This window comes from Dipodomys merriami, unplaced genomic scaffold (assembly GCF_024711535.1).
Source record: "Dipodomys merriami isolate MVZ:Mamm:240054 unplaced genomic scaffold, mDipMer1.0.p SCAF_52, whole genome shotgun sequence".
Lineage (NCBI taxonomy): Eukaryota > Metazoa > Chordata > Mammalia > Rodentia > Heteromyidae > Dipodomys > Dipodomys merriami.
The window spans coordinates 9,384,614-9,522,411 of record NW_027206091.1 but is presented as its reverse complement, the minus strand read 5'-3'; the positions used below and the strand labels follow the sequence as shown (position 1 = coordinate 9,522,411).

Below are 137,798 nucleotides of genomic sequence, written 5' to 3'. Positions count from 1 at the left end.
TTCATCATTAGGCCCAACTCTAGAGTTTCTGCCTCCAGGAAGTTTCCAGGAAGTCCAGAAGGAATTCCTGACCTTTTTAAAGAAACAGAGAGAACAAATTCTAGAGGAAGGAGGAGAGGCCAGCAGCTTGAAGGCCCGGCCAGGTCACATCACCCCAGGAGCAACATATACTTCTTGTGTTCATGAGCCCCAGGTTCCCCTGGGCCTGTCTGCCCCCCTGAGCAGGCAGACCCTCTGCCACCTGCTATCTGATTGCCAGGGTACTCTTGAAATTCTCTCTGCCAGTCCTTGCCTCTCTTCTGTGTCCCTAGGCCTTCAGTCTCTCCCTGTGATCCTCAGCAAGTGCAAAGCAGGACCTGGTTTGTTTCAGAGATTTCTTTCTCAGTGGCTGAGTTGCCCTGTGGCTCTGTTTCTCCCACTGTGGTTTGTTCTGTGTCTCCTGTGTTGTTTGGTGCTACACAGGGCCAGGCCATTGCTCTTGTGGCCCTAGCTGCCCATTACTGTATCTCTCTGGGCTGGAGCCCCGCTCCTCGGCCTTCCTCTCCTCTTCTAGTTCCCTTGCCTATTCAGTTCCCTTCTTGCTCCATCTCACAAACATTCCCTGGCCACCTGGCAGGAAGCTTGGGACTTGAATGTGAGTCACAGCCCTGATTGCCCTCCCCTGGAGTGGGGGTGGGCCCCCCCCCCCGCTTAAAGTGAACCAGAAACAGCAATGGACCACTCAAAATGCTTCACCTGAAATGCACCAAGAAGGCTAGAATAGGCTGGGAATGGCATTTCATTCCTGCCATCCCAACTGCATGGCAGGTATAGGTAGGAAAACTGAGATACTGACATCTGATGCCAACCCCTGGGGCAAAAGGGTGAGACTGTATCCAAAACAAAGCTAAAGCAAAATGGGGTAGGGCTGTGGCTCAAGTGGTAGGAGTGCTTGTCTAGAAAGTACAAAACCCAGAGTTCAAATCCCAGTAACCACTAAAAAATAAATTAAAAAAATAAAATAATACTTTAAAAAAAAGACTAAAGGCCTTGTACTGGTGGTGGCCCATACTCCTAGCTACTCAGGAGGCAGAAAACAGCAGCAGGATCAGTTTGAGGGCAACTTAGGAAAAAAAGTTCTTGAGACCTTCTCTCCAAAGTAAGCAGCTAAAAGCCCAGCTGGCCCAGCATTTGTGGCTCATGCCACCTACTTATACAAAGCTCTAAACCACCCAGAAACTCTTTTCACTTCTAACTCATATCAAGTATAAAGGGAGAAAGTTCATCCATAATTTCTGGTTGGAAGACAGTTTAGCAAGATCTCTTCCTGTAGTTTCTGTGCGTGTACCATGACAGTTACAATTCCATTGGATAATTTGTTCAACACCCAGCATACTGTCTTTTACTTTGAGATAGAGCTACATGGATGTTTACTGCCTAATCAGGTGATGATAGATTGCTGGCTTTCAATCACAGAAAGGGAAAATATCTCTCCAGAGAAATATTTCAGTGTAAGTGTTGGCACTGATTGAAAACTTAGTGGTAAGTGTTAAAACATTCTTTTGTGTTCGAAAGGTGGCAAAAAAGAATTTCTAGTTTTCTAATAGGACAGAAAATAAAACTAAACAAAGGGCTGGGAAGGTGGCTCAGTGGTGCCTAGCATGCTTGAAACCCTAGGTTCGATTCCTCAGTACCACATAAAAACAAAAGGCCACAAGTGGTGCTGGCTCAAGTGGTAGAGTGCTAGCCTTTAGCAAAAAAAAAAAGCTCAGGGACAGTGCCCTGGCCTTGAGTTCAAGCTCCAGGATTGACAAAAAAATAAAAAATAAAACAAAACAACAACAAAGAAAACAAACAAATTCTTTTTTAGGCTGGTAGGGCCTAGTGAATGAAGGTTTCCCAGAGACACCCACTAGGGTAGTGGGGCAAGGAATATTGCCATGTGACTGCCCAGAGGAGTTAAATATGTCCACTAGTGAGTGTAAAGTCAGTACTCACGAGCTTCCCACAAAGGCAATGTGAGCCCCGGGGCCCTCGTGACCTGCGCCTGAGAGAGGTCAGCACCCAGAAGGAAGAAGCGGGGCCTAGTGTTTGAAGAAGGCCCAGCAGTGCCAGACCTGGCTGTAGCCAGTGCACGCACGGAGCCTTGGGGCTGGTGGTCCCTGGATTGGGATCTTCAGGTGCATGTCTGTCATGGAATGTTAGCATTCTCCCTGTGGATGGTTCCCCAATGGCCAGGACTTCCTGGGCTCCACAGAGCAGGCCAGCCTTGGAGATTGGGCCCACACTGGACGCACCCTCCCCTTTAGACAGTCCTCTAGTGACTAACCATAGTGCAGTTATTCATTGAACCGGCACTTATTAAGCCCTTTGTGTAGGCTAGGTGTCCATTCAGGGCCAACTGTGAACAAGGCAGTGGTCGCCACCCCTGAGGACCCTATGTCCTCAGCAGAGGGGAGGGACAGACAGTAAACAAATATACGAGCCAGCAAAAAGGACAGTTTCAGAGTAAGTGTGATGTAGAAAATGAAACAAGGCAGTGTCGGAAAGGGAGGAGCCCCATATAATGGGTGGTTAGGAAAGGTTTCACTACGAAGCTCGGCCTTTGAGAACAGAGGGCCGAATGAGTCAGTCATGAAAGCAGCCAGGGGAAGAGCATTTCAGGAAGAGGGAACAGCAAGTGCAAAGGTACTGAGGTGAAAACCAGCTTGGCTTGTTCAAGGTACAGAGGGACATGTATGGCTGGCGCAGCCTGGGGAGAGGGGAGGCATATGGAAGTTGAGGGAAAAGGCCCACGAGGAATTTGAAAGTGTACCAAGGTTGATGGGAGGTCTTGGGGTTTGTCTCTGTGATTTTTGCAGTACTGGGGATGGACCCAGGGCCTTGTGTTCGCTAGGGCCAGCGTGGTGAAATGGGGAAATGCCATGACCTGATTGGCTCTTTAGGAAGCTCCTCTGGAGGTTGTGGGGAGAGTGGACCGCAGGGGCTTGGAAGAGAATGGGGGGGGGTAGTAGGAAGCCCGTGCAGGTGCCTAGGTAGGGGACAGGGTGACCCGCTCCCCAGAAAATGATAGTGCAGGGTGTGGCCTCTGCTTTACGTGAGACCAGGTCAATGATGCCTCCTAGAATTTTGGCCTCTCCTCCAAGGTGGTGATGAGGTCGTTTCCTGAGTTGGAGAAGATGGCGTGCGAGGGCTGGGAGGGGGAGGGGGGCGGGGAGCGGGGAGGCAGGAGACAGGCATTCTGGAAAGCTAGGATAGGAAACTAAGACTTTCTTTGGTCCGTGGTGGGGTTTGACGACTCTCTTAATTATGCAAGTGAAGACACTGAGTGGACAGGCAGATGTCCCCGCCTGACACTGGGCAGAGCCTGGGTGGCTATGGGTGAGACAGACACTCTCAAGAGCACTGGCAGCCAGGGCTCTGAAGATTTATTTTGCCATTTCCAAAGTGCTCTCTGAAGCCGGGCAAGGTGGTGTATACCTGTAATCCCAGCTACTCTGGAGACAGAAACAGGAGGAGAACAAGTCTGGGGCCAACTTGGGCAATGTTAGTGAGACTCTTGTCTTAAAAACAAAGATACAAACAAAGGAGCTGGGTGTGTGGCTCAAGTGGTAAGGCACACAATTAAGACCCTGGTTTTAATCCCCGGTACCACAAAGTGTTCTTTGAATAATGATTGTACTCAGGCCTCAAAGCAAGAATGAATAATTAAACACTTGTATCCCCATTTCGTAGATCAGAAAACTGCAGTCAGAAAGAAATGACTGGGCTGGGCATTGGTGGCTCATGCTTGTAATCCTAGCTACTCAGGAGGCTGAGATCTGATATTCACTGTTCAAAGCCAGCCCAGGCAGGAAAGTCTATGAGACTCTTATCTCCAGTAAACCACCAGAAAACTGGAAGTGGAGTTGTTGCTCAAAGTAGTAGAATGCTAGCTTTTGTTTTGTTTTGTTTTGTTTTGTTTTGTTTGGTCAGTCATGGGGCCTGAACTCTGGGCCTGGGCACGGTCCCTCAGCTCTTTAGCTGAAGGCTAGTGCTCTACCACTTGAGCCACAGTGCCCACTTCTGGCTTTTTATGCTCATGTGATGCTGAGGAATCAAACCCAGGGCCTCATGTATGTAACATAAGCACTCTACCACTGAGCCACCTTCCCAGCCCTAGAGTGCTAGCCTTGAATGGAAGAGGTCAGGGACAGTACCCAGGCTCTGAGTTCAAGCTTCAAAAAAAGAAACAAAGGAAGGAAGGAAGGAAGGAAGGAAGGAAGGAAGGAAGGAAGGAAGGAGGGAGGGAGGGAGGGAGGGAGGAACAAAAGGACTGGGTAGTGATGACTCTAAGGCCCAAACCTTTCCAAAAGTACTTGTATCACTGTCTTGGATGTTAGGAAGGTTGAGGTCTAAGAGAGAGAGAAAATGTCCTGCCATGGGGTGTCCAGAACTAGTCACCACTTACCATATTAGAGATGGCAAGTGAGAGTAGGCTCACCTGCCAGCACCAGCCATCCCAGCCATGGTGGTGAGGCTCTGTGGGGGTTGGCCCCTCTGCCCTGGGCACTGGAGTGAAGCGCAGCACCTGGGCTGTGTTGCAGCTGGTGGCTCTGGGGCTGGGACCTCCTCAAGTTCATTCTCATGGCTTTCTCTTGTTCCTTCCCCCACCTAAGGTAGAACCCAGCCCAGAAAGGAAAGTGATTGATTGCCCCTTCCCCTCCCTCCCACCCCCACCCCCCACCCTTACCCCATTCACCCATGTCACTGTCTTTTGTCCCACCTGAGACCAAAAAATTCTGGCTTCAGTAAAGCATAGCTGTTCTGCTCTGAGGGCTTGTCCCATTCATTCATGGAAATTTTAGTGATCGTTTGTTAGGTTGTTTGTACTGGCAGCGATCAATATATTGGCAGAATATAGGCTTGGTCCCTTCCCCTCTCAGCTTTAATGCTGTGTGCTAGCCCTCTGGGCTAGTTTTCCTCACAGATTAGGGACAAGGAAATTAATCCACAAAATAGGCTGACCAGGAGCCCTTCCTGGGCATCTGTCCCTTTACTGTAATTTCTGCACTGACTGTGACAACACACCCCCAAGTGGCTCCAGAGAGTCTTGCAGCCTCTAAATTGTGAAGAAATGGGGCCCCCTACTGGTTAGCCTCAGTTCTGATACCAATCACCTTTTCTTTTACCCAGAAAAATCTGTGTGTCTCATTCCTTTAGTCAGCAAATAACATCACCATGCTGAGGCTCCTTTCTGGGTGGATCTCATTCATTCACATATGGAGCTGATACCCGCTCTCCGGAAGATAGACAGGAAGCAGATAGTGCCATGTGGGAAAGAAAAGGCTGGGATGTCATAAAAAGCGACAGAGGAAAAGGAAGACCCCTTATCATAGCAGGTGGCCTGTGGAGGACTCTCTGCTGGAGCCTTGGATGAAGAGGAGGGACCAGCCAAATGTATGTGAAGTAGGAAGAACTGAGCAGGGACTCTTTCTTGGGTTCAGGAACAGGATCACTGTGGCTGGATTAGAGTTAGAGTTAGGACAGGCATGAAGTGGAAGAAGAAAACAGAGGCCTGGGACAGGTAAGGCTGTAGCAGAGCTAGATTCTATAACAAATGTGATTAAATTTGGTAGAAGCCCTTATGGTTCTATTTATATTTTTCTATCTATCTATCTATCTATCTATCTATCTATCTATCTATCTATCTATCTATCTTCATCATCATCATCATCATCATCATCATCATCATCATCATCATCATCATCATCATCTATCTAGCTATCTATCTATGGTACTGGGGAATGAACTCAGGGCCTTGAAAATTGCTTCCACTTGAGCCACACATCCTAGTACTTTTAGTTTGCTTTTCCAATAGGGTCTCTTGCATTTGCCAAGGCTGGCCTTGGATCTTGTTCCTCCTCTATTTATTTTTATTATTTTATATTATTTATGCATATGGGGGATTTAGTTGTCTCCCTTTGTCTCTTGAGAAGCTGAGATTACAAGAATAATTTGTGTATGTGTGTGTGCATGCACATGTATGCACGCACATGTGTGCATACTAGAGCTTGAACTCAAAAACGCATGCTGTCTGCTTTTTTTGCTCAGGAGTCTATAGACCACCCAAGAAAGGCCTGAGGATAGAATTCAGACCTTGCACAGGAAAAAAAGAGGTCTCAATTTTTCATATCCTCTGACTGAAAATGTAGTATTTCCCTTCACTGTCAATGTAGATTGGCCGCAGTTTGTGACAAAGACTTTGCCACTAACAGAATACAGAGGCTTTCATATTCCACTCTAGTCATTGTGGTCGCAAAATATTGTTTTCATTCCTCACTGCTTTGAAATTACAGTTATCATCATAGCTATTGCTGGCTCTTGTTATAAAGAAACTGGCAGATAACTGTGTCACAATTGGAAATATACTTGCATCTCAGTGTAATTCATTCCATTTGCAATTCTATGTATTTTATTTTAAAAATTATTTGAGATTGGGTCTTGCTATATTACCCAGACTGGGCTCAAACTTCATAGGTTCAAGTGATCCTCCTGCCTCAGCCTTCTGAGTGCTGGGGCTACATATTTATGCCATATGCTCAACTTGCTGGTGTGTGTGTGTATGTGTGTGTGTGTGTGTGTGTGTGTGTGTGTGTGTGTGTGTGCACGCGCACACGCGCGTGTTTAATTCTGAGAAGGGAAGAGGGTGTTAGGTTATGTCAGATGCCAAAAACTTCAGAGTGTAAGCTCAGAATTCTATTGTATTAGATCCCTCTGGCTGCTGCTCAAGGAGAATGAGTTGTCCAGGGCAGATGGTCCCAATACATGGGTCAGGACAGTGACAACAGAGAGAAAGAGAGAGGAGGAAGCTGGTAGGAGGAGGTGGAGATAGACTGGATGGTGGAGAAAGAAATGGGAAGGGATCAAAGCTGAACACTATGACTCAGCCCAAGTAGCTCAATGGGCTCTGGTTAAATGTTCTCCATCTGAACCTCTCACTATGAGACCCTCTGCAACCTGGGATGCATTTTCCCCATCCTCAGTTGTTTCTTTTCCTGTTGATTCAGAATGAAAATCACAGACACTTGGACACTTGTCTTTCAGGCTTCTGGGGAGAATGAGTTGTTTTCACTGAGAGTCATGCTAGGGAGAAACATGAGTTAACAGTTTGTGCGTGCGTGCGTGCGTGCGTGCGTGCGTGCGTGCGTGCGTGTGTGTGTGTGTGTGTGTGTGTGTGTGTGTGTGTGTGTGTGGTGTTGTATTAGGGATTGAACCCAGGGCTTCGTGCATGTACTGTATATCATGAGAGCCTTGCCCCCATCTTTTCTTGACTTATTGATGGTCATCTTTCCCCTGTGTCTCTTCCCATTATTCCCCCACTCCTGTCTAGTCATCTCTTTGTCCAAATCTGCCCTTTTGATCAGACCATCAGCCATCATGGATTAGGGCCCACCCTGCTGACCCATTTTAACTTGATCAGCAACAAAGACCTACTTTCCAAATGAATTCACATGCTGAAGTCCTGAGGCTAGAATTCCAACATCCCTTCTTTTTTCAAACCACAACACTACCAGAGAATTTCCCAAAGTGGTCGTACCAGTTTACATACCCACTATTTGCTGGAGTCATTTAAAGCTAATTCTAGATGTCCTATCATTTGCCTTGGTGGTGTTTTAAGGGAAAGAAAAGGAAACATTGGGTCTGGTTTACATTTTAAAACAAGTCTATTTGTTCTGTGTGAACATACGACAAGTCAAATATTTCATCAGGAAGGAAAAGGCAAACAGAGCAAATCCCCCCTGGGGTCATCCAGGTGGGACTTTCTGAGTCCCATGGTTGAGAGTGAGAAGCCACTGGGTGATGTTTGGAACCCCATGGAGCCTGGCTTACTGCCCAGTGTCCAAGTGCCAGGTCTCTGAGTTCAGCCCTATGGGCTCAGCTGATGCAGGGCAGGTAACTCAGGCTGTCTTTCTGTCCATCCACTCCTGTCAGGACATACAGCAGCTCCTCCAGCTTCAGCAGCTGGTGCTTGTGCCAGGCCACCACCTCCAGCCACCTGCTCAGTTCCTGCTGCCACAGGCCCAGCAGAGTCAGCCAGGTAAGACCACCCTTCACGGCCGCCCTGTGCCCCCTTGGATCTGGGCTCCCCTCCCACTTCCGGCTCAGCCTGTATATTCTTTCTTGGTTCTCCAGGCCTGCTACCGACGCCAAATCTATTCCAGCTACCTCAGCAAACCCAGGGAGCTCTTCTGACCTCCCAGCCTCGGGCTGGGCTTCCCACACAGGTAAGACTGCCCACCAAGTGTGCCAGGCCAGTGGGCAGCAAGGTCAGCTGAGAACTGAGTGAAGGGGGAGGTGTGGGGGGGGAGGGTAGATCTCCTCTCTTGTCGGCCCACCCACAGACACAGGAAGCTAAGGGCAGTAGGCCCAACCCTACACTACCAGGGATTTGCTGTGGGAGCTCAGGTAAGCCATGCTCACTCTCTGAGCTTCCCAGAAACTCTGTGGCAGAGGGTTTTCTGGAGGAGAAGAGGATGAAACTGTTTGTGACAGAAAAGATAAAGTATAGCAAGTTCTAGGCAATGAGGGGACCGACATAGGGTAGCAGTCAAACCTTGCACAGGACTGACAGTGAGTGTGAAGGAACAGGGAGTCTGAAGGAAGAGGCTGGAAGGAAAGGGAGGGATCAGAGACAGCAGTCCTGGTTGAACACCTTCCCAGCTGTCCTCTATCTGGCATCCCACCCACCTGCCTGTCCCATCATACTGACCCACCCCATGCTGCCTGACCCGCAGCCCCCTAAATGCTTGGAGCCACCATCCCACCCCGAGGAGCCCAGTGATCTGGAGGAGCTGGAGCAGTTTGCCCGCACCTTCAAGCAACGCCGCATCAAGCTGGGCTTCACGCAGGTATGCAGTGGGGAGGTGGTTGGTATGAGGGGCATGGCCACTTGGGCAAGGGGTGTGGACGACCCCTTGCTGGTCGTCCCTGCTGGTGGAAGACCCCTCACTGATTCTCCTTTCCCATCCCCTACCAGGGTGATGTGGGCCTGGCCATGGGCAAGCTCTATGGCAACGATTTCAGCCAGACAACAATTTCCCGCTTTGAAGCCCTCAACCTGAGCTTCAAGAACATGTGCAAACTCAAGCCCCTCCTAGAGAAGTGGCTCAATGATGCAGGTAAGCCTGGACTGAGGCTGGGGATGGGGTTGGAATGGGGGCAACTCGGGGAAGAGCCTCTCACACCCCACGTCTCTTCCTGGGCACAGAGACTATGTCTGTAGACTCCAGCCTTCCCAGCCCCAACCAGCTGAGCAGCCCTAGCATGGGTTTCGACGGGCTGCCCGGCCGGAGACGCAAGAAGAGGACCAGCATCGAGACAAATGTCCGCTTCGCCTTAGAGAAGAGTTTTCTAGCGGTGAGTCACCACCCCCACCCTCCCCAGGTGACCCAGTGGAGAGTCATAAGGAAGGGACGCCCGCTAACGAGCCCTCTACCCGTAGAACCAGAAGCCTACCTCAGAGGAGATCCTGCTGATTGCAGAGCAGCTGCACATGGAGAAGGAAGTGATCCGCGTCTGGTTCTGCAACCGGCGCCAGAAGGAGAAACGCATCAACCCCTGCAGCGCGGCCCCCATGCTGCCCAGCCCGGGGAAGCCCACCAGCTACAGCCCCCATCTGGTACTGGGCACAGTGGAAGGGAGGGGCTAGAGGAGCAGGGAGCACAGGCCCAACAGGCAAACAAACCTACTTGGCTGTCCGGAGTCTAGAACAGAGGCCAGCAGAGGAGGCATTTGGGATGGACTGGGATATGGAGCACAACCACATAAGGACACACTGTTTCCAGAGGGAATTGGGGGGAGGGGGGTTGTCTTGTCTTTGTTTGAGACAGAATTTCCCTGTGTAGCTCAAGTTGGCCTTGAACTTACTATGTAACCCAATCTGGCCTTGAACACTTAATCCTCATACCTCAGCCTCCCAAATACTGAGACTATAGATGTGCCTCACTACACTTAACTTGAATTATGGGTTTATATGATGGGTATAAGCACCTGTAGATGCAGAGTCACCGAGGCCAACAGAGTTGTCACAGGGAGGGTCACAGTCCTACAGAATAAATTCATACAGTCTGGATATGCACAGGTTCATGCCCCCACAAAGATGGGGGAGGCACTTATATACCTTGTAGGGACATCTAAAGGCCCATGAGGGCTAAGAATGTGGCTTAATAGTAGAGTGCTTGCCTAGCATGCACAAAGCTCCGGGTTTGATTCCTCAGTTCCACATAAACAGAAAAAGTCAGAAGTGCAGCTGTTGCTCAAGTGGTAGGGCACTAGTCTTGAGAAAAAGAAGCTCAGGGACAGCACCTAGACCCTGAGTTCAAGCCCCAGAACTGGCAAAAAAAAAAAAAAAAAAAGACCCATGAGATATCTACAGCCACCCGCAGCAGACATTAACTGAACAGTTTTAATTCTACCTTGTCTATATCCATTGGTGGAAAGGACTGTGGCACCCAGAAAGGAGTCTTCTACTCCCAGGGGAGTAGAGGAGGAAGGACCACCTGAGTCATAAAGAACAGGAGAGCAAGTGTTAAGCAGCCTTTTTTTGGGGGGGTCCGGTCGTGGGGCCTAAACTCTGGGCCTGGGCGCTGTCCCTCAGCTCTTCAGCTCAAGGCTAGCACTCTACCACTTGCGCAACAGTGCCACTTCCGGCTTTTTTTTTTCTGCTGAGGAATCGAACCCAGGGCCTCATGCATGCAAGGCAAGCACTCTACCACTGAGCCACCTTCCCAGCCCCCATGTTAAGCAGCTTTAAGCAGCGCTGTGAACAAGGGTCCCCAAGGCAAAAGGTCCAGTGTATACAAGGGCCTAGGTGTATGCCCGGCCTGCTTGGACAAACTCCAGTTCAATTTAGTATGGCTCGAACCACAACACATACAAATGGGGTGTAGGTTGGGGAGGGGCAGGAGCTGATACTCCCAGTTTCATGTGGAGTCTGAATTTAAACCATGGGCAGTGAGGAGCGAAAAGCAAGTTTTGAGCTGAGGAAGGACCGGGTCAAGTTCAGACAAGCTCTGGGGTTTATGGAAAGGTGAGACTGGAGGCAGGGAGCCACAAAGGAGCCCGGTGGAGGACCCCAACACTCTCACAAACACATTTGTGGGATCTATCCTCATCCTTCCATTGCATATACACACTCATGCGCACACACAGCTTCGCCTGGATCAGCAGCTTCTCTTCAAAGGGCAGGCGTGTTTGTTCTAGGTGCATGCAGAGGGCAGTAGCTTATCTCTGAAGAACACAGGGTGGGCAGGACTTTAGTCAACCTGGATAGGGTCAAAGGAGAGCTGGATGAGTTGTGGTTGTGCTTGTGGGGCAGGGTCCTCAGGGCAAATGTGAGGACAAAGAGGATCTAGAGCACAGGGAAGGACAGGTAAGGAACAGTGTACCCAAAGCCCCCTCTTTCCCAGTCCTATGCCAAGGGCAGGATGGCAGAAGTGGGGTACACAGGAGTGTCATGGGGATCGCTGAGAGACAGTGCCTAACCGCCTTTCCTTTCTCCCCAGGTCACACCTCAAGGGGGTGCAGGGACCTTACCATTGTCCCAAGCTTCCAGCAGTCTGAGCACAACAGGTCAGAGTGGGCAGCAGACAGTGAGGGGGATGGGAGAGCACATGCACGGCTGCAGCCTAAGGTTCCCCACCTGTGCCTCTGGTGGGCCACAGACCTCAGGGCTGATTATTGGGGTCCGGTGGGGCATGGGAAGGACAGGGGGCAGGCTTCACTCTTCTGTCAGAGCAGCCAGGTTCTGATCTGCTCTATAATTTGTAAGGAAAGGAAAGGGTTGCTGAGCCGGTGCCAGTGGCTCAAACCTGTAATCCTAGCTACTCAGGAGGCTGAGGATCATGGTTCCAAACCAGCCAGGGTGGGAAAGTCCATGAGATTCTTATCTCCAATGAATAACCAAAAGCTGGAAGGGGAGCTGTGGCTCAAGTGGTAGAGTGCTAGCCTTAAGCAAAAGCAGCTCAGGAACAGTGTTCAGGCCCAGAGCTCAAGTCCTAGGACTGGCAAGAGAGAGAGAGAGGGAGAGGAGAGAGGAGAGCAGAGAGAGGAGAGGGGGGGAGGGAGGGACGAGAAAAAAAGGGGTTGTTGGAAAATAATACACAGGTTTTTGTCCTTGGTCTCTGCAAGAGACCCTCGGTGAACTTGAGAAGGTTCTTTGCCTCTCCAAGTATCAGTTTTTCTAAATTATTGTGAATGTGTAATACACACAGAAGATGCATGTGCAAGTATATGCATTCAAGAGTATAGTGGCTGGGAGTATAGCTTGATGGCAGAATGCGTGCCTAGCATGAATGAGACTCTGGGTTCCATCCCTAGCACTGTTAAAAAAAAAAATGGACAGATGCAGTAGCTCGTGTCTGTAATCTCTGCTGCTTAGGAGGCAAAAGTAGAAGGATTGTGGATTGAGGCTGGCCAGGAAAAATTGAGAAACCTTATAAACATAAAGCAAAAAAAGGGATGTGGGCATCACTCAAGTGGTAGAACACCTATATAGAAAGTGCAAGACCCCAAGTTCAAACTCCGGTACTACTTGTTTGCTGGATATAAAATAAACATTATATGGTCCCTCTCAAGTTAAGGTTTGTAAAGTAATAGAGAGAGCCTAGCAGTACTGACTTAATTCTTACACCCATTTTTATGAGTTAGGTCCTATTATTCCCATTTCCTGGATGAGGTGGCTGAAGACTAGAGAGGTTAAGACACTAACCCAAGGATACATCAGGGATAGCCACGAATCTCTGTGCCAGCCAAGGCAGGACCTCAGTCCCTCCCCCACAGCCTGTATGCCCATGCCCCTTCTCTGGCTCCTAAGGGATGGAATTTTTGCCTCCTGGATGTCCAATTCTTGTACAAGTCAAAAGTGGTTCAGGGTGTGGTAGGCACAGAAACAACTCTCTGGCCCAGGGCATGGGCTCAGTAGGTGGCAGCTGCTCTCACTGTAATTATGTTGACTGCTGTCTATATGGCAGAGTGCTGACCGTGGTACTGGGCACTGGGATGGGGTGGGAAGGTCCCAATCAAATCTGATTTGAGGAGCCCCAGCATGGGTTAGGGGATAAGCAGCCATTGACCCCAGCTCAAGGGCATGCTGATGACCTCACCTCTGTCTCTCTTTCTCTCTGTGTCTCTGGCAGTTACTACCTTATCCTCAGCCGTGGGGACACTCCACCCCAGCCGGACAGCTGGAGGGGGTGGGGGCGGGGGTGGGGCTGCGCCCCCCCTCAATTCCATCCCCTCTGTCACTCCCCCACCCCCAGCCACCACCACCAACAGCACAAACCCCAGCCCTCAAGGCGGCCACTCAGCAATTGGCTTGTCAGGCCTGAGCCCCAGCACGGGGTAAGTGTACAGTTGCAAGTGGAAGGTTGCTGCTGCTTTAGGGTGGGAGGGGGGGTTCCCCCAGTTCTGTGCCAGCCCCCCAATTCCCCGCTAATGCCTCTGCTTTGCTCTTGCAGAAGCACAATGGTGGGGTTGAGCTCCGGGCTGGGTCCAGCCCTCATGAGCAACAACCCTTTGGCCACTATCCAAGGTGCGTGCTGCTTCATGTCACTCTCACCGCCACCAGTCCTGCCCCTCCCAGGGCCTCGAGCCCCCCATTGCTGCTCCAGCCATGCCATCTTGCCCCCCGCTCACTGCATCGCTCGCCTCTTCATCCCCATTGTGCCTTTGGGGAAGGTGTGAGGGGTGCTGATGGGGTTCAGTGGGACAGATGGGAGGCACTCGGCCGGGACGTTGGGAGGCAAAGCTCTCCCCTGGCTTGGCGTGTCCCCAGCCCGGCCTCTTTCTCTCCCCACCAGCCCTGGCCTCTGGTGGAACCCTGCCCCTTACCAGCCTTGATGGCAGCGGGAACCTGGTGCTGGGGGCGGCCAGCACAGCCCCAGGGAGCCCCGGTCTGGTGACCTCGCCACTCTTCTTGAACCATGCGGGGCTGCCCCTGCTCAGCGCCCCCCCGGGTGTGGGCCTGGTCTCAGCAGCAGCTGCAGCTGTGGCAGCCTCCATCTCCAGCAAGTCTCCTGGCCTCTCCTCCTCTTCTTCATCCTCATCCTCCTCCTCCACTTGCAGTGAGGCAGCAGCACAGACCCCTGGAGGTCCAGGGGGGCCCGAGGCAGGGTCCAAGCCTGAGTGAGGGCCCACCATGCCTCCCCTCCCACACCTCTGACCCCCCCACTTCTGTTCCCTGCCTGGAAGAGGGCAAGGAGGTCAGTGGTAGGGGTGTAGCGGGTCCTCGGAGCAAGAGTGACAAGGGAGGAAAGACCAAAAATCCAACCAAAAAAAAAAAAAAAGGAAAGAAACCAACAAAAAAGAAAACCAAAAATAATCACAACAGAAACCAGCTGCCCCAAAGGAACCAGAGATGAAACACACACAAAAAAAAAACACAAAAAAAAAATCCCTCACAAAAATCAAACAAACCAAAAATCAGTTGTGAGCCAGAGTTCATAACGCTCACTCTCACGGCTACGACACCAAATAAGAACCTCAGCCAGGAGCGGAGCAGCCTCCGGCAGGCCGGACCTCACACCGCCGCAGAGCCCTGGCTGTGGGGCCAACTCCTCACCTGCCTCCCCCCAAGATGGGGGAACAGAGAAGGAAAAAAAAGAATGTGCCAGCCTACTGGCTGCCCCAACCCTGAGCCAGCGGAGACAGGGCACAGCTTGGGGCAGAAGGCCCAGGGCCCAGAACCATCTGCCAAATGTCCTTTTCCAAAAGGTGAAAGATAAAAAGGGCCTGAACAACCTTACACCAAATATTCAGTAGCTTCATCCAAAGGATGTACAGAATTTTTAGCGTTGTGCTCAACAGAATGTGTCCCTACCATACCTCCCCCGTTCCCTCTGGCCCCTAGCTCTCCACACCTGGGCAGGGGGTCTTGCTTTAACCTCCTTCCTCCCTCCTAGCTGGGGGAGAGTTCAGGGGGAAACCCCAGGGGTGACTTTCTGCCCCCTATACCTTTCCTCTTTCTTCCCTTTGACAGGTGAGCTAGGCCATTTTGCCAAGTTCCAGTTCTCACAAGTCTCCCCCCCTCCCCAGCCCTGTCACTCTCTTCCGCTCTGGATCTCCCTCTTCCCCGGCCAAGGGGAAGGTACAGCTCTCAGACAAAAGGGGGATGAGGGATGAGGTGGGCGTTCAAGTTGTCTTTCTTTCCATCCTGTCTGTTTCCCTGAAAAAAAAAATTTCATATTCCAGTGCCTATCCGTGGGATCCTTCACGTTCTTTGACATTAACCAGAAACCAAAAATATAACTCGCCTCAGCCCACCCTGTGCCCCTCTGACACTGGCAGATGCCTCCCCCTCCCATGCACACACGCACGCACCCAGTGGTGAGTTCATTCAGATGGCATCCCTATCAGGGTCCATGAGGCGGGGACAGTGCCATGACCTGTGGTCCCCATCCAAGAGGGCGCTGTGGTGGCCACCATTCCCATGAGACCTCCACGAGGCTTGGCTGGACCCCGTGTTTGCCCAGCCCTGAACACATCTCAGTGATGGACAAAGGAGAGATGTGCTGCTGGGAGCCACCTTGCCTCCTGCAATTGTGGAGACCAACAAAGTTTTGAACCAAAAAACAAAAACAAAAAACCACAAAAAAAACCCAGAAAACCAAACAATAAGTTAAAACTAGAAAAAAAAAAGAATTTATAGATATATATAGAGCTATATATATTAAAAGGGAAAGAAGACAAGAACCCTTGAAGAATAAGAAGGAGCCGCAAGGTGGAGCCAAGCCCTGCACAGTGGTCCAGTCTCTTGGTCCCCAAGGCTACTGGAAGGATGGATGCTTCTTTCTCTTCACAAATACCTCATGGACGTCGTCTTCGGGAAAGCCGGAGGGAGGCGGCTGGGGCAGGACCTGTCCCTCAGCCAGGGTGGATGGAAGCGGGTGGGTGGGGTTGAGAGAGGGTGTCAGGGACAAGGGTGAAGAACCCCAAACTTCCCGCCCCCCCCAACCAATTGAAAAAGCTTTAATAGAAAAAAAAAAGACAGGAACAAAAGTTAGGAAGCAAAAAAGAATGGACAAAAGAAAACTAACAATTTTAGGGTGGTTTGATTCCCCCCTTGATTTCTATTCTCTTCCTCCTCTGTCTCTCCCCCCATCCTTTCCATTTCCTCTCTTCACCTTTCCTCTTCTCACTTTTCTATCCCTCTTCTCTTACTTCTCCCAATCTCGATCTTTCTGTGTCTCTCCTCAAACCAAAGTGTTGCTGTGAAGGACACGAGCCATGGAAATCAGAGTGGCCCTGCCCCTGGCTGGGCAGGTGCCAGAGGGAGGGGAGAGCCGGTGATGGCTGATGCCGGTAGCTTCCACACTGGACACTCTGGAGAGAGGCAGTTGGAGCCCTAGGCCTCAGCTTTTCTTCTGGTCTCCCTTCTCCCACCCAGGGAAACCAAACTGTTGGGCTGGGCCACAGAGGCAGCAGAGACTCCAGGGCTGCTGCAGGGGCCTGGGGTGCCTTGATTGGGCAATGGAAGAACGGCCCCTCCCACCTTGGGCCCGCCTCTCTGGAATGGAAACATCTCTCCTCACCAACTCCTGCGTCCTTGCCCAACCTCTGAGATTTGTCCATTTCAGTTTCCTGAAGAGAGGCTGGCAAGAGGACCCCCGGGTCCAGGAGAGGGGGCCCAAGGGCTCCTGGCCAGATAGGAAAGACATTTGAGCAAAGCAAAATGAGAGCAATTACGACCAAAAAACCCCTCCGAGAAGACAGGCAGCATGGAAGGCATGGTGGAGATGACTCAAACAAAAACTATGATCTAGACCAAAAAAGAAAAAAAAAAAAAACAACAAAAAAACAAAAAAACAAAAAACAAAAAAAAAAGGAAAAAGAAAAAAAAAAAAAAAGAAAGAATATCCAGGACTCACCACCACCCACTTCATCCTGCTTCTTCCCATCCAGTCCCATCGCCTGGATCCTCTCTCCACCCATGTGGGAGGGTGGGGCAGAGAGGAGGAAGCAAGGACAGGGATGGGGTGGATCAGTTGGGGGTGATGGGGATCCCCCCCATCCAACCCCCACAACTGGGAAAAGAAAAAAAATTCCTGGGAGGGGGAAAAAGAAATAACCAAATCCCAAGCTTTAACTACAGCTGTGAAACCAAATATTGGGAAGAGGGTGGGAGGGAGGGAGGGGCAGGTGAGCCCCAGGTCTCCCCCCTGGGCCCCTCTCCCCTGAGGACTCGAGATAAGGCACCAAATACCTCATTGAACTTTAATGTTAAAAAAAAAAAAAAAGGAAACCAAATATCGTTGGCTGGGGGCCAGCCAGGGCAAGGGGCTGGGGGGGCTGAAGGGAGCCAGGGCTGGGAAAGTGGTGGGAAATCCTCTCCCCCACCCCCACCTGCCCCTTCCACTCCAGCCCTCCCCGTGTCAACTCCGGGAAACAAAACTATCTCATTGTTTTTATTTTGTGGTCTGTACAGAGCCTATGTCCGTGTGTCTGAGTGTGAGAGAGAGAGAGCGTTGGGAGGGCTGGGGAGCTTTGCGTGGGCATGGGGAGGGAGACCCCAGGCCAGGCTTGGGCTAGCATAGATGTCGTCAGGTGGAGGCTCAGGGGCCTGGGCTTAGAGAGAAGAGGAGAGTGGACTGGAACAAAAACTCCTTTTACCTTCTCCCTGACCTCCTACCCTAGTGGTGCGCCTACCATACTGGTGGGCCTTTTAATTGTGCCAAAAAAAATTAAAATAAAAAAAAATGCCAGTAACTAAACCACTTCTCTCTGTTCCCTTCTGGGGGACAGGGTGGAGGGCTGAAGAGGAGGAGGGATCTGGGTAGGGATGGGGATCCCAAGGCTCTGTGGAAGTCAGGGCTAAGATCCAGAAGGAGAAGGTATGAATTTCCCACACATCGATCTCCTCCTCGGGGAAGGTCAAGAGCGTCTCCAAGCCAAAGCATCCTGGGAAGATCCTCAAGGAACCTGCCAGGTTGGGGTGACCTCTTGACCTGACCCATTTTTCTCATCCAGTCCACTCCTAGGGTGCCTCTCTCTTCCTCTAGGCCAGGGTAGGGGGACTGAGTGAGATAGACAACAAGATTGAGACACGCGGGCCCCACCTGTCTGAGTGGGAAAGGCAAGTGGGATAAAGTGGAGATAAAGGCCTCCAAGAGAAAAAAGAAACAAACCAAAGATTTAACCATTAAAAACCCACAGACAACTCCGCTACCTTTTTATACGTTGGGAAAAAAAGTGAAAAAAAAATAAAAATATTAAAAAAAATTACACAAACTCCAAGCTGCAGTTCCTTCGTGCGGCTTAAACTTTGACCTCAGCAGTCTCCAAAGCAAGACGACGATGACAAAGGTGGAAAAAAAAAAAAAGGAGAAAAAAGAAAAAATAATGTATATTTTTAAGTATTTGTCCTTGAGATGTTAGCTCCTTGCTAAACAAACCAAAAAAGAGGAGCAAAAAAAAATTTTTTTTGAGAAGTATTGCTGAGATGGAGACAACTTATTTACTATGTCTGTGAACCCTCCCTCTGCCTCCTTCCCCTTCCTCTCCCCTTTCCTCTCCTCTAGCCCGGCTGCCCTTCCCTAAACCTGTCCCACAAGCCCTGGGGGGCTCGGTATTTATTTATTTATATAACTGCAGGGTGACTGGATAGACAGGCCATCTTTCATCAGCAATTCCAGCTCCTTGGGGCCTCTTAGCCCACTACTGCCACCATTACTTCTTAAATCCAGGGCTGCACTGGGACAAGGTAACCACCCAGCCTTGTAAAGATCTGATTGGTTCAGCTCTTTTATTGGGGGGGGGGGGCTCTCTCACCTATTTACTTGAATGATTAGGTTGGAAGGTGGAGTGGAAAGAGACCTGGTGAAGGTGGCATGTAGTGGGCAAGGGAGACCAAGAAGCGGCATCCAAAGAGTAGGCCCTGGAGCAACCTGCCTTTCCTCCATTCCCATCAAGTAACCCCCACTTTCAGTTGTCTCACCCCTGTGTTGGTAGCCCCTCTCCTCCCCTCCCGTTCCCCCCTTCCCTGTCTCTTCTCGTGGTAGCGGGTTAGCGTTTCAGTGTTCTTAACTCCAATCTGCTTGTTCATTGTACAATGTGCTTCTTTTAAGGCCCCATTTTTGTAACTTGAGTGTGTCATTCATCCGAACAAACATCAAAAAATAAAAATTTTAAAAATTGTACAGAGAAATGATGTCTGTTTCTTTTGGTCTGCTAACTGAGAAGGGTATGAAGTAGAAATAAACATGTAAACTGGGGAGGAGACTTATTTTTGTTCAAACACTGAATGTTACAGAACTTTTTTTCATCAGCCAACTAAATCTAGTAGGCACTGATGGCTTACACCTACCTAGTTTCTCAGGAGGCTGAGATCTGAGGATCATGGTTCTAAGCCAGTCTGGACAAAGTCTGTGAGACTCTTATCTCCAACTACCTACCTGTCTAGTATAGCTCAAGTGGAAGATTGCCAGCCTCGAGGGACAGAGTACCTGGCCATGAGTTCAAGATCTTTGAACTCAACACAATTTGTACATAGGGACTATTCTCAGAGGTCTACTATAGGCCTCAGAAAAGATCACTCCATTGTCACAGCTATTTTTTTATTGTAAGCACTTTTATCCTATGGCTATCCAAAGTACCCTTAGGTTTTTGTTTTATTTTCCCCACTCCATTCCAGTATTTTTTTGGTCGGTCCTGGGGCTTGAACTCTGGGTTTGAGTGCTGTCCCTATGCTCTTCAGCTCAAGGTGAGTGCTCTACTGCTTGAGCCACAGTGCCACTTCTGGTTTTCTAGTGGTTTATTGGAGATAAGAGTCTCACAGACTTTCCTGCCCGGGCTGGCTTTGAACCACAATCCTCAGATCTCAGCCTCCTGAGTAACTAAGATTACAGGTGTGAGCCACCAGTGTCCGGCTCAGTCCTTTTTCTTAATTGAACCTGATCTTGTTGTTGTTGTTGGTTGTGGGGCCTGGGCACTGTCCCTCAGCTCTGCAGCTCAAGGCTAGTGCTCTACCACTTGAGCCACAGCACCACTTCCAGATTTTTCTGCTTATGTGGTGCTGAGGAATTGAACCCAGGGCCTCTTGCATGCAAGGCAAGCACTCTATCACTGAGCCACCTTCCCAGCCCCTCAACCTGATTGTTTATTGTAAGGATGAATCTTCTAATCATTCTAAGTACTTATTTGACAGGACTTTCAGGACTTTACAGTTTGAGAGGGGTTATTCAGGAATGAATTTTCTCCAAGGCTCTAGGGAGATGCGACATTCTGGAAGTGGCACAAGTACATCCTGCAGGGTACCCAGTTATTTAGAAGACAGTCCCCATGATCAACATGCTTGACAAAAAACTACTTATGAAAACTTCTCTTCATTAGGAACTGTTAGGACATCAAATAGGTGAGTGGGTTTTTCTTTGTAAAATGTTTAGTCCTGACTGCTAGGCCTAGTTCTACTTAATGCCTATATGTTCTTGGTCTTTCCTCTTTCAGCCCTCTTCTCGTGCAAGCAACAGATTGGTGATTTTCAAACAGGCTCCCAGGGCCTCAATGCCCACAGGAAAATAGGCTCAGTAGGGATAGGTCTTGGGCCTCCTTTTCCACAAGCTTTTCAATACAGCCATCTTCTCTTAAACCTCTTTGTAAGGACTGAGAATATGGCTTAAGTAGTATAACACTTGCCTAGCAAGCATGAAGCCCCAAGTTCAATACCAAGTACTGCACAAACAGCCAAGAGCTCTTTCCAACAGAAGGATCTGGCGTAATGAGTGAGGGTGTCTCAAGGCTAGCACAGCAAGAGCATTCCCACCCACACTGCCCATCTCCTGTCTCTAACGCCCTTCTCTGACTATGTAAAAGGAAGCAGAGTGGTGAGAAAAGGGTGATTAAAACAAACGAAACCAGACAAATTCAAGCTGAGTTGAACTGACCTTGGGCAAGTGCCCTTAATGTTTGACTTCAGAGGCCTTTCCTGCAAAATGTTCTCTTCACGGGATCACTATAAATGTTATTCAAAATAATGCAGGGCATATGACACAATCAAATACTGGTCAACCACCCAGCACTCCTCCCTGACAAGAAAAATCTAGTAGTGGAGCCAAAGTTCAACTCTAGGGGGACTTCAGGCACTTCCCCTATGATGCTTCCCACCCTAGTCCCACAGCTGGGTCTCACCCAGAAGTCATTCTCCTCTACAAGCCTAGAGACCATGCCCAATCTGAGTCTACACTCTGGGATCCAGTTAGAAAACTCTGGGGGTATAGCTATGGTCCTCATCCAGCCATAAGTGGAGGGACAAGGCTAGTACAATTCTCAGTGTGCTAGGTGCTGGTAGATCATGCCTATAATCCTAGCTACTCAAGAGGCTGAAATCTGGGGATCTCAGCCTGACAGGAAAGTCCATGAAATTCTAATCTCTGGGGCTGGGAAGGTGGCTCAGGGGTAGAGCACTTGCCTTGCATGCCTGAGCCCCTGGGTTAGATTCCTCAGCACCACATAAGCAAAAAGAAAAAAGCTGGAAGTGGCGCTGTGGCTCAAGTGGTAGAGTGCTAGCCTTGAGCTGAAGAGCTGAGGGACAGCGCCCAGGCCCAGAGTTCAGGCCCCACAACTGGACCCCCCCCCCAAAAAAAAGAAATTCTAATCTCCAATTAATCACCAGAAAATAAGAAGCAGGGTTGTGGCTCAAAGTGGTAGAGTGCTAGCCTTGAGCAAAAGCACCCAGAACAGCACACAGGCCCTGAGTTTGAGCCACACCTCAGGACACTGGCACATCTTTAAGCTTTTCCAGAAGGCTGTGAGGACCTCTAGTGGCCAGAGCGCGGGTTGCCCATACCTAGCACCAGGAGTCTCCTTTCTGAGCCAGCCTTGGGGGCAGGCTGCCTTTGCTTCAAGGTGCTAAGAATGCGGCCAGGCCAAGTCTAAGAAGTGTGGGCCCCGACTCCCAAATCCACCCTATAGCTGAGCCTGACCAAAACACATAAAAATGTCCAACTCAGTCTTTATTGACTGCTTCACTTTGCGGCCAACAAATAGGTGTGTGGGGGACACCTTTATGCAAAGCAAGGACCCCCAGAACACCCACCTAAGAGAATAGATCCAATTACAGCACTTACATGGTGGAGGGAGGGGAAAGGGTACAGTATATACAAACAAGGGGAAGCTAGAGAGGCCTTCGGCAATGCCATGTGGCGACATGGGAGTAGGGCACTCAGCCACTGATCTGGACCCCCTCAGCCTCAGCCAGAGGGTAGATCTCAATGGCCTCCACCAGGGGCAGGGCCTCCACTGCAGTCTCCATCACAGCCAGGCCAACAGCAGCCTCTGCCTCCGCCAGCTGCTGGCGCACAGCTGCCTGATGCTGCTGCTGGTGAGTCTTGCGATGCTTCCAGAGGTTGGAGAAGGAGCGGTAGCTCTTGCCACAGTCGGGACAGGAGTAGGGCCGTTCACCCGTGTGAATGCGACGATGTTCTGCCAGGCGCATGGAGATGGCGAAGGCCTTGCCACATACTTCACAGGCAAAGGGCCGCTCCCCGGTGTGCAGGCGCCGGTGGTCTTTCAGGTGTGTGCTCTGCCGGAAGGCCTTGCCGCAGTCGGGACACGGGTAGGGCCGCTCGCCCGTGTGGATGCGTCGGTGCACCTGCAGCGACGTCTCGGTGCTGAAGAGCTTCTTGCACTCGCTGCACTCCAGGCCCCGGCGTCGGGCGGGGGCTGCGGGGGCTGTGGAGGCAGCACCTCCCAGGGATGCGGGAGAAGGAACTGGTGTGCGGGTGGCTCTTGGGGCCCTGGGAGCTGGGGGCTCCTTAGCCAGGACCTCTCCGGGCCCAGCGGCGGCATGGGCTGCCTCGTGGGCCTGCAGTCGAGCAGCTGAGCCCACTTTCTTGCCACAGGTCCCGCACTCGTAGCGCCGGGGGGCCTGGGCAGCGGCAGCTGCACAGCGGTGCTCCCGCAGCCGCAGTGAGGACGGGAAGGCAGCTCCACAGGACGGGCACCGGTGGGGCTGACGCCCCGCGTGGGCCACGAGCTGGTGTACCTCCAGCAGCCGGCGCAGCAAGAAGGAGCGGGGACACTCGCGACACTTGTAGGGGTACTCGCCCGTGTGGTGGTAGCGGTGCATGAGCAGGCGGTAAGGGCGGTGAAAACGCACCCCACACTCCTGGCAGCGGTAGGGGAAGTGCTGGGCGTGGACCAGGCGGTGCTGCCTCAGTGTGGAGCTCTGCGTGAAGGCCTTGCCACAGTCCCCACAGCGGTAGGGCCGCTCCCCGGTGTGTGTGAGTCGGTGGCGGGCCAGATTGGCGGGGGAGTTGAAGGGCTTGGCGCAGTCGGGGCAGGGGAAGGGCCGCTCCCCCGTGTGCGTGCGCAGATGGTTCCGCACGTGAGACTTCTTCTTAAACATCTTGCCACAAATGCTGCACTTATGGCGCCGCTCCAAGCGGTGCACAAAGCGCTGGTGCCGGGTCAGCTGCAATGCCTTGCCAAACTCGCGGCTGCACAGGAGGCAGCGGTAGGTGCTGGGGGCAGCAGGCTCTGCTGTGCTCTCCTCAGACACGGGGGGCTCTGGGGCCTCTGGCTCTCGGGTCTCTGTGGGGGCTGGTTCGGGAAAACTGATGACAGGCTCCTCGGGTGGGACCGGCGTTGTGGGCAGAGGGACGCCCCCTGCCCCGTGGGTACGCCGGTGATAAAGGAACTTGGTGAGGTTGACGAAGGTCTTCCCACAGGGGCAGGAGTGCAGAGGGTTTGGGGTGTGGGCTCGCCGGTGGGCCAGGAGGAGGGCCTCCGTGCCAAAGGCCAGGCCACAGTCCACACACAGGAAGTGGGACTCGCTGCTGTGGTCGCCGAGGTGCTGATCTAGACTGGAAGGGCTGGGGAAGACCCGGCTGCAGAGGGGACACTTAAAAACGCCCTCGCGGTGACTCCGCAGGTGCTGCTGCAGTTGATGGGGTGAGAGAAAGATCTGGTCACAGGCTGAGCAAAAGAGTTCCTGGGTGGCTGTGCCCCCTGGCTCTGCGCTGCTGCTCCTCCGCGGCTTCCGCGCCCGCCGATCACGCCCGATGGTGTCCCCATTGCGCAGCTCATAACTATGATCAGAGGCTGGCAGGGCGTCAGGCTGAGACACCGGTACTTCTGCAGGCGAAGGGGTCAGGGTCTCGGGCTGCAAGGCAGGTTCTTCAGCCTCCGGGGCAGGAGCAGGAAAGTGGGTAGCCTGGTGCTCCAGGAAGTCGGCGGGCAGCTGGAAGAGCTGGGAGCACTCGGAGCACTTATAGAGGAGCAGCTCCACCTCTGTTACTACCTCAGTGGTAGTGGTGGCTGCAGTGGGGACAGTGACGCCTTCCACACCTTCTTCTGCCTTTCGGTATGAGTGTTCCACAGCCACACGGGCCTGGCCCACAGGGGGACCTAGGACAACTGGGGACCCCAAGACAACAGGGGCAGGAGCCTTGGTGGGGGTGGCCCGGAGGTGTGTCTGCCGGTGGTTCAGCCAGAGCTCCTGGCTGGCAAAGAGAGCCTTACAATCTACACACTCATAGTGGATGGTGCTGGAGCTTAAGGCGGGCGCTTTGGGGGGTGGCTCGGCTGGCACTGCCTCCTGGGGGGCCATCATCTTCAAGTGTAGTTCCTGGTGTTCCAGAAGCTGGCTGGGTGACATCAGCAGTTGCCCACACTCAAGGCACTGGTACTGGCTCTCCTGTACTAGAGTCTGATAGAGGCCGGTGCCTGAGGCTGTCTCTGTAGCCACTGTGACTCCAGGGTCGGCCACGCCCACCAGCTCAAAGTGCTGCTGGGGCACGTGGGAGTTCTGGTGCACGAGCACCTCCTCCAGGGATCCATACAGCTGGTTGCACTCAGAGCAGACATAGCGGTGTTCAATGTACAGGACTGTCTCCTCAGACTCCTCAGTCATGGCAACAGCAAGGTACTGGGCTATGAAAGGGACAGCATGGACAAGTGAGTCCTTACCAACTTTCCAAAAGTTTTGATCTGTTTCCCCTTTCAACTTCTCCCTTCCATTTCTCCATTCCAACCCCCTTTCTAACAACTGTTTCTTCCCTCCATGTACAATAAGAACATGGAACACAAAAAAATCTTCCCAGGGATTTTTTCCTAGGGGCTGTTTTTTCCCCCAAGCCAAACCTCTCCACTTGCATCAAGCTCCACCCACCAGATCCTGGTCCAATCCCCTTATCCGCCAAGCATCACAGCAGGCCCCCAAGGTTCTACCCAAAACACTGGACCTCTTCCTTTTCACTCACACCTCCTTCTAACAACTGCACCCCCTTGCCAAGATACCCAGCAGAAGCCTCACAAGGCCTTCTCGGCCACACTCCTTACCCAGATCACTCTAACTGCCCCAGTACCCTGCCACTTACATGGCGGGACCCCTCTCCTTTGCACTCAGCCCTTGCTAACTACCCACTCTCCCTCTGGTACCCACATTCCTCAAATCAAACCATTCTCCTAATCAAATCTATTTTTTCTTTTCTTTTCTGGACAAGATCTTGCTATGTAACTAACCCAGGCTGGTCTAGAAGTCAAAGTGCTCCTGCCTCAGCCTCACAAGTCCTAAGGTATAGGCTTGCACTTTTTAAGATTTTTAGGGGGAAGTAGTCCTGAGGACTTGCACTTTCTATAGGTGCTCTATCACCGGGCCACATATCCAGACTTAGATTTAACCAGATTTAACCACCTCCCAATACCTAGACCCTCCTTAACAAATCAAATCCCTCTCCCAGATAATTCTGTATCCAGAACACCCAGACCCACCTTCACAAAAGCCTAATTCTTTCTTGAACCCAGACTTCACTCACCATCCTACCATATGCCCTCAGGGTATGGGGACACACATTAATCACTTCTCTGTACCAAGATAAAGGCACAATTCTAATTCCATCTGGGCACACAGGCACATTGACTTGAACTCCTTTAGGTATATAGCTACTCATTCCAGGATAACCACATCTCTTCCTACCAACCTATGCCCCTCCTTCTTTGCATAAAGGCCCACCCCATCCTTAACCTATTCCAGGAATACTAGGCTCTCTCTTCACAAACTATCCTTCTGCCTCACTCTCCCAAATGCTGGGATTACAAATCTGCACCTCCACACCTAGACTTTTTTTTTTTTTTTCCTATTTGGCAGTACTACTGTTGAAACTCAGTGCCTCATGCTTGCTAGGCAGGCAATCTACAGCTGAGCTATGCCTCCAACCCTTTTGTGAGCCATGTATTTTTGAGATCGGCTATCTGATCTGCTTATGTTAGGATTCCCATCATAGCAAAGGTGACAGGCTGCACATGAGCCAGCCTGGCAACTGCTTCAGAGGGATCACTCTCACTTTTCTGCCCCAGCTAGCCTCCAGCTGAATTCTTGATCTCAGCTTCTCTGCTAGAAAGGATTACAGTCACTGATGCCCAGTTTAACTTTTTCTTGTTTACAGTAAGTCCCATTCCCAGAGTTGAGAGCCCTCGATTTCACACCGAGACCCTTCTCACCAGGTCCCCAACTTCTTACCAATGAGGCATCGCATCTTCATCCCAAGAATACCCAGACCACCCCCTCTACGCAGCGTATGTCATCCTTCTCAACACCCTACAATACCCCAGGGATACCCAAATCTTCTTGTTGGCCTAGTTATCAGTACTTTAGAAAACAAAACAAATACATTTCCCTTCCGGCTCATTCTAGGGATATCTACAATGCACCTTTTACACATGAATGTAACTCTGGGTACAGACACCTGCCTGCAATACTCTCCAAAGGTACACCGTTTCCCCCCCCTCCCCAAAGAAATAGGTATTACGCCTTTTTTTTCCCCAAGCCTGGATCTCTCTCTTATCTCGAAATCTTCTAACTACCTTTTCACACTAAGACCTCTCTTCCTGCCCTAATTCTCGCAGGCAAAAATAAGACTTTACCCCCCACCTCGGTTTAACTTAATTACTTTTCTCTAACCTAACCGCCCCCCCCACCCCCCGCCCCCGGGCTCGTCACCCCAGAACTCTCTAACCGTCCACCTTCCGTCCTGGATCGTTCAACCACCCAAGCGCCCTTAGCCCAGGCAGCCCTCCAGGGAGGGGCGGGGGGCAGATCTAAAACCACCCTCTTCCCACCCCGATCAAATCCCGGTTCTGCAGCCAGAGCCCCGCCCACCGCCCCCGCCCCGCCCCGCCCGGGCCCCGCCCAGCCGCCTGCGCGCTCGGTGGCCGTTGCTACCGCACCGCCTGGCGCGCGCCCCCTCGGGCCCTTCAGTAAAGCAGGCCGGGTGACGCGCGCCCACTGCGGGCGTGAGGTGGGGTGTGGGCCTGGGCCGGGCCCGCCCTCCGGACACCCTCTTAGCACTCACTTGCCTCCGTCGACTCGCACGCCTGGGGGCCCAGGCCCGGGCCGCCGCTGCTCCCCTAGCAAGGCCACTCTAGCCCTTCGTCCTCTCTAGCTCCCGCCGTCTCCTCTCGCCTGCTCCACAGCCTCGCTCGGGCCTTTCAACAACGCCCCTCCCTCCTTCCTCCTAGACAGCAGAGCGCGACCAATCCTAGCCCGCCTGACCGCCCTGCCGTTTGACCAATCAACACTCAGGATTCGGAAGTCTGGGCCAATAGTGTAGAGGGTCAGGATTCGTCCGCCTCCTTAAACTCTCCCTTGGAGAATACACGCCTCCTCCGCCCTCCTCTTGGACCCCGCCTCTGACGTCTCGAGAGGGCAGCGCTGAGCGGAGGACGGAGCGCGATGACGTCAGGGGACGGATTGACGGGCGCCATCTTGGGGGCGCCGAATGGGAATCGCGGGGAGAAGTCGGCCGCGGTGGCGCTCAGCCCTGGGGGGGCGGGGTCTGGTTTGGAGAGGGATAACTGAGATCCTGGGAACCCCAAGGGCCAGAGGGGGAGAGTGGATCAGCATTCCACATGCGGGGCAGTTGAGGGGAGACAATAGCAGCCTCATCGAGGGAGTCAAGTTGAGGCAAAACCTGGGTTCCAGATTGATTTTATTTTCTTTTTTTGTGTGTGTGTGTCGGCCGTGGGGCTTGAACTCGGCCTGGGCGCTGTCCCTGAGCTTTTTCACTCGAAGCTCTACCACTTTGAGCCACCGCACCACTTCCTATGTTCTGATGGTTCATTGGAGATAAGAATCTCCTGCCCGGGCTGGCTTTGAACCGCGATCCTCAGATCTCAGCCTCCTGAGTAGCTAGGATGACAGGCGTGAGCCACCAGCGCCCTGCTCAGATTGATTTTTATTAAGTAAAGGGAGTGAACCGGGTGCCAGGTGCCTCAAGCTTATAATCTTATATCTGAGGATCGGGGACAGCGCCCAGGCCCTGAGTTCAAGCCCCAGGACCAGAACAAAAAGAACTACTAGATCAGACATCAGTCTAGGTTAGACTGCAGTTGCTATCCTTTTTGCTGGGTTCTAACTTTCCATTAAACTATCTGAAGTGAGGTCATGTGATGAAACCTTGGCTGCCTACACTCAAGTCCTGGCCTTGGAATTTCCTAAATGTCTTTTTTTTTTTTTTTTTTTTTGTCTTGGGGCCTGGGCACTGTCCCTCAGCTTTTCAGCTCAAGGATAGTGCTCTACCTCTTGAACCACAGCACCACTTCTGGTTTTCTTTTTTTTTTTTTTTTTTGGGGGGGGGTCCAGTTGTGGGCCTGAACTCTGGGCCTGGGCGCTGTCCCTCAGCTCTTCAGCTCAAGGCTAGCGCTCTACCACTTGAGCCACAGCGCCACTTCCAGCTTTTTTCTTTTTGCTTGTGTGGTGCTGAGGAATCGAACCGAGGGTCTCAGGCATGCAAGGCAAGCACTCTACCACTGAGCCACCTTCCCAGCCCTAGTTTTTTAAATTTGTTACTGTTTTGCCAGTCTTGAGGCTTGAATTCAGGGCCTGAGTACTGAGCTAGTGCTCTACCACTTGAGCTACTGCACCACTTCCCTAAGTGTGACTTCAGGCAAGGCATCTAAGTTCCTTGTTCCCTTTCCTTATCTGTGAAATGGAGGCACTAACAATGGGAGTTGTTTATATTAGTATCTCAAGGAACCTAATAATGATAGTTAATATCTCCTGAGTGTGTTAGGGCTACTATGTATTGAGCTCAGTGTTTCACATGCATAATTTAGCTGAGTCCAATACCCCACAGGGGAAAATTTACTCTAAGTTCACAAAGAAACAGAATCAGAGAAATTAAGTAACTTCTCCAAGTTCCCATTTTTAGGAAGAAGCAGGTAGGATTCCAGCCAAGGAGTTGGTCCCGCACTTCTGCTCTGTGTGTGTGTGTGTACACATGTGCACATGCTCACTTGTACAGATACTGTGGCTTGAACTTGGTACCTGGACACTGGTCTCGTAGCTAACTTTGGCTCATGGCTTGCTCTCTACCACTTAAGCCACCTTCCCACTTCCAGTTTTTGGTGGTTAATTGAGATAAGAGTCTTAGATTATCCAGGTTCCTGTGGCTCACACCTGTAATTCTAGCTACTCGGGAGGCTGAGATCTGAAGATCGTGGTTCAAAGCCAGCCAGAGCAGGAAAGGCCGTTAGACTTTATATCTCCAATAAACCACTAAGAAAACCAGAAGTGGCTCTGTGGCTCAAGTGGTAGAGTGCTAACCTTGAGCTGAAGAGCTGAGGGACAGCACCCAGGCCCAGAGTTCAAGCCCCACCAAAAAAAAAAAGTCTCAGGTTGTGGGGCAGCCAGTGGCTCATGCCTGTAATCCTACTCAGGAAGCTGAAATTTGAGGATCATGGTTCGAAGCCATCCTAAGCTGGAAAGTCTGTGAGACTCTTATTTCCAATAAATTACTCAAAAAAGCCACAAGTGGTGCTCTTATCTATCTTCAATTAACCACCAGAAAACCAGAAGTGGAGCTGTGGCTCAAAATAGTAGTGTATTAGCCTTGAGCAAAAAGCTCAGAAACAGTGTCCAGGTCCTGAGTTCAAGCTCCATGACTGACCAAAAAAATAAAAATCTGAGGGTCACTTTGTACAACTACTTAATAAGAAAAAGAAAAGGATTAATGAAAATCTGAGGAGCCAGCTGCCAGTGGCTCACACCTGTAATCCTAGCATCCTAGCTACTGGGCGGGGGGGGGGGGGGGGGGGGGGGGGGAGGTGTCTGAGATCTGCCCAAGCAAGAAAAGTCCATGAGACTCTGCCTCCAATTAACCACCAGAAAACGAAGTGGTGCTGTGGCTCAAGTCGTAGAGTGCTCACCTTGAGCTGAAGGGCTCAGGGACAGTGCCTAGACCCAGAGTTCAAGCCCCACAGCCAACAAAACAAACAAAAAAAACCCTGAGGATCCAATCTGGGAACCAGTGGCTCACACCTCTAATCCTAGCTATTTAAGAGGTTGAGAACTGAGAATCGAGATTCAAAGGCAGTCTGGGAAGGAAAGTCAATGAGACCCTCATCTCCAATTAGCCACCAAAAAGCCAGAAGTCTAACTCCATTTCTATGGTAAAACACTTGAGCACAAACACTCAGGGAAGCACCCAGGCCCTGAGTTCAAGCCCCAGGACTGTAACTAACTAACCCAATCAATAAACCTAAGGATCCAGTTTCTCTTTGGGCTGCTTTCTGCTAGAATCTTTCTGCTTAGACTTTGCAACTTAAATTGGATTAATTAGGTCTCTATCTACAGAAGGTAAACTGAGGCCTGCTGAACCAGTGTGGAGGTGGTGGTAGCACTGGACTGGATTTAGAGAAGTTACGTGGCCTATTCTAAGGTCTACAGGCTGGAATGAGTTTGGGCTGGGGCTGAGGGTGGGAGTTAAGGAGATTATGGGTGTTGCCCAGGTAAGGTGAGGTAGCATAATCAAAGTTGGTGGTCCTCTAGGGTCAGATGTTTAAATCACATGGGTATCAGAAATGCCCCATTGGCCAGCAGGGGGTGGGGGGGCTCCCTTTGCCAGGCCTGTAGGTGTGCTGAACACTTCCTGGTGCTTGTTGTATGTGAGAGGCATGTAGTCACGTGTGCTGAGGACTGCACGTGAGTGTCTCAGAGTCTCCTCCCCATCACGAGCATGGGGGTGGTGGTGAATCACAGGCTCAGCCTTCAGCACCAACTGTCATGTTCCTTCCCCCCAAATTTCACCCCCCCCACCATCCAGCCGTGCACTATCCACCCCCAGTCCAAGGATCTATGTCGACCGATTCTCAGTTCCATCTCCACACACACCCCCTGCCCTGTTTATCCTACAGGGTCCCTCTAAGAGAACATTTCCTGGGAGGAAGGAAATCTCCCAGCCAGCGCTCTGTCCTCTAGGTCTTTGCCATTGTGTTGTCTCCTTTCCCAATGCCCCCTCCTTCTTTGGGTCCTTAAGGGGTTTCTCTATCTATGATGGAGCTTTCCCATACTTGCTTTCCCTCTTCTTCCTCCTTTATGGGCGGAGGGGGGGTGGGCTACTTCTATTTCCTTGGCCAGTGCAGGCTTCTTGTGTCTATGGGTGGGACACATCCTTCTCTGTGTGAGTGCCCCCTGTCTGTGACAGAGTCCCTTGTGGCTGTGACCTCCTCCAGCTCTTTTCCTAGTTGCCTTTTCTGTGGCTGGCTCCCCATGACTAGCTTGGCCAACCTCATCTTGGAGGTCCTGTCCCCACTTCGGGGAGGGGCTCTGTTGTCCATTAGCTGGTCCTAGTATCCAAGCTAAAAAGGTTACCTGTCCCTTTTCTCCCTGTCCTTGTGGACTTTGCCTGCTTTGGCGGATGGCTATCTCTGGATTTCTCTGCTTTTTTTTTTTTTTAAATCTTCATCTCTGTAGCCTTCTCTCCCCATGCCCATGGCCTTCTTTCCCCAGGTCTCCCTGCTGCTTCCTCTCATCTCTATGGTCTCCTGTGTCCTGTGCCGCCTGGGCAGGGCGGTGGCATGGTGTGGTACAGGACGTGGCTAGCTCCTTCTCATCAGCATTCTCCTTGCAGGCCCCCCCCCCCAACCCCAGCCCCGACCAATTTGGTCTCCCCCTCCACATTGACTCCCCTCCTTCTTTGCTTTCTGCCTGCCTCCCTTCCTCCCTCCCTCCTGCCCGCCCTCCTCCCTGCCTCTCTCCTTCCATCTCTCCCCCGCCCCCTGCGCTCCAGGACCCAGCGCGGGCGGCGGGCGGGCAGGCAGGCAGGCAGGCAGGCAGGCGGCAGCGGCTGCCTAGGAGGGGAGAGAGGGAGAGAGAGAAAGAGAGAGGGAGAGAGAGAGAGGGAGAGAGAGAGAAAGAGAGAGAGGGAGAGGGAGAGAGAGAGAGGGAGAGGGAGAGAGAGAGGTGGCGGCAGCGGTGGTGGCGGCCAGCAGCAGAGAGGCAGGCCCAGCTGGGGACTGGGAGCGCCGGGCGGCCGGACTGATGCTCCTCGCGGGGGACCAGGAGCCTGTGGCCAGGCTCTCCCCCTGAGGCCCTGCGTGGCCGCCCCCCCCAACCCACCCTCCTCCTCCGCCTTCCTCTTCCACCTGCTCCTCTCCAGCCTCTTCTCCCTCCTCCCCATCTCTCCACCTCATCTGCCCTCTTCTCTCAGCCTCTCCCTCTCCCAGGCTGCCAGCACCCCATCCCCTCCATTGCTTGAACTCATAGAGACCCCAGCATGGTTTTTCTGTGGGGGTTGAGGGCTTGAGGATTCCAGGCCCTAGCCTCAGCCAGGGCAGGGCCAAGGCTCTGGGGGGGGGGAGGGGGGAAGGGGGTAGCCCCCTCCCCCCAACAGTCCCTCCCCTCCCCCACTCCTCCCGATGGCCAGCTTCCTTTTCTCCACCCAGTCCGCACCCCCTGTGGCCCCCCCAGGCCGGCCAGGCTAGGGGAGGGGGTGGGGGGCCCTTTCCTGGGCCGGCTTCCCCCTCCCCCGGCTTCGCCTGTGCCCCCCTCCCTTCCATTTTCACCTTCTTCTCCTCCTTTCCTCCCTCATTCCCCTCCATTTGCTCCTTCCCCTTCTCTCTCCCCTTCTCTCCTCCATTTTCTCCTTTCCCCTTCTTCCCCTCTTGGCCCGCCCTCTGATTTTTTTTTTCCACCTGTCCTTCCTCTCCCACTCCTGGGGAGCCACCGTGTTGGATTAGTTGGGGGCCACCACTGGCGGCGGGGGAGGGGGCCCAGCGGATTGCCCTCTCCCCCCTGCCCCAGCCACCCCGCCACCCAGCAACAGAGCGTCTCTGCTGTCGTCCGGGCCTTGAGGGAGCCCAGCCCTCCGTCCCACCAGGATCCGTGAGTGCCTGCAGGGTGGGGATTGGGCTGGGTCCTGGAAGGCCTGCCAGGGCCCCCACATTCCCAACTCCCCAATGGGCAAGGACCCTCCCCCACTGGGGGACTGCTTCACATCCTCCATCTCCCCAACCTCCATCCTCCGAGACCTCTTCTCACCCTTCCCGATGGGTGTGCAGCCTACACCTGCCGCCGGTCCCTGGCTTCCTGGGGTCCTGTGGGGCTGATCAGCTCATACTTGTGGTGTCTCACTTCTGCCTGCTTGGAGCATGTCTCTGCCCCCGCTTTCAAGCCTTGGGTCCCAGTTCCAGTCCCAGTCCCAGGCGCTCTCTCTCTCTCTCTCTCTCTCTCTCTCTCTCTCTCTCTCTCTCTCTCTCTCTCTCTCTCTCTCTCACACACACACACACACACACACACACACACACATACACACACACACATCTCTCTCCCCTCTCTTCCTCATTATGTATACCATAGGCCCTGTCCCCATCCTATCCCACCCACCTCTATCTTTCCATTTTTGATTCTCCATTTGATTCGTCTCTTGGTCCTCTCTCGGCCCAACTTCTCTGTCTTTGCTATTAGCCCAACCCTGTCTCCGTGTGTCTGTGTGGAACTCTGGCTCAGTCAGAGGCACCCGTGCCCATCTAGCTGTCTTCCCACTTCTGCCTTTCCCTCCATCTGTGGGCTTAGGAGCTGTCTCACATTTCTCACATTTCAGCTTCCCTCCTCTAGACCCTGTATGGGTCCCCAGACTTCTCAGCCTTAGCCATCTCCTCCCCTTCTTTCCCCTCCCCACCCCCCCCACCACATACCATCTCCTCTTTTTACCCCACCTGGCCTTTCTGCTCCCATCCTTCTTCATGCCTGTGGCTGGTGGGCCCTGAGATCTTCTGCACCCCTTCAAGCACCCCAAGTGTCTGCACATGGTTGCATCTATGGGTGCTGCCTGTGTTCCTCCGGGGCATGCAGCTGCCTCAGTTTCCCTCCGTTCCCATCTCCCCCTTTGTGCTTCTTCCTCAGACTTTTTTATTCGTGCTTCTGCCTCTCTTGCTTGTCTTCTTTTGGCTACTTCTGAAACCCCAATACACACTCCACCCCTTTTCACCTCTCACCTCGCAATAGTCTTGTTTCTTAGAGTTTTGTTTCTCTTCTCAAAGCTTGTTTTGTTTTGTTGTTTTTTGGGGGTGGGGGGAGGGAGGGCGGGTTGGCTGGTCCTGGGAGCTTGAACTCAGGGCCTGGGCGCTGTCCCTAAGCTTTTGTGTTCAAGGCTAGCATTCTACCATTTTGAGCCACAACTCCATTTTCAGCTTTTTGATAGTTAATTGGAGATAAAGTCTCATGGACCTTCCTGCCTGGGCTGACTTTGAACAGTGATCCTTAGATCTCAGCTTCCTGAGTAGCTAGAATGACAGGCGTGAGCCACCAGCTCCCGGCTCTCCCCAAAGTTCCTGTACTTTCTGTTACCTACTCATCCGTTGCCCCACTCTCTCTCCTTTGCCGCTTTCTCTATTAGCTGATTTGATGCAAGCTCCCTCTGGTAGGCCTGGCTCAGTTTCTACCTTGACTTGGCTTAGTTTGGGAGTCCCAGGCCTGTCCCTCCTCTCTCTCACATCCTCCCACTGCTCTCCGACTCCTTGAGTGTTGACACCTCTAGGCTGTGTATTCTAGTCTGTTCTCTCTCACCACCCCCACTCCCCCACCACTTACCATTTTGAAGCCATCTATCTTTCTGTGCGTGCCTTCCTAGACCTTCATGTGTGCATTTGCGGCTCCCCAGCCTGGCCCTGCACTGTGTCTGTGCCCTTCTGCTCCCGCCAGGGTCTGCCACCTGTGGGTCTCTGACCTTCTGCCTCCTTGGCTGTCTTTCTGTTCCTTAGTCCTTAATTCCCTGCTTTGCCCTCGAAATCCCTTGTGTGTCAGGATGATCCACCTCCTGCCCACCCTCTCAAAGTCCCATCTTCTCTCCCTTCCCCTAGCTTTCCCAGCCATCCTTGCTCTTTTGAGGGAGGGGAGTGGGGGGTGGTCCTGGGGCTTGAACTCAGGGCCTGGACTTTGTCCCTAAGCATTTTTGCTCAAGGCTAGCACTCTGCTGCTTGACCCACCGCTCCATTTCGTTTGGGGGTAGTTCATTGGAGATAAGAGTCTTACAGACTTTCCTTCCCCAGGCTAGCTTTCAACCATGATCCGCAGATCTCACCCTCCGGAGTAGCTAGGATGACAGGTGTGAGCCACCAACGCTCAGGCCTCATTGCTCTTTCACCCTAGCTGAACAAGCTTCAGCCTTAGATCTCAATCACAGTTTCTAGGCACCCACCTGTCCAGCATGCCTTCCTTCCCCCAGAGACCCAGAGAGATAGGGATGACTTGCTCAAGGTCATGTAAGGCTGAGGCAGAGCAGAGACTGAGGGGGCCTCCTGGCTTCATGGACATGGGAGCTGACTGGAGGCTGTTGACTTGTGCCTGTCTTTTCCTAGCTATTCTCATTCTGGTATCTCACCAGCTCAGCTCTGGGTACTTCCACAAGAATTGGGTAGGGTGTAGGGAGATGCCAGATTCCCTGTCCAGCACTGTGAGCTCTGGAGCCTTCCTTTCGCAAAGAAGGTTTCTTTGGGGGCATGGCCCTTGACTGGGGTAGCTGAATGTGCATCTTACCAGGTTCCTTCGACCTCATTGTTGATCTGCAGAAAGTTGGGGTACCCAGAACTATGTCTGACTCCCCTGAGGGGCGGAGGGTTGTAGAGAGCAGAGATGCACCATCTCCCCCAGAACAGGGTGGGGTACACACTTCTGGCAGGCAGCTTCCTCCCAGCCTCACTCATGTTCTCCTGGGCTGCCTCCTGAACCAGTCTCCATTCTGCATTCTTTCTGTGCCTCACCTGTACCTTTGTGTCCTCCGATCAGTCCATCCTGCTCTTTTCTTCTCTTGCTCTCTTTCCTCTATTTGCACATCTCCTTATCTTCATGTCTCTCCCCTCTTCCTCTTTCCTATTCCTGTCCCTACTTCCCTACGACTCTTCTGCTTCTCTTCATTTCTTCCAGCATCTTTCTGTTCATTTGTCTGGCTGGCTGGTTCTCTTTTCTCCCCTTTCTCTGAGTCTGTAATTCCCCCTCCCAACTCAAAACCTCTCTTCTACTTTATTTCTTTTTATTTTTAATTTCCCCTTTAAAGTTCCTTGCTACTTTAAGTCTTTTTCCTTCTCCCTCTCTTCTGAAGTTTTCTAACTCCCAGATCTTCTCCACCCCCCACCCCATCCCCAGACCCCGGATGTCCAGGCCTCTCTCCCCATGGGATTATGGGAATGAGGGACGTCAGGAAGGTAGCAAGTGAGGCTTGGGATGGGGTTGCCTAGCAACCGCTGCATCCTCTCCAGCCGGTTTCTGTTGCCTAGTAACAGCTGCCTGCCCAGAGACAGGGGCGGGACTGGGTGTGGGGAAGGGGGGGCAATTCCTGGTTTCCTGTTGGGGTGGGGAATGATTTCTCTGGAATCCTTCCTACCTGAGATCTCTAGCGTGCCTCCCTTTGCCAGCCTGGTTTTGATAACATCTTCCTCTAGCAGTGCCCATCCTGTCAGTCATGAACCCTGTGAGCTCCCGCGCTCTGTGGCACACTCTGACCCGAGCTTCCGGCCTGACAAGGCCATCAGAACTGCAAGCTGAGTGTCAGAACAGGGCCCTGTTCTCCTTACCAATGATGTCTTGGGGCCTGTCCCCTAGCCCTCCTAAAGGACTCTGTCCTTCCACATTAGCGACCTTTCCTTGGATTTTTATTTTGGGGGGGGTCTCCCTGCAGGTGGCGTGTGGGGGCCGCGGCAGCTGCGTCCCCATGAGGAGGGGAGGAAGATGCCGGCTGAGCTGCTGCTGCTGCTGATTGTCGCCTTCGCTAGCCCCAGCTGCCAGGTGCTCTCATCACTGCGCATGGGTGAGGCCCTATGGCACCCCCCCCAGAGCCCCTCCTGCTGGGCCCTGGGGCTCCTCTGTGGGAACCTCGGAATGCCAGTTCCCTAGAACCCAGGATTCTTGGGAGCCTTGGAAGGGGTGGGGGTCCCATCTTTCTTCAGCAACAAGGAGTCCCAGCCTCTATCATCTTCTTCCCCTGGACCCAGGTGTTCAGCCTCAGATCAAGGAGACTAGACCCTTAATTCCTCCACCTACCTTCACTCCAGAGCCCAGGAGTCCGGGACCTCGCCCCCATGCCCTCCTTCCTCAGGACCCAGGAGTTTGGTCTCCACAACTCCTGTTTTCCTTCAGCTGCAATCCTGGATGACCAGACAGTGTGTGGCCGAGGCGAGCGTCTAGCCCTGGCCCTGGCCCGGGAGCAGATCAATGGGATCATCGAGGTCCCAGCCAAGGCCCGAGTGGAAGTAGACATCTTTGAGCTGCAGCGGGACAGCCAGTACGAGACCACGGACACCAGTGAGCGGGGCCGCGGGGGCGTGGGGCGAGACAGGGCAGGCCGGGGGCCCTCAGTCCATCCCTCTGCCTCAGCTTTGTCTTCTTCTGGCTCCATCTGCTTCTTTCCTTCATGTGTATCTCTATCTTCTCCTTCCCAGAGGAGTCTGCTTTGGGTATAGAGACCCACACGGGGAAGCCGGGGGCTCAGGGGTGGGTCAGTGAAGGTGTTTTGGAGTCTAGATTGCAGCTGAACTTGGACAAGTGAGCAGGATGTGGAAAGAGTACCATTGTTCCCAGCATGCCTTATGGATCCAGGTCTGCTTCGTGATAGGCGTACAGAAATGTTTGTTGAAGGCTGGGAATGTGGCTGGGTGGTAGAGTGCTTGTTTAGTATGCCTGAGGCCCTGGGTTTGATTCTTTGGTACCACACAAAAAACATTTTTTAAAAATTTCATTAGAAACGTCTGTTGAATACTGATGGACCAAATAAATGCTCATACATGCCGTTTAAACAGATGTGAATGTAGGCCTTTGTGAGCTGCTGCCTTAAAATACGTTTTCAGACTCGGGGGGTATACCCCTGTGGTACAGCACCTGCTTAGTATGTGTGGAGTTGCAGGGTTTCATCCCTAGTACCACAAATAAACATGTTTTTAGGCAGCTTTCTTCCCCACAGGCCTTGTCAGAAGCTTTATTGATTCCTGTATATTTCATATTACCAAGAAGGAAAATGGGCTAAAATGTTTCCTAGACTTTTTTTTCTTTTCCTTTTTCTTTTGCCTGGTACATCATAGAACACAGTCTGAGGGATGCTATGATAGAAGGGGAGAGCCAGGTGCTAGTGGTTCCCATCTGTATTCCTAGCTACTCAAGAAGCTGAGAGCTGAGGATTGTGGTTTGAAGCCAGACCTGGCAGAAAATTCTATAAGACTCTTATCTCCAATTAACCACCAGAAAATCTGAAGTGGCTCTGTGGCTCAAAGTGGTAGAGCACTAGCCTTAAGTGATAAAGCTCAGGGACAGTGCCCAGGCCTTGAGTTCAAGCCCCATAACTGACTAAATAAATAAAGACAGAGGGTGAGGAGGCATTGCAGGCATGTGCCTGGAGTTTAGAGCTGGGGATGGAGGGATGGTATTTAGGGCCAAGGGACAGGATTTGGGCTTGAGGTCATCTTGACTTGCTGGATTCAAGGTGTGTTTCATAGGACCACCAGCCACTCCCGGGTTACAGTGTGACAGGGCTGTGGAAGGCAAGGCTGGGAAAATTCATAGCTCAGCTCCTAGAGGCCAGAAGGCCCAGCAGTGCCAGGATAAAAGATGCTACCTTTGGTTAAAGCCATGGGGAGCCATCTATGAGTTCAGACCGGAAGCTGAGCTTCTGAAAAGTAAACCCGGAGGCCGAATTTGGGTGGTAAGTGAAGAAGATGCTCTGTGCCTGAGTTGGGGGGTCCTAAAGTAAAGAAGAGGGAAGAGAAGTTGGGGAGGAGGAGATAGATGTGAGAAACTTTGAGGACAAAGAAGAGACAAAGATTGGAAACTAATGGCTATCAGGAGAGAACCCAAAAGCAAGGTTCATTCTAGACATCTGGTCTGTGAAAATGGTAGATAGAACATTCACCACCATGGAAGGCACAGAAGGAACAATTTGTAGCAAGATGAGGTATTCAGTTTTGATATTTTAGTTAGATATGACAGAAACCTAGATCAGGCTAGTTTAAAGTTAAAGAGAGGGAAAGCAATGCCAGGCATTAGTGGCTCATGCTTGTACTCTTGGCTACTCAAGAAGCTGAGATCTAAGGATTGTGGTTCAAAGCAAGCCTGGGCACAAAAAGTCCATGAGACTTTAACCTCAAATTTAAAACAAAACAAAACAGAAAACAAACAAACTAACAAAACAGCTGCCAAGTACTGGTGTAATCCTAGCTACTCAAGTGCTGAGATCTGAGGATTACAGTTTGCACCCAGCCCAAGCAGGAAAGTCTGAGGCTCTTTTTTTTTTTTTTTTTTTTTTTGTCAGTTGTGGGCCTGAACTCTGGGCCTGGGCGCTGTCCCTCAGCTCTTCAGCTCAAGGCTAGCGCTCTACCACTTGAGCCACAGCACCACTTCTGGATTTTTCTGCTTATGTGGTGCTGAGGAATCGAACCCAGGACCTCATGCATGCAAGGCAAGCACTCTACCACTGAGTCACCTTCCCAGCCCATGAGGCTTTTTAATTAACCAGCAGAAAACCAGAAGTGGTACTGTGGCTCAAAGTGGTAGAGCACTAGCCCCCAGATTTTTTGGGGGGGATAATTGAGGCTGTAGTTCAGTGGTACAGTGCTTGCCTCATTTTATGGGACTCTGGAGAGACAGAGGGACACCTAATCATGTCCCTAAAATACTGACTTGGATGCCTTTGAGGCACACCTAAGGTCACCAGTTGGAACAAATGCAAAACGACATGGCTTGTTAACTCTGAATGTCAGATAAATGAACAAATAGAAAGGCCTCTCATTTCAGGCAGGGCTGGATCTAGGGACTCAAATGGTATCCCAGGGTTGTTAATGAGAATGGCTGGACCTAGGTGTGCAAATGATATTCCAGAAATCTCTCTGTCTATATCTCCGGGTCTTGCTTTGTGTTGGCTTCATTTGGCAGGAATGTCCTTTCCAGCTGGTAGCAAGTTGATCCCCAACAGCTCAAAGCTCACATTTCACTAGTTTAGCAAAACCAGAATTAATTGTAGGGGAAAAAAAAAAAACCTTGGGCAAGTCTCTCTGATCTCCTTTGAGGCCATCTTCATCGCTGAACTATCATTGTGGGCAGAGGATGTGGTTCTGGCACTGGCCAGGCCCGAGTCAGGTGCCATTTCGTCTTGGAAAGCATGTACATTGAGAGGAAGGGAACTTCTCCCAGGAAAAGTTAGAATTCTGCCATGAGAGTAGGAAGAAGGTACATTACAAACAGTAGTGGTCCACCTCTGAGTCTTTTTTTTTTTTGTCCGAGACCAGGACTCCAACTTACTCATTTTTGGCACTCAATCATCTGAGCCAGGCCTCCAACCCCACCTCTGAGTCTTGAGACACACTTGTTGAAGGTGAAAGAAGCAGGGGAAAGAGCTGTAATAGAAGAGTAATTGGAGAGAAGAGGGGCCCAGGGGACCTTTGCTGTTGATGTAGGGGAAGAGGAGTTGGTGGACCATAGTGTTAGCATGGATGAAAAGTTGGAAGGCAGAAGAACCAGGCCCTGGATTTGTAATCTTTTATGTTCTTTTCTGTTTGTGTGTGTCAGTTGTGGGGCTTGAACTCAGTGCTTGGGCCCTGTCCTTGAGCCTTTTTGTGTGCCAAGCTAGCACTCTACCACTTGAGCCACAGCACCATTTCCAATTTTTGAGTGGTTAATTGGAGATAAGAGTCTCACTGGGACATTTCTGCCCAGGCTAGCTTTGAACTGTGATCCTAACATCTCAGCCTGCTGAGTAGCTAGGATGATAGGCGTGGACCACCAGTGCCTGGCCCGATGGAACTTAGGTGTCTCTTTCTCTCCCTGTTTTCTCTTGGGCTGACCTGTCCCTCTGTGGCTGTGTCCCGTCTTGCTTTCTTGTCCCTCCTTGTTTTTTGGTTGTTTTTTTTTTGGGTCCAGTCATGGAGCCTGAACTCTGGGCCTGGGCGCTGTCCCTCAGCTCTTCAGCTCAAGGCAAGCGCTCTACCACTTGAGCCACAGTGCCACTTCCGGCTTTTTTCTTTTTGCTTATGTGGAATCGAACCCAGTGCCTCAAGCATGCAAGGCAAGCACTCTACCACTGAGCCACCTTCCCAGCCTCCTCCTTGTTTTTCTTTTTTTTCTTTTCTTTTCTTTTGTTGCCAGTCTTGGTGCTTGAACTCAGGGCACTGTCCCTGAGCTTCTTTTGCTTAAAGCTAACATCTACCACTTGAGCCACAGTGCGCCTTCCAGCTTTTTCTCTTTTATGTGGTACTGACGAATCAAACCCAGAGCTTCATGCATGCTAGTCAAGCACTCTATCACTAAGCCACACTCCCAGCCCCATCCCTCCTCATTTTGTACACAACATTGAGCAGGGCCAGGGACCAGACTGGTGGGTCCAGGCTGGAAGAGACATTCCATGGGCTGCTCTACATGTCCTGATTCTTTTCCAATCAGGGTAGGCTGCTGGCGGGTATGACAAGAAAGTCAGAGGGTCCTTGACTCTGTCATATCTCTCCTACCCTTCACAGTGTGTCAGATCCTGCCAAAGGGGGTTGTATCTGTTCTGGGGCCCTCCTCCAGCCCAGCATCTGCCTCCACCGTGAGCCATATCTGTGGGGAGAAGGAGGTAAGGCAGACACATGGGGATGGGGTGCCATACGGAGAAGAAGCAGTCCCGGGCGGGGGGGCGGGGGGGAGGAGAGCTAAGAGCAACTGGAAACAGAAGCACTTTCTCTGTCTCTTTGTCCAGATTCCCCATATCAAGGTGGGTCCTGAGGAGACACCCCGCCTTCAGTACCTTCGCTTTGCATCTGTCAGCCTATACCCCAGTAACGAGGATGTCAGCCTGGCAGTTTCCCGAATCCTCAAGTCCTTCAACTATCCCTCGGCCAGTCTGATCTGCGCCAAGGCTGAATGTGAGGAGAACTGAGTGCTGTGTTCCCCACTGTTCCCCAAATGTCCCTGCCTCGGAACTCTGGTGTCCCACCTCATCACTGTCCAGTGCTCGCTCACTCCCACCATCCCTTTCCTATTCAAACAGACCCAGGGGGTCCACAGATGGTGACTAAGCAGCTGTTCTGCTCAGCCCTCCCGTAGGCCCTTCAGTGGGCATGGAGCAGAGTTAGATGTGTTTCCTTCCTGAGCTGGGTCAAGGGGAGAATGCTGGTCCTTGAGATGTTGGGACACAGAGTGGTACACACGCTGTAAGAGGTATGCAAGGGCTTCTGGGACATTTAAGCTGGATGGTGTTCTGTTGAGGTAGAGGAGAGACTCATGGATGCTCCTGTGTCTTTGGTGTGGACGCCGGGAAGCAGGGGAGGAGGAGCAGAGCGGTGGAAGGTTTCCAAGCAGAGCAGGGTGAGGGCACATGGTTATACTTGTGCTGTGGGAAGAGAATCGATCAGATCAGAGAGGATCAAGAGGGAGATGACGTAGGTTGGGCACAGGTGTTTGGCCAGGCTTGGCTGGAAAGGAGAATGGACCGGGGTGGAGGTGGGGTGGGGCGGGGCATCAGGCTTGTGTGGACAGTGAGAAAACAATCCTTCCAAAGGGATGCGTGTGGGATGTGACATGTCTTGCAGATGTTCAGGTGAAATGGCTGTGAGTCTGGTGGGCTGATGGTGCGGAGCCTAAGAGAGGGGCCTGGCTCAGGAACCTGTAGAAGGTTTTCTGAGTGCCTGCTGCATTCTTCCTGTGTTGGTGGTGGTAGGGGGGAGGGAGCAGCCAGTGAGGCAGGCACAGTGGTTGTCCTCATCAAGCCTCTGCTGAAGTGACGGGATGGAGGCAGCATGCACTGTGAAGTGAGCACTTTATCTGGCAGACAGTGATGAGACCATCCTGGGCGCTGCCCCTGAGCTGCTTTTGCTCAAGGCTAGCACTCTACCACTTGAGCCACAAAGCCACTTCTGGCTTTTTCTGGCCTCATGGATACTAGGCAAGCACTCTACCACTAAGCCACATTCCCGGCCCCTGGGACCATCTTAAGTGGAACGGTGCACAGGGGTCTCATGGAGAAGAGGACATCGGAGTGAAGGTCAAGAGGGTCCTGATGGAAGAGGGTTCCAGGTAGAGGAAAAAGCCAGGCCAGAAGTGTCACTGCTGAGCAGTGCCAAGGTCCATCTGGCCAGAGTGAATAGGTGCAAGAATGATGGAGGGCGGAAGTGACGTCAGAGGACTTGGTGCCTGTCACTCTGGCTGCTGTGTGGAGAATGGTTTCTTGCCATTTCAAGAGGCAAGAGATGTTAGTGGCTTGAGCCAGGGCAGCGACAGTGGTGTGGTATGATAGATGTTGATGTGTTTGGAAGGTAGAAGCTGGGTGGGTTGAGAGAGAAAGAGAAGAAGCCTGGGCTGCCATCAAAGAGTTCTGGCTGTGGTTGCTGCTCACTCAACTAGTAGCAGAGGAGGTGTCCTGGGTTAATCAGGAAAGCAAGAGTATAAACCCAGTGCTGGTGGCTCATGCCTGTCATCCTAGCTACTCAGGAGGCTGAGATCTGAGGATCACGGTTTGAAGCCAGCCTGGGCAGAGAAATCGTCGAGATTCTCCAGTTAACCAAAACTGGAGGCATGGCTCAAGCAGTAGAGCATCAGCCATGAGTAGAAAAAAGCCTAGCACAAGAAGCACAAGGTTGGTAGAGCACTCGCCTTGAGCTGAAGAGCTGAGGGACAGCGCCCAGGCCCAGAGTTCAAGCCCCATGACCAAAAAAGAAGAAGCACAAGGTTGAAGCCCCAGTATTTGAACTAAAAAACAAAAAAAGAGCAGACATGCTAAATACAACATCAGACATCCCACTGATCAGGCAGGGGTGGGTGGAGAGGTTCCAGGATTGGGTTTACAAGACCCATGTCTCAAGAGCTCCAGCAGCATCTGGGACTGCCACCTCCTCATCGTAGCATACCTGCAGATCCCCTGCCCAGCAAAGAAGATGGTATGTCACCTTGTGCCCGGGCATTCAGAAGGAAGGGCTCTAACCTGAGGCTTCACCTTCCTGTAGGCCTACTGCGATTGGAGGAACTGGTGCGTGGTTTCCTGATCTCCAAGGAAACACTGTCAGTGAGAATGCTGGACGACAGCCGAGACCCCACACCACTGCTCAAGGAGATCCGAGATGACAAAGTGTCCACCATCATCATCGATGCCAACGCATCCATCTCCCACCTTGTCCTCCGAAAGGTGGGTCCCTTCTCCCATCCATCTCTAAAGAGCCAAGATGCAGAAAGCTGAGCTGCTATGAGCAAGTTATCTAATGTCCAAGAACCTCAGAGAGAGCAGTGGAGACCTTCTTTTTATATGTAGCAAATAATAATAAGGTTTTTCTTGTTGTTGTTGTTTAATGTGCCAGTCCTGGGCTTCGAACTTGGGGCCTGGGCACTGTCCCTGAGATTTTTGTGCTCAAGGCTGGTGTTCTACCACTTAAGGCAAAACTCCACTTCCAGCTTTATGTAGTTAATTGGAGATAAGAGTCCCATGGACCTTCCTTCTCTGGGCTGGCTTTGAACCATGATCCTCAGATCTCAGCCTTTGGAGTAGCTAGGATTACAGGTGTGAGCCACCAGATCCTAGCTTAATTTTTTTTTTTTTAGTTTTTATTTTCAGTTAAAATCACATGTCACTAGGGATCAAAGCCCGCAGGAAGAAGGGTAAAGAGGCTCTGAGAATGTAGATTGGCTTAGGGAAGAGCCTTCCAGATCACAGGACAGACTGGCCCTGAGACCCCTGGTCCCTCTGATGAATCTGTGTGCCTGTGGTCTCTTTCCTTGTCTAGCCTGTCCTTCCCACAGCCCAGATCCTGTCCCTTAGAAAACTCATGCTGAGCCTTGTGGGAGGTCGGGATTGTGAGGGGGTGCGCCAGGTAGAGAGGGATCTTCTAGCCTAGTTTTCCTTGAGGGTTGTTAAGAAAGGGGTCTCAAAGCATGTACCTTACTATTTGAATTGGCTCTTTCATGGCGGAGTGCTTTTCTCTGACCCTCCTTACCAGCCCAGTGGCTTTGGGGAGGAGTTGGAGCTAATCTGTCCTGTCTCCAGAAGGAAGTCTGTCATCAGGAGCAGCAGGCATTTGAGGGGCCCACATTCTTCCCTCCAACCCCATCTCTGCTTCCCATAGAGTACTAGTCAGTACGCTAGGACCTAAGGGAGAAAAGTCTCCCTCCCTCTGCCCTCTCTCATCTCCATGTCTCACCATGCCTGCCTCTAAATCTCTCTGCTTTTCTTTGAGTGCCCCTCATCCCTGCCTCTCTCACCCCGCCTCTCGGCCTCTTCTGTTTCTCTCCAGGCCTCGGAGCTGGGCATGACCTCAGCATTTTACAAGTATATCCTCACCACCATGGTGAGTACTCCCTTCAGCCCCCAGCTCCTGTTCACCATGGCTGTGCCACCTGGAGCCTGGCCCTACTCTTCATGGTCTCCTCTTCTCTGTTCCAGGACTTCCCCATCCTGCATCTGGATGGTATCGTGGAGGACTCTTCCAACATCCTGGGCTTCTCCATGTTTAACACTTCCCACCCCTTCTACCCTGAGTTTGTGCGCAGCCTCAACATGTCCTGGAGGGAGAACTGTGAAGCCAGCACCTACCCGGGCCCCGCGGTGAGCACACACACACACACACACACACACACACACACACACACACACACACACACACACACACACACACACACACACACACACACACACACTTCAGTCACACCCAAGATACCCGCCATACACAGACACTTAAAAAGTTCCCTTTCAAGCTGAATGCCAGTGATTCACACCTGTCCTCCTAGCTACTCAGAAGGCTGAGATGTGAGGATCACAGTTTGAAGCCAGCCCAGGCAGAAAAACTCCATGAGACTCTTATCTCCAATGAACCACTCAAAAGCTAGAAGTGACGCTATGGCTCAAGTGGCAAAGCACTAGCCTTGACCACAAAGAGGCTCAGTGCTCAGGCCCTGAATTCAAGTCCCACACTGACAAAAAAAAAATCCCCTTTCAGACTTCACTCATTGTGCTCAGAACCTTCCAGTGCTCCAGAGGTATCATTGTATGGCCCCCTGATGAGTCTTACCCATAGCTTCTCTCTGCCTCCCACACCATTCCAGCTACACCCGCTTCCAGAAGGTTCCTCAAGGCCCCAAGCACAGGCATACCTCCCAGCCTGTGCACATGCTCTCTCATCTGCTTCCCATAGAACGAGCCACTGCCTCTCAGCTCAGGTGTTTACTCAGATGTCTGCTTGGGTGTCATACCTTCCTTAGTCCCCCTATTTTAAAAAGGGGGAACTGCCCACTTTTTAGCCCCCTTCTTTGTCTTTTTTTTTTTTAAGTGGTGGTTGTGGGGCTTGAATTTGGGGCCTAGGCATTGTCCCTTCTGCTCAAGGCTAGTGCTCTACCACTTTGAGCCACAGCACCACTTCCTGTGTTTGAGTGGTTTATTGGAAATAAGAGCCTCACAGGGACTTTCTTGCCCAGGCTGGCATCAAACCATGATCCTCAGATCTCAGCCTCTTGAGTAGCTCGGATTACAGGCATGAGCCATGGGCACCTGGCCCTTGTCTTTTTTTTTCTCTGAAGCACTTCTATTTAATCACCTATGGCTTTACTGTATCACCCTGTAGGCTGTGAGTCCTGTGAGGGCAGGTATCACTGTCCATTTTATTCAACACTGGATCCCTGGTGCCTAAAACAACCTGGATCTCAGTAGGTGTCCAGTAATAGAGGTTGCAAACAGGCAAAAAATGCATACTTATGAGTGTTCATTCACAGACACCTCCTTGTTTATAAGATACTGAACTAGGGGGCTGGGAAGGTAGTTCAGTGGTAGAATGCTTGCCTCACATGCCTGAGGCCCTGGGTTCAATTTCTCTGCACCACAGAAAAAAAAAAAACAAAAAAAAACAAAAAGCCGGAAGTGGCGCTATGGTTCAAGTGGTAGGGTGCTAGCCTTGAGCTGAAGAGCTCAGGGACTATGCCCAGGCCCAGAGTTCAGGCCCCATAACTGACAAAAAAAAAAAAAAACAGATACTGAAATAGTGCTGCATGCACAAACATGACTATAGATGCCAAATTGTACAACCAGACTCATGCACGTAAGGACACCACACAGACAGACGAATGCTGATGTATACCCTGCTTACACCCAACAGCCCAGCCTTAGTCCTTCAACCTGGCCTAGCTCAAACACACTCACACATGCATAAAACCTACTATCCATCACTGCCCCACAGTAAGTATACGGAGAACACTCACTGAGCTGGGTACCATACTGAGCAAGGCTGTGTTCTGTGGTGTTTTTTGTGCCAGTCCTGGGGCTTGAACTCAGGATCTGGGCTGTCCCTGAGCTTTTTTTTTTTTGGGGGGGTCTGGTTGTGGGGCCTGAACTCTGGGCCTGGGCATTGTCCCTCAGCTCTTCAGCTCAAGGCTAGCGCTCTACCACTTGAGCCACAGCGCCACTTCCGGCTTTTTTTTCTTTTTGCTTATGTGGTGCTGAGGAATCGAACCCAGGGCCTCAGGCATGCAAGGCAAGCGCTCTACCACTGAGCCACTTTCCCAGCCCTGTCCCTGAGCTTTTGTTCAAAGATAGCACTCTACCATTTTGAGCCACAGTGCCACTTCCAGCTTTTTCTGAGTAGTTTATTGCAGATAAGAGTCCCTTGGGCCGGGTGCCCATGGCTCACACCTGTAATCCTACCTATTCAAGAGGTTGAGATCTGAGGATTGCAGTTCAAAGCCAGCCCTGGCAGGAAAGTCCATGAGACTTATCTCCAATAAACCACCAGAAAACTGGAAGTGGTGCTGTGGCTCAAGTGGTAGGACACTCACCTTGAGCTGAAGAGCTCAGGGACGGAGCCCAGGCTGAGTTCAAGCCCCATGACAGATGTAAAAAAAAAAAAAGAATCTCATGGACTTTCCTGGCTAGACTGGCTTTGAACTGTGATCCTCAGATCTCAGCCTCTTGAATAGCTAGGATTACAGGAGTGAGCCATCAGTGCCCAGCTTATCTCCATTGTATAAGGGAGGAAACTGATGCTCAAGTTAGGGATGTGGCCATGTAGTCAAGAAGTAGTAGAGTGCTTGCCTAGCATGCATGAGGCCCTGGGTTCAATTCCTCAGCACCACATACACAGAAAAAGCTTGAAGTGGCGCTGTAGCTCAAGTGGTAGAGCGCTAGCCTTGAGCTCAGAGAGGCTCAGGGACGGAGGAAGAGGAAGAAGAAGGAGAAGGAGGAGGAAGAAGAAGGAGAAGGAGGAGGAGGAGGAAGGAGGAGGAGGAGGAGGAGGAGGAGGAGGAGGAGGAAGGAGGAGGAGGAGGAGGAGGAGGAAGAAGAAGAAGGAAGAAGAAGAAGGAAGAAGGAGGAGGAGGAGGAGGAGGAGGAGGAGAAGGAGAAGGAGAAGGAGAAGAAATAATATGCAGCTCAGAGCCACCTGCTTCCCAGGAATACCTGGCCCACAAGGGAGACACAGTTGGCCAATCAGACAAACTCTCAGACATTCCTTTCCCCAAATAGATTATGGTTGTGAATAGACTGGATAGTATCTACCCTTTCCCCACTGTTGTCTTCCTTCTTTCCTTCTTTTGTGCTGGTCCTGGGGCTTGAATTCCGGGCCTAGGCACCATCCTTGAGCAACAAAGCTAGTGTTCTACCACTTGAGCCACAGCTCCATTTCCTTTTTGTTCTTGTTGCTGTTGTTAATTGAAGATAAGAGTCTCCTGGACTTTCTTGTCCAGGCTGGCTTTGAACCAAGATCCTCAGATCTCAGCCTCCTGAGTAGCTAGGATGACAGACTTGAGCCACCAGTTTCTGGCCCCACTGTTGTCTTTTGTCCCTTCCTCCTTCATGACCCACTGTTTTCCTTCTCCTGCGAGGATGCTTGAGGGCTGGTGGGTAGCACTGTAAGAAGCCTGCAGGGCTCCCTGCAGCCGGGCTGCCTCTCTCCCATCCCTCCTCACTTCTGTCCCTGCCCCTAGCTCTCGGCTGCCCTGATGTTTGACGCCGTGCACGTGGTAGTGAGCGCTGTCCGCGAGCTGAATCGCAGCCAGGAGATCGGTGTCAAGCCGCTGGCCTGTACTTCAGCCAACATTTGGCCCCACGGGACCAGCCTCATGAACTACCTGCGCATGGTGAGCCAGGAGCAGGGGAGAGAGGAGGAGAAGCGAGGGGGAGGCGGGACAGCAGCCACCTTGGAAGGGACACTCACTGTGTCCACCCTGTGGCCCTCTGCCTTCTCCCCCACCTCCATTCCCATCTCTGTACCTCTCCCCTTCCCCCCCCCCCACATCTGTCCACTCCTGCTGTCCTGTCCGTGCTGGGATGTGCTGTCTCCACTGATTGCCCTGTGTGTGTTTTCTTCTCTTCTCTTCTCTGTGTTCCCTCCTGGTCCCTTCTCTTCCATTCCTTCTCCTGTCTGTATGTCTTTCTCTATGGATGTCTTGTGTCTGCCGGGCCTTTTGGCCCATCTCTGGGCCCTGCCTCCCCTCCCTCTGCCCCACCTCCCGCCCTGCTAGGTAGAGTATGATGGGCTGACTGGACGGGTCGAATTCAACAGCAAAGGGCAGAGGACCAACTACACTCTACGGATCCTGGAGAAATCCCGGCAGGGCCACCGTGAGGTGAGCAGGCCGGGACAAGGCCAGAGGCCTGATGGGAAGCAGAGGGGTGGGGCCTGTACTGATGATACCCTCTCTGCACTCCCAGATAGGGGTATGGTACTCTAACCGGACCCTAGCCATGAATGCCACCACCCTGGACATCAACCTGTCACAGACGCTGGCCAACAAGACATTGGTAGTCACAACCATCCTGGTGAGTGACACAAGGGTGGGGGGGGAGGGGCAGTGGCTATCAACCGAGGGCCCCAAATGCTGGGACTTCCCTGAGCAGTACCCTGGCCCATGCTAGCTCCCCTAAGGTGGAGAACCGCCCTGACTAGCACAGGTCACACTACAGATGAGCAGGGGGGCATGACCCAGGCACCCAACCACCTCTGACTGACTAAGCCATCAGCACCCAAACCACTGCTGCAACAGGAGAAGGCACAGGCTACCCTGGGAAACTGGCTCTTCCCTCTGGGCACCTTGTACAATCGTTGACTCATGATAGACTAGAATGGTCATTTTTGTCCCTAGTGTGTTGACAAACACCCACTCGTTTGGTATCTGTCTTGGAGATGTGGAAACAGGATCAGAGAGATGAAGCCACTAGGCCAGGGTCACACGGAAAGCACAAGCTGGAGTCTTGAGGACTGGGCTCTGAAGCTCCATTCCTCTCCCTATCTGAGCAACAAGCCAAGGACAGTGGCAAAGCAGAAGTGGAGGGACCTTGATTTGTCAACAACTTCATCAAGCATCCCTTCTGCACCAAGCAGCATGCCAGGCCCTTTCCAGGAGTCTCTGTTGTTTGGTTGGTCATGGGGCTTGAACTCAGGGCCTGGGTACTGTCTCTGAGCTCTTTCACTCAAGGCTAGTGCTCTAAAGCACTTTGAGCTGCAGCTCCACTTCTGGTTTTATGGAGGTGATAAGTCTCCCAGACTTTCCTGCTCCGGCTGACTTTGAACTGTGATCCTCAGATCTCAGCCCCCTGAGTAGCTAGGATTACAGATGTGAACCAGCAGCGACTTATTTTTCTCCTTTGGATGGTAAGAAAACTCACAGCATGTCTCTGGGATAGAGTGTCAGGCTCAGAGCCTGGCCCTTCCTCTGCTGCCCCCTGCTGTCCCCTGCCAGGCAGGGGGTGACAAACAAATTCACACCGGGCCTAGAGAGCAAGGACTTCCCTGAGCAGCTGGCCTAGTGCCTTGACCTGCCAGGTGCCCTTGCTTACACAGCAGCTAAGTCCCTGGCCCTTAGCTTCTCTCTCTTTTTTTTTGTTGGTTGTGGGGCTTGAACTCTGGCTGGGCGCTGTCCCTCAGCCCTTCAGCTCAGGGTGAGCACTCTACCTCTTGAGCCACTGCGCCACTTCCGGTTTTCTGAGTGGTTTATTGGAGATAAGAGTCTCATGACCTTGTCTGCCCGGGCTGGCTTTGAACTGCAATCCTCAGATCTCAGCCTCCTGAGTAGCTATCATGACAGGCATGAGCCACCGGTGCGTCTCTTGTCATAGGAACCATGGAGCTGGGTCAGCTTAGAGCTGTGAGACACTGAGGTTCAGAGACCATTTCCAGTGGGTTCCACGGGGTGTCAGAAATTCCTGTAGACAGCCAGTGATAAGAGTCACTCCCTTGATCCCCAGGGAACCCCTGATGTAAAGTGGACTCTGAGTCCCTCTGGAGGAGGGCCAATGAGCCTGCAGTAGAGGAGACAGATGGCCTGCACACAGGAAGCCAGACACTTCCTATCAGCCTTACCCAGGGGCCCTGGGGGCTGTCTGGGAGCCCTCAGCACCTCTGCAGGGGATGTGTGTGGCCTGTCCCTGGGGAAAGAGGAGACAGGCCCTTTTTTGGGGGGGAGGGGGCAGCCAGGACAGTGGTCAGGGGGAGGACATCAGGAGAGTATCTTTCTTACACTCCTCCTCTCTGAGGACCTGGAGCCAATATTATTCTCTCCCGGGCGCTGGTTCTTCTCTTGATGGGCTGCTTTGCTCATTCATTCTGAGAATAATGCCGAAGCTGCTGCGTGCCTGGCCTTGTACAAATTCTGGAGTGTCAGACATGAGTCATAGCCTGATGGAAGGGGGAACCCACCAGGACACAATCATTCCAACCCAGAGTAATGAGGGAGGGTTCCAGAAAAATTAGAGCTACCAATGAAGCTGCAGAAGACCTCCTGGGGCAGGCAAGCATCAGACAGACTTTAGGAGTTCCACAGGAGTTGTGGGGTACAGGGAACATCTGGCTTAGCAGGCACTTGGATGGGGAGGCAGCAGCCTTAGTGTGCATAGCCCTTTGCTCACCAACATTTTCATTCATTCATTCACTCATTCATTCATCCGTTCATTTGTTTATGTCTGCGTCACTTAGGGTGGGACTCACCGCCTCACACATGCTAGATAAATGTTCCTTGTACTTGATCCAGCATTTTCTGATGTAGGTTCTGACATGGGTCTCTGGCCAGGCACTTGTTACTGAGATGTGAGTCCAACTGGGCTGGCTGGACACAATGTGTGTCATACCCAGAGCCACTCCTGACATCTTGCAAGCCTGGGGGAATCTGATGTTAGGGGAGGGCTATGGAGATGCTCCCAGGAGCTGAGGGAAAAGTCTCCGAGGCCTACATGCCCTGGAGAGAGAGGGCTGAGCCAGAAAGGCAAGGTCTGACCCTGGCATCAAAAAGTTCCTCAGCCCACAACGAGGGTCTCTTGGGAGAGGAGAGAAGGCCCGGATGAAGGAGCAAGGGAATTCTGATGTGGATGCAAGCCAGGCACCAGTGGCTCACGCCTATAATCGTAGCTACTCGGAGGCTGAGATCTAAGGATCACGATTCAAAGCCAACCCAGGCAGGAAAGTCTGTGAGACTCTTATCTCCAATTAAGCACCAAAAAACTCTGCAAGTGGAGCTGTGGCTCAAGGTGGTAGAGCACTAGGCTTGAGTAGAAAAGCTCAGGGACACTGCCCAGGCCCTGACTTCAAGTCCCAATATGGGCACCAAAATAAAAGAGAGCGAAGCTGTGCAGATGGGACTTGGTGGGCAATGGCTGGTCAAGTCAGGGAGTGGAAGAGATGGCTGGATGAGGTGTAGGCTGGAGCTGTCCTGGAGCAGAGCTCACAACTCCAGAGTAGAGAGAGGCATTGCTAGAGCTCCAAGACAGAGATCCTGCAGGGCCAGGGGTGATGTGATGAGGCCATACCACTGTCTGCCCTTCACCACCCAGCTTGTCACACAGTTGGTTCTGATGATGCCTCCAGCTGGGACAGGCCTTACCATGTGCTTAGGAGCTGGTGTGGTGGTGAGAGTCACTGCTCTGGGGCAGGTGGACTTCCGCCCATTCCTGCCTCAAGTCCTCTAACTGCCCAGTCTCCATACCATCATCTGGAAAATGGGTCCTGAGATTCCTCTTGTGTTTGTGCTGTGGAACCCTTCAGTGCCCAGTGCTCAGCCAACCTTCTCAGCGTCCTGCCTTGCCCTCTAAACATGCTGGGTAATGAACACAGCAATCCGGGGCAGAAAAGGTGCCAGCGCTGGTTTGAGTTGGTAGAACCTATGCTATGTTCTTTGTGCTATCTTACCCTGGTTTCTGAAGTTTTCTTTTACCTTCTTGGCTGTTTCGGGGGGCCTGTGTGACCTGAGCAGGCCTCTTCTCTTTGTCCTTAGTTCTTTTCAGGTGAGGGGCATGGGCCAGATTAGGGTCAGATAAACTGCATGCTAAAAAGTCAAGGATGTGGATTGGAGGCCCAGGTTCATGAAAGGCAGTCAGCTTTTGGGAGGAATATTCTAGCATCTTACCCTACATTTATTTTTTTTCTTTTTTTGGTCATGGGGTTTGAACGCAGGGCCTGGGAGCAATACCTCAGCTCTTTTTATTCAAGGTTAGCCCTCTACCAGTTTCTTTCTTTCTTTCTTTCTTTCTTTCTTTCTTTCTTTCTTTCTTTCTTTCTTTCTCTTTCTTTCTCTTTCTTTCTTTCTCTTTCTCTCCCTCTCTCTCTCTCTCTCTCTCTCTCGCTTTCTCTCTCTCTTTCTCTCTTTCTTTCTTTCTTTCTTTCTTTCTTTCTTTCTTTCTTTCTTTCTTTCTTTCTTTCTTTCTTTCTTTCTTTCTTTCTTTCTTTCTTTCTTTCTTTCTTTCTTTCTTTCTTTCTTTCTTTCTTTCTTTCTTTCTTGCCAGACCTGGGGCTTGAACTCAGGGCCTGGGCTCTGTCCCTGAGCTTCTTTTGCTCAAGACTAGCACTCTACCACCTGAGCAACAGTGTGCCACTTCCGGCTTTATCTGTTTATGTGGTACTGAAAATCGAACCCAGGACCTTCATGCATGGTAACACTCTACCACTAAGCCACATTCCTAGCCCTATGCTACCACTTTGAGCCATAGCTCCACTTCTAGTTTTCTGGTGGTTCATTGGAGATAAGAGTCTCACAGTTTCCTGGCTTTAAACTATGATCCTCAGATCTCAGCCTCCTGAGTAGCTAGGATGACAGGTGGAAGCCACCAGTGCTTAGCAAGTTTTACTTTTAAGAGGTGTGTGTGTGTGTGTGTGTGTGTGTGTGTGTGTGTGTGTGTGTGTGTGTGTGGTGCAGAGAATGGAACCAAAGAAGTTGAACACACTAGGCCATGGTTCTATCACTGAGCTACATGCCCAGGCTTAATAGATTTTATTAAAGTGTAACCCTGCACATTGAAACTTGTATAAATTATAAGGCTCAGGGCACATCTTAGTGATGGAGCGCTTGCCTAGCATGCATAATGCTCTGGTTCCATCTTCAGCACTGTGAAAAATGAAAACACCATTAGAAACTTCCCAATGTTATTTCCCATGGAATTTTCAAACACTGTGCTGGGTGCCAGTGGCTCATGCCTGTAATCCTAACTACTCAGGATGCTGTGATCTGAAGACCGTGGTTTACAGCCAGTCTGGGCAGAGAAAAGTCCTGGAGACTCTTGATTTCCAATGAACCACAAAAATAAATAAATAAATAAATGAAATTCAGAAGTGGAGCTGTGGCTCAAGGGGTGGAGCACTAGCCTTGAGCTTAAAGGCTCGGTGACAATGCCCAGGCTCTGAGTTCAAGCCCCAGGACTGGCACACAAACAAACAAAAATTGATTGCATGTATGCAACTGGTCCTCCACTCCTGAAGCCTCTTTGTGACCTTTCTTGTCACTAATATGCCCAGGAGAGTCAACATCTCAACCCTCTCTTATCACACATGCCACAGCTTTGCCCACTTGTGGACTTCAAAAGGTGTCACACTGTATGTCCATGTGTCTCGTATCTGGCTCCTTTTATTTAACATTGCATTTACTCAATGTATGTTCTGTGCTGTGAATGCACCCCAGTTTACTTACCTGTCTAATGTAGATGGACTTTTGAGCTATTTCTGGGTCTTTTGAATGAATGGTACAGCTGGATACATTCTGGTCTGTGACTTTTGGTGAACTCATGTTGACATCTCTCCTGGGTATATTTCAACGAGTAGTACTGCTGGGTGGCAGTGTCTTAGCTGTTTCCAAAATGGTTGTACCTACCTCATTCCCTGCCCAGTGACACATGATGGAGAATGCTAGCTGTTCTTCATTTGTGAGTGGATGAAGGCCATGTTGGGTTGATTTGTGTTTGCATTTGACCATCTTTCTGTGATTAGTGACTATTGAGAAATCCTCTTCTGGGAAATCTTTACTCAAGTCTTTTTCTTTTCTTTTTTTTTTTTTTTTTATTTAAGAAATTGGAGCCGGGTGCTGGTGGCTCACACCTGTAATCCTAGCTACTCAGGAGGTTGAGATCTGAGGATCACGGTTCAAAGCCAGCCCAGGCAGGAAAGTCCTTGAGACTCTTACCTCCAATAAACCATCAGAAAACCAGAAGTGGCACTGTGGCTCAAGTAGTAAAGTATTTGCCTTGAGCTGAAGAGCTGAGAGATAGTGCCCAGGCCCAGAGTTCAAGCCCCATAACCAACCAAAAAAAGAAAGAAAAGAAAAAGGAAAAAAAAAAAAGAAATTGAACCTGGGTATGATGGCACACACCTGTAATCCCAGCACTTGAGAAGTAGAGACAGGAAAATGGAAAGCTTGAAGCCAAGGCTTGGCTGTTTAGCAATAGTCTATCTCAAAAACAAAACAAAACAAAACAAAAAAGGAGGTGGGCACTGGTGGCTCACATCTGTAATTCTAGCTACTCAGGAGGCTGAGAACTGAGGATTATGATTCAAGGCCAGCCAGGGCAGGAAAGTCCATGAGACTCTTATCTCCAATGAACCACTTGAAAACCAGAAGCAGAGCTGTGGCACAAAGTGATAGAGAACTAGCTTCAGAGCAAATGAAGCTTAGGGACAGTGCCTAGGCACTGAGTTCAAACCCCACAACTGACAAAAATTAAAACTGAGGGAGGAGAGTTGGGTGGGGGTGGGGGTGGGAGGAGGATGGGATGGGAAGGGGAAACAAAGGAGGAAGCTACAATGCTTGATAAGAAATGTACTCATTGGGGCTGGGAAGGTGGCTCACTGGTAGAGCTCTTGCCTTGCATGCATGAGGCCCTGGGTTCGATTCCTCAGCACTACATAAGCAAAAAGAAAAAAGCCGGAAGTGGCGCTGTGGCTCAAGTGGTAGAGTGCTAGCCTTGAGCTGAAGAGCTGAGGGGCAGCGCCCAGGCTCAGAGTTCAGGCCCCATGACCGGACCCAAAATAAAGCAAAACAAAACAAAAAAAAGAAATGTACTCATCTTGCCCATGTAATTGTAACCCCTCTGTACAGTATTTTCACAATAAAAAAAAGAAAAAAATTAAAAATGAAAGGATGCTTTTACCTACTACAAAGTGAGGAAAATATTTTGCCTTCTAAAAGCTTAATATAGTAAAATATTGAAACTTTAATTCTATGTATATCTGCAATCCACTTGGAATTGCAGTCTGGCATTATGTAATAAGACCTTGTCTCAAAAAATAAAAAAAGATTTCATGGCACTTGGAGTGAGGGACAGAAAATGATATAAATCTAGATAAAATAGAATTCAAAGGATGAAGTGTTTAGGGAGTGAAACATTAGCTTCTCTTCTTCCCTCATTCCTCATTTTCCTTTGTAAGAGGCCAACGAGCTTCTAGAAATGTCTATGCACATACAGGCACATTACTGTTCCTTTCGCAAAGAGCAGCATATCGTACACATTGTTCTGTAGCTTGGCTTTTTTTCTTTTTTCACTCTTAATATATCTTATAGACCTTGCTATTTTAGTAGCTGCCTGGGATTCTTTTATGACATTGATGATCTTTTTTAACTTGTCCCAAATTAGATTGTTTCAGCCTTTGTTCTACCATAAGCATTGCTGCAGCGACTTTCTTGGACCTGTGTTTTTTGCGTCCACATGCCATTTGTAAGAGAGAGTCTACAATTATTCTTACCAGTATCTTGATGCCTGACCCCAAGGTTGGGCTCCTGTATAAAATTTTCTTTCAGATTGTTATATAAGAATCTTAGCCAGGCCTTGGTGGCTCATTCCTGTAATCCTAACTACTCAGGAGGCTGAGATCTGAGGATCGAGGTTCAAAGCCAGCCCAGGCAGGAAGGTCTGTGAGATTCTTATCTCCAATTAACCACCAGAAAACTGGAAGTGGCGCTGTGGCTCAAGTGATAGAGTGCTTGCCTTGAGCTGAAGAGTTCAGAGACAATGCCTAGGCCCAGAGTTCAAGCGCTACAACTGACTCCCCCCCTCCCCCAAAAAAGAATCTTAGTCTTATTTGTGTGTGTGTGTGTATGTGTGTACCAGTCCATTGGACATAAGAGTCTCACAGACTTTCTTACCCAAGCTTGCTCTGAACTGTGGTCCTAAGATCTCAGCCTCCTGAGCACCTCAGATTAGAGGTGTGAGCCACCAAGCACCTGGCTTTTAGTTGATTCTTCTTCTTCTTTTTTTTTTTTTTTTGGGTCCGGTCATGGGGCCTGAACTCTGGGCTTGGGCGCTGTCTCTTAGCTCTTCAGCTCAAGGCTAGCGCTCTACCACTTGAGCCACAGCGCCACTTCCGGCTTTTTTCTTATGTGGTGCTAAGGAATCGAACCCAGGGCCTCAGGCATGCAAGGCAAGCGCTCTACCACTGAGCCAACTTCCCAGCCTTTTTTTTTTTTTTTTTCCAGGGCTGAGAACTGAACCCAGGGCCTTGCACACGCCAGGTGGGCGCCCTTCCGCTGGGCTAAACCCCCAGCCCCTTCTCTTTTTTTTTGGCCAGTCCTGGGGCTTAAACTCAGGGCCTTGGCACTGTTCCTGAACTTTCTTTTCCTCAAGGTTAGCACTCTACCACTTGAGCCACAGGGCTACTTCCAGCTTTTTCTGAATATGTGGTACTGAGGAATCGAACCCAGGGCATCATGCATGTTAGGCAAGCGCTCTACCACTAAGCCACATTCCCAGCACTTAATTGCTTCTTATGAAAAGAATTTGAAAAACTCCTTAAGCATACTGGGTGAGGGTCCCAGGCTCTGGCGTTGGATCCCAGATTGGTGTTTTCTCATCCTGAGTTCTGTCTGTCCCAGGCCCTAGTCTCTGTTTTTGTCTCTATAAGCCCCAAGTTCCTCCATCCTGGATTTGGAGATGAGCTTGTTCTAGTAGAAGGGACAGTTTGTCTCTCCTTCCTTCTTCCCTGCTGTAGCTTTGACCTTGGGCCTAAGTCTTATTTTTCTTCCTCTGTGTACCAGGAAAGGCTAGTTGAAAGCCTCCTGCTCCAGCCTGGGGAACCTGTCTCTGGGATTCTTGATTTTTTATTTATTTTTTTTATTCTCCAGCCTCAATACCCAACAACCCAGATCCTCCGTCTCTGTGTCTGGCTTCTTCCATGTCCACTCTCTGGTTCTGTCCATTGAGCTCGGGTCTGGCAGAGGGCTTAAGAGCAGAGCTTTGGAGTCAGATGACTTGTCCTCAGTCATTTACGACTTCACTTCTCTGGACCTCGCTGTCCTCATCTCTAAAGCAGGTAATAATACCGACCTCCCACGCTGACAGAAGACCTGTCACACAGCAAGCCCACGAGAAATGCTAGCTGGCGCCGCTATTCTTAGTCTTATCGCACATTCCTGCTCCCAGTTCCATAATTTTTGATTTGGAGAGGCAGCTTGGTAGAGAGAGAAAGTGCTAACTCCCCTCCATCCTCCATCTTTTTCCTGTTGTCATTCAGCCGCAGGACTGTGTGGGGTCATAGAGTGCCCGTGACAGGACCTAGCTGAATGGGGAGGGAGACTTTTGTCACCCCCAAATGCAGAGACTTGGAACTTATAATATTGTTTAAAAAAAAAAAGTATCGGGGCTGGGAAGGTGGCTCAGTGGTAGGATGCTTGCCTTGCATGCATGAGGTCCTGGGTTCGATTCCTCAGCACCACATAAGCAGAAAAAGCCAGAAGTGGTGCTGTGACTCAAGTGATAGAGCGCTAGCCTTGAGCTGAAGAGCTGAGGGACAGCGCCCAGGCCCAGAGTTCAGACCCCACGACCGGCAAAAAAAATTTTAAAGTATCAGTCCTGGGACTTGAACTCAGGGCCTGAGTGCTATCCCTGAGATATTTATTTGTTTGTTTGTTTTTATTTATTTTGGTTTACCACTTAAGCCACAACTCCACTTCTTGCTTTTCTCTGTGTGTGTGTGTGTGTGTGTGTGTGTGTGTGTGTGTGTGTGTGTGTGTGTGTGTGTGTGTGTGTGTGTGTGTGATTCATGGGAGATAAGAGTCTCATGGACTTTCCTGCCCCCTAGTTGGCTTCAAACTGAGATACTCAGATCTCAGCCTCCGAATGATCTAGAATTACAGGTGTGAACCATCAGTGCCAGGCTAACGACTTCTCACGAGTCTTGCCTGGTCCTACCTGGGCACACTGTAGTTGCATTCAGGTTATACCAGAAGGTCTAGAAGGTGTGTTGGCTAGCATGCCCTATCTGATCTCTGTGTCATCCTTCAGCCTGGTCTGGACTTCTGACATTCCTTCACCCTCTGGTCCAACAGCTGCTCTGAATGCCAGTGCTCTGAAATCCAAACAGCTTCATCTCCACCAGGTTCTGTTGGCCAAAGCAAGGCACAAGGCCAATTTGACCCAAGGAATAGAGAAGTGGACGTCCCTTCTGATGAATGAGGCCATAGCATATCTCAAACACATCTGTGACGGAGTTCAGTAATTATGAAAAGTGACTGAGAAGCCCTTTGCCCTCTCTGCGAGTATGTGTAAGAAATGAGTCTAATAATCCCTACCTCAGTGTCAGGTCCCAGAGAGGACAACACACACAAGGCAGGTGCTTAACAACACTGTCATTGTGGATCTCATTCTTTAGTCCTAAATCCTTTTCTTTTTGGTTGGACGGAGGGTGTTGAACTCAGAGCCTTGTTCTTTCAGATTGTCTACTTCTTGAGCTATGCCCCCAGCCCATGTTATCTTTGTTATTATTATTTTGTTGTTGTTGTTGTTGTTGGTTGTAGGACTTGAACTCAGGGCCTGGGCGCTGTCCCTGAGCCTCTTTGTGCTCAAGGCTAGTGCTCCACCACTTCCGGTTTTTGAGTGGTTCATTGGAGATAAGAGTCTCCTGGGGACTTTTCTGCCTGGGCTGATTTAGAACTGTGATCCTCAGCTCTGACTCCTGAGTAGCTAGGATTATAGGCATGAGTCACTAACACCCAGCTCTTCATTATTTTTATTTATTTATTTTTTTGGTCTGGTTGTGGGGCCTGGGTGCTGTCCCTCAGCTCTTCAGCTCAAGGCTAGCGCTCCACCACTTGAGCCACAGTGCCACTTCCGGCTTTTTTTCTTTTTGCTTATGTGGTGCTGAGGAATCGAACCCAGGGCCTCAGGCATGCAAGGCAAGCGCTCTACCACTGAGCCACCTTCCCAGCCCCTCATTATTTTTAAAATAGGGTCTTAGGTATATGTCCAAGGCATCCTGGACTTTGATCTACCTTTTACATTTACCACATAGCTAGGATGACAGGCACATGCATCCAGATAGGGTCCTATGTTTGTGCCTAAACTGGCTTTGAACTACCATCTCTAATCTCTGCCTCCCAAGTAGCTAGGACTACAGGTGTGAACTACTGGTGTCTGGCCTAAGTCCTTTGTTCATTTATTCAAAGTGATACTGTATGGTCCATCCTTTAGATAATAACTCTGTCAAAATAACTTTTCCTTTTGTTTCATATTCACCCTAGATAACTTATCTTGCTAGTACTTTGAATATTCTCTCTGCTTTGGGGGGGGGTTGGTTTGTTTTTTGTCAGTCGTGGGGCTTGAACTCTGGGCCTGGGCGCTGTACCTCAGCTCTTCAGCTGAAGGCTAATTGCTCTACCACTTGAGCCACAGCGCCACTTCCAGTTTTCTGAGTGGTTTATTGGAGATAAGAGTCTCATGGAGTTTCCTACCTGGGCTGGCTTTGAACCGTGATCCTCAGATCTCAGCCTCCTGAGTAGCTAGGATTATAGGCATGAGCCATTAACACCCAGCTGTGAGGTTGTTTTTGGTTTGTTTGTTTGTTTTTGGCATGATGGGGTCAGTAAAATTTACTTATGATCCTCAGAAATAATCACTGTAGCAAAAGACCAGAGATTACAAAGTGACAGGTGTGTTTGTTTGGCCTAAAAAAAATAGGTATAGAATTATTAGTTGCTAACATTCATAATCAGGAGATTTTTGCAGAACAATCTAGGCTTCTAAATGCTCTCGAAATTGTACCATCTGGCATGGCAAGCCTGCTTCCTCCAGACGGCTTTGGGCTGGAGTGAAATCCTGGCCAGGATGCCCCCTGAGTCCCTTCAGTGGATTGGGAAGTAGATTTAGTGAGTCACTCTTGGCTATGTGGGAAAATGAAGTGCAGCCAAATAGGGAATGTTAGTGTGTGATACTCCAGGTCACTGAAAGAAAGGATGGTTTTTTGGAGTTTAGGGGTGTGTGTGTATGTGTCTGTGTGTGTGTGTGTGTATGTGCCCCCTGCTCATAAGTGTGTGTGTTGACTGGAGTTGTAGCCTATCGTGATAAAGATCATACTAAAAAATCTGAAGCTGGGCACTGGTGGCTCACACCTGTCACCCTAGCCACTCAGGAGGTTGAGATCTGAGGATTGCAGTTCAAAGCCAGCCCCCTGACAGGAAAATCTGTGATACTCTTATCTCCAATGAACCACCAAAAAGACTAGAAATGGAGCTGTGACTCAAAATGGTAGAACACTAGGTCTGCGTACAAAAGCTCAGGGACAACACCCAGGCCCTGACTGCAAGCCTCAGGACCAGCACCAGCACACACACACACACACACACACACACACACACACACACACACACACACACACACCTGAAAGCCCTGTTATAGTTTGGCACAGTTCATGGTGCTATCCAATGTGCTTTGTCTGAAGCTCCCTCTGTCCCTTACAAGCTTTTTGGTTGGAAAACAATGAACATCAGGTTGGCCATGGAGACTAACATGAGCTTCTTGCAAGCCAGATATGGTAGTGCACACCTATAATTCTGGCATTCATGAGACTGTGGTAGGAGAGTCAAAAAGCTATGTTGTAGGAGCTGGGAGGTAACTCAGTGGTAGAGTGCTTGTCTTGTAGGCATGATGCCCTGGGTTCGATTCCTTAGCACCACATACACAGAAAAAGCCGGAAGTGGCGCTGTGGCTCAAGTGGTAGAGTGCTAGCCTTGAGCTGAAGAGCTCAGGGACAGTGCCCAGGCCCAGAGTTCAGGCCCCATAACTGACAAAAACAAAACAAAACAAAACAAAAGCTACCTTGTAGTCATTGAAAGCTACATAGCAAGACCCTACCTTAAAAAAAATCAATAAGGGGGCTGGGAAGGTGGCTCAGTGATAGAGCGCTAGCCTTGCATGCATGAGGCCCTGGGTTCAATTCCTCAGCACCACATAAGCAGAAAAAGCCGGAAGTGGGGCTGATGCTCAAGTGGTAGAGTGCTAGCCTTCAGCTGAAAAGCTGAGGGACAGCGCCCAGGCCCAGAGTTCAGGCCTCACAACTGACAAAAAAAAAAAGAAAATCAATAAAGGGGCTGGGAAGGTGGCTCAGTGGTAGAGCGCTTGCCTTGCATGCATGAGGCCCTGGGTTCGATTCCTCAGCACCACATAAGCAGAAAAAAAAAGCCAGAAGTGGCGCTGTGGCTCAAGTGGTAGAGTACTAGCCTTGAGGTGAAGAGCTGAGGGACAGCGCCCAGGCCCAGAGTTTAGGCCATGACCGGACCCCCCCCCCCAAAAAAAAATCAATAATAAATAAATAAAAACGAATAAATAACAAAAGTGCTCTTGCAATCTACTAACGGCTCACAGGATCCACATGGTTACCCCCCCCCCCCCAGTGTCCAGCCTCTTCTCCCCACAGAGCATTTTTATTTTTTTCAGTGGTGGGGCTTGAACTCTGAGCCTGGGCGCTGTCCCTAAGTTTTGTTTTGCTTTGTTTTTCGCTCAAGGCTAGTGCTTTACCACTTTGAGCCATAGCAACACTTCCAGTTTTCTGGTAGTTAAGTGGAGATAAGAATCTCATAGGGGCTGGGAAGGTGGCTCAGTGGTAGAGTGCTTGCCTAGCATGCATGAAGCCCTGGGTTCGATGCCTCAGTACCACATACACAGAAAAAGCCAAAAGTGACAAAGAGTCTCATGGACTTTCCTTCCTGGGCTGGCTTCAAATCACGATCCTCAGATCTCAGCCTCCTGAGTAGCTGGGATGACATGCGTGTGACAATGGTGCCGGGCCCCAGAGAGCATTTGTGCATGCCTAATGTGTATGGTGACTCCATGAGCAGAAACCTGCTCTAGCTTGCGTCGTCCAGATCCTCTAGTTCTGCCCTGGACTTCAGGATCCCTAATTTGGTCCCCAACCTCCACCCCTTGGGCGTCTGATCTCTGACCCCTGCTGTCTTTTGCCCATCCAGGAGAATCCCTACGTCATGCGCCGGCCCAACTTCCAGGCCCTGTCAGGGAATGAACGCTTCGAGGGCTTCTGCGTGGACATGCTGCGGGAGCTGGCCGAGCTGCTCCGCTTCCGCTACCGCCTGCGGCTGGTGGAGGACGGGCTCTATGGAGCTCCCGAGCCCAATGGCTCCTGGACAGGCATGGTTGGCGAGCTCATCAACCGGGTATGGCTGGGGAAGGTTACCACGGAGTGGGAGAGGAACGGAGGGTGGTTGGGACTAGCCGGGCCTATTGAAAAACAAAAAAGAACAAGAGGAAGTTTCTAAGGGCTTTACACCCATCTGGCTGATGGTACACCCAGCGCTGAACTAGGTGGCTACCCCGGGGGAACAGACAGGGACGAATGGTGGTATATCACCATCTTGTTCCTGCTTTGCCAGATACCCTCCTCATGAGGCCTGAGTTCGTTTGGTTGATGTTGAAAGGTTTGTTGAATGAGCAAAAGTGACATAAAATGGGAGCCAAGCAAAGGATCAAGGTAGTTTGGGGGAATCTTCCAGAAGTGGGGAGAACAAGGACTTTACCTTTCTTTGTATCTTTTTTTTTTTTTTTTTAATGTTGGTCCTGGGGCTTGCACTCACTGTCTCGGCACTGTCACTAAACTTTTGGGCTCAAGACTAGTGTTCTACTTCTGCCCTAGCTCCTCTTCTAGCTCTTTGGTGGTTAACTGGAGATAAGAATCTCACAAGTTTCCTGCCTGAGCTGACTTTGAACCACAATCCTCAGGTCTCAGCTTTCTGAGTAGCTAGGATTATAGGCGTGAGCCACAGGCACCCGGCTTATTTCTCTTCTTCAAAAAAATTTAATTTTTTTATTGTTATAAAGGCGGTCTGGGAAGGTGGCTCAGTGGTAGAGCGCTTGCCTTGAGCTGAAGAGCTGAGGGACAGCGCCCAGGCCCAGAGTTCAGGCCCATGACCGCCAAAGTATCTATCTCTCTCTATATAAAGGTGATATGCAAAGCGGTTCCAGTTATATAAGTCGAGTAAAGAGAACATTTCTTTTTAGACAATGTCACCCCTTCTCTCACTTTCTCCCAGTTTTTTCTCTCTCATCCCCACCCACAAGTTGTATAGTTCATTTTCAACATCCATTTCTCTCTCTTTCTCTCTCTCTCTCTTTCTCTGTTGGTCACGGAGCTTGAATTCAGGACCTAGGCACTGTCCCTGAGCAATTTTGCTCAAGGCCAGTACTCTACCACTTTGAGCCACAGCTCCACTTCTGGTTTTGTGGTGTTTCATTGGAGATAAGAGTCTCAAGGCCTTTGCTGCCTGGGCTGGCTCTGAATCACAATCCTCAGATTTCAGCCTCCTGAATGGCAAGGATGTCAGGTGTGAGCCATCAGCACTCGGCCCATTTCTCTTCTTGAACCTGTTTTCTCTCCCCCAAAGATGGACATAATACCTGAAAAGGTGTGTGGTAAGGGTCTTAAGCAACAGAGACACATTTCCTATTTTGTCACACAGCAGACATAAGAACTGGGTGGGCAGATGCCCAGAAATGAGACTGTACCAAACAGACCCCCCCCATCCCACCCCACCCCCCCAGCCAGAACAAGCCAAAAGCTGGTGTGCGGGACAGGGAACCACAGCCAGGAGCAATGCGGGCAGCCTTGGCATTGCCCTTGGTGGGCCTCACCCTTGTCTCTCTTGTACTAGAATTTACTGCATTCGAACCCCTGAATGTCACCAGGATAGACACAAGCAGAGCCCCTGGGCTTGACAAGGACATTTATTCCCTAAGGTACTGATTTTCAAAAGTTATTGTGAATGCCAGAACGTGTCCTCCAATTGAAAGCTTCTTCAGAACCCTAGACTTAAAAAAATAAAAAAGCACAGCAGCTCTGGGGAAAAGGAGAAAGATGTCTCCACCCCCCCCATCCTCCCCGGCCAAGACCTGACTCTTTTGGTCCTCCATCACACCCCACATCCCATAGGCACGCCCTGAGGCATGCCTGCCCTCCATTTCCCTGCTTCCAGCCGATTTGAAAGCCTCTGCCCTAGGGTAGGTTTCAAGGCCGGATGAGAGAGAGGGGAGAAAACCCAAGCAGAGTGCCCCGTGCCGCTCTCTCACTGGCTTCCCTGGGCCGATTTCCACAGCATGGTTCTTGGTCATGCAGGCCCAGAAATGTTCTTTCATCGGAACCCCCAAGAGGGAAGTGGGCTCCAGGGGAATGAACCCCTCAAGGGAAGTCACTGTCAACTGGATGCTAGTTGATGTATCAGCCCAGAAGGAGACCAGTCTGGCACAGGACTTCTTGCCAGCTGCCTGAGTTGAAGAAGGTCTTAATAACGTTTGTGGTCCCTGGACAAAAGAGGGTTTGGTACCCAGGAGGTAGCTTTGGAGAGTTGGTTGCTGCAGTTGTAACCGGAAATCCTATCTGAATCTTGGCTCTTGCTAGGGCAATAGCTGGGTAACCTTTACCAATTTACTTAACGTCCCTGTAACTTAGTTTCTTCAGCTCTAAAGTAAGGATAAATTTCACCCAGCATGGGGGCTGGGAAGGTCGCTCATTGGTAGAGCGCTTGCCTTGCATGCCTGAGGCCCTGGGTTCGATTCCTCAGCACCACATAAGCAAAAAGAAAAAAAGCCAGAAGTGGTGCTATGGCTCAAGTGGTAGAGCGCTAGCCTTGAGCTGAAGAGCTGAGGGACAGCGCCCAGGACCAGAGTTCAGGCACCACAACCGGACCCCCCCCCCCCCCAAAAAAAAAATTCGCCCAGCATGGAGCACCAGGAGCATGGAATGAATCTAGAACAGGGCCTGGCGGGGGGGGGGTGCTGTATGCCCATGCCCTATTCTGTTACCATTCTTATTCCTGTCACCCTGGCTGGCTCACATATATACTTGTATGCGCATCCATTTGCCATCCAGCTGACATTTATTGAGCACCTACTATGCACGATGTGCTTTATCCCAGGGGGATAGGGTGGTGAACTAACCAGGCTTGACCTTGCCCTTCCTGGAGCTTCAGAGGGTCCACAGGAAGCTTCCAGAAGGCTTTGAGCTGGCTCACAGTGGCAGCAGGAACAGGGAGGAGGAGTTTGGGGGGGTGGGGGGGATGATGGACTGTGGGAAGTGTTGGAGAGCCCAGTGTCTGGTGGCTCTCAGGAGGGGAATGCAGGAGGAAGGGGTGGCATTCTCGCCTGTCTGGCTGGGGCCGCTGAAGATGACATTTAGCGAGAGAATAGCGGAGGAGGAGCAGGCTGGGGGGGGGGGGGGCGGTGGAGGGTTGCCCCTGCCGAATCTGCACTGCTGCTGTGGGGACAGCCAGAATTGCCAAGCCACATGGGAATGTTGCCACTGATTGACTTGACTTTACACCATTTCATGGCTAGAAGATCGCCCCCCCACCCCTCTGGCCAACATGAGATCTGGGATTGAGCAGCAGAGGGACACTGCCTTCCCCACACAGGGCCTCAGGAGCCACCAGAGAGCCCTGCTGCTGAGCTTCTTTTGCTTGTGGCTAGTGCTCTACAACTTGGGCCACAGCTCCACACTTCTGGCTTTTTTTGGAAATAAGAGCCCACAGGGCAGGCACGGGTGGCTCACGCCTGTAATCCTAGCTACCCAGGAGGCTGAGATCTGAGGATCGTGGTTCCAAGCCAACCTTGGCAAGGAAAATCTGTGAGACTTTTATCTCCAATGAACCACCAGAAAACCAGAAGTGGTGCTGTGGCTCAAACTGATAGAGTGCTAGCTCTGAGTGAAAAGGCTCAGGGACAGTGCCTAGGTCTTGAGTTCGAGCCTGAGGCCTCCAAAAGAGAGAGAGAGAGAGAGAGAGAGAGAGAGAGAGAGAGAGAGAGAATCTCACAAACTTTCCTGCCTGGGCTGGCTTCAAACCACAATCCTCAGCCCCTGAGTAGCTAAGATTATAGGCGTGAGCCACCAGTGTGTGCCCAACGTTACTTTTGTATTTATATCTTGGCATCTCTCTGGGTTATTACACATAGATCGGCCTGGTTTTTTGTTCTTTTTTGTTTTGTTTTATAGAGTATGAGTCATGTGCCCATCTCTGTTCCAGCCACTAGGGGGCAGAAGTGTACAGAACAGACATGTTTCCTGCCCAGCAACCCCAGCCCCACCTCCTTGAAATTCACACTCTACAGGGAGAGACTTGACAGCAATTAGCATCCTATGACATGGTGGGTGCATGAGGGACTAGGAAGAAAACTGGGAGAGGATACAGAGTAGCTGATGCATGGATACTTGAGTCATGGTAGTTGTCTAGCTAGAAAAAGGAGTAAAATAAGGAAGGCAGCCCTGAGAAGACCCATCGGGAAAGGGGGTCACAAGGGCCCAGGCTTTGCCTATCTCCCCAGCACCCGGGAGAGTCTGCCACTCTGTAGATGCCAAGTAATAGCTTGCTGCATGAGAGGGGAAGAGTATTTTCCAGATAGAGGACCCTGAGGTGGGACTGAGCATGCTGTGGCCTAGTACAGGGAGCTTTTGGGAAACATAGATCAGGATCTTATTTCTATTTCTTGGTAGTACTGGGAATTGAACTGAGACCCTCTGAGCAAAAGCTCTCACTCTTAAGCCATGCCCTAATCCTTTGTGCTTCTTAGTTTATTCAGATAGGGTCTGGAGCTTTGGCCCAGGCTGGCCTTTGGACTTCAATCCCCCTACCTCTGGAAGCATGCTGCCAGATTGCATATAAACACCCAAGGAATTGGATGACTGCAGGGTTTGTCTGGGGAGGTTGGGAAAATGGTGAGGCATTTTCACTCTAGGGCAGGGGATTGAGAAACAAGAGTTATGTCTGGGCATAGATCTTTTAAGATGCTCGTTTGAAATTCAAGGGGAAAGCAAGCCTCCCCCCCCCAAAAAAAAAATGAGAGAAAGAAAGAGAAGGAAGGAACAAGGGAAGAAATTATGCAAGCTAAAATATAGGAATTTCATTGTGTGACTGGAGCATGAATTATTGAACTCATCCCCTACTGATGGCTGGCTGGGTGCTTTCCAGTCTTAGATTACCTAGCTGCTGCCCTTCTAAACTTGGCCTGTGGCTTTATGAGAGTGTTCCTGAGGGATACATTCTAAGAAATCGAAGTGCTAGGTCAAAGGATATGAGGTTTTGTTGTTTCTTTTAAGTATATACTGCCAAAAGTGCATAAGAATATCAGTTTTCCTTTGCTCTTGCCAATAGTGGGTATAGTATCGATCTTTCCAAAACCGTCCTTGCCCATGTGAAAGGCCAAAAATAATATCTGATTTTTTTTAGCCTAAATAGAATGTAATATGGTGGAGTATTTCTCTCCATGTGAATGTATTATTATTTACTTTTTAAAAAATAGCCCTAGAATCCAAACTCAGCATTGTTACAACTTGAGACTTGCCTCCAGCACTATTTAATACTTAGCCCCCCACCCCACCCCCTACCCTGCCTTGGGCCAGGCAGTACTGGAGCTTGAATTTAGGACCTTGAGCTCTCACTTGTTTTTGTTTTTATCAGTTGTGGGGCTTCAACTCTGGGCCTGGGCACTGTACCTCAGCTCTTCAGTTCAAGGTAAGCACTCTACCACTTGGGCTACAGCTCCACTTCCAGTTTTCTGGTGGTTTATTGGAGATAAGAGTCTCACGGCCTTTCCTGCCTGGGCTGGCTTTGAACCATGATCCTCAGATCTCAGTCTCCTGAGTAGCTAGGATTATAGGCATGAGCTACCAGTGCCCAGCTTTTTGTTTTGTTTTTGCTGGAGGTTGGTTGGTGTTCTACCACTTGAACCACACCTCTTCTTCCAGCTTTTTTGCCAGCTAATGGGAGTTGAGAGTCTCTCAGACCTGTCTACCCAAGCTGGCCTCAAACCTGGATCCTCAGACATTAGCCTCTTTAATAAGTAGGATTACAAGTGTGAGCCACCAGTGCCTGGCTCCTTGACTAGATAGACAGACAGACAGACAGACAGACAGACAGACAGACAGACAGACAGACAGACAGACAGACAGACAGAGGCTTAGTGGTAGAGTGCTTGCCTAGCATGCATGAAGCCCTAGGTTTGATTCCTCAGTACCACATAAACAGAAAAAGCCAGAAGTGGTGCTGTGGCTCAAGTAGTAGAGTGTTAGCGTTGAGCAAAAGGAGCTCAGGGACAGTGCCCAGGCCCTGAGTTCAAGCCCCCAGCACTGGCAAAAAAAATAGAGATAGAAATACATAGAGATATTTTTGTTATCCAATGTTTTTATTCATCATAAACAGACATCTTTGTACAAAATCTTTGCCTATTTGCCTTCCTTCCTTCCTTCCTTCCTCCCTTTTTTCCCTCCTTCCTTCCATGCTCTCTTCATCTCTTTCTCCTTCCTCTCTCCCTGCCTCTCTCTAACTTTTGGGGATCTGACTATGTTGTCCAGGCTGGCTTCAAATGATTGAGCTCAAATGGTCCACCTGCTACCTCATCCTCCCAAGTAGCCAGCACTACAGGCATGAGCCACTGTGCCAGGCTTATTTTATTAAGATTGACTCTGCATAGAATGACTAAAGCATCCTCAGTTTTAGAGTGCTTGCCTAGCATGTATGAGACCCTAGATTCCATCCTTAGCACTATCACCCCCCCCAAAAAAATAGTGTGTGAAAAAGAGTCCTTATGACTGTCATTATATATTGTTGAATTGGTTTTTCAAAAGGATTCATTTCTACACAGGCTCCTTCTGGGCACTGAGTATTTCAGCTGGCTCTTAGTAATAGAAAACCCTCTGTCATTTTGGTAGATGGTAAATCCTGCTTTGACTGGTGGACCGAGGCAGAGCTTATGTGAATAGGTAATCAATGGAATCTGAGCCAGACTCGACTGAGGACAGGCCGGACAAGGCCATGGATTCACCCTGTGTCCCTGGTTTCTGGCTGTGTAATTGAAATAAACATCCACTGAAGCCAGCAAAACCCCGCATTGGCGCACTGACCCATGGAACCAGGCCATTATGATAGAAAGATCCAAGTGGAAGTCCCTGGAACGCCGCATCTTTCCCAGGACAGTCATTCAAAAGCAATTCTACATCCTCTGAAGGAATGAACAGCTTGAAAGAAGCAGGGGTGGTGACCCACCCTCACTCCACTGGCCCATTTGGCCTGTGCAGAAGGTAGATAGACACAGGAGAATGCCTGCGGATTATTGTCTCCATAATCAGGTGATAGCTCCAATTGCAGTTGCTGTGCCAAATGAAGCCTCTTTCCTAGAGCAGATCAACACAACCCTTGGCAGTTGGTGTCAGCTACTGACCTAGCAAAGCCTTGGGTTTTTTCCCCCTCCATACCAGTTTCCAAAGGTCACCAGAAGCCAAGTGTGCACCTCTTTGCCCCTTAGCCCAGACCATCAGCTGTCCCATTTTGTGCCATGATAATGTGAGCTTGAGAGTCCCTCCAGCATGGGGCTGATGCACTGCTTTGACAATATTATGCCAATCAAATCTGGGGAACAGGAAGTCACTTCTTCCAGTGGGATTGGTAATATCCCCTGGGGATGTTTTTCCAGTCCAGGCTAGGGATGAAAATAACATCAGCTACTTGACTAGACACCGCAGCTCTTTCACCAGAGGGAATAGAATAGAAAGCCAGGGTGGTTCACTCCTGCAATCCTAGCTACTTGGGAGGCAGAGATCCAGGATCATGATTCAAGGCCAGTCAGGGTATAGAAATTCTCAAGACTTGGGCTGGGAAGGTGGTTCCGTGGTAGAGTGCTTGCCTAGCATGCATGAGGCCCTGGGTTCAATTCCTCAGCACCACATAAGCAGAAGAAGCTGGATGTGGTGCTGTGGCTCAAGTGGTAGAGCGCTAGCCTTGGGCTGAAGAGGAACAGCGCCCAGGCCCAGAGTTCAGCCCCCAGGACCGACATAAAACAGAAAAGAAAAGAAATTCTCAAGACTCAACCATTGACTTGTGTGTGCTGGAATATGCCTCTCATCCTAAGCTAGGAGGAAAGCACAATGACTGGGAAGCACAATGCCTGAGCACAGGGGCACATACCTGACATCCTGGTGACAAAGCAAAGCACAAATGGGAGGATCGAAGTCCAGGCTGGCCCAGCCATAAAGCAAATCCAGGCCCAAGGCCCCAAGTTCAAATCCTAGTACTACACACACACACACACACACACACACACACACACACACACACACACACACAGATTAAAGAATTTTTGTTATATCAAAGCAATGCAACAAACCTAATGACAGTATTCCTATCTCTAGGTGATATATAACTGTGTCTGCTTCTTATATATCATTCCTTGGATATTCCCTAATATACTATAGTCAGTATATTATACAGATATAAGCACCTTCTAATACTGTTCTTCACCATGCTTTTTTCATAGGTCAATAAATCTTAAGATTTGAGCAAGGAACTACCTTTTTTTTTATAGCTACATGTTTTTGTATTCCATTGTTTTCATGTGTCATTCATTTAGTTAACAAGCATTTAGTGAAAATGAAGGTTGTTTTCAGCTGGGTGCTGGTGGGTCACGTCCGGAATCCTAGGTACTCAGGAGGCTGAGATATGAGGATAACAGTTCAAAGGCAGCCCAGGCAGGAAAGTCCATGAGACTCTCATCTTTAACTAACCACCAGAAAACTAGAAGTGGTGCAAATGTATTTCATATGTGAAAGTAGCCTATGTACAAGGCTATTTTGAAGGACTGTGGTTTTTTTGTTTTGTTTTTGTTGTTGGTCATAGGGCTTGAACTCAGGGCCTGGGCCTAGCATGTAGCATTGTCTTAAGAGTAAGGATTGTAAACAACCTTTGTTTTCTTCTTTCTCTCTTTTCTTTTCTTTCTTTCTTTTTTTTTTTTTTTTTTTGGTTGGCCATGGGGCTTGAACTCTGGGCCTGGGCACTGTCCTTGAGCTCTTCAGTTCAAGGCTAGCTCTCTACCACTTTGAGCCACAGCTCCACTTCTGGATTTTGAGTGCTTGATTAGAGATAAGTCTCATGGGGACTTTTCTGCCCAGGCTGGCTTCCAACCATGATCTTCAGATCTCAGCCTCCTAAATGGCTAGGATTTACAGGTGTGAGCCACCAGCTCTTGGCTAAATATATTTTTCTCTTTCTTTCTTTCTTTCTTTCTTTCTTTCTTTCTTTCTTTCTTTCTTTCCTTCCTTCCTTTCTTTCTTCTTTTTTGCCAGTCCTGGGGCTTGAACTCTGGGCCTGGGCACTGTCTCTGAGCTTCTTTTGCTCAAGGCTAGCACTCTACCACTTGAGTCACAGTGCCACTTCTGGCTTTTTCTATTTATGTGGTACTGAGGAATCGAACCCAGGACTTCATGCATGTGAGGCAAGCACTGTACCACTAAGCCACATTCCCAGCTCTGGCTACATATATTTCATGAAGTGAACCTGAGGGCTCAAAGAGTGTGCATGTATATATGTATGTATGTGTATATTTGTATGTACATTTATATCTAAATGTGGATATGTTTATAATATACATTTGTAATGCTTAAAAATGTTATTTAGGGAGCTGGGGAGGTGGCTCAGTGGTAGAGCGCTTGCCTTGCATGCCTGAGGCCCTGGGTTCAATTCCTCAGAACCACATAAGCAAAAAGAAAAAAGCCGGAAGTGGCGCTGTGGCTCGAGTGGTAGAGTGCTAGCCTTGAGCTGAAGAGCTGAGGGACAGCGCCCAGGCCCAGAGTTCAGGACCCCTGACCAGACCCCCCCCAAAAATGTTATTTAGCTAAATGTGGTGTTATATGCCTATAATCCCAGCTACACAGGAGGTGGAGAAGGGAGGTAGTCAGGGGCTGATGCTGTAGCAAAAGCACAAGACTATCTGAAAAGCAAAGTAAAACAAAGGCTCAAGTGATATAGCCCCTGCTAGTAAGTGTGAGCCCTGAATTATAACATCAGTACTTCCATAAAAAAAAATTAACGAGCCAGGTGCTGGTGTAATCCTAGCTACTCAGGAGACTGAGATCTGAGGATCACGGTTCTAAGCTAGCCCAAGCATAAAAGTCCCATGAGACTCTTATCTCTAATTAACCACTCAAAAATCAGAAGTGGCACTGTGGCTCAAGTGGTTGAACACTAGCCTTGAGCACAAAGAGGCTCAGGGACAGCTCCCAAGCCTTGAGCTCAAGCCCCAAAACCAACCGACCAACCAAACAACACACACACACACACACAATAATAATAATTTTTAAAATTATTTGTCAACTAATTGTAAAGTTAACAATAAACAACTTAAGGACAAACAGGAAAAAGAAAAGGGGGCTGGGAATGTGGTTTAGTGGTAGAGTGGTTGCCTAACATGCATGAAGCCCTGGATTTGATTCCTCAGTAGCACATAAACAGAAAAGGCCAGAAGTGGAAATGTGGCTCAAGTGGTAGAGTGCTAGCCTTAAGCAAAAGCAGCACAGAGATAGTGCCCAGGCCCTGAGTTCAATCCCCAGGACTAGCAGAAAGATGGAGAGGGAGAGAGAGGGAGAGAGAGGGAGAGAGAAGGAGAGGGGGGGGGAAGAAAGGAAGGAAGGAAGAAGAAAGAAAGAAAGAAAGAAAGAAAGAAAGAAAGAAAGAAAGAAAGGAAGGAAGGAAGGAAGGAAGGAAGGAAGGAAGGAAGGAAGGAAGGAAGGAAGGAAGGAAAAGAAAGAAGGGAGGGAGGGAGGGAGAAAAGGAGGGAGGAAGAGAGAGACAGAGAGACAGAAAGGAAGAGTCATATAGGTAGCAACTGCAGGAAACAGCCAATATGACAGAAGTGACAAGGGGAAAAGATTGGAAAGATGCGAACTTAGAAACCCAGAGATTGGAGGGGAGGGGTCCCCACAGATTTAAGACTCAGACCTCTAAGGAAAGGAGTTCAGTGTGCTTGGTGCTGGTGACATTTTGCCAGGTTTTGGATTTTGATGGCCACTTATGCCACATCAGATTGTACAACTTCTATCCTCTTATCTTCCAAATGACCCACACAGCTTTGCGATTTGAGCCAGGTCCAGAATGTATGCTGTCTTTGCAGGAACTCCAGGCTGCGGGCAGGCAGATCTGTCCCCTGGGCCTCATAACCCAGCAGACTCAGAGAACTGCAGTGTGCTGGTGGTGGCAAATTAGCTGCTATCTGGAGCCGCAGTGGAGACCAGCAGTACCTCGTGGAGTAGTACCCATGGGAAGTGTTCTCTTGAAAACTTTACTCCTGGCTTCTCACAGGGGCCTGCTAGAGATCCAACACCTGCCTGTGCCCAGGAGTGAGCCTCAGGACCTGGGTGGGTCTCTTCTGGCGTAAGCTGGTCCTGCCCAGAGAAACCACGAGGGTATTCGAATGAAGAAGAGAATTTTGTTCTGAGGGCTCTTGGAGAGATGGGAGGATGGGGTAGAGAGATGAAGGTGCCCTCTGGCAAAGGGGCTGTGGCCAGTGGAAGGCTGGCATGAGGCGGCAAGTACATCCAGCGATACAGTGCGAAGGGACAGTGGCAGCTGGGTATGCTACGCAGGAAACCTGAATGAGCCAAGACCAGAGCACTGAGTTTTGAGAATCTACTACTCCATGTGGCTCTGCACTTCTATCTGAACCACACACAGGCTGGTAACATAAGCCAGAAGGAATAGTAAGAATACTAACACTTAAAAGGATACAAATCAAGCTGGGTGCCAGTGGTTCACACCTGTAATCCCAGCTACTCAGGATGCTGAGATCTGAGGATTGCAGTTCAAAGCCAGCCAGGCAGCAAACTCTGTGAGATTCTTATCTCCAACAAGCCACCAGAAAACCGGAAGTGGTGCTGCAGCTCAAGTGGTAGAGTGCTAGCCTTGAGCTGAAGCACTCAGGGACAGTGCCCAGGCCCAGAGTTCAAGCCTCATGACCAAAAGGAAAAAACAAAAAAAGAATACAAATCAAAGCCAGGCACTAGAGGTTCAAGCTTGTCATCCTAACTACTCAGGAGGCTGAGATTTGAGGGTTATGGTTCAAAGCCAGCCCAGGCAGGAAAGTCTATGAGACTCTAATCTCCAATAAATGATTCAGAACAGCCAGAAATGGAAGCTGTGGCTCAAGTAGTAGAGTGCTACACTTGAGTGAGAAAGTTCAGAGACAGTGCCCAGGCCCTGAGTTCAAGCACCAGGAATGGCTAAATAAATAAATAAATAAAATCACTGAATTAGGAGTGATCATGTATCACAACACTTAGGAGGCTGAGCAGGAGGGCTTGAGAGTTTGAGGCCAGTCTAGGCTATATAGAGATACTTTACCTTGTTTGAAACAACCCACAAAAGCAGCTGCTTATATATGTGTGTATGTAATATATATATTACATATATAATACATAATATGTATTACTATATAATATGTAAATGATATATTATATAGTACATTATATTATTACTTATAATTATTAATACATTAACATGTTAATATATATTACATTATATATGTAATATATGCATGCATGTAATATAGATAACATGTGTGTAATATATATGTATATGTGATAGATAGATAGATAGATAGATAGATAGATAGATAGATAGATAGATAGATAGATGGATGGATGGATGATCTCAGCTCAGCTGGGCACTGGTCCTGTGTATCATGGGTGCCTTTAGGCATATATCTAGGTTGCAGGTGTTGGACAAGTACAGGAGAGTAGCCATCACATCCCAACTCCGTGGCCCCCAGTTCCTGACTTGCTCACTACTTAGTGCCTTTGCCCCTCTGAGATCAGAGAAACAGGGCTAAGTGTGGCTCAGGGATCTGTAGGGAAGAGTGGATAGTATAATTCGTTCATAGGTCTTTGTGGCATGGCACAAGAAGACGTGAAAATAAGGCCTGAAAGGGGATTCCCAGAGAAAGCTATCATCCACACCTTTTTATCCCCCCTGCCAGTCCTGGGGCTTGAACTCAAGGCCCTGAGCTTCTTTTGCTCAAGGTGAGCACTCTACTACTTGAGCTACAATGCCACTTTTTTTTTCTGAATAGTTTATTGGAGGTAAGAGTCTCATGGGGTTTCCTGCCCAGGCTGGCTTTGAACCAGGCTCTTCAGATCTCAACCTCCAGAGTAGCTAGGATTGTACGTGTGAGCCACCAGCGCCTGGCACATCCAGACATCCTGATGCCGATTGTCAGCAATCTTCATGACCCAGGGTAGGAGGAGTCAAGAGCTCTATAAAACAAGACTCTAGGGGCTGGGAATGTGGCTTAGTGGTAGAGTGCTTGCCTAGCATGCATGAAGCCCTGGGTTCGATTCCCCAGGACCACATAAGCAGAAAAAGGAAGAAGTGGCGCTGTGGGTGAAGTGATAGAGTGCTAGCCTTGAGCAGAAGAAGCTCAGGGACAGTTCTTAGGCCCTGAGTTCAAGCCCTAGGTCTGGCCAAAAAGTAAAAAAAAAAGACTCTTAATTATGAACATGACCAAGAAGGGTGAGACATCCAATATCTGGGTGGGACATCTGGATGAATAATTTTTAAAAAATTGTAGGCATCTGCATAGCTTTCAGGGTCTCCTAGACTAGTCCAGGGTCCTGGCCCTTTTCCTTACTTCCTCTCTGTCTTCTCCATCCACTCAGTTCGGTGGAGCGTACACTTCTCTCTAATTGCCTGTCTCTATCTCTCTCCTCTTCCTCTCTGCCCCAACCTCCTTCCCCCCCAGCAGAAGGCAGACCTGGCTGTGGCAGCCTTCACCATCACAGCCGAGCGTGAGAAGGTCATCGACTTCTCCAAGCCCTTCATGACCCTGGGTATCAGCATCCTCTACCGCGTGCACATGGTATGCTTCCTCTAGGGATGGAGGGCTGCAGTCTAGCTCGAGGGCTGGGCAGGGGCTGAGGTGCTTCATGGATGGGCGTGTCAGGCTTCTGAGTCCCTGATTGGAGCTGGGGTGGACCACACAGTGCTGGGCAGGGGTGGCTAGTCTTATTCCCATCCCCCCCCTCCACTTCCCTAGGGCCGCAAGCCTGGCTACTTTTCTTTCCTGGATCCCTTCTCTCCTGCTGTGTGGCTCTTCATGCTTCTTGCCTACCTGGCCGTCAGCTGTGTCCTGTTCCTGGCCGCCAGGTGAGTGCATTGCCTGCTGCCAGGGTGGAAAGAGACACAAGGCTGGCCCTGCACGCTACCTCTGCGTTCCCTGGGCTGCTGGGGACCATCCATTACAGGGGCCTCTTTTCTCCCTTTCTTACTCTAGCTCTGGGGCCCATTCTTTCCTTTGTGGCTCTGACTTTGGTGCTCTGGTTCGCTCTCTGAGCTGCTGTCTTTCCTCTTTTCTCTGACTCTCTCCTTTCTCTACTTGTCCCTGGGCGTCTCAGCATCCCTGCCTCTCTCTCTCTCTCTCTCTCTCTCTCTCTCTCTCTCTCTCTCTCTCTCTCTCTCTCTCTCTCTGTGTCTCTGCCCCACCCCTCCATGGATGTACCTTCCCTCTGCATGCCTGTCCATCGCGCATCCTCTTCTTTTCCCATCTTCCCCTTCTAATCATGGTGACTGTCTCCTCCCTCTGTTTCTTCTCCTTTTTCTCCACACCTTGGCCTCCTTTCCCTCCGCCCCCCCCCCTTCTCTCCACAGGCTGAGTCCCTATGAGTGGTATAACCCGCACCCATGCCTGCGTGCTCGTCCCCACCTCCTGGAGAACCAGTACACGCTGGGCAACAGCCTGTGGTTCCCCGTGGGGGGCTTCATGCAGCAAGGCTCCGAGATCATGCCCCGCGCGCTGTCCACGCGCTGTGTCAGTGGAGTGTGGTGAGATGTTTCCGTCTGTCCTCCCCCCCCCCCCGCCCCCAGGGCTGGGAAAGGCCCGTCTGAGTTCTGAATGAAATCAGGGTTGGGAGTAGGGTGCTAGCATCAGCCCCAGGTCCCATGCTCCCCATTTCTGTCGCTCTGGCCTGACCTCAACGTATACTCCCCTCCTTCTCAGCAGTTAACACAGAAAGCCAAGGGAAAAGCTTAGGACTGGAACATTCTCCCTGTTTTATGGAACTGGAAGAGTGAGACCCAGGGACAAGGAATGAGCATGCTAATTTAGCTGGAGGCATGCTAGCCCCGGGCCCCTTTACTGCCTGGGTCCAGCAGGCTGCTGAGAACCTCATAAGTTCTCCTGAGCAAGCTAAGTATCTGGTCTTCCAGAGTGCTTCTTCCCCCACATCCTCCCATTAGAGTTTAGCATCTGTGGCCATTCCACAGAGGCCTCTGGAGCCTTCCATGTACCGGAAGTGTTCAGAGAACTCAACAGCCCCGCCCCTGCCCTCCAGAGGCAGAGAAGAGAGTGAATGAAACGGATAACTAATGTTGGACGTCAGGTTTTATTCAAGGCATATGCCCCAAAGATGTTCTCATTTGAAACTTGGTCGAGACTAACCTTCATGGGTGGTGGGTTTCACTCCCTTAACTAAGTGGAACTGCTGTATGGAATCATTTGCACCTCCTTTGATCCACCACCTCACAAACCTTCCGGTCCTCATGATTATTAGTATTATTTTAATGAGTGGCCTTGAGTCTGCACCATTTCCATAATACCCTGGTCTTTGTTTCCTATGGCTGCTGCAGAAATTCCTGTGCATTTAATACAACATAGATTCTCTTCTAGTTCTGGAGGTCAGAAATTCAAGGTAGATCTCACTGAGCTAAAACCATGTTGTTGTCAAGGCTTCTTCCTTCTGGAGGAAGACTCAGGGTGGGTGAGGAGTCTCATTCTTTGCCTTTTCCAGCTTACAGAAGCCTCCTGCATTCCTTGGCTCATGGCCCCTTCCTCCAGGTCCAAAGCCAGCAGTGTAGCATCTGCAAGTTTTTCTGACTTTCACTTCCTTCTTCCATTGGGCCTGCTGCCTAGATAATCCAGGATCATCTTCATACCTTAATCACTTCTTCAAAGACCTTTTATTTTATTTATTTATTTATTTTTGTCGTCAGGTGTAGGGCTTGAACTCTGGGCCTGGGCCCTGTCCCAGAGCTCTTCAGCTCAAGGCGAGTCCTCTACCACTTGAGCCACAATGCCACTACCAGCTTTTTTACTGCTTATGTGATGCAGAGGAATTGAACCCAGGGCCTCATGCATGTGAGGCAAGCACTTTACCACTGAGCCACCTTCCCAGCCCCTGCAAAGACCCTTTTACCATAAGAGATGACATATTAATCTCTTCTGGGACCAGGGTATAATCATCTCTGGTGGTGGTGGTGAAGGTATTTATGTATTAAGATTTTTGTCATCTGGGGATTGAACCCAGGGCCTCGTCCTTGTTAGGCAGGCATTCTACCACTTGAGCTATGGGGAGAGGAGGCTGCTTCTGCTACCACCCAGCCCAAGTGGAATGCGTTCATCCATTGAATATAACGAGGTATCCAATTTACATAGAAGCGATGCTGAGGAAAGAGCAGGAAGCTATGAGGAAGGAGTAGAGAATCATCCCCAGAGAAGGTGGATTTGTCCTGTAGGCTGTTATTGTCTGTGCAAAAGAGAAGGAGGGGCATTCAAGACTGGGCGTGTGATGAGGTGGCAGAGAAGACACTGAGGACAGCCCCCAAAACAAATATAGCTGAAGCCCCATGTCCCCAGGAGGCCCAGGGCACCGTCCTTCTGAGGGTCACGCTCTCCAGTGGAGTGCTCTCTGCCCCACTGGTCACACGCCCTGCAGCCTCCGGTCCAGACTCTCTTCCTTCTACTTCCCACACATTTGCTTGTCCAGAAGCTGTTTGGTGTTCTCCAGGTATGTTTTCATGTTCTCATCTTCTCTTTCCACACTCTCAGTCAATTCTAGGATGACTTTTCTCTTGGCTATATATATGTATATATAGGTCATGCTTTCTTGGATCTGGCCTTTTTTTTTTTTTTGCATGTGTGCTGATTCTAGGGCTTGAACTCAGGGCTTGAGCACTGTGCCTGAGCTTTTGTGCTCAAGGCTGGTTCTCTCGTACTTGAGCCACAGCCCCACCTCCATCTTTTTAGTGGTTAATTGGAGATAAGAGTGTCAGGGACTTTCCTGTTCAAGCTGGCTTTGAACTGCCATCCTCAGATCTGAGCCACCTGAGTAGCTAGGATTACACCTAGCATGGTCAGTGTGTGTGTGTGTGTGTGTGTGTGTGTGTGTGTGTGTGTGTGTGTGTGTGTGTGTGTGTGTGTGTGTGTGTGTGTGTGTGTGTGTGTGTGTGTGTGTGTGTGTGCACCAGTACTGGGGTTTGTACTCAGGACCTAGGCATTGTCCCTAAGCTTTTTATTAACTTCCTTTTTTTTTTTTTGAGCGGGGAGGTGGTTAATTGGGATGGTTAATTTGGTGTCTGGGCTGGCTTCAAACCATGATCCTCAGATCTCAGGCTCCTGAGTAGCTAGGATTACAGGCGTGAGCCACCATCGCCCGCTTATATGGTCATTTTTTTTATTCTTTGGCTGACATTATAAACTTCACATTGTTTACATTCCTTTAGACAGTCTTGGAATCTCCACCATTGCATTTCTGGGTTTCTATTGAATACCTCCTGTATTTATGAAGATCTCTACTCTGGCTAGAGGGAGCCCTCCATGGATGCTGGGGGTTGTCCCTCACTTGAAAGATTGTCCTTATCTAGCATTACACGCACGCATGCACGCACTCGCACGTGCACGCACAGACACACACACATTCACACTCACACTCAAAGGAACTCTTTGGAACCTTCTCTCTAGGTAGCGTTCTCCCCTGGAGTATTCTGACCCATGGATTCCAGCCATCTTGCCTCTCCCCTACCCTACCCTGTTGTCTGATCTCTGACTCTATGGGATTGCTGGCCTTTCTGGGTTTCTCTCCCTGCAACAGTCTATAAAGGAACTCCAGCCTGCTACTCTGGACAAGAACGAGGCTTTGTTTTTCTTTCCTTGAGGGAGAATTACAGTCCTTCTACGACTTTTGTCCCCCTTTAAATAATGTTTGAAGCCGGGTGCCAGTGACTCATGCCTGTAATCCTCTCTGCTCAGGAAACTGAGATCTGAGGATTGCAGTTGAAAGCCAGCCTGGGCAGAAAAGTCTCCATGAGACTCTTACCTCTAATGAACTACTCAAAAACCGGAAGTGGCACTATGGCTGAAGTGATAGAGCACGTTGTGTTCAAGAACACAAAAAAGCTTAAGGACAGCACCCAGGCCCTGAGTTCAAGCCCTAGGACCAACAAACAAATACTTTCTATTGTCCAGTTTCCAGCTATTTCCCAGACAGCCTTATTCTTGCACCCAGAAGTAGAGGTCTAGAAATTCTTAACCCCGTGAGTCTGATCAGGAAGCCATACTTGTAGTCTCCCCACTGGTCAGCAGCAACTGAGCCTTTTACTTGTTGGAGGAACTGGTGGGGGGGGGGAGTGGGAACCACGAATGGGGGGGGGATCTGTTCACAACTCACCCTTACTGTCCCCCAGGTGGGCCTTCACTTTGATCATCATCTCATCCTACACGGCCAACCTGGCTGCCTTCCTCACGGTGCAGCGGATGGAGGTACCTGTGGAGTCGGCTGATGACCTGGCGGACCAGACCAACATCGAGTACGGCACCATCCACGCCGGCTCCACCATGACCTTCTTCCAGGTGAAACCCTCCCCTGCATCATGCAAGTTCACCTCTAGGTGGAGCTGGAGAGATGGATGGGGAGGGGCAGAACACACCGGTGCCATGATCGCTGGGCAGGGGGCAGATGAGGGAGACAGCGATAATCAATCTGCGCCTCATAGCACGGAACCACTGGTGTCAGTGAGGCTGCTGGAAGGGCCACGCCTGGGAATGTGGGCAGCAGATGAGAGGAAGAACCTGCCAGGGGACGGGAGCTTGTCCCTGTGTATTGGCAGAGATGGGAAAGGAGAGGAGGGAGTCCAGTGAGGAAGGCCAGCCAGGCTCTGAGAGCTCAAAGGCCAGTGCGGGGCTTTACCCTGGACCCTGCACTTGGGAACCAGAGATGCCCACTGACGGCTGGAAGTCCCCTCTGGGCCAGGTTGGAGTAGACCAGCTTTGGGGAAGCTAGAACTGAGCTTGGCCAGACTCCTGGATGGGAGGATTGAGGAAGAAGAGGCAGGAGGTAAGACCGCAGGTAGGACAGGTTTGAGAATAGCTGAGCCAGTGAAAAGTTGAGGGTATTTTATTTTATTTGGGGCTTGAACCCAGGGCCTGGGCACTGTATCTGAGCTTCTTTTGCTCAAGGCTAGCACTCTACCACTTGAGCCACAGTGCCACTTCTGGCTTTTTTCTGTGTATGTGGTACTGAGGAATGGAACCCAGGACTTCATGCATGCTAGGCAAGCACTCTACCACTGAGCCACCTTCCCAGTCTCTTGAGGGTCTTTTAGAAAGAGGAATGTGGGGGTGAATTGAACCTGGTCTTAGTTGTCTGCGTTCGTTTTCGCACTCTCTCTCTCTCTCTGGCTCTGGCTCTGAGGTTGGAAGGGCAGTGGGGATGTGGGGGGAGGTAGGGCTTGACCCGTTTCACCCTTGTGATCTCTTCGTCCAGAACTCACGGTACCAGACGTACCAGCGCATGTGGAACTACATGCAGTCAAAGCAGCCCAGTGTGTTCGTCAAGAGCACGGAAGAGGGCATCGCCCGCGTCCTCAACTCCCGCTATGCCTTCCTGCTCGAGTCCACCATGAACGAGTACCACCGGCGCCTCAACTGCAACCTCACCCAGATCGGGGGCCTCCTCGACACCAAGGGCTACGGCATCGGCATGCCGCTGGGTATGGCCGCTTCCGCTGGGGTCGTGGGGCGTGGCCAGGGTGCTGTACATCTGGATGGAGATGTGTGAGCAGGCCCAGGGCTAGGCCAGGCCCTTCCTGGGCAGGTCACATCACCTCTGTACTCTTGACCTGAAAAAAAAAAAAAAATGAGTGTAGGAATAATCAGTTCAGCCTCAGAGGGCTTTTGAGAAAATCCCAAGAAACTTCATGTATGTAGCTCAAGACATATGGACAGGAAGGCTTGCTCCCTTCTTCCATGGACCCAAGGACCCCCTTAGAAGAGAGGGAATGGTTTTACTTCATCTTCTTTTTCTTTTTTTGGTCATTCATGAGGCTTGAACTCAGGGCCTAGGTGCTGTCCCTGAATTCTTTTGCTCCAGCCGAACACTCTACTACTTTGAGCCACAGTGCCACTTCAGGTTTCCTGGTGATTAACTGGAGATAAGAGTCAGGCATCAGGGCTTATGCCTATAATCCTAGTTACTTAGGAAGCTGAGATCTGAGAATCATGGATTGAAGCCAGCCCGGGCAGAAAAGTCTGTGAGACTCTTATCTCCAATTAACTCCTTAGAAAAAGGCAGAGGTGCTGTGCCTCAAGTGATAGAACCCCAGGACCAGTTTAAAAAAAAAAAAAAAAGCATCTCACCGACTTTCCTTGGAACTATAATCCTCAGATCTCAGCCTTCTGAGTAGCTGGAATTACAGGCGTGAGCCACCAGCACCCCTTGTTTCATATTCTCTGCACCAAGCCTATGTTGTCTTACTCAAAGCAGGTGTTTAGAAAATGCTGGACAGATAGAGGGATGAAAGCAAGGACAGGAGGGATAGAAAATAAGGAAGGAAGGAAGTGGAAGAGAAGGAAGAAAAAAAAAGGAGAGGGTAAGAAAGCAAAGAAATGCCCATTTAGACTTCAAGATAATGCTTCTTAGGGCTCAATACTGGGGGGAAAATTCCATCAGCAAGTTGTCTTTGTTTCTTTTCTTCTTCTTCTTCTTTTTTTTTTTGTCAGTTGTGGGGCCTGAACTCAGGGCCTGGGCACTGTCCCTCACCCAGCTCTTCAGCTTAAAGGAAGCCTCTACCTCTTGAGCCACAATGCCACTTCCAGTTTTCTGAGTGGTTCATTGGACATAAGAGTCTCATGGACTTTCCCACCTGGGCTGGCTTTGAACCATGATCCTCAGATCCTCAGGATTACAGGCATGTGCCACTGGCGCTGGCTTCTCTTCTTATTTTTGGACTCCAAAAAATCATCTCCATGCTGATGGTGCCTGCCTTAGTTATCCGTAGCTCTGCAGCAAAGTACCAAAGCCTTGTTCGGGAAGTTAGTGGAGTGCCAAGGAAAGCAGTGTAGCCTGGAGCTTTGGGGGTGGACAGGCTCTGGGGTCACACTGACCTGGATTTGAGCCCCACATCCCTCGTGGGCCCAGCACATGACCTGAGGCAGGTGCATCACCCCCTCCTCCAAAAACAGTCCCACAGAGTCACTGTGAGACTTGAAGATGCAGAGGCCTGACAATACCATGTCCCCATTGCCCATGTCCCTCCGTCCTAGTGTGCAGCAGATGCTCAGCCAGCATCTTTAGTCAATGAAGAAGTCAACAGAGAACAGGATGTGGGGAGCATTTTGAACCCTGGCTCAAGGGAAGGACAGGAAGGCAAGGAAGGAAAAGGCAAGAGGTGGGATGGAAGGGAGAACAGGCCACTAACTCGGGGAACTGGTCCAGTACTTTCCTGGGTGCCAAGTCCTATGCTGGGCAATTGCCAAGACCACAGACACACAGCCATGTCATCAGATGTCAGGTGACAGGTGTTCCTGTGAACACTGGGAAGAAACTGATGTGGAAAGAGATCCTCAGCACCTTCTCTGTGCGGGCATGCGCACTGATCCTGGGACTGGACCTCAAAGCCTGTGCAACGTCCCTGAGCTTATTTTTGTTCAAGGCTAGTACTCAACCACTTGAGCCACAGTGCCACTTCCGGCCTTTTCTGTTTAGATAGTACTGAGGAATCGAACCCAGGGCTTCTCTATCAGTGACCCACATTCCCAGCCCCTCAGTGCCATTTTAAATCAAGGACTCAGTGCGGACCTGAGAGCGGTGGAGTGTGAGCCAAGGCAAGGAGTTTGGGAGGTAGAGGCAAAGGTCCTTCAAGCGGGACTTGGCTTAACAGATTTGGGGGCCTGCTAGCAGGCCGGTGTGGCTGGGGCAGGGTGCCTGTGCGTGGCTGCCTGTGAGTGCAGGCTCTCGAAGGCCAAGAGAGCCTCGTTGTATCCATGGCAGAAAGCCACAGGAGTTGTCAGCCAGAGCAGTCTGCTCTGCCAGCTCCCAAAACTCTCTAGCTGCTGTATGGGAAAGAGGCTGAGGGTGTAGCTCAAGCAGTACAGTGCCAAGCCAAGCAGGCTCCAAGCCCTGGGTTCAAATCAATACTGCTAAGAAAAAGAAAAAAGGGGGCAGGTACCAGTGGCTCATGCCTGTAATCCTCCCTACTCAGGAGACTAAGGTCTGAGGATCCAAGTTCAAAGCCAGCTCAGGCAGAAAAGTCCCAGTGAGACTCTTATCTCAAATAAATCATTCAAAAACTGGAAGTGGTGCCCATGTCATTGTAACTCCTCTGTACGGTATTCTCACAATTAAAAAAAAATACAAATTAAAAAAAACTGGAAGTGGTACTGTGGCTCAAGTGGTAGAGCGCTAGCCTTGAGCACAAAGAGCTCAGGAACAGTGCCCAGGCCCTGAGTTCAAGTCCTATAACCAACAACAACAACAAAAAAGGCAGTGAGCCTGGCACTGGTAGCACACCTGTAATCCTAGCTACTCAGGAGGCTGAGATCTGAGGATCACAGTTCAGAGCCAACTCCAGGCAGAAAAATACGCGAGACTGTTATCTCCAATGAACCACCAGAAAACCAGAAGTGGCGCTGTGGCTCAAGTGGTAGAGCGCTCGCCTTGAGCTGAAAGATCAGGGACAGTGCCCAGGCCCAGAGTTCAAGCCCCATGTGGGCAGGGTGGGACCACACACACCAATGATCCTGAGCCTGAGGCAGGGCCAGAAAAGCCAAGTTGAGGGAGTCCTGATGGCCAATCTCCTTCATGTGCCCGGCCAGGCTCCCCGTTCCGGGATGAGATCACGCTGGCCATCCTGCAGCTCCAGGAGAACAACCGGCTGGAGATCCTGAAGCGCAAGTGGTGGGAGGGAGGCCGGTGCCCCAAGGAGGAGGACCACCGAGCTAAAGGTCAGCCCCGCCCCCCCAGGGCCCCGCCCCACCCACAGCCCCTCCCAGCCCCTTACCCACACAGCCCACCCTCCTGGCTCTCTCCAACCCCCACCCCCCAGGCTTGGGCATGGAAAATATAGGTGGCATTTTTGTTGTGCTCATCTGTGGCCTGATCATCGCGGTCTTCGTGGCCGTCATGGAATTCATCTGGTCCACGCGGAGGTCAGCAGAGTCTGAGGAGGTGAGGAGGTTGTTGAGGGGTGAGGGTGGGAACAGGAACCCCCAGGGGCTGAATGAAGGGTGTGGTATTGAGGATTGTGCCTGGGTGGGGGAGACCTAGAGGAAGGGGAGAAGGGCAGGAGGAGGGGGCGGGGCTCTAAGATGCTCAGAGCTCCTGAGAGGGAGGTCTCGGGACAGGTGACTGAACAGGCAAAGATACAGGGAATTTGGGGCATGAGAGAGGAGGGAAGAAGGCTCCTCTTGGCCCGATCCTTCTCAGGACTTTTTTTCTTGAGGTACTGGGATTTGAACTCAGAGCCTTGGGCTTGCTAGGCAGGCCTCTCTACCATGGAGCCACACCTATTCTTTTTTTTGCTTTAGTTGTTTTTCAGATAGGTTTTAATAATTTTTGCTTTTGTTTTTGTTTTGGGGCGTCATGGGGCTTGAATTCTGGGCCTGGGCACTGTCCCTTTTGCTCAGGGTTAGCACTCTACCACTTTGAGCCATAGCGCCACTTCCAGTTTTCTGGTGGTTCATTGGAGATAAGTGTTAAGGTCTTTCCTGCCCAGGCTGGCTTCAAACCAAGATCTTCAGATCTCAGCCTCCTGAGTAGCTAGGATTATAGGTGTGAGCCACTGGTGCCCAACAGATAAAGATTTTGTTTTTGACAGTCCTGGGGCCTGAACTCAGGGCCTTGGCACTACTGTCCCTGAGCTTCTTTTGCCCTAGGCTAGCACTCTAGCACTTGAGCCACAGTGCCATTTCCAGCTTGTTCTGTATATGTAGTGCTGAGGCATCGAACCCAGGGCTTCATGCATGCTAGGCAAGCACTCTACTACTAAGCCACATTCCCAGCCAGATAGTAATTTTTTTTTAATAATAAAAAAAATTATCCTGGCCAGCCTTGGACCACAATCTTCCAGCCTGTGCCTCCCAAGTAGCTCAGATTATAGGCATGCCACCACACCAACTTCCACGGAGGCAGATGAGCTCCTAATACTCTTAAGATTTGGCCCTGCTCTGGGAGAGAAGGCAATCTCACCAGCCTACAAGATTTGTTTTCTCTAAGATGCCAAACATCCTAAGACCCAGAAAATAAAACACATAATGAATTTACTCCATGGCAGTTGGCAGGAGGCCTTTGTTCCTCGAAGGAGGACCTCTCTATGGGCTGTTTGACTGTTCTCCGCCTGCCATGGCAGCTGACATTTCCCAGAGCAAGTGATCCACGAGCGAGCAAGGCAGGAACAAAAATGGCAGCCAGCCGGGCCACATTCTGTGAGCCACTCAGACCACTTGATAACAGACATGGCTACCAGGGAGGAGAAGGGGATCGTAGGGGCCACCTCTGTGCGTTTGAAATGACACTCCATCCCCACAAGGGAGTCTACTATAGCATAATGATGTGTCTGACCCTGAGCTCCTGCCCACTTTCAAGCTAACCTTCCAGATGTTCAATCCAGATGTTCCCCTCTTTCCCCAGCCCTTTCAAAACCCTGTGGACTGCAAGGGTTTACAGGCCTTACCCTACCTGGCCCCCTGCTTCTCTGACTTCACCCCCTCTCTCTCCCCTCACACTCCCATCTCAGCCTCCCTGATCTGCTTGTGTGTCTTTGGACATGCCAAGCCGCTTCCACCTTAGCTCCTTTGCCCTGATCTGTGTCTACCCAGAAACTCTTTTTTTCCCCCCAAGGTCTTCACAGGTACAGGTCCCCTCCACTACTGCATTGTCTCCGAATTCAGCCTCACTTCCATCCTCACGCGCTGCCTCTTCTCCGTGTTTTGTTTTCTCCCTCACCATCTGCCTTCCTGTGTACACCTGTGTGTGTTCCTGTCTATCTCTGCACATCTGATTATAACCTCCAGGAAGGCTGGGACTTGGGGGAAGGGAGAGGTAGGAGGGATGGAATCCAGGGCCTTGCACCTGTTAGACCAAGTGAAGTGCTACATCAGCAGCCCCAACGGCTGGCACTTAATCTTTTCCTTTTTTTTTTTTCAATTATGCCCAGAACAGCAGTTGGCATTCAATAGGTGCTTATGCCTTGCAATAATGATCAAACAGATGCCAGGCAGAAATTGGGGGAACCAAGGAGGAAGGAAGAGGTAGTGGCACATCAGAAAATGAGAACAGCAACCGGGTGCCAATGGCTCACGCTTGTAATCGTAGCTAGTCTGGAAGCTGAGACCTGAGGATCACAGTTTAAAGCCAGCCCAGGCAGGAAAGTTCATGAGACTCTTTTTTTTTCCTTTGGGTCCGGTTGTGGGGCCTGAACTCTGGGCCTGGGCACTGTCCCTCAGCTCTTCAGCTCAAGGCTAGCGCTCTACCACTTGAGCCACAGCGCCACTTCCAGCTTTTTTCTTTTTGCTTATGTGGTGCTGGGGAATCGAATCCAGGGCCTCATGCATGCAAGGCAAGCGCTCTACCACTGAGCCACCTTCCCAGTCCCTTCATGAGACTTATCTCCAATAAACTACCAGAAAACTGGAAGTGGTGCTGTGGCTCAAGTGGCAGAGCACTCACCTTGAGCTGAAGAGCTGAGGGACAGCACCCAGACACAGAATTCAAGCCCCACGACCAACCAAAAAAAGAAAGAAAGAAAATGAGAGCAGCAGTCAGGCGCTGGTGGCTCACGCCTGAAATCCGAGCTACTGGGGAGGCTGAGATCTGAGGATCATGGTTGGAAGCCAGCCCAGGCAGGAAAGTTTGTGAGCATCTTATCTCCAATAAACTACTCAGACAAAGCTGGAGGTGGAGCTGTGGCTCAAGTGGTAGAGCACTAGCCTTGTGCACCAAGAAGCTCAGGGACAGCCGAGTGCCCAGGTCCTGAGTTCAAGCCCCAGGACCGGCACAAAAAAAAAACAAAAATAAATTAATAAATCGATCAAAGAATATGAGAGTAGCCACGACAAGAGGAAGACGATGGAGAGGACCGGAAGGGCAGTTCAAGGACAAGCGGAGCAAGGGAGGAGGAGATGGAGCAGGGGAGAGGCGAGCAGCTCGGGAGATGGCTGCGGGGGCGAGGGTAGGAGGTGGGGGAGGCGGAGCGGGGCGGGGAGGCCGCGGTGACCGCCCCGCGCCGCCCCAGGTGTCCGTGTGCCAGGAGATGCTGCAGGAGCTGCGCCACGCCGTGTCCTGTCGCAAGACCTCGCGTTCCCGCCGGCGCCGGCGGCCGGGCGGCGGCCCGAGCCGGGCGCTGCTGTCGCTGCGGGCCGTGCGGGAGATGCGGCTCAGCAACGGGAAGCTGTACTCGGCGGGCGCGGGCGGGGACGCGGGCGGCGCGCACGGCGGGCCCCAGCGCCTCCTGGACGACCCCGGGCCGCCCGGCGGGCCCCGGCCCCCCGCGCCCGCGCCCTGCACGCACGTGCGCGTCTGCCAGGAGTGTCGCCGCATCCAGGCGCTGCGGGCCTCGGGGTCCGGGGTCCCCCCGCGAGGCCTGGGCGCCCCCGCCGAGGCCACCAGTCCCCCCCGGCCCCGGCCGGGTCCCACCGTACCCCGAGAGCTGGCGGAACACGAGTGACCATGGGCGGGGCCCGGGCCGGGGCGTCCGGACTGATCAGCGGGCACTGCACCCGGCCCGGGCCCCGGCTGCCGCACCCCAAACTCCTCCCCCCACCGGGGGGGATGGCTGGACAGAACTTGGGGCCCCCGCGCCCCCGACGCCCCGGCGGGAGCCGGCGTGCGCCCCGCGGTGGACTCACGTGCGCTCCCTGGCGGCGGCCGAGCGCAGCGCAGGAGCCGAGGACTCCCGGGCTGGGGATCAACGGGGGACTGGGGGGCCACGGAAGAGGGGGAGTCGTCCCGGAGGCCGAGAGCAGTCCGCGGAGAGGACCCACACACACACCCTGGGACTGCTCTGGCGCCCCCCCCTTGACGTGGACGCGGCCCTCCACACTGGTGGAGAGGGGAAGGGCCTCAGGACAGTTGGGTGTTCCTGGTGCCCCTCCATTCTTCTTTCTCTATTTTTTTTGGGGGGGTGAGGGGAAACCTTGGAATTTCTATGAGACCCCTCCCCCTCAGGGAGGGGGTCAGTTGGGCCCCCATCCCTTCTCCCCGCCTCCCCCCCCCCCACATCTCAGTCCCTGTTGGAATAAAAAAAAAAAAAAAAGAACAAAACCTTGCCAAACTTGGGGATAGTTGGGTCTCATTTCCTGGGGGTGGGGCTAGGAGAGGGGGAGGTGCGGAGAACCACGATCCACTTGCGCACCCGCCCCCCGCAGGTCAGCTCAGGTCCCCGCAGCTGGCCCCCTCCCTCTCCACTGACCTCTCATTGCGACAGAGACCCTGAGACAGATGGATAGATGCGGGGATGAGCCAGATGGGGCTGGGGGAGGGGCGGGCCAGGGAGCTGGCTGCTCACCGCGCTGCAATGGGACGCCCCCTCCCCCCATTGCTGGGTGGGTGGGCGGGTGGGTGTGCGCCCCCCCACAATGATTCCCACCTTGGTGGTCGTCTGTGTATTTGTCCGTGAGGCCATCTTCACCTGCCTGTGACTAACCTTGTGTTTCGGCTGGACATGTATCCCCCCCCCCAACTCCCAGAGGAAGGGAGGAATCCCTTGGGGTAGGGGTAGGGGTGCCTGGAGGCTGCAGGTCTGGTTTTTAGAGAGGAGGAGGCTGGGAGGGGAAGGGTGGGCCTGCTTCCGTCCCCGCCCTTCCTCCACCTCCAGTTTCTGTGGAAACTGCAGCTGAAAAAGGACGAGTGAAGGTCACACAGCCAGAGCCAAAACGAGGCTGGCCCTGCAGAAAAGGAAGAGATGGAGGGATGGAGGCGAGACCAAGAAAGGGGAGAGAAAGAAGGGGGACAGCGCGGAAGAGAGGACTGAGGAGGGGAAGGGACAGAGCAGACTGCAGAAGGGAAGTTGAAGAGGAGGGTGGGGGGAAGTGGGAGGAATTGGGGTGACCGAGGAAAGCCAGAGGGAGATGGGAGGGGACTGGAACCCTGGGGAAAGCCAGACAGACAAGGTCTGAGAGGTGGCGGAGCAGAGGCTCAGCCTCCCACCTCCTGCGGCGGCGGCTGGAGATGGGGAGCTGTCCATTCAGCACCCGGCTGCTGGCTTGGTTCATAGCCGGGCCCGCTTTCCCTTCCAGGGTCTCTTTGCTCTTTGAAGTTCCCAGGTGGCTGCTGACCCCCAAGAGACCCCCATGCACACACAGCACCCCCAATGTTGAGCACTTCTGAGTCCAAAACACTTGCTCTGTGTGTGTGTGTGTGTGTGTGTGTGTACACCCTTTAGAGACAGCACCAGCACCTCTTGTCTCTTAACTGTTGAGGTACCTAGAACACGACTGCAATATTTCAGGACTCTTCCTTCTCTCTGTCTCCACGCCACGAGGTTGATCTTCTCTGAGGTGTCTCCCCATGTCTGAGCCACTCCGTCCCCCATCAAATTTCTCCTCCCAGTCTCCCGAAGTTGGCCACCCCTGCTTCTGACTGGCTTTCGAAGCTGCAGTGTCGCCTGTCACCTTCACTGTGTACTCCTGTTGCTGTCCCCCTGTCTCTCTACCTTTGCAGAGCTCCCCATCTGTCTTCTTTCTGTCCGTATTTGCCTTTTTCTGGACAGGGTCTGTCTGTTTCTCCTCCTACTAAGCTCTCCTCCTGTCCCTCTCCATCCCTGTGACCTTCCTGAGCCTTCCCTCCCCCGCCTTCTGCAGAGCCTTGTGCTGGGAGCACGATGCACAGTCATCAGTCTCGCGTCTGAGGAAGGGAATGCAGGAAAGGGGGACCTCAATCTGTCTAGGTTGGAATATGGGGGCCCCAGACCTCCTCCCCCAAGCCAGCTGGAAAGTAGGAGGAGAGCCTAAATCTCCTGGAATCTAGACCCCCCCACCCACCTCCCGCCTCTCTAGCCATCTTTGTCTCTCCAATCTCATCCTTCATGGTCCAGGCCTAAACCTCCTAAGCCCAGGTGTTGAGAAAGGGAAGGGATGACGCTCTTCTTCCAGGGGAAAGGGACGAAATCTGGGGAGGGGGGTGTCTGCGGGCCAATGCACCTGGGTCAAAAGATGTGGCTCCTCCCCCCACCCCTTCCTAATCACCATGGCAACAGCCTGGTCTGCAGGCCCAGCCTCCCTCGCTGCTGCAGAGTTAGCCTCCCTGTTACCATAGCAACAAGGAACAGAGGGATGGGGATAGGTCACAGAAAAGGATTAGGATAAGGCTCTGGCTTTAAGGACACTTCCTTACTGGTTACTCTGACCCTGTCTCTGGCTCTGTCCAAGGTCATCTGTTACGTTGCCTGTTTCTATAGCACTTACTCTGGCCATCAGCCTTTCATACATTTCCCTGGCCAAGGTTTTTTGTTTTTTTTTTGTTTGTTTGTTTTGTTTTTTACTTTTTTGGGGGGGGGTCCGGTCATGGGTCCTGAACTCTGGGCCTGGGCGCTGTCCCTCAGCTCTTCAGCCCAAGGCTAGTGCTCTACCACTTGAGCCACAGCGCCACTTTTGGCTTTTTTCTTTTTGCTTATGTGGTGCTGAGGAATCGAACCCAGGGCCTCAGGCATGCAAGGCAAGCGCTCTACCACTGAGCCACCTTCCCAGCCCCCCTGGCCAAGGTTTTACCCTTCATCCACCCACCCCCGTACACCAAGCCTACTTCTTGCCTCTTGCCTGTGTCCCTCACACCTCGCCTCCGCTCCCATAGATGAGTAGGGCATCCATTCTGAAAAACCCACAAGTCAGGTGTTCTCTCTCTCTCTCTCTCTCTCTCTCTCTCTCTCTCTCTCTCACACACACACACACACACACACACACACACACACACACACACACACACACACACACACTTTCTGCCATCTCCAAGGAGAATCTGGAGTATTCTCCTGGAGGAAAATGATGACAGGGTTGGGTGGGAAGCCCTGACTCCGCAGGCCTCAGTGTGGTGACTGATGGAGGTGATGTGTATGTGCTTGACAGGCCTGGGATGTGGGTGCCAGCTGTGTGTGTGTGTGTGTGTGTATACATACACATATCATGTTGGTGGGGGTGCTGTGTGGGCGAAGATGTTGGCGATATGTTTGGGGGTGTGACCAAGGTGAACGTGATGGTGCTGCGATGTGCTGTGTGAAGCATATAGGAGGGCATCGTGTGACTTGTTTCTGTGAATTACCATGGGGTGTGTAAGCGTGGGTACCTTTCTGCCTACTGGGTTTGCCCATTTTGCCCTGTGGGCCTTTGCATGCACCCAGACACATAGGTGAGCCACGGGTGATGTGTGTAACACATATATGGTCACCCCGTTGGGTTCACAAGAGCTCCTGCAGTGTGTCTGGAGGCCGAGTGGGCCCTGGAGGTGTGCAGCAGTGCCGGGCACCGGTTGTGCGATGTCTGTGTGCGCTGGTGCAAGGTCAGGCGTGCCTGGGATGGAGTGAGTGCGTGAGCTCTGCTTGTGTGCTGTGTGTGAGGGGACAGGCTGGGATGTGATGGAATGCGGTGTGGCCCTGGCCGCCTGGATGCGGGCCGCGCTGGGCATTTCCTGGGCCTCCTGTGTGTCCTGGCTGTGCATTCCGTGGCGATTGCATCTCCTCGGATAGCTCTGCCATTCTGATGAGGTGCAATCGCAGGGGGGGCGGGGTTCAAGACCACTCTCCCCCCCGCAGCACCCCTTCCCTCAATTTGAGGGATCTTCTTTGCTCAAGGGTGCCGTGTCCCCGCCCTCCGGCTTCTCTGCCTGCCACACCCCCTCCCTGTGCAGCCCTCCATAGAGATTCTGGGGCTACCTACCCTCCACTCTGCAAGAAGGGGGTGCTGTGGAGGCCCCCTCCTTACTGCGACAGCTCATTGGGTTCCCCCACCCCCGCAACACCCCATTGTCCCCCCCCACGCCCAGTGCGGCCTTTTTCCCCCCACCATGAAGGGATTTCTAGGGTGCTTTCCTCCCTCAGTGTCTCCTCCTCCTCCTCCTCCTCCACTGACGGGGTCTCGGGGTTCCACTATTGTGGGTGCGGGGGGGGGGGAGGTGTCTCCCGATCCCCCCCCTCCCCCCCATCCCGCAGCAGAGCTCCCGCTGCTCGGTGGCGCCGCCACTTTTTGCAGGGACCTGGCTGGGGGTGGGGGCGGGGATGGGGCGGGGGAGGACAGCTGCAGTACCGGGGGCGGGGCTTCGGGCTGTCCGTCAGCGCCACGGCGCTCCTGATTGGCCGGCGCCGCCTCCCCCCCGCGAGTGCCGGCATATGAGGAGGCGGCGCCGGCGGCCGCCGCAGCCTCTGCGCGGCGGGACCCACCGACGGACGGACGCTCGCCGCCTCGGAGCGCGGGCGCTGCAGACGCCCCAGCCCAGCCCGCCGCTCTCCCCACCCAGCCGCCAAGATGGGGGTAGGTGCCGGGGTCCGGCAGGTGACACGGGGCAGGGTCTGTGTGCGCGGGGAGGGAAGGGGGGGGCTCTGGGGCCGCTGCGCCCCCCCTCCGGGCCTGGACGGGGGGTCTGTGGCGCAGGTGGGCCTGGCTTTGTGTGCTGGGGTCCGCGGGGTCGGGGCCTTCGCATCGCCCGCCTGACCTTGTGCGGCTGCACCCCGGCTGCCACGGCCCGGGCCGTCCGTGCCCCCCCTCCCTCCCCCGGCGTCCCAGCCCCTCCCCCGCCTGGGTGTGCCCGAAAGCCGAAGTAGTGTGTCTAGGGGTGGGGGGGGGGGGTTGAAGCCCCCACCCCAACCCCCCTCCACCACTCCGGGATCCCCTGGTGGGATGGGAATTGGTCCAGGCTGTGGGGTGGACATCGGATGACCTCTCTGTCTCCTTCCAGGCCTGGATGGAGGGGGGGCGCGCTCCACTGCAGGGGTCCCTAATCTAGGGGAGCAGACACGGGGCGGGGGGGGGGCGCTGGGAGGAGGGTGAGGAGCAGGAATGGCGATGCCTGCCCCCACTGAGTGCCAGGCTGAGTGTGTGCTCCCGTGCCAGAGTAGCGAGGGAACGTGCCCGCCCGCCGTGCCCTTGCCTCCGTGTCCGTGTGTCCTTCTCTGTCTGTGAGTCTTTCCAGCAGATGCCGCCTTCTCCTTCCCTGGTTGACCGCCTGACCCTTGCTGCAGCCCTGGATTTCTCCTTGTGTGTCTTGGGCGGAACCTGGGGGGTGGGGGGTGCAAGGTGCGATGCAGAGAGAGAGACAGACAGACAGACAGAGACAGAGACAGAGTCAGGGTGGGAGAGGTCGACTGCAGGGAACCAGAGGGATGGGGAGAAAGATGGCGGAGGAGAGTGGAGATGAGAGTTGAAGGGCCTAGGGATGGAGGTGGGGGTGGGGCTGCAGATCTGTGGGTTGGGGCGGGTGAGGGGGGATGGGAAGAATTGGGTTGGGGGGTGGGGGAGGACCAGGGCAGAGCAGGGGGAGATGGGAGCCAGGGATGGCTTTCAGGTAAGTGAATTGGAGGCAGGTAGTGTGGGAAGATTTCGGGGAGCAAGGATTGATGCTACAATGCCTTAGAGAAGAGGGGGGGCTCTTAAGAAAAGAAATGGGGGCAGGAAGGGAATCAAAGGGCTTGGGTACAGGAGAAAGACAGACTTAAAGAAAGCTAGGAATGGACAGAGACAGAGGGAAAACAGACAGAGAGACAGAGCGCAGGCAGAGAGACATGGAGAGATACAGAGGGACAAAGAAAGGCAAAATGAGAAACTGAGGCAGAGATAGAGAGCCCCCAAGACAGGTCTTTCTTAGCCAGACACAAAAAGCCTGCTTGAATGATAGGAAGTGGAGGCAGAGAGCAGAAGGGGAGGTCAAGGCAGTTGGACTCAGCCAGCAGCACCTGAGGAGGGAGGGGGAGGGAGGGCTGCAGAATTGCAGAGCTACAAGAGCCAGCCAGGCAGACATGGGGAGGCGGACAGCATGGAAAATGGCGAGGAGCTGCAGAGGCGGGCTACAGCGAGACAGGCGTGTCCCCCCACCCTGGGAGGGCTCCTACCTGCACTGCGCCCATCTAGGCCTACCTGGGAAAGCCTCAGCTCCCCCCACACCGACAGACAGATGGAACCCACCTCCCAGGAAGTCTGCTTGTGACAAGGACAAGCAGGAACTGAAGCTGTCCTGCCAGGGACCTGGGTCCCTAAGCCCTCTGCCCTAGCCCAAGTGAACAGACTCAGCCCTCTTCCCTCAGACCAGATATCTAGAACATAGTCCTTCTCCCTCAGACCCAGGCAAGTCCAGACCCCAGCTTCCTCCCTCACACCCAGGGATCCAGTGCTCAGTCCTTCTATCTCAGGATCCTGGGGTCCAGCTTCCCCAGGGTTTCCAGGGTGAACAGCTGGCTTCCTCCTCCAGTTCTGTCAGCCTCCCTGCTCCATTGTCCACCTCAAACTCATGATAGCCCTGTCTAAATATGTCTACCCCAAGTGCCACAAGCTGAGACCCCCCCTACTCCCTGGCATAGAGGTCAGGAGGAGGACCAGCCTCGGAGGCTCCCTGGCTGAGACGCAGTGCCGCTGCAGGGCTGGCCCTGAGCCAACCTCCCATCCATCCCTTACACCCTTTCTTGGGGCTTCCAGACCTCCCATGGCTGGATCCCCTCACCGCACCCCTGAACTTAACCTGGGGTCTGAGGTCAAACAGCAGGCAGCTGGGGCCTCTACAAGGTCATGAGGAGATTAACGTTGAGCCGCGCTGAGCCTCGTATTCCAGCTTGGCCCTGGGCCCGTAGATCTGTCACCAGCCCTCTACCAGCACCAGGCCTGTGCCCACCCCTCCTGCCAGCCACACACAAGGCTCTCTCCATCTGCCCAGCCACCGAGCTGCACATTCAGTCCCTTCCCCTCACACCACATTCTGAGGCTCTGTCTCTTGCTCTTCTGCACTCTAAGAATTCTTACTCTGTCCTGGAGTCCTGCCCATCCCCCGTCCAAGGCCATCCGTGCCTCCCAGCAACCCTCAGGAGAGAAGCCATGTCAATATCTTGTCTATCAAGGAACTCAGGACTAGCTGCTTGTACCCAGAATACCACATCCCCATCCAGGCCTTTGTACCAGCTGTGACTAGCACTTAGAATGCCCTTTCCTCTCCCTTTCTGCCAGGCCTATGGTTCTCCCAGGATCTGATGAGTCTTTTGAATGAGATACCCATGGGGTGGGGGAGAATCCTAGGAAAAGAGCTGGAGCTGGGCTGAAAAGACAGGGCCTAGAGCTGGAAGGAAAGATAAGGAGGGGCTGGGAAGGTGGCTAAGTGGTAGAGTGCTGGCCTTGCATGCATGAAGCCCTGGGTTTCGATTCCTCAGCACCACATAAACAGAAAAAGCTGGAAGTGGCGCTGTGGCTCAAGTGGCAGAGTGCTAGCCTTGAAGAGCTGAGGGACAGCGCCCAGGCCAAGAGTTCAGGCCCCACGACCGGACCCAAAAAAAAAAAAAGAAAGAAAGAAAGATAAGGACCAGACACAGACAGAGAAAGCTCTGAGAAAGGGGGGGGGGAGAAAGAGAGAATAGGTAGATAGATAAATATATACATATATACATATATAATGGTAGAGAGAGATAGATAATACAAACACATATGGGGGGGGAATTTCAAATGATAAGAGATGGAGACAAACACAAAGAGAGACAAAGATACAGATACAAAGGACACAAAAAGTGACAGACAAGCTGAAGGAGACCAAGACAGAGACAGAGATAGACACAGAAGATCTCGAGCGACACCTGAAAGACACAGAGAGAAACAGAAAGTAATACAGACAGGAGGGAGACCGAGAAGGAGAAGATCCCAGAGAGAGAGAGAGAGACAGATAGATGGACAGAGAGAGAAAATGGTGACATAGGAGAGAACCAGAGACACCAAGAGCATTGTAAAGAGATGACCTGAGAGAGAAAAACAGAGACACAGAGACAGAACCTAATAGCCAAAGATAGAAATAAATCAGACCATGAAAGCAGAAAATATTGATCCTTAGAGACCAATCGGAGATTCCAACAGCACACCACCTGACTCAAAGAGTCAGATAGAACTCAGCCAGAATCTGGGAGATCCCCAAGAGATAAAGAGATTGGAGGAGACAGAGATATAAAGAACAGGAAATCAAGGAAAGAGAAAGGGGAGGTAAGAGGAGAGGGAAGGGAGGGGAGAGGAGGGAGCCTGGGCAATATGAAGTCATGGGAGAGAGATCAAAGGAGAGGGACAGACATAGAGACAGAGCAAGAGGGAAAGGCAGAGACACACAGAGATAAAAGGCAGAGAGAGAGAGAGAGACGTGGGAAAGAGACTCCCAGGTACACAGGGAGACAAGGGGACAAGGCAGACTGTTGGAGGGAGGAGGATTCTGGAAGGGACAGCAGGAACAGCCCCAACCAAGAGCGGCAGAGCCACAGGCAGGCTGGGACTGCGGGGTGCGGGGGAGGGGGGAGGGCTGTGGGGGGTGCCGTGTCTCTCTGGAACCCCTTCTCGCCCGCAGTCTGGTGGCTCTGACAGCTATCGTGTCGCCACCTCGCAGGACAAGAAAGATGACAAGGGCTCGCCCAAGAAGAATAAGGGCAAGGAGCGCCGCGACCTGGATGATCTCAAGAAGGAAGTGGCTATGGTAGGTACCACGTCTGTGCCCTCTCCTCCAACTGCACAGCAGCCCTGCTAGCCCTCCTCCCTCCATCCCTCCCTGAAAGGCCTCAGCTCACATCTCCAAACTCCTGTTCCTCAGACAGAGCACAAGATGTCGGTGGAAGAAGTCTGCCGGAAATACAACACGGACTGCGTGCAGGTGAGGCTACTGGGCAGGACGAGAGTCTAAGGCCCCTGGGTCTGAGGGAGGAGGGCTGGGGCCTGGACCCCTGGGTCTGAGGGAGGAGGGTTGAGGGCTAGGGGTGCTGGTTGCCTGAGGTTGATGGTGGCAGGTTGGGGTGCCCGGGTGGTTCAGGGAAGGTTCTGTGTCCCCCCCCCAGGGTTTGACGCACAGCAAAGCCCAGGAGATCTTAGCCCGGGATGGGCCTAACGCACTCACGCCACCTCCCACCACTCCGGAGTGGGTCAAGTTCTGCCGCCAGCTCTTCGGGGGCTTCTCCATCTTGCTGTGGATTGGGGCCATCCTCTGCTTCCTGGCCTATGGCATCCAGGCGGGCACCGAGGATGACCCCTCTGGTGACAATGTGAGTGTCTCCCGTGGTCTGTGCAGAGACAGACAGACAGACAGACAGACAGACAGACAGACACACACACACACACACACACACACACACCCTAAGAGGGCTGGCCCCGGCCCCAGGAGGAGGGTGGGGGCTGAGTGGTAAAGCATTTGCTTTAGCATTTGTGAGGACCTGAGTTCAATCCTCAGCACTAAGGACAAACAAACAAATGAACAAACAAATTTCTGGGTCTGGTGGTAGATGCCTATCATCCCAATCCTCCAGAACTGAGGCAGGAGGAATGTGAGTTCAAGGCCAGCCTGGATGACATAGAAAAACAACTTTCTCCAGAAAAAATAAATACAAATAAATAAGCATGAAAGGAAGGAAGGCCAGCCGGCCAAGGAATTTGTCCAAGGTCATACAACAGAGAGATACATTGTGAGCTCAGCAGCCTTGGGGACAGACAGCAGCCTGACAAATACCAAGAGATGAGTGACTGTGCTCAAGGAGAGACCCTGCCACCTGCTGAGGGGGGAGGGCCTGTGTGCCCGACCTAGGGGACCACAGTTCCATGGCTGTGGGCACAGACCCACACACAGCTGTAAATAGCTCACATATATACACAGAATAAACCCAGATCGTTATCCTAGGGCCCAGACATGCACAGATATGCACACCCAGACTTTCAGACAAAAACAGGCCCAAAGAGCTGGGGGTGATGGTGCACACCTTCAGTCCCCTTATTTGGGAGGCTGAGGCAGGAGGATTGTTGAATGTGAGGCCAGCTCGGGGATACATTTCAGAACCCTGCCTCAAAACAACAAACAAAACAAAAAAATAACCAACAGGCTGGGCACTGGTGGCTCACACCTGTCATCCTAGCTACTTGGGAGGCTGAGATTTGAAGATCATGGTTCAAAGCCAGCCCAGGCAGGAAAGTCCCTGAAACTCTTACCTTCAGTGAGTCACCAGAAAACCAGAAGTGGAGCTATGGCACAAAGTGGTAGAGCGCTAGCCTGGAGCAAGAAAGCTCAGGGACAATGCCCAGGCCCTGAGTTCAAGCCCCAGGACTGACAAATAATAACAACAACAATAATAATAAATCCAGAGGTCTTTTCCCAAACACAGACCCAGGGCAGGAGCTGGGGACACAGCCCTGACCATGGGTCCCCGTGTCCCCCACAGCTGTATTTGGGCATCGTGCTAGCAGCCGTGGTGATCATCACTGGCTGCTTTTCCTATTACCAAGAGGCTAAGAGCTCTAAGATCATGGAGTCCTTCAAGAACATGGTTCCCCAGGTGAGGGGGCGAGCAAGGGGCCAGGAGGGCATGGGCAGGTGAGTAGGGGGTTGTGCCCAGTGACCCCCAGGTCTCGAGCAGAGTCTAGAAGGAGCCTCTTCTCTGTCCCCTCCCTCCTGTGCCCCCCCCCCCCCAGCAAGCCCTCGTGATCCGGGAAGGTGAGAAGATGCAGGTGAACGCTGAGGAGGTGGTGGTTGGGGACCTGGTGGAGATCAAGGGTGGCGACCGAGTCCCTGCCGACCTGCGCATCATCTCCGCTCACGGCTGCAAGGTGTGCTGCCACCTGGGCTCCAGCTCTGCTAGGAGTCAGGAGCGGAAACCCCAGCCTCCCTCTGCCTGTAGACCCAGGCCAAGCCCCAGCCTCCTCCCTCAGACCCAGGGGTCCAGGCCCTAGCTTCCTCCCTCAGACCCAAGAGTTCATACACAGCCCCTCTTCCCTCAGACCCAAGAGTTCAGGCTCAGTATCCTTCCTTACACCCAGGATCCAAACCCCAACTCTCCTTCCTCAAGGAGACCCAAGGAATCCAGATTCTAGCCCCCACCTGTTTCAGACTCAGAAATCTGGACCCTCAGATCAGGGGTCCATCCAGGCCCCCTCTTCGACCCTCAGAAACCTTCATTTAGCTTGGCTTTTCACTCAAAGCTCAGGGCCCTTCCCACCCTCAGGACCCCTGCCTCTGACAGCTGGAGTGCCACCTGCCCCCCCTGGCCGCCAGGCCTGGTCTGCCCGGGACACTGCCCTCTGTACTGAGCCCGTGTCTCACCCCACTCCCAGGTCGACAACTCCTCGCTGACTGGTGAATCTGAACCCCAGACCCGCTCTCCGGACTGCACCCACGACAACCCCTTGGAGACTCGCAACATCACCTTCTTTTCCACCAACTGCGTGGAAGGTGAGGGGCACTGGGCATCGGCAGTAGGCTGCACCCTCAGAGCCCCTCACTCCCCCCTTCTCCCCCCCATCCCTTCCCTGGCCAGCTTCCTGAGCCCCACCCCACCTGGACCTCACCCTCTGCCCCACAGGCACGGCTCGGGGCGTGGTGGTGGCCACGGGTGACCGAACAGTCATGGGCCGCATCGCCACGCTGGCCTCGGGCTTGGAGGTGGGCAAGACGCCCATCGCCATTGAGATCGAGCACTTCATCCAGCTCATCACCGGCGTGGCCGTCTTCCTGGGTGTCTCCTTCTTCATCCTCTCCCTCATTCTTGGCTACACCTGGCTCGAGGCTGTCATCTTCCTCATCGGAATCATTGTGGCCAATGTCCCAGAGGGTCTGCTGGCCACTGTCACCGTAAGGCTGGGCCTTAGGTCTGAGGGAGGGGGGGGTCTGGATCCCTGGGTCTGAGGGAGAGGGGGGGTCTGGATCCCTGGGTCTGAGGGAGGAGGCTGGGGGTCTGGATCCCTGGGTCTGAGGAAGGAGGGCTGGAACCTATATCCCTGAGTATCAAAAGGCCTTGGCTTTTTACGGGGCTGTACGCAGTCCGCAAGGCCTGTGTGTGCTATTGAACATGCCATGACAATGGGAACTGAACACCTGGTGTGCTCTGCACCCATGCCTGACTCTGCAGCTCCATCTAGTCAGGCAGCCCTGCTGCCTTTATGCATGCTCGTACAGCCACGCAGGATTGTCGCTGGGGCGGGGCAGGCTAGGCCGTGCCACCCCGGCCACCTGCATCTCACCTGCCCACACCTGTGGCCCAGGTGTGTCTGACGCTGACTGCCAAGCGTATGGCTCGCAAGAACTGCCTGGTGAAGAACCTGGAGGCTGTGGAGACCCTGGGCTCCACGTCCACCATCTGCTCCGACAAGACGGGGACCCTCACCCAGAACCGCATGACGGTCGCCCACATGTGGTTTGATAATCAGATCCACGAGGCGGACACCACCGAGGATCAGTCAGGTCAGTGAGGGCCCAGGGCGCGGGCCCCATGGGCGTCCCCTCCCCGGCCTCCCTCTTACTCACCCCTGCCTCCCGCAGGGACCTCCTTCGACAAGAGCTCGCACACCTGGGTGGCCCTGTCCCACATCGCCGGACTCTGCAACCGGGCTGTCTTTAAGGGTGGCCAGGACAACATCCCAGTGCTCAAGGTGGGTGCAGATGCCCCCCCACCTGCCCTGTGCCCCACTTGTGTCCCCGCTCCACGGTCCTGACTTGAGCTGGTTCTCCGCTGCAGAGGGACGTGGCTGGGGACGCCAGCGAATCCGCCCTGCTCAAATGCATTGAGTTGTCCTCCGGCTCCGTGAAGCTCATGCGTGAACGGAACAAGAAAGTGGCCGAGATTCCTTTCAACTCCACCAACAAATACCAGGTACATACTCGGTGTTCCCTGGGGTGGCAGTCAGCTCAATCCTATGGCTCTCGTGCATTGGGCTGGACGCTTGCCTTCTCAGAGCCTCTGTTTGCCCATCTGTAGAATGGGAATGCTCAGCCCATGGAGGAGAACCTTTCTTGCACTGATCAGATTAAAGCTTTGCAGGTGTCCCCTTGATAGTGAGTGAAATGGTTAAGTCGCTCCTCTCTGGAATGGACAGCCTAAGCCTAGAAAGAGACAGTGATGAAGGATGAGTAAAACAACCAGGCCAAATAAGGGAGCCCTTGAAAATACCCAGGGCAGAATGACTGGGCAGCAAGTAGCATGTGCAAAGGACTTGAGCCATAGGCAGTGCATTGGGAGGTAAAGGCAGTGCCTGTTGGGTCAGAGCCCGTGCATCCTCACAGCTGTGGAGAGGACCTGGCTGTGACTCACAGGGGCATCTGAGTCATGCGAGGTCGCTGAGCAGAGGAGAGGCAGGACTTGACTCACATCTCTTTTAATAGGGCGATAAAATGTACACACTGCGATCATCTATGTTAACTATGTAATTCAGTAGTTTCTACTGTATTCACAGGTACACACATCCCCCGCCCCTAGTAAATTTTTGAGCATTCTTATCACCTCAAAAAGAAATCCTAAGCCAGGTACTGGGGGCTCCTGCCTGTAATCCTAGCTACTCAGGAGGCTAAGATCTGAGGATCAAGATTTGAAGCCAGCCGGGGCAGGAAAGTCCATGAGACTTTTGTCTGAGACCAGGACTTGAACTCAATACCTTCACTCATTGGCTGGCATTCTGCCAAATGAGCTATGCCTCCAACTGCCCCTCCCCTCCCCAGGAGACTCTCATCTCCAATAAACTACCAATAATCTGGAAGTAAACTTATGGCTCAAGTGGTGCACTAGCCTTGAGCAAATAAAGCCCAAGGACAGTGCCCAGACCCTGAGTTCAAGTGAGCACACATGTAGGCACATGCACATGCACGCACGCGCGCGCGCACACACACACACACACACACACACACACACACACACACACACACACACACACAGAAGGGGCTGGGTTCTAGGCGCATTTCAGAGGTGAGCAGACTAGATCGGGCAGAGCTGGAGAACGTGGAACCCTAGTCTGGCTGGGATTCTGTGGGACACACAGATGAAGAGACACAGCAGGCTGGAATGAGCAGTGATCTTGGAAAAAAAAATCATACAACTCTCCAAGAGCTGGGTGCCAGTGGCTCATACCTGTCATCCTAACTACTCTACAGGCTGAGATCTGAGGATCACGATTCAAAGCCAGCCCAGGCAGGAAAGTCCATGAGACTTTTTTTTTTTTTTTTTTTTTTTTTTTTTGTTCATGGGGCTTGAACTCTGGGCCTGGGCGCTATCTCTTAGCTCTTCAGCTCAAGGTGAGTGCTCTACCATGTGAGCCACAGCACCACTTCTGGGTTTCTGAGTAGTTTATTGGAGATAAGAGTCTCATGGACTTTCTTGCCCGGGCTAGTTTTGAATTGCAATCCTCAGATCTCAACATCCTGAGTAGCTAGGATTACAGGGGTGAACCACCAGTGCCCAGCTTCCATGAGACTCTTATCTCCAATTAACCATCAGAAACCCAGAAGTGTGGCTCGAGTGGTAGAGCACTCGCCTTGAGCTGAAGAGCTGAGGGACAGCGCCCAAGCCCAGAGTTCAAGCCCCACGACCTACCAAAAAAACAAAATCTCCAGGGTTCCAGGTCCCTGCATGGCTCAGATGCCTCTGCTCTGTTGCAGCTCTCCATCCACGAGACCGAGGACCCCAACGATAACCGATACCTGCTGGTGATGAAGGGCGCCCCCGAACGCATCCTCGACCGCTGCGCCACCATCCTCCTGCAGGGCAAGGAGCAGCCGCTGGATGAGGAGATGAAGGAGGCTTTCCAGAATGCCTACCTGGAGCTGGGCGGCCTGGGCGAGCGTGTGCTTGGTGTGCATTGCAAGAAAAGGGGATGGGGGTGCAGGGGCCAGGCCAGCTCTTGAGGGCTCCTGGGAACAAGCAGGGGTGTAATGCTTGGCTCATAACATGGCCTACAAGAATACACTATGGGGCTGGGAAGGTGGCTCAATGGTAGAGTGCTTGCCTTGCATGCACGAGGCCCTAGGTTCAATTCCTCAGCACCACATAAGCAGAAAAAGCCAGAAGTAGTTCTGTGGCTCAAGTGGAAGAGCGCTCGCCTTGAGCTGAAGAGCTGAGGGACAGAGCCCAAGCCCAGAGTTCAGGCCCCACGGCTGACAAAAAAAAAGAATACACTATGAATGATAGGTGAAAAAGAGAGAGAAGGGAAGGGGAAGAAAGAGAGAGAGAAAGAGAGAGAGAGAGAAAGGGAGGGGGAGGGAGGGAAGGAAAAGAAAAGAAAAGGGAAAAGTGAGGCTGGGCTGGTAGCTCATACCTGTAATCCTGGCTAATCAAGAGGCTAAGATCTGAGGAATGTGGTTCAAAGCCAGCCTAGGCAAAAAAGTCCATGAGATTCTTTCTCCCATTAACCACAAAAAGCTGGAAGTGAAGGCATGACTCAGATGGTAGAGTGCTAGCCTTGAGAAAAAAAATACCAGGGACAGCATCCAGGCCCTGAGTTCAAGCCTCCCTCTCAGAGAGACAGAGAGACAGAGTCCTGCCATAACATACTATGAGTGAATAGGTGAATTAATAAACAAATAAGTAGATGAATGAATGGATGGCTCAGAACAAGGTCTCTCATAATGTGCCATGGATGTATGGAAAGATGAGTGAATGGAACAGGGCCTCCAATAATAACACATGGATGGATGGATGGGCGGGTGGATGGGTGAGTGGATGTGGATGGATGGATGGATGGATGGATGGATGGATGGATGGATGGACAGACGGATAGATGAGAGGAACATGAATGTTCCCAGCTGGCTGGATAGCTGTGTGGGGACCCTAGCTTCTGGGAATCCAGATCACTAGGGGTTAAGGGCTACAGCTATGGTAGAGGACTCCAAGCTGCAGCCCTCATGTCCCCCTACCGTGTCCCTTCCACCAAGGTTTCTGCCATTACTACCTGCCCGAAGAGCAGTTCCCCAAGGGCTTTGCCTTCGACTGTGACGATGTGAACTTCACCACAGACAACCTCTGCTTCGTGGGCCTCATGTCCATGATTGACCCTCCCCGCGCAGCTGTCCCTGACGCCGTGGGCAAGTGCAGAAGCGCAGGCATAAAGGTGGGGCCGGGTGAGGGACATGGGGCCGGGGACCAGCGCGTGAGCCCAGGCTGTACCCTAACCCACGACATCTGCAGGTGATCATGGTCACGGGCGATCACCCCATCACAGCCAAGGCCATTGCCAAGGGCGTGGGCATCATCTCTGAGGGCAATGAGACCGTGGAGGACATCGCCGCCCGACTCAACATCCCCGTCAGCCAGGTCAACCCTCGGTGAGATGCACCCCACACCGCCATCCTCCATAACAATGAGGCCTGATGCCACGGGGGGTCAGCAAAGTGGGGGGCACTTCTGAGCACTGCCACATCACTGCACACCCTTGGGCAACCCCTTTAGTCCCCCTGGGCTTCAGTTAAAACAACTACTGGGAAGCCGGGTGCCAGTGGTTCACGCCTGTAATCCTAGCTAAGGCTGAGATCTAAGGATCCAGATTTGAAACCAGCCTGGGAAGAGAAGTCAAGGAGGCTCTTATCTCCAAGTATCTACGCCCCCCACCCCAGAAAATGAAGTGGAACTATGGTTTAAGTGGTAGAGCGCCAGTCCAAGTGCAAAAGCTAAGGGACAGTATCCAGGCCCTGAGTGCAAGTACTGGTATAACCACATACACCAGGTACTAGGTCCGGGCGGGAGTTGGAGCTCAGTGGTGGCCTGGGTTTGATCACCAAAACTGCCAAGCAAATAAAATATAAAGCCAGTATTTCTATACTCCCCTTTACCTCCCCTGCCAAGACATATATATATATATATATATATATATATATATATATATATATATATATATATATATATATATATATATATATATATATATATAGGGTGGTAATACCTGCAACCCTAGAAGTTGAGAGACTGAGGTAGGAGGATTGTGAGTTCAAGGGCAGCTAGGGCTACATGGTGGAACTCTGTCTCAGAACATCAAGAACTGGAATGTAGCCTGGTGGCAGTGTTGATCTGCTACATGCAGGGCCCTGTTTTGGGGCCCATTAACTATCGCTGTGTCAGAGGGGGGCCCCATATTTCTCTGTATCTCTTTTCCTGTCTCTCCCCACTTTTCTGTCTTGTTCTTATTTTTGGTTGGTTGTGGGGACTTGAACTCAGGGCCTGAGCACTGTCTCTCTGAGCTCTTTTGCTCAAGGCTAGCACTCTACCACTTGAGCCACTGTGTCACTTTGGTTTTTGAGTGGTTAATTGGAGATAAGAGTCTCATGGGGACTTTCCTGCCTGGGCTGGCTTCCAACCAGCATCCTCAGATCTCAAGTCTCTTGAGTAGCTAGGATGACAGGCATGATCCACCAACCCCCAGCTGTCATATTGTTCTAACTTCCTCAACTTCCTTATCACACACAGCTCTGTGTCTGCCTCCTCCCCATCAGTCTGTACCTGTGTCCCTCGGTCCGCCCTGAGGCTGGCCCTCCCCTCTCCACCCACTGCTTTTCATCTCTGGTCCCCACACTCCCTTCTAGCCTCCCATCCAGTCCTCTGGCACTCTTGTTTCCGTGCCTTCACCCTGACCTTGGCCATCAATTATTTCCACTCTCCTCAGGGATGCCAAGGCCTGTGTGATCCACGGCACTGACCTCAAGGACTTCACATCGGAGCAAATCGACGAGGTCCTGCAAAACCACACAGAGATCGTCTTTGCCCGGACCTCCCCCCAGCAGAAGCTCATCATTGTGGAGGGCTGTCAGCGACAGGTGCGCTTGGGCTCCCAGTCTGAGGGAGGAGGCTGGGGCCTGGACCCTTGGGTCTGAGGGAGGAAGCTGGGTCTGAACCCTTGGGTCTGAGGGAGGAAGCTGGTCTGGACTCAGGGTCTCATCCTCTCTCTCCCTCCAGGGAGCCATCGTGGCTGTGACTGGCGATGGTGTGAACGACTCCCCTGCTCTGAAGAAGGCCGACATTGGGGTGGCTATGGGCATCGCTGGCTCTGACGTGTCCAAGCAGGCAGCCGACATGATTCTGTTGGATGACAACTTTGCATCGATCGTCACAGGGGTGGAGGAAGGTAAGTTGGGGCCAGTGGTTTGAAGACTGGGGTGGCTGCCAGAGGCCTGGGCAGGACAAAGGGGAAGCTGTGCCTGGCCTGCTGCAGGGTTCCAGGTACCCACTGGGCCCTGGTGGGGCCTGTGCTCCTCCTCCTGGTCTTGGGTCACATGCTTCCTGCGTTTAGGGTGCTGGAAACAGGGAAAGTTCTTTTTTTGCATTTTGTTTTGCCAGTCCTGGAGCTTGAACTCAGGGCCTGGGCGCTCTTCTTGAGCTGCTTTTGCTCAAGGCTAGCACTCTACCATTCTAAGTGCAGCCACCAGGAAGCAGAGGATTCTGGGAGGCTCAGGAAGCCCCTCTCTAAGCATAAGCTGGGGGCATCATGGGAACTTTCGGGAGTGGACAGAGCCAGCTGTCACACGCTACCATCGTGAACAGGAGTCACAGGGTGGCGGGGTTTGGGAGGCGGGAGCGTGGCCGGCTGGGGCTGGTGCTGGGACTGAGGAGAATTCTGAGGCTCTGCTTCCTGACAGCGGAGCCTCTGAGTCACATTTTATTTGAGTCCCGTCATGGGAGTGATTCATGCTAATTATAAGAAAATGCAGACATGCAGAGAACTTAGAATCACCCATCATCTCACCGTCCAGAAATATATACTATTCATAAATTGGTGATTTTCTTCCCATTTCTCTCTCCCATTTGAAATATCACTTCTATTTTTTAAAAAATCCTCACACCTGTCATCCTAGCTATTCAGGAGGCTGTGATCTGAGGATCACGGTTCGAAGCCAGCCAGGGCAGGAAAGCCCAAGAGACTCTTTAAAGTCTTTTTTTGTTTTTGTTTTTGGGTTTTTTTTTTTTTTTGGTCAGTAGTGGGCCTGAACTCTGGGCCTGGGCACTGTCCCTCAGCTCTTCAGCTCAAGGTTAGCCCTCTACCACTTGAGCCACAGCGCCACTTCTGGCTTTTTCTGCTTATATGGTGCTGAAGAATCGAACCCAGGGCCTCATGCATGCAAGGCAAGCACTCTACCACTGAGCCACCTTCCCCAGCCCATGAGACTCTTATCTCTAACTGCCAAAGAGCTGGAAGTAGAGCTGTGGCTGAAGTGGTAAAATACTAGCCGAGAGAGAGAGAGAGAGAGAGAGAGAGAGAGAGAGAGAGAGAGAGAGAGAGAGAGAGAGAGAGAGAGAGAGAGGAGGGAGGGAGGGAGGGAGAGGGAGAGAGAGGGAGAGAGAGGGAGAGAGAGGGAGGGGGAGGGGGAGAGGGAGGGGGAGAGGGAGAGGGAAGGAGAGAGGGAGAGAGAGGGAGAGAAAGAGAGAGGGGGGAGAGGGGGGGAGAGAGAGAAGCTCAGGGGCAGTGGCCAGGCCCCAGGCTCCGAGAATCAGAGAATCGGGCTCACTGGAGAAACATTCAAGTTCTGAGCCTGCCTCCACCCTTGCAGGTCGCCTGATCTTTGACAACCTGAAGAAGTCCATCGCCTACACCCTGACCAGTAACATCCCTGAAATCACACCCTTCCTCCTCTTCATCATGGCCAACATCCCGCTGCCCCTGGGCACCATCACCATCCTCTGCATTGACTTGGGCACCGATATGGTGAGCCTCAGCCATCCCAACACTACCCTGGGTCTGGGAGAGGGGGTGGGTTTCCCCTTCCCACTCAGTTAGCCCTGTCCCCCAGGTCCCTGCCATCTCATTGGCCTATGAGGCTGCAGAGAGTGACATCATGAAGAGACAGCCCAGGAACCCAAGGACCGACAAGCTGGTCAATGAGAGGCTCATCAGCATGGCCTACGGGCAGATCGGTGAGGGGACCCATGGGAGCAGCCTCTGACACTTCCCCTGGCCTCTCCACCTTCTTCTCCCTCTACTCTGGGGTTGGAGATCCCATGTGCAAAGCCCACCCTAGAGGTACAGACCAGCAGAGGCTGAATGGGGTCTGACACATGCAACCCCAGGATTGTTCAGTATGTCCATGGCTGGGGAAGGTGGCGGAAGGATTCCAGCTTCACCATCCGGGAGAGCCCCTTCTCTGGGGCTCCCCCTGACCAGATGACTAACTCAGAGACCCGCCAGATGACACAGCTTGAGCAAAAGGACTGACTGGGCTGGTCTGTGAACCACTTTGACAGACTCAAGGGAGCTAGGTGCCCGTGGCACATGCCTATAATCTCAGCAACTCAGAAGACTAAGCTCTGAGGATCTCTGGATGAACCAGCCTGGGCAGGAAAGTCCATGAGACTCTTTATCTCCAATTAAAGGAGGAAGTGGAGGTGTGGCTCAAGTGGTGGCGCACCAGCTAAAGCACAATAGTGCACACACACACACACACACACACACTCTCACACACGGGGCCTCAGGAGCCCCTAGCCTGCTGCCAGCTCCCCCATAAGCCCCTCCTTGGTTCCCCACTCTCTTCTAGGGATGATCCAGGCTCTTGGCGGCTTCTTTTCCTACTTTGTGATCCTGGCAGAAAATGGCTTCTTGCCTGGCAACCTGGTGGGCATCCGGCTGAACTGGGATGACCGGACAGTCAACGACCTGGAGGACAGCTATGGGCAGCAGTGGGTAAGCGAGCTGGGTAGCCAGCCCTGGCCTGGCCACTGCCGTCCCCAGACCCTTGGTGCTCTACCAGCTGAGCCAAGGCTCCAAGCTGCTCCCAGGCCCTTGGACTCTGCCAAACCTAGCAGGGATTGCTTCCTGTCTCAATCTGGACACACTCACACCGACACACTCACACCCTCCCAACCCCCCAACCCCCGCCCTGTTAGTGGCCAGGAGCTGACTACCCCCCCCACCCCTGCGCACTGACCACACCTCCTCATTACTCCACCCCTGCACACTGACCACGCCCCCTCATTCCTCCCAGACATATGAACAGAGGAAGGTGGTGGAGTTCACATGCCACACAGCCTTCTTCGTGAGCATCGTGGTTGTCCAGTGGGCTGATCTGATTATCTGCAAGACCCGAAGGAACTCCGTCTTCCAGCAGGGCATGAAGTGAGACCTCACAGTGCCGGCCTGGGCCCTTGTCTTTCCCCACATGCTCTGAGCCATTTTATTTCTTGTGTCTTGGTTTCATTCCTTCAGTCTGTCTCTGCATGGGGTGGAGGCAGACCTAAGACCATGATCCTCCTATTTACACCTCCTGAGGAGCTGAGGAGACAGGTGTATGCCGCCATGCTAGGCTAATGTGTGCAACAGGGTAGGGGAGTGGGGGGGGGGGTCTCGATCACTTTTGCTGGGCTGGCCTCCAACCAAGATCCTTCTCCCTACACCCCCCCTCCCCTCCCATACCTAGGATTACAGGCTTGCCCCACCATACCTGGCTGCTTTATCTTTTTATACGACTTTCTGCCTTCCTGTGTCTGACCCTTGTCTTTGTCACCATCACTCCATCTCTGTGTGTCTCTGGCATCTTTGCCTCTGGGGGAAGTGGGCTGGGGGTGCCAGGTATGGGTGTCCCCCAGGCCCAGCTCTGCCTTGTCTGTGCCTCTAGGAACAAGATCCTGATCTTTGGCTTATTTGAGGAGACAGCCCTGGCTGCCTTCTTGTCTTACTGCCCCGGCATGGACGTGGCCCTCCGCATGTACCCTCTCAAGTGAGTGCCTGGATACTTCTAGAGTCCCCAGCTCCTGTGTCCCACGCTCCATGGCAACTTCCCTGGCTGGGGGGAGGGGGGGAGGGCTCATGACAGCCCCAGGCCTCAGCCTCTCCCTATGTCTCTGGCCACCCTAGCACTGAGGCCACATCCAGGGCAAAGGCACCCCTGTGTGGCATAGAGGATGCTGGGCGATTTCCCTCCCCCTGCCCCTGGGGCCGTGCCCCCTGTCCCCACTGAGCCTCTTTCTCCCCTCTGCAGGCCCAGCTGGTGGTTCTGTGCCTTCCCCTACAGTTTCCTCATCTTCGTCTACGACGAAATCCGCAAACTCATCCTGCGCAGGAACCCCGGGGGTGAGGGCTGGGCCAAAGGCTGGGAAGGGGAGACGCATGGATGGCCTGGCCCGGGTCCCCCTGTGTCCCCTTCTCTCCCGGATGTCTCTCCCTGCCCTTCTCCCTTTGAGTTCTGTCTCCTCCAGTCAAGGCCTCCTCCTCCTCCTGTCCTTCCAAGTGTGTCTGTCCCTTTTGATCTCTTTGTCACTGTCGGGGTATCCCCGCCCCTAGCTTGTACCTCTTCGGATACCTGTCCCCCGTCTCTCACTCCATCTTTCTCTCCTTCATCTTTCCAGGTTGGGTGGAGAAGGAAACCTACTACTGACCTCAATCCCACCACATCACCCGTCTCTTCCCTGTCCCCAAGCCCAGGACAGTCCCCCTCTGGTCCCCCCCGTTTTGTATACTGGGGGGAGGGGCCCTCTCTCCCCATGGCCCCCACCTTGGCTCTCATCCCTCCCCTGGCTGGCTTCTCCTCCCCTCCACCTCAGCCCCTGCCTCTCTTCCCCCTTTCTTTTCTGTGTCTGTTTCTCTCCCTCCCCCCATTTCTTCCTCCCCCCCCCAGCCCCCTCCCTGGGCTCTTTTTTACTCCTCAGCCCTGCTCCTCCAGGCTGATGCCATCTCTGGTTCTGGACAATTATCAAATATATCTGTGGGAAGAGAGAAGCGAGTGTGTGTGTCGTGCTTGGGTCGCGGCCGGGGCCGTGGGTGCTTGGCATCTCCTGGGTGGTACAGGATGCCTGAGTGACTCATGGGAGCCCAGTTTAGCTTGGCACCATCTTCAGAGTGATCACGGAGTCCTGGAGGTTTTGCTTCTACAGAAATTAGAATTCACCAAGCGATGGGCTTATAGAATAAGCACAGAGGAGAGGGGGACTGGGACTTGGGGTGGCAGAGGGGATCTCCTCCCGTGCAGTACCCCCAGGGAGGCCATGCCTTGAATATGGTGACTATAGTGACCCCTGGAGGCCCTTTTAAGTACTCTGCCTGTCCTGGCTCCTTGAATCTCACAGCATGTGAGACCCAGGGCTCGGGAAAGTGACTGACTGCTCATGACAAATCTGCACTTCGGCCGTGAGGCTATCCAAGCTCGCAGTCTCAGTGTTAGTGACTTGCACCCCAGGACACACACAAGATGCAAATCGGGGTTGTAAAAATTATATCCATGGCTGGGGATGGAACTCAGTGGTACAGCTATGGTCAGGCATGTGAGACAGTCTGATCTCCAAACCCAGTACCAATGATATAAAACCAATAACATAAAATCCATTCAACCGTCACCCAGACCAAGGTATAGAACATTTTCATCAACCCAGAAAGTTCCATCCTCCCCTTTCCTGTTGTACTTCCACAGACAGCTGATGCTGTCACTGTAAGAGTTAGTGCTAGCTACTTTTTTTTTTTTTTTTCTGGTCTGAGGCTTGAACTCAAGGCCTCAGAGCTGCTCCTGAGCTTTTCTGCTCTAGGCTAGCCCTCTTATCACTTTGAGCCACTGCACCATTTGCAGTTGTCTGGTGGTTATTTGGAGGTAAGAGTCTCAAGAACTTTCCTGCCTGGGCTGGCTTCAGAACTGCGATCCTCAGACCTCAGCTTCCTGAGTCACCAGGATTGCAGGCGTGAGCCAACGGCACCGGCTTGTATCTGTTCTTCATTTCAACATTTTGGCAATCCTGGGATTTGAACACAGCACTTGCACGTGTACTCTTGCACTTTAGCCCGTAGCCTCTTTTTGTCTTCTTTAGTTTGTTCAAGATAGGGTCTTGCACTTTCATTACTTGGACCACAATCCTACCATTTTTACCTCCCTAGTAGCTGGTGTTACAGGCATGCACTACCGTGCAGGCCTCGCTTTAGGCTGTTGAGCCTACACCACTTGGTGTTGCCAAGTCTTTTACCCTTAGCCATTCCGGTGGGCAGCTAAGCGCTTAAGGCTGCCCTTCTCACGCACACAGCCCAGGGTATACATTGGAGGAGGGATCTCAGGCCTGCCTGACCCCCAGTGCAGGAGTGTGGGTAGCCAGGACACCCCAGGACCCCTGTGGGCATGCCAGTGTGTGTGTGCCAGTATACAAGACAGCAGGGCCTTGTGCTGGGACCCCTGGTGATCCCAGGGCAGAGCTGGTCCCAGAAAGGGCTGTGTGAGCCTGGACCACTGTGGATCACCCATGGATGTGCTTCATCTATCCCTTGTCAGGGGGAAAATACTCCCTTAGACAGATGGGAGGCCCAAGGCCCAGCAGGGAGGGACTTCCGGGTCACACAGCCAACACTGTCACCCATCTTCCTGCCCTGCCAGCTCCACTCTCTTCGTGGATGCATGAGGCAGGAAGGAGGCCTCAGGCTGGAGGGGGCTCAGCAACCATCTGCCACGATCTCCTCAGGTGCTCCTCCTCTCCCAACACCAGCCCTAACTCAAGACCTCTCTGCCAGGGACTTCTCTCTCAGGAGCCCCAAATGTCCCCACCCCTCCATGTCACCATTTTAGGGTCCTCTCTCCCATATCCCTCTCTCAAAGGGCTCCTTTCCCAATTGCTCCATGCCTACACCTCACCTCTCCAAATTCCTCTTCCCACTCCCATAAAGCCCAACTCCACAGCAGCTGTCCCCCCAAGTCATGCCCCCTGGCAGGTCACGGGACAAAAAGCTTTCGCTCTGTTCTCATCAGGAAACTGAGCTCAGCTTCTCCAAGCTGGCATGGGAAGAGGCCACTGAGGCTTTGCCTCCAGCCCAGTTCCCACAATTCCTCACTCCAGGGGTGGCTGCTCAGCTAGTCACCGCTGCACTCCCACCACCCTGAACTCAAGTGCTAGCTTTGTGTGGGTTTTGGGGTACTGGGGTTTGAACTGAGGGTCTCGTACTTTCTAGGCAAGTACTCTACCACTTAAGCCACACCCTCCAGACATTTTTGTTTTATTTTCCAAATAGGTTCTGTTTATGCTTGGGCCTGCCTAGGTCACCATTTTCCTATTTAAGCCTCTGGTGTAGCAGAGGTGACAGGTGTGCCCTGCCTAGCCCTGCTTGCATTGGTTTTGTCTCTACCTCCTGAGTAGCAGGGATTACAGGTGTGAGAACCACACCCAACTCATCCAGTGTCTTTTTTATTTTTATTATTTTTGGCAGTCCTGGGGCTTGAATTCAGGGCCTAAGTTTTGTTCCTGAGCTCTACCACTTTGAGCCACAGCTCCACTTCCCAATTTCTGGTGTTAGTTAATTTCCTGCCTGGACAGTCTTTGAACTGCCATCCTCAGATCTCAGCCTCCTGGGTAGCTAGGATTACAGGCGTGAACCACCAGCACCTGGCCCAATGTCTTTTATGCATCCTAGTATGACAGCTTTGCAGTTCCCATTACATCCTCCACAGGAGAGTATACAACACCTGCTTCTGCCATTAGAGCCCTCAACGTCCTCACTCTTGACAGCCAGCTTGCCGGACTCTACCACCACCACCCGCCCCGCCCCCCCCCAAACTACAACTCCCGCAATGCTCAAAGGCCTTCACCGGCTTTCCGGACTACATCTCCCAAGGTGTCTTGCGAGCCAGGCCGCCATGATGATGCCCACCCTTCCGGACGCCATCAGGACTACAATTCCCACAATGCTCGACGGCACAACTACCGCCTCCTGTGGCTCGGAGCGTCGCCACGTCGGCTCCGCCGGGCTGGACCAGGCTCGGGCGGAGCCGGCAGAGTCGGCGGGACTCGGGGCGGGTTACAGCGGCTCTACCCCTCCTGACGCAGACATGGCGGCTCAGAAGGACCAGCAGAAGGATGCTGAGGCGGAAGGGCTGAGCGCCGCGTGAGCTAGCTGCCCTACTCCCCCCCCACGACCCAAGGCGCGGGATCCCCGGGCCCCCTCACACCTCGGGGTCCAGAACCCTTGGCTCCCTCCTGGACCCTCCTCCCCGCACGTCCCCCTCGGGTGTGGGCCCCCATCCCGGCCTGCCGCTGACCCGGCCCCGCCCGCCAGGACCCTGCTGCCCAAGCTGATTCCCTCCGGCGTAGGCCGGGAGTGGCTGGAGCGACGCCGCGCGACCATCCGGCCCTGGGGCACCTTCGTGGACCAGAATCGGTTCTCACGACCCCGCAACCTGGGTGAGCTGTGCCAGCGTCTGGTACGCAATGTGGAGTATTACCAGAGCAACTACGTGTTCGTGTTCCTGGGCCTCATCGTGTACTGCGTGTGAGTGTCCGCAGCCCTGCGCTCGCCGCGCGGCGGGCCGACCCGGCCCGCCCAACCCCAGTTCCGCGAACAGGCCCCGCCCCGCCCCTGGCTCCGCCCCCAGACCCCGCCCTCCGCTCGGTGTCTCGCTGTCAGGCCACGCCCCCGCGCCTGGCTCAGCCAGAGGCCACGCCCCCTCCAGCCACTGTCCCGCAGACAGGCTCCTCCCCCGCATCTTGGCCACGCCCCACAATCCCTGACACCCTCAACCCATTTCCCCCACCAGAGGCCCCACCCTAACCCGTATTCCGTGTCCAGGCTCCGCCCCCCGACTCCTCCAGAGGCCCCCTCCACTCCCCAGGCTATCCCTAGACCCCGCCCAGCCCCAGTCCCCCCCCCCATTCCCTCAGTCCTCAGGCCCCATCCCATAGCCCTGCCCAGCCCCCTCCGCCCCAAGCCCCGCCCCTGGAAGGGGTTAATGCTGCCAGAGCTTGTCACCAGAGGGCCAGGTCTGTACTTTCTGGCTAGAATTCAGGGTGGCCAGATGTGATTTGGCCTTCCTGGGGTCCTCGGGTTGGCTGGGCACTAGGTGCCTGATCCCCGCCCTATCCCCCCAGGGTCACGTCCCCCATGCTGCTGGTTGCCCTGGCCGTCTTCTTTGGCGCCTGCTACATCCTCTACCTACGCACACTGCAGTCCAAGCTTGTACTCTTTGGTAAGGCATCCGGGTCTGGACAGCTCTCAGGTCCCTACAATCCCAAACCCAAGCCTGCCAGGACCCGGGTATACACTACAACCAGCAATCTTGAGCCTTAAGATCTCAGATCTGGGGCTGGGAAGGTGGCTCAGTGGTAGAGTGCTTGCCTTGCATGCATGAGGCCCTGGGTTCTATTCCTCAGCACCACATAAGCAAAAAGAAAAAAGCCGGAAGTGGCGCTGTGGCTCAAGTGGTAGAGCGCTAGCCTTGAGCTGAAGAGTTGAGGGACAGCGCCCAGGCCCAGAGTTCAGGCCCCACGCACGACCGGACCCCCCCCCCCAAAAAAGAGAGAGATCTCAGATCTTCCACCTACACTCATCCAGTCTTAGCTCCACCCCCTCCCCAAATGGCTCTTCTCCGGAGTGAAATACCCAAAAACTCATGGCACTTTGGTCTCCACCTCTCTTGCTCTAACTTCTGCAGCAAGCATCAGCTGCAGGTTCCCATCGTGGACAGCAGATGGCGGCCTTACACAGGCCTCGCTCTGTCACCCTCCTCCTGCTCCCTGGGGCTGGGACCAGGATAGATCTTGGAGAAAGCCAGGAGAGTGAGTGGGGAAGGAAAGGCCTAGACTCCTGTGACCCCAGCCTGGTGCCGAGGGCCACTTGGAGGAAAATGCTGGGGGAAATTCCAGGGAGTTGAGATGAGTCAAGGTCCTTCAGATCCTGCAAGTTGTGCGAACGGAAGCAGGCAGGGTGGGAGGAGCCTTGGAAGCACAGACATCTGTATTTGTATAAGAAATAATTGGTCAGCCACAAACTAAATTCTTGGGAAACATCTCAAAGGACAAAGGCCCTGGGGGCCGCCACGTGGAGCCTTGGCCTGTGTCTGAGTGCGACTGGAGGGAATGAGGAGGAGTGGGAGGGACTGCGCTGTGAAGGGCCTTGCATAGTCACAGATGTGTGGGGAGGGCGGCAGCAAGGGTACCCGGGAAGGGCCACAAGGGGGACAGGTGCGCCACACGTGTGTCCCTAGGCCGAGAGGTGAGCCCAGCCCATCAGTACGCTCTGGCCGGAGGCGTCTCCTTCCCCTTCTTCTGGCTGGCTGGTGCGGGCTCCGCGGTCTTCTGGGTCCTGGGTGAGTATGGGGTCTGGGGGCAGGACTGGGCAGTGGGGGACAGAAGGAGGGGTGTGGCCTTGAACTGTCCATTTGGGGGCAGGAGCCACCCTGGTGCTCATCGGCTCCCACGCCGCCTTCCATCATATCGAGCCTGCAGAGGGGGAGGAGCTGCAGATGGAACCCGTGTGAGGCGTCTTTCAGGGCCTACGTCCCTCCCCAGGGGGGGGTGCTACCCCTGGCCACCCCGTCCTGCATGCCCCGTGCTCCAGCCACAGGTGCCCCCCACACCACTAGCCCAAGGGGGGTCCGCCTGTGGAAATAAAGTTGTTACTGTTGTTGTTCATTCCGAGCACTCTTTCCGGAGTCTTCTGTGAGTCTGGGGGGGGGGAGGGGAGGATGGTGCGCATACCAGAGGCAAAGACGGGGACCCAAGAAGTGGGAAAGACAGTCAACTGGACTTGTGAGCAAAATGTCATAGGTGGTCCAGGTGTGGTGGCTCACACCTGTAATCCCAGCAACTCAGGAAGCAGAGATTGGCAAAGATACGAGGCTCATTGTCTTAAGTCCAGTCCAGGCAAAAGTGAGTGCCCTTCTATGAAAAAAAGAAAGCAAAAAAAGGCTGGGGCGTGGCTCAAGTGGTAGAGCACCTGCCTAGCAAGCTCTAGGCCCTGGGTGCAATCCCCAGCACCACCCAGAAAGCCCCGCTGTCAGGTGGTGCCAGCGCTAAGGAGAGCAGAGGAGAGGGGGCCAGGGCCCCGAGTCCAACCCCACGTTCCAGCATGAGCTGCGGTGACTTGTTCTCCATTGTGATCCACCATGAAGAGATGAAGCAGAAACAGCAAGAGGAGAAGGGGTGGGGTGGTAGGAGGGAGGGGTGAGGTAGAGGGAGGCATGCAGGTTAAGAGCAAGCCAGAAGCCAGCTTTGCAGTCTCCCAGTGCTGTCACCCAGGACGGCCGACTTCCTCTAGCGGTGACAACCGGTGGGAACCATCCATAGCTGCTCCCGGGGCAGGGGGGGCGGGGGGTGCACGTACACACCCACACACCCTCCGTGGACCACAATTCCAGACTCGGCTCTAGGTGAAGAATGCTGTTTGCAGGCAAGCCTGGTCCAACCACTTGGGAAGGAAGACGGGAAGATGATGGGCCAAAGCTGGACCAGGCAACAGCATGAGACCTAGCTGAAGAATAGAAAGCATGCATTCACACCAGTCTAGACACCATGAGTCGCTGACCAGGGCCTGAAGGCCCACTGAGTCCCCGCATGTGAGCCAAGGGCCCACTGGAGGACACCTCCCTAAGGATGGCAGCCTCATGCTGCTGCTCGAGGCCTTCTCTGCTCAGGGAGAGTCCCGGAGTGATTTCCACCTTAAAGAGGATGGCCAAGCCGGGCGCCGGCGGCTTGCTTGCATCTCTCCGAGCTACTCAGGAGGCTGAGATCTGAGGATAGTGGCTCAAAGCCAGCGTCTATAGCTCTCCCCTGTGGATTGTAATCCTAGCCACTAGAATGGGAGGTTCACAGTTGGAGGCCAGCCTGGGCTGCAATCTTCGCCAGGCCCCCTTCTCAAGAACCAGACAGACACAATGGCTTAGCACTCATCATCCTAGTGACAGGAAAGCCTAATGTGTTCCTCCCCAGATGCAAACCAAGGCAAGGAGCAAGACTTATCTCAAAGATAACCAGCCAAGATTGAGGCTGGAGCCATGGCTCAGTGGTAAGAGTGTTTGCTTAGCAACCATTGAGGACCCAAGTTCATAACCCCAATACCACCACCACCAAACACAAAAGAGGATGCAGCCCCCAAGGTGACACAGAGTAGACCTGAACTGAGGAAGATGAGCAGAAGAGGTGTCAGGAGAGAGAGAGAGGGAGAGAGAGAGGGAGAGAGAGAGAGGGCACAATTGTGCTTCTGCCTGTGGTTTTTCAAAGCAAGAGTTTTGCTATGCAGCCCAGAAACTGGTCTCAAGCACTCAATCCTGCCTCTGCTTCCCAAGTGTTGGTATTACAGGCATGCACCGCCACACCTGGTGTAATTGGCTATTTGTTGAGATGATGCAGGTTCACCCTGTGGGAACACTGGCACCGACATGACTGGCTGGGCAAAATGTGGGGAGCAAGGGTGGGTGGAGGAAGTGCCAGCTGGAGGCTGGGAAGCTGTGCTAGAGGGGACTGGGGGGAGGGGGGAGGAGGCCTCCATGAGCTGTTTCTGGGATCCAGAACCAGCCACAGGAAGAGTTGAGGGTGGCCTCTTGCGAGGCCTGGCACTGTGGCCCCAGCCTTCCACCTCCATCTCATCACCAAAGCCCCCCATGCGTGGCTGCCGCACCAGCCAGCCATGTTTATTGAGGCCTCTCCAAACACTAGCATTGCCCGGGAATTCCATCTCCAGCCCCGGTGGCAGGCCCGTTTGGGAGGCCCAGCCATCCACTAGGAGCTGTGCTGGGTGCAAATCACAGCAGGCTGTTCAGAGACTCAATGAAAAGGGAGTGGCATCCTCATTAACTCCTATTTATTTATTTATTGTTGGTTGTGGGGCTTGAACTCTGGGCCTGGGCGCTGTCCCTCAGCTCGTCAGCTCAAAGCGAGCGCTCTACCACTTGAGCCACAGCGCCACTTCTGGCTTTCTGATGGTTCATTGGAGATAAAAGTCTCACAGACTTTCTTGCCCTGGCTGGCTTTGAACCGCGATCCTCAGATCTCAACCTTCTGAGTAGCTAGGATGACAGGCGTGAGCCACTGGCGCCCGGCTTCATTAACTATTTTTACATTGACTGTGCTGGCAGGATACAAATTTGGATACATGATTCATTTCACTTTTTTTTTAATCTTCGAAAGATGTGACAATATAGAATATGGAAATCAACAGCCATGAATCCAGATGGGCCTGTGGAGGGCAGGCTCTTCTTTTTCCTTCCCCTCTCTCCCCACGCCTCCATCTCCTGTGAGCCAGCAGTTTGCTCTACCCCCAATACAGTCCTCTCCCTGAAAACAACAACAACAAGCAGGGAACCCCCTCAGGAATGGAGAGACAGGTCTTGCTGGGATTTGAGGCCCAACTGATGAAGGTCTAAGGAAACGTATTCCAGAAGGAAGAGCAAGTGCAAAGGCACTGAGGTCTGGCCTGCTAATGACAGGATGGCTTGTGTGCTTGGTAGAATGAGGCGAACAACCTTACATAACACTGAGGACTAGATCCCAAAGGACCTGTACAGCCTAATGAGGTCTTTGGATTTTAGCTTTAAAAAGAAAAAGAGAGAGAGACCAGCCAGGCACTAGTGGTGCATGCCTGTAATCCTAGCTATTCAGGAGGCTGAGATCTGAAGATTGAGGTTTGAAGCCAACTTGAGCAATTAACCACCCAAAAAGCCTGAAATGGAGCTGTGTCTCAAGAGCAAAGAAAGCTCAGGGACAGTGCCCAGGCCTTGAGTTCAAGTCCCAGGACTAAGGAGAAAAAAGAAAAGAAAAGTAGCCTTCTGGGGACCTGTGGGGAATGGACTGCATCTGAGAGGATCTAATCTGAGGAAGATGAGGCAGAGATATGCAGGAAGAGAAGAGACCTGAGTGAGGTCAGATGACTTCAGCGGGAACTCAGGGAGTAAGGAGACAGACAAGGACGTCTCCCCCCCAACTTAAGTCATTGGAGCCTGGAGAGCCATTGAAGGTGCTGCTCTTCCAGCAGTGACCACCAGAGGGCAGACAAGTATATCCTCCAGACGTTCCCCAGGGAGAGTGCCTCTTCCTGGGAGACCAAAGCAGGCTGGAAACCTGGGGGGACCCGAGGCTGAATCAGGTTTACTGAGTCTATTTGGAACCAAGGTCTCCATCCCAATTTAGGGGGGGTCACCTGTAGCAGAACTTGATTGTTAGTCTATGTATCACTGTTCCCAGGCTCCTAGTTCCAGCTGATGAAGAGACACTTTAGTTTACATTGCTCTGCCTGGGGATTCTTTTTTTTTTTTTTTTTTTTTTTTTGCCAGTACTGGGGCTTGAACTCAGAGCCTGGACGATGTCTCTGAGCTTCTTTTGCTCAAGGCTAGCATTATACCACTTGAGCCACAGCGCCACTTCAGGCTTTTTCTATGTATGTGGTACTGAGGAATCAAACCCAGAGCTTCATACATACTAGGCAAGCACTCTACCATTAAGCCACATTCCCATGCCATGCCTGGGGATTCTGAGTAGGCCCCAATTAGCTGCCTGCCCACCCCACTCCCACCCCCAGGCTCCAATGCCTTTTTGTTGTTGGTGGTCGTGGGGCTTGAACTCTGGGCCTGGGCACTGTCCCTGAGCTCTTCAGCTCAAAGCCACAGGTCCACTTCCAGTTTTCTGATGCTTGACTGGAGAGTGTCACAGAATTTTCCTGCCCAGGCTGACTTTGAACGGCCATCCTCAGATCTCAGCCTCCTGAGTAGCTAGGGTTACAGGCGCGAGCCACCAGCGCCCGGCTCCCATGCTTTCATCTGGTATAGTACAGTCCTCTTGCTTGGGGGGTTGGTAGGTGGTCAGGATGGTTGAGATGCCCTCACTTGCTGGTTCCTGCTTTGAGGTGTGGGAATGCTGGGGTTGAACATGCTGGCCTTGGCTAAAGGTGTGGTGAAGCATGCCTGTAAATCCCAGCCCTTTGGGAGATGGAGGCAGGAGGAGGATCCGTCCAAGGCCAATGTGGGCTACATACTGATACCCTGACTCAGAAAAGAAAAACGAGGAAGTGGCGCTGTGGCTCAAGTGGTAGAGCGCTTGCCTTGAGCTGAAGAGCTGAGGGACAGCGCCCAGGCCCAGAGTTCAAGCCCCATGACCGACCAAAAAACAAACAAACAAAAAAAAAAAAACAGAAAAGAAAAATGAAAAAAAGATGCTGAATTTGGAGGTGACTAGAATGCCTTCTGCCAGGTTGGGGGGGGTAACTGATACATTTGTGTTGACAGTGATTTCCTGTGCTGTTTCACCGGCTGTGTCGAGTCTTGGGATGGTGAGTCTGGAGACCCAGATGCCAAGTTTAGGGTACTTGAAGGTGACCCAAGTTTGGCAGCCAGTGTATGTTTGCTTTATGGTTGACTCAGGTTGCCTTGTGGAGGTGTGTTGGGAATTGGGGTGGGATGTTGAGAACTGGGGTCCATGTGGAATGGATGAGTGGAACCACGGGGACCATTTGACCAGGTCATGGTGACTGGCCTAGGGTTCGCTGAGGAAAGCATACTTTAGATGTGGCTTTGGGGCCTTTGATTCCAATTTTGGGGTGACCATCCGGCCTAGGGGTACCTCGTGCAGTCCCTGACTGAGCCCACTTCCGCTCCTGCCTCAGGAGAGCTGTTGGCCTGGGTGCCAAGCTTGGGAAGGAATAGGACCCGGGCCTGGAAGCATCACTTGGGGTGTGGGGTGAGCTGGGGTTTCCGTCCTGGGCATTTCTGAGTTTGGGGTCTTCACCCCGTTTTCCTCAGGGGTCTTCAGTCCGCCTGGGTGCTTCTGGGGGGGGACAGGTGGGGGTGCGCATGGTGGGTCTGGCTTGAGGAATCCGACATTAGGGTCAGGAAACCCTGGAGGTCTGGGGAGGGTACTGGGGCTGGGGGTGCACACTCACATGGGGGGGAGGGGGTGCACAGAGGATGAGCGGGGGGGGGGGGTGGTGGCTGCAGGCGCGGGAAGGAGGGGGTCAGGGGATGTTGGCTGTGTCTGCCACGGGGGTCCCCGCGGGTGGGGTGCGGGCGGTGGCGGCGGGGTCCCCGCGGGCAGCGGCGGCTGCGGGCGCGGGCGGGCGCCGCCGAGTGACAGGAGAGGAAGAAAAATGGGCCGAGAAATGAGAGCGGACGCGGCCCCGAGTCCGGGCGCGGCGGGCGGGGGGCCTCGGCCTCCAGGGACCCCGCCCGGAGGCTGGCGAGCCCCCCCATTCCAGCCAGCCCGGCGCGGAGCTCGGCCTGCCTGCCCCCCCTTGCCTGCGGACCCCTTCTTGCATGCTGGGCACCACCCCCGTGGCATGCGGACCCCTGTGGCATGCGGACCCCATTGCATGCTGGGCACCCCGTTGCATGCGGACCCCCTCTTGTTTTCCCTCCCCCCACGGCCCAACTTCTCATCCTCCCGACTTCCTGCCTCTGCCCCAAGCCCAGCTCTCCTCGTCCCCGGGCTCCTTGGCGCCCCCCTTGGTGCCCCCCGTCCCCGGGGCTCCCCGCTTCTTGGTGCCCCCCCTGGTCCCCGGGACTGCTCCCCGCTCCTTGGTGCCCCCTCCCCAGACCTTTGCAAAGGTCTGGAGCGGAAATGGGGCGCGCGGCGGGGGCGGCGGCGCAATGGAGCGGGAAGCAGGACAAATGAGGCCCGGCCCGCGCGGCCGACAGCCCCTCCATCTTCCCATTAGCGCCTAATGCCCCCCCGCCGCCGCCTGATGAAGATTTATCGCCCCGGAACCCCCGGCCCCCGCCCGGCCCCCCGCCCGGCCCGCGCCCCGCCCTCGCCGCGGACACCTGATGAAGCTGTCAGTCACCGGGCCGAGGGCGGGCGTGGGGGGACTCCGGGCGGGGTGGGGGACCCGGACCCTGGGAGGGTCGGAGGGGCTGGGGGACCCCGGGGGGTAAGGGGTAAGGGAAGTGGGGTACCCAGACTCTGGGAGGAACAGAGCGGGTGGGGGACCCGGACCCTGGCAGGCGAGTCGTGGGGGACCTGCCGCCTGGGGCGCTCCCCACAGTGTTCCTGGGGGCTGTGCCCGGGGACTTCGGGGCGCATGTGGGAGAGGACGCGGGCCGGGCTGTTTGCCCGCAGAGGGAGGAGGCCTGGCATCCAAAGTAGCAGGTCCGAGGGAGGAGGCCAGGGCCTGGACCCGGATCTAAGGGAGGAGGCGGGGCCTGGACCCCGGCGTCCCAGGGAGGAGGGCTAGGAGCCGGCACCCCCCTCCTTGGGCGGAGGAACCCCGGCCCTGGGCTCCCCGGCCCCAGGCTGGGAGCTGGGCACTGGGGGGCTGGGTTGGGAGCCCCTGATTGATTTCTGTTTACCGCCTGTCCCCGCAGGCGGAAGAGCGAATCGCGCCCCATCCATCAACAGGCTCGCAGCCTCCCTAATAAAAACATTTTACTCCTAAATGATCTCGAACTAATTAACTCAAAGTGTTAATTAAAGTTTGCGCAGACAGCATTGTCATCAGGGAGGGCGGTGGATCCATCTTCCTGAGAGAGAGACAGGGTTTGGGGGGGGGGGGAGCATCTGGAAAAGAGAAGGTCCCCATCCCCCTCTCCCTGAGGCCGGTCCACCGCGCTGCCTCAGTGTCCCCTTCCTGCCTTGGGGGGCCCGCTTTGCCGCTGGCCTGACTTTTTGAGTTTTGTCCTTTGCGCTTTCCGGTCTGTCGCTTCAGTCTGTCTCTCTGAGTGGCTCTGTCTCCTTTTTCCAGAACGAACGCTGTCTCCCCATTGTTCTTGGCTAGGATCCACGCGGGGCTTCCGTGTGTCTGTGTGTGCTTTTTGGGGGTGTGTGTGTGGATAGACAGATGTCAGAGTTGGAATGTGGACCCGTCAGAGGACACTTCTACGGGCCAGCTGTGTCCAGATTCACATGTGCACATGGATTCGAATCGGGGGCAATGTGTGTGAGTGTGTAAGGTTGTGTGTGCACAGGCTAGTGCTGCTGACCCCACACAGGTGTCTCTGAGGCAGGAGAAAAGGACTTCTGGGGTTCTTGCTGACCCTCCCCCCCCCAGCCCAGTCCTCCACGCCAGCCTGCAGGGAAGGCAGGGGCGCCAGGAAGCGGAACAGCCAAGTTCAAGTTCACTGGACCCTCCCCTCCCCCCCCTCTGCCACAGCCCACCGCTGGAGGGGCCACGGAGAGCCGGGGCCAGGCCAGGCCACAGGCCGTGGGCATCAGTGGGGTGGCTGGCTGGGCGGCCCTGGTCTGAGCTCATACATCAGGCCTGACAGGCTCCAAAAGCCCCGGAATTAAAACCTAAATCGAATATTGATCACCCGCTCCGGCCGTGGCGCCCACGATGCCCCCCCACTGCCGCACGCCTGCTCCCCCGCTCCCTGCTCCCTGTCACTGCCTCCGTCCTGTCCTTCTGTCTTTCTTACCTCCTCTCTCCCCTGCTTTCCATCCCAGTCCTAACTATGGTGCCCCCCTCAGCCAGAGACACAGGCAGCGACAGAGACACCCCAGGAACCTAGAGACAGGTGGACACACACCCAGGTCTGGTCCAGAAGTGGATAAACACAGACAGACACCACAGCCAGCATCACAGAGATGCCGACAGACTGACACAGCCGGCCACAGATTCCAGAAAAATCCTCCCCACACCCGGCACACAGAATGTGACAGTCAGACCCAGGCAGATGACAGGCCACCCGGGGTCACAGAGAGGGACAAAGGTCATCCACACCACAAGGGCAGACAGACACACGGACACACTAGGCAAGTGGTAGACACCTGTCTCCTCCCCCCCCCATGTCCACTCATCCAGACCCAACTGCCACCACCTCTGACTCGCATCTTGGCTACCACCCCACCCTGAACCAGAACCCAGCAAGGCCTCCCTGTACCCCCTCTTCCTAGAGATTCCCAAACTACAGCTCCCTCCCCCTGCAAAATAAAACAAACCCTGGGAGCTCTTCCTGCCGCCCCAAGTTAGACCTGGGCAAATGAGCTCCCCATTCAAAGAAGCAGGGGACACCACCAAGGCCACACTACCCGAACCCCAAAGCTGGGGTGTCTGCCTCTTAGGACCACCTGTGGGATGGAAACTAGACTTCAGGAAGGACTGCCCCAGGCCATGAGTGTTGGGGTCCACCCTTAGCAGGGGCAGAGGTGCTGTTCCCCACACCCCTGCACCCCCAGTCTTCCCAGCTGGGGTGGGCAGCCACCGGGAGGCAGGCGGGTGGTGGCGGCGGCGGCGGCTGCCTAGAGAAGATGAATCTTTCATGAGTGATTTGCGGCCGCCTCTTCTCGTCCCGTGTTGTTTAATGTTTCAATTTGGGCGAAAGCAAAACATTCAATCAGGCGGATTAAGTGCGTAATGCGTCTCATCGCTCAATCTGTCGCCTCCGCCGGGCAGCCCGCCGGGTGGGGGGGAACTGGGAGGGGTGAGGAGTAGAAGACACCCCAGCCAGGAGAGCCCCCTGTCCCTAGCTTCTCTCCTAAGTCTTGGCACCACAACCCCTCAGCCTGTAAAAAGCAAAAAACAAAAGCCACTGGCCTCAGTCTCCCCCCAGTATTAATCTCGCCTCATCTTCAAGATCTCTCTCTCTCTCTCTCTCTCTCTCTCTCTCTCTCTCCTCTTTTTTTGGGTGCCTGCTTGCCTTTGGGGGCCCTGTGGTCTTTGTCTTCCTCTGTCCACCAGTCCTTCTCTGTCTACCTGTCTAAATGTCCAGCTGTCTTTCCATGAACGTCTATCCTCTCCTCTCCTCCGGATCTGCTTGCTCTCGGTGTCTTCCTTCTTCTCTTGGCCTCTCCCCTGTCCTTGTCACCCTCGCTGCTCACTCCCCATGGCTCCAGTCTCTGTCCGCACCCAGGTCGGGTAGCATAGCCACCAGCTGCTGGTCAGAGGGTGGTCAGCCGGCTCCCCCCCCCACGCTGATCTTGCCCGCTTTCCTTGGGGGACCCCTCTGCCCTGCCTGCCCTCTTCCTCTTATTAGGTCGACTGCTCAGACCTCCTCTCCCTCCTTCTAGTTCCCGGGCCATCTACTTTCCCCCAATCCCCCATCTGGGTTTAGGCAAAGATCAAAAAGCCTCTGGCTCCCGGCCTTGGGTTCTTGACCTCTCCGCGCCTGGTCCCCCCCTGTCCACTAGGGGGCAGCAGGCACAGGCTTTTCTGCTCGGGAGGCCGACAGTGGCCAGGGGTTCCCAGCTAGCACCATGGCCTATCTGCAGACCAGAGTGGCCTTGCCTTATCCAGGCCCAGCCTCTTCCCTCAGATTCTGGGGTCCAGGCCCCAGTCCTCCTCCCTCAGACCCAAGAAGCCCCTCCCCCATCTCTTCTCCGCCCCCTCCCCCCCAAGCCTGTGACCTGCTCCAGGGATAAATGGAGATTTCAGCTGGTAAACTGACAGGCACTAACCAGGAATGCTGTCACCACCGCCTGTGGCTGCGACCCACGGGGGCGGGGCTGGGGCGTGCTGCCAGCCCAGGACCCACGCTGTGTGGGGGTCACGCCATGGACTTCAGGAGAACACAAGTAATGACCTTCGGCCCACAAGCCAAGACCCACATCCACACCAGAGGGGTGGGGAGGGTACAGGTGCACAGAGACCCCACCCCTAAACACAGCCCTGCTATCCCCAGAAGCCCTGTTCCATCCCTCCCCAACCCCACCAGCAGCTCCCAATAAGCTGACCAGAAGGGTTTCCTCAGAACCCCCATATCCTCGGCATTGGCTGGCCCTCCGCCCCCAACCCTGCGTGTCTCCCAGCACCTCCTCCTTTTCTAGGCCCAAGGCTCCTCTGCTCCCCACATTTCCCTCTCTTTCTGGGGGCTCCAGTTCCTTTCAGCGTCTCCCCAACTCCCTTCCATGCCCCTGTCTGTCTTCTCGTTCTGGTCTTTCTGTCTCTCATCAGTCTGGTTCTCCGCCTGTCTCTTCATCTTTCTTGTTCTCTGACTTTGTTTTTCATTTTATTTTTTCTTTACATCTCCATGGCAAGTTGCTGAGACACCCTGTGTGTCTCGTTTCCTTCATGTCTGTCTGTCCATCTGTCTGATTTTTGTGTTATCTCTGCCCCTCAGTCTCCTCTCCATGTAGCCTCCAAGTTTCTCTCTCCCTCTCTCTCTCTCTCCTTCCCTCCCTTCCCCCCCCCCTGCTTCGCCCCTCTGTCCCTCGATCTCTCCCGGTCTCTGTCTCTCTGTCCATCCATCTCTTTCCCTCCCTGCCCCTCCCTCCCTCCCCCTCTCTCCCTCTCTGTCTCACTCTTCGCCTCTCTCTTTTCTCTCTCAAGTGTTTTCAATTTTATTCTGAGTGGAATTAACTACCCCTGATGTCAAATTGCCGCCGAAATCGATAATAATATCTTTACAAAAGAGGATATTCTTCTCTCGGAGAACGGCCTCTGAAAAATGGAAAATTTAGTCGAAATTGATTCATTACTTGACACTTTATAGAACGGCTGCGTATTGATCGCACCTGTCATGTCCCATCTCCCCTAATCGAAGCTGAAGGCCGGCTCCGATGCCCGCTATTTTTCATAATTCCACCGCAGCCGACAGCTCCACAAACACCGGCTCGCTCAGCCTCCGCCTCCCGCGCTGGCCGCCGCCGCGCGCCCTCGGCCTGGCCCTGGCCTGGCTGCCCCAGCCCGCCGGCCCTCCGTCCATCTGTCCACCCAATCCCGGGGTGCCTTCCTCCGCCTGCCCCCCTCACCCAAGGCTGCAACCCCCCCCCCCCCCGCAGCCATCCCTCTGTCCTCCTTGCTCCAGCCCTAGTCTGGAAGCTGTCTGTCTGTCTGTCTGTCTGTGCTTTTCTGGGACGTCCCTCTCACCCCCTCTCTACCAATTCAGCCAAGGCCTCCCCAAGCCTTTCCCTGGAACTGCCCCCCCCAACCCAGTCTGTCTGTCTGACTCTGCACCCCCCACAGAAACTCCCTGCAGCCGCTTTCTGCCTCTGTCTGTCCATCCTCCCAGAACTTCTTCTACATCTTCCTCCACCTCCCTGGGGTCTGGCCCTGTTAACGGGGGGTGGGGGGCCGGTGTGGAAGAGGGGTAAGGGAGAGACGGGGTGCTCTGCTGGTGACCCCCCTTCTCCAGATAACTTAGTGCCCCAGGATTCCCTCAGCATCCTGCCCCTGACTAGCCCAGTTCCATCCCCGATTCCCCAGCCTCCTTTCCCGGGCCTCGGGGAGCCTGGTGCTCTGCTCGCTCTTTCTCCCCTTCCCCCATTAACCCCTTCCTCTCCCTCAGCGCCTCCTCTCCAGGGCTAAGGCAGGTTCTGCCCTGAGTGGGAGTCCAGGACCTGCGCTCAGGGCGCCTTGATCTTGGGGTGAGGGGGTCTGGATGGCACACGGGGGCCCAGGCTGGTGGGCAGATGCTGTCTGCAGCACGGGGGGGGGGGGGGGAGGCAGAGCTGGTTCCTGTCAGTACTCTGCAGGGGTGGGGTTGAGGGGTGTCAGCCTAGATCTGGGTGGGAGAGGGGCCGCCTGGGCTCCAGACCTATTCCAACACTCAGAAGCCAAGTGGTTCAGGTGAAGTGACTTTGGTGTCTCAGTTCCCTCTTGATAAAATGGAGACGAGGCTAATAACGACACCCAGGGCCGGCCAGAGGGCAGTCCAGGTAAAGAGCAGAGAATCCAGGAATCCAGCCCAGACCAGCCTCGTCCATCCCCATTCCCCTGCACTATGGCGTTGGGGTACGGGAGTCCCCCCGCCCCTCCCCCCACCCCACAGCAGGGGAGAGGGGTTGGGAAGCCTGAGGGGCATCCTTCCTGGTCTAAAAGAGGGGATGTTGGTCCCCACGTGGGGCCTCTCATTCCTTCGGGGGGTAAGAGTGTACAGAACACTACAGGACCCACACCCCAAGGTGGTCTCTCTCCTTCCTGGGTAATAAATTCAACCCTGTGGGTGTTGCAGGCTGGTGAAGGCTCTCCGTCCCGCCTCCCTCTCCCCCTCCCTCCTTCCCAGAGGGCACCCTCTCTCTGCGGGGTATTAAGTACAGGCTTTGTTCCTGCAGCCTCCCAGAGGCATTAACTAGGGCTTAATGACCCCCTCCTGAGGGAAGTTTCCCTGCCCACTGTGAGTGTAGCTAGCTCCTTCCTGGACGCCCAGCCCGGAGACTTCCTCCCGCCCCAGCTCAGAGAGGCAGTGTGAATCCTCCAAAGTTGCACGGCACGGGGAGAGGTTAGGAAAATCCAGGAGGTGCTTTAGGGAGGGAGCTCAGAGCGGGTTTTAGGAGACCCTGGCGGGGACAGCTTACTCCTCGTGGATGGGATGGGCAGCCCAAGAGGTAGGCCCTGCTCCCTCCACCTAGTAAAGCTGCTTGAAAGTGTCCCGTGCAAGCTGGGTGTTTTTGTTTGGCTGGTTTGGGGCCTTGGGGCTTGAACTCAGCGTCCCTGAGCTTCTTTTGCTCAAGGCTTAGTGCACTACCTCTTGAACCACAGCGCCACTTCTGGCTCTTTCTGAGTAGTTTATTGCAGTTATGAGAGTCTCATGAACTTTCCAGCCTGAGCTGGCTTTGAACCTCCATCCTCAGATCTCAGCCTCCTGAGATGACAGGCGGGAGCCACTGGCACCTGGCTTGGATTTTTTTTTAAAATAATGGGTTTTTCACCTCTCCTTGGGGGTGGGGTAGAGACATCACCCAGGGCCCTTGCAGATCTCACCTGAGTGCCCGGATGGTGAGCTCCAAAACAGGGTGGGGTGTGTGTATAGGGTGTGGGGTGGGGGGTGTGTACGGGGTGTATTATCTTCCCAGAGTACGGAAAGGTGTTGTGTTCTCTCTTTACAGGTGTTTTTGCATCGTGCAGTTCATGGTCATAAAGTATCATTCAGTTACTGGGTTCTTTTTTTAAAAAAATTATTATTGAGATGATGGGTGTCAGCACGGTGGCCTAGCACTCTCCCCTGCCTCTGGAGGACTGGGATTACAGGCGTGCTCCACCCTGCTCAGCTTGCAGTTAGTGTTCTTGATGCCCTAGCTAGTGCTTGCTTGCCTTCTTGAAGGGTATAGCCTACAGATCTCCATAGGGAAGGTTATTTCCCTTCCAAAGAGTGTCCTGTATGGAGAATGTTCCAGAATCTCCTCCTCAGAGGCTGAGAAGCACTGGGAAATATTCTCTACAATCTGGTGGATCTGGATGCTATCTGAAGGGTGCTGTGTATCTTGCAGGAGCTGAGGTAGGCACCCCAGGATCATGGCTCTCCCAGGGTAGGTGGTGGGGTCTAGGGAAGCAGACATCCGGAGCTGGGCTCCCAGGGAAGCAATGGCATTTGGCAAAAGGTTTAGTGCTTTTTTTTTTTTTTTTTGGTCGGTCATGGGGCTTGAACTCTGGGCCTGGGCGCTGTCTCTCAGCTCTTCTGCTCCAGGCGAGCGCTCTACCACTTGAGCCACAGCGCCACTTCAGGTTTTCTGGTGAGTCACTGGGGATAAGCGTCTCATGGACTTTCCTTGCCTGGGCTGGCTTTGAACCGTGATCCTCAGATCTCAGCCTCCTGAGTAGCTAGGATGACAGGCGTGAGCCACCGGCGCCCGGCAGATTTAGCATTTTTAAATTGTATTTTCAAGTAGCCATACCCGCGGGGTCTGCCCTTCCACTGTCTTCCTGGCCACTCTGGGGGAGGTGTTTGTCACTGCAGCCCCATTTTACAGATGAGGAGACTGAGGCAGTGGAGCCTGTTCTGTTCTGCAGGGCTGAAGTTCCTTCCCTTGCAGTCTCCAGGCATTAGCACGGGGAGGTGATCTGTTGGAGAGGTCCCTCCTGCACCCCCACAGCCCTGGAGTAAAGGAGACAAGGCTGGAAAAGGTGGCTGACTTTTCATAGGGGGCTGGGGCCCAGACCTGACCTGGGAAAGGGAGGACAAAGAGGGGGAAGGAGGAGGAAAGGGGAAGGGAGCTAGTGCCTGGGCAAAGGAACCAGGGAGCATTTGAATAGGTGGTTGACAATATGGTGCAAGGTGGGGGGGGAGGGGGGGCACCCAGGGAGTTCTGAATGCCCCCAGAGCCCTAAGGCCAGTCAATACATAGACTTGGTGTGTGTGTGTGTGTGTGTGTGTGTGTGTGTGTGTGTGTGTGTGTGTGTGTGTGTGTGTGTGTCGGTCGTGGGGCTTGAACTCTGGGCCTGGGCGCTGTCCCTCAGCTCTTCAGCTCAAGGTGAGCGCTCTACCACTTCAGCCACAGTGCCATTTCTGATGGTTTCTGGATAGTTTATTGGAGATGAGTCTCATGAACTCTCCAATGCCCCAGACTGGCCTCGAACCACAATCCTCAGATCTCATCCTCCTGAGTAGCTGAGCCACCAGCGCTTGGTTTTAGACCTGTTAGTTCAATGGGGCAGCTTCTCCTGGGCCAGGCCCTGGTGAGACAGTGGGGAGATGGGGGGTTGTAGAGGGGCCTGAGCCCCAGCCCTGGGCCCTGTGTGCCTGGGGTTGGTGTGCCCAGCCTGGGGTTCGTGTGCCCAGTGTGTGGAGGTCAGGGAATCCGGAAGTGTGTGTGTGTGTGTGTGTGTGTGTATGTGTGTTGTGTCAGTACATAGGCTTTTATTCCTGTGTTTTGTTCTGGTGCACGGGCTGTTTCTGTGTGTCTCTGTGTTCCTGCGTGTTGTGTGACCTCGGGGCTGCTCTGTGTGCACTTCGTGTGGCCGTGTTCTCTGGTTGTGCGTATGTGTGCGCACACGCGCGTCCGCGCACGCGCGCGGTCCTGGCTCAGGCTGGGTCCAGCGTTGCGCGCCAAGGCCTCACCTGCCCCGGGGGCTCTGTCCTGTCCGTCTGTCCAGGCGTGGTCCTCGACAGGGTGGGGCCGAGGAGCGGAGGGGGAGGAGGGAGAGGGGGTCTGGAGGGGGAGGGGGAGGAGGGGACGATGGTTCCTCCGCCCCCCCCCCCCCGCGCCCTCCCCACTCCTTCAGTCCCGGGATCGAACCTTATTTAGAGTCGCGATTCGACATCTGTTTTCAAATTTGATCAGCTCTGAACTTTATTTTCCGAGTTTGAGGAAAATTATATTCCATCGATCGCGCGCCCGCCCCCTCCCTCCCTCCTCCCGCCCCTCCTCTCCCCTCCTCCGAGCCGCCCGCCGCCTCCATCCATCCGCGTGCGGGGAGGGCGCGGGGCCGGCGCGGGGGCGGGGAGGAGGGGGAGGGGAGGAGGGGCAGGAGGCGCCGAGGCCGCCGGCGCCCCGCGCCCCGCGCCCGCCCCGCGCCCCGCCGCGCGCCCCCGCAGCCCGGTCCACCGCGCGCGGCTCGGTTTCGGGGGTCTCCGCCCGTCTCTCCGCGTCTCTGCGCGCCCCGTCCCCAGCTCCCGGCGTCGGGGTCTCCCCGACCTCGCCGTCCTCCCCGCACCCCGGGGGACTCCGCGCCCCCCCGCGCCCCCGCGCGGCGCCCCCTCCCCGGGCGGGGCCATGGCCGCGGGCCCCGAACTTTGAGCACTTCGCCCCGGACCGGAGCGGACGCGCCAGCCCGGGAAAGTGAGTGAGCGCCGCGGGGAGGGGAGGGGCGGGGTGGGGGGGTCCCCGGACCCGGTGTGGGGTCCTCCTGGGGTGCAGCGCGGCGCGGCCTGACTCCGGGGCGGGCCCGCCTGGGGTGCGGCCCCGGGCCCGGGTGCGAGGTTTGCGGGGCGCGGGGAGAGAGGGGGGGGTTCGCGGCGGTGGCGATGGGGTCTGGGTCTGGGGGGGGCCTCGGAGCTGGGGAGGGCTCCGGTCTGATGGGGGGTCTGGGGATCCCAGTGGGATTTATTGGTCAGAGTTGGATATTTGGGGCGGGGTGGGGACGGGGTGCTCGAGATTGGGGAGGGGGTGACAAGTTGGGGCTGGGGGTCCACGTGAGAGTTTGCATGGGAGGGGGCGGCTGGAGTTCCAGGCGCGAGTTCGGCGTGGGGCTGTGCGGTGTGTGGGGGTCCCGGGGTCCGTGGGGAGGGCCTGGGGGCCCCTGAGGTCTGGGGGAGGGGTGGGGGGCCAGGGGCGTCTGACCTCTGGGCCCCCTTCCTGTCCGGCATTCCATCACAGCCGCCCTGCTGGGCACCGGACACTGGGCACCGCTGCCATTTCTCCCAATTGAGGCCTCGCCCCCCCCCCCCCGTCTGTCTGTCTGTCTGTGTCTCTTAGTCCATCTCTTAACTCTTCCAGGTTTTGTCTCTTTGACTCTCCCTCTCTCTCTCTCTCTCTCTCTCTCTCTCTCTCTCTCTCTCTCTCTCTCTCTCTCTCTCTCTCCCTCTCCCTCTCCCTCCCTCCCTCCCTCCCCCCTTTTGGGTCCAACTCTTAGACTATGGCTAAAATAGGCAATATGTCTGTCCCTCCCCGTGTCTGTCTGTCTGTCTCTCAGCGTCTCCCTGTCTCTTGCCTATCTCTCGGTCTCTGTCTCCCCCTCACTGGTTTCCGCTCAGATTAAGCCGGGGACCTAATTCCAGGCCCAGGATCGAATTTTCTGGCAACAAAGGGAAATAGCGAATCGATCGGTCGCTCCGGAGATTAAGAGACAAGCGGCGCGCGGATCTATCACAGCTAAACGGCCCCCCCTCCCGCTCCCCCTGCCCCGCCGGCCCGCCGGGGCCCGCACGCGCTCCGCATCGCCAAGCAGCCTCCCGAGCCCCGCGGCCACGGAGAGAGGGACACCCGGGCCCCAGAGCTGGAGATGCCCCCCCCCGGGGAAGAGAGAGAAACTGAGGCAGCCACCCACTGTGGCAGAGTCCTGCTGCACATACCTGTAGTCTCAGTCACAGGACCCTTCGGCCGTTCCCCAGCCTCTGGATCTCCAGGCAGCCTCCTACACCTGTCCTTCATACCTGCTCCTTCCTCTACTTCTGCAGGGAATACATTTCCTCTCACCTGTCCCCCCCCAACAAAAAGGTCTGTTCCCCCACATCGTGTCCCCTCATACCCATCCTGCCAGATAACTAACACCTGTTTGTCCAAAATCTGTCCCAGCACCAAGACCCCTGCGTCTGTCTCGTTTTTTTCACACCTCCTCATCCCCTTCCTACCTGCCTCCCTCCACCTGCGCCTAAACTGCACTGTCTTCTGCCTTCTCTCCACCTCTGCTCTCCCCCCAGCAGGACCCATTCACCACTAAAGTCACACACAGCCCAGTGCCGGTAGTCTTGCCTGTCATCCTAGCTACTCAAGAGGCTGAGATCTGAGGATCACAGTTCAAAGCCAGCCTAGGCAGGAAAGGTCCCGGAGACTTTCATCTCTAATGAGCCACTGAAGAATTGTGGCTCAAGTGGTAGAGCACTAGCTTTGGGCACAGAAGTTCAAGAACAGCACCTAGACCCTGAGTTCAAGCCCTAGGATTGGCATGCACGCATGTCCTGTCAGTTATCTGGCATGCACACACACAATACTCACAGGCAGCTCCTGGCCTGTGTCCTAAGTTACAGCCTGTCCCTTCCCCCCCCCCTTTTTGTCCACCCTCAGACCTTCCAGAACTGCCTCCCTCCCTTGGTGCTCCACCCCTCTCTCCCCTCCTGCCCTCTTCCCTCACACTCCCTTCCCTTCACAGGAAGTCACCTGTACCTGCTTTTCCCACTGGTCCCAGGGCATCTGCTCCTGTCCCTGTGTCCTTCAAGCCCTGGTCCCCTGGGAGTCCTCTGCCCCCCCCCTACTCCCCCCAGTCTAATGCCTTTTTTGTTTGTTCGGGTTTTTGTCAGTCATGGGTCTTGAACTCAGGGCCTGAGCTCTTTTGCTCAAGGTGAGCATGCTACCTCTTTGAGCCACAGCTCCACTTCCTGTTATCTGGTGGGTCATTGGAGATAAAGAGTCTCATGGGGACTTTCTTGGCCTCAAACTGTGATCCTCAGATCTCAGCCTCTTGCATAGCTGGGATTGCAGGTGTGAGTCACCAGTGCTGCTGGGCTGTTTGAGGCCTCCTGTCTCTACCTCTTACAGAATAGCACACTCTGACTGATGTACCGTTGGGCAGGGCATCTGTCCTTGCACACACCTGCACACTTGTGTCCTCACACCTGGCCTTCAGGGGCTGGCTGTCCACTTTCCTTCTCCCATACCTTCCTCTTGCCCTGTTTTCTCAGGCCACGCCCGAGCCTGGATGCTGGCTCACACCTGTCATCCTGGCTACTCACGAGGCTGAGATCTGAGGATCACAGTTCAAAGCCCTCCTGGACAGGAAAGTTTGTGAGACTCTTATCTCCAGTGAGCCACCAAAAAGCTGGAAGTGGAGTTGTGGCTCAGGTGGTAGAGCAGTGGCATTGAGCAGAACACCTAAGGGAGCAACCCTTAGGCCCTGAGTTCAAGTGTGCACGCACGCACACACACGTGCACACACGCACACAATTATACCAGCACCTCCACACACCAGCCCATTCCTCAGTTTACCTCATTTGTCACTTCTCCACCACACAGCCACTGAGTTCTTCAGCTCATAAGTCCTGAGCCCTCAGACCCCTCCCACCCACCCCTGCCCGCACCCTTCACCTCTTCATCTGATTCCCAACAGCTTAGGCCTTCCTACCCTGTCTCTAAAGAGGACACCAGTGCCACAAACTTCCCCCAGGGACAACACCCGTTCTACTTCTTTCCCTTTTCTCTTCAGCATCCAGGTAACCCTCACTCTGCCTGAGTATCCGGGACATCTTGTGAATCCCTGGCTCTCAGCTCTTCTATCTCCCTCCATTTCCTGCAATCCACACCTTAAGGGGCCAAACCTGCAGATGCCACATGCCTGGCCCTTGGCACAGAGCCTGGCTTTGTTACCCATCTGCTCAGGGAGCTCCTTTCTACTTCTGGTTTTCTGGTGGTTTATTGGAGATAAGAGTCTCACGGACTTTCCTGC

The 137,798-nt window shown here is 53.1% G+C and overlaps 6 protein-coding genes across 18 annotated transcripts in view; 5 read left to right on the top strand and 1 right to left on the bottom strand.

Moving 5' to 3' along the window:
* Positions 1-15,216, top strand: part of LOC138811236 (POU domain, class 2, transcription factor 2) — an 81,327-nt gene extending 66,111 nt beyond the window's left edge. For 4 of the 9 annotated variants that reach the window (XM_069998931.1, XM_069998932.1, XM_069998930.1 and 1 more), the window contains 10 exons: positions 7,954-8,059; positions 8,155-8,246; positions 8,757-8,870; positions 8,999-9,140; positions 9,230-9,378; positions 9,464-9,640; positions 11,526-11,592; positions 13,158-13,362; positions 13,479-13,552; positions 13,821-15,216. In XM_069998931.1, coding sequence (XP_069855032.1) covers positions 7,954-8,059; positions 8,155-8,246; positions 8,757-8,870; positions 8,999-9,140; positions 9,230-9,378; positions 9,464-9,640; positions 11,526-11,592; positions 13,158-13,362; positions 13,479-13,552; positions 13,821-14,149 — 1,455 coding nt within the window. In that variant the 3' untranslated portion in view covers positions 14,150-15,216. Of the gene's footprint in view, positions 1-2,386; positions 2,668-7,953; positions 8,060-8,154; positions 8,247-8,756; positions 8,871-8,998; positions 9,141-9,229; positions 9,379-9,463; positions 9,641-11,525; positions 11,593-13,157; positions 13,363-13,478; positions 13,553-13,820 lie in introns of those variants that run through there. The other 5 variants (XM_069998937.1, XM_069998935.1, XM_069998934.1 and 2 more) reach the window with 4 other exon arrangements.
* A 6,730-nt stretch (positions 15,217-21,946) lies between these two features.
* LOC138811235 (zinc finger protein 574) lies at positions 21,947-33,356 on the bottom strand. 5 transcript variants are annotated; one of them, XM_069998929.1, is made up of 2 exons: positions 33,272-33,356; positions 21,947-24,885 (listed from the first exon to the last, which is right to left on the bottom strand). In XM_069998929.1, exon 2 carries the CDS (start codon positions 24,863-24,865, stop codon positions 22,175-22,177), a length of 2,691 nt encoding a protein of 896 aa, XP_069855030.1. In that variant the 5' UTR covers positions 24,866-24,885; positions 33,272-33,356; the 3' UTR covers positions 21,947-22,174. The 5 variants fall into 5 exon arrangements, with proteins under 5 accessions (XP_069855030.1, XP_069855028.1, XP_069855029.1 ...); XM_069998927.1 differs by lacking the exon at positions 33,272-33,356 and adding an exon at positions 27,306-27,445; XM_069998928.1 differs by lacking the exon at positions 33,272-33,356 and adding an exon at positions 26,977-27,016.
* On the top strand, positions 32,078-90,767 carry LOC138811233 (glutamate receptor ionotropic, kainate 5). The gene is made up of 20 exons (XM_069998924.1): positions 32,078-33,115; positions 36,906-37,034; positions 37,364-37,528; positions 41,722-41,819; positions 41,943-42,108; positions 44,185-44,363; positions 45,463-45,516; positions 45,612-45,773; positions 49,136-49,288; positions 49,673-49,777; positions 49,863-49,970; positions 63,635-63,838; positions 77,229-77,342; positions 77,520-77,629; positions 78,131-78,304; positions 81,941-82,106; positions 83,020-83,245; positions 86,349-86,477; positions 86,579-86,700; positions 89,765-90,767. The coding sequence occupies exons 2-20, from the start codon at positions 36,956-36,958 to the stop codon at positions 90,194-90,196; spliced, it is 2,946 nt and encodes a 981-aa protein (XP_069855025.1). The 5' UTR covers positions 32,078-33,115; positions 36,906-36,955; the 3' UTR covers positions 90,197-90,767.
* Positions 90,768-94,871: 4,104 nt separating this feature from the next.
* Positions 94,872-113,108, top strand: LOC138811232 (sodium/potassium-transporting ATPase subunit alpha-3). Its single transcript, XM_069998923.1, has 23 exons — positions 94,872-94,988; positions 99,070-99,156; positions 99,271-99,330; positions 99,512-99,715; positions 100,880-100,993; positions 101,130-101,264; positions 101,769-101,886; positions 102,017-102,285; positions 102,696-102,894; positions 102,973-103,082; positions 103,169-103,303; positions 105,079-105,271; positions 106,351-106,526; positions 106,604-106,740; positions 108,072-108,222; positions 108,362-108,530; positions 109,951-110,105; positions 110,191-110,314; positions 110,932-111,077; positions 111,379-111,509; positions 112,009-112,110; positions 112,372-112,463; positions 112,739-113,108. Exons 1-23 carry the CDS (start codon positions 94,983-94,985, stop codon positions 112,765-112,767), a joined length of 3,042 nt encoding a protein of 1,013 aa, XP_069855024.1. The 5' UTR covers positions 94,872-94,982; the 3' UTR covers positions 112,768-113,108.
* Positions 113,109-116,053: 2,945 nt separating this feature from the next.
* Positions 116,054-118,765, top strand: LOC138811231 (prenylated Rab acceptor protein 1). Its single transcript, XM_069998922.1, has 5 exons — positions 116,054-116,237; positions 116,409-116,621; positions 117,218-117,315; positions 118,333-118,434; positions 118,517-118,765. The coding sequence occupies exons 1-5, from the start codon at positions 116,182-116,184 to the stop codon at positions 118,603-118,605; spliced, it is 558 nt and encodes a 185-aa protein (XP_069855023.1). The 5' UTR covers positions 116,054-116,181; the 3' UTR covers positions 118,606-118,765.
* Positions 118,766-134,394: 15,629 nt separating this feature from the next.
* LOC138811229 (ETS domain-containing transcription factor ERF-like) overlaps positions 134,395-137,798 on the top strand; it is a 16,531-nt gene continuing 13,127 nt past the window's right edge. Inside the window, exon 1 of the mRNA XM_069998920.1 lies at positions 134,395-134,479. The gene's annotated coding sequence lies outside the window, so the exon portion shown is untranslated. The remainder of the gene's footprint in view (positions 134,480-137,798) is intronic.

What these genes read in the sequence shown, in the direction of transcription:
- LOC138811231 (XM_069998922.1), top strand. Translation starts at nt 116,182, where the DNA reads ATGGCGGCTCAGAAGGACCAGCAGAAGGATGCTGAGGCGGAAGGGCTG. An exon ending in GCGGAAGGGCTGAGCGCCGC is followed by an intron (nt 116,238 to 116,408) that starts GTGAGCTAGCTG and finishes CCCGCCCGCCAG; the next exon opens with GACCCTGCTGCCCAAGCTGA. An exon ending in CGCGGTCTTCTGGGTCCTGG is followed by an intron (nt 118,435 to 118,516) that starts GTGAGTATGGGG and finishes ATTTGGGGGCAG; the next exon opens with GAGCCACCCTGGTGCTCATC.
- LOC138811232 (XM_069998923.1), top strand. An exon ending in GCAGAAGCGCAGGCATAAAG is followed by an intron (nt 106,527 to 106,603) that starts GTGGGGCCGGGT and finishes CGACATCTGCAG; the next exon opens with GTGATCATGGTCACGGGCGA. An exon ending in ACAGCTATGGGCAGCAGTGG is followed by an intron (nt 111,078 to 111,378) that starts GTAAGCGAGCTG and finishes CATTCCTCCCAG; the next exon opens with ACATATGAACAGAGGAAGGT.
- LOC138811235 (XM_069998925.1), bottom strand. Translation starts at nt 26,495, where the DNA reads ATGAAGATGCGATGCCTCATTG. An exon ending in GAAGATGCGATGCCTCATTG is followed by an intron (nt 24,886 to 26,473) that starts GTAAGAAGTTGG and finishes TCCCTTTCATAG; the next exon opens with CCCAGTACCTTGCTGTTGCC.
- LOC138811233 (XM_069998924.1), top strand. Translation starts at nt 36,956, where the DNA reads ATGCCGGCTGAGCTGCTGCTGCTGCTGATTGTCGCCTTCGCTAGCCCC. An exon ending in GCTCTCATCACTGCGCATGG is followed by an intron (nt 37,035 to 37,363) that starts GTGAGGCCCTAT and finishes GTTTTCCTTCAG; the next exon opens with CTGCAATCCTGGATGACCAG. An exon ending in AGTATATCCTCACCACCATG is followed by an intron (nt 45,517 to 45,611) that starts GTGAGTACTCCC and finishes TCTCTGTTCCAG; the next exon opens with GACTTCCCCATCCTGCATCT.